The sequence below is a fragment of the Melanerpes formicivorus genome, unplaced genomic scaffold (genome assembly GCF_026170545.1).
Source record: "Melanerpes formicivorus ecotype bairdi unplaced genomic scaffold, bMelFor1.0.p_v2 SCAF_135, whole genome shotgun sequence".
In the NCBI taxonomy this organism is placed as follows: Eukaryota; Metazoa; Chordata; class Aves; order Piciformes; family Picidae; genus Melanerpes; species Melanerpes formicivorus.
In genome coordinates this window covers 709513-836099 of record NW_027142487.1, presented here as the reverse complement: position 1 = coordinate 836099, position 126587 = coordinate 709513, and the positions used below count along the sequence as shown (strand labels likewise).

Here is a 126587-nt window from a genome sequence, read left to right as displayed (position 1 = left end):
GGCTCTGTGGGCAGGGGACTCTGCCCTGGCCCCCCAGGCTTCCTGGCAGCCAAGCTCTCTGCCTGGGGTGCTGGCAGCTCAGTGCTGCTTGGAGGGGTTCAGTCTGGGAGGATGGACTCTGAGTGTCTGCTCCCTGCTGTCTCCCCTGCAGCTGCACCATGAGGCTTGTCTGATCCTTGCAGTGCAAGCAGTCCAGCAGATGCTCTTCTGTGACCTGCCATACCTGACTTCCTTCCTAGAGATAGCTCTGGCCTTTGGGGTGAGTGCTGAGCTGAGGGCAAGTGGTGATCAAACTGCAACAGCAGCCTGGGGCCCACAGCACCACAAGGAGGTGGAGCCCTTAGAGCAGGCCCAGGGGAGGCCATGGAGGTGGTCAGGGGCTGGAGCACATCCCCTGGGGGGCCAGAGCTGGGGCTCTTCAGCCTGGAGAGGAGAAGGCTGCAGGGAGAGCTCAGAGCAGCCTGCCAGGACTTGGAGTGGGCTGCAGCAGAGCTGGGGAGGGACTTGTGGCCAAGGCTTGAGCTGCTGGCTTCAGAGGGGAGAGCTCAGGAAGCTCTTCCCCAGGAGGGTGCTGAGGCACTGGGGCAGGCTGCCAGGCAAGCTCCAGAGCCTCCCAGCCTGAAAGTTGGATGTGGCCTTGAGCAGGCCTGGACCAGGCATGTCCCTGCCCATGGCAGCTGCAGCTGGGAGATCTTGCAGGTCCCTTCCACCCCAGACCCCTCTGTGGGGTCAGGCACACTCAGCTTTGCCCTCTCAGTTCATCCTGGCTGGCAGGGGCTGCAGTCACTCCTCTCAGCAGCCTCACTCTGTCCCTCCCTAGAATAACTTCTGGGCCCTGAGGCTGCTGCTGGACCACCTCTGCTGTGATGAGCACATCCTGCATGGCACTGTCACCCTGATCCTGAGGGACCTGAGCCTCCAGAAGGCTCCAATGCTGAAGCTGTGAGTGAACCCTGCCTGCCTGAGGCACACTTGGCAGAGGTGCAGCCCTTGGCTCTGTGCAGGCAGCCAGCCCAGGGCTCTGCTGAGTCCAGCATGCCAAGAGGCTGCAGGGGAAGCTGCCTCTGAGCAGCTCTGCTCTGCTCTGTTGCTCAGGTGGCAAAGCCTGGGTCCCCAGTACGTGGGGGAATTCCTCTGCCTGTTCCTGACCTGCAGACATAAGAAGATGCAATCCATTGGCCTCTGTGCTCTCAGCATCATCACAGAGAACCTCCAGGGGTAAGTCTGAGTCCAGCACAGCCAGGGGCAAGGCCCTGTGCTGCAGCACTGCTGCTGTCTCCTGGGGAGCACTCTCAGCTCACTGCTGCTTGTGGCTCTTCCCTGGGTTTATATTGCAGTGCCTGAGGCTGCAGGAGGGCTGCAGAGGGACTGCTGCCAGAGGCCTGCAGGGGCAGGGAAGGGGCAGGGGGTTGACATGGGAGCAGAGCAGACTGAGGCTGGGTGTTAGGGACAAGCTCAGCAGCAGGAGGCTGCTGGAGACAGGGCTGGGAGCAGCCTGCTCCAGGGGAGGATGTCCCTGCTGCCTGCAGGGCCTGGGCTGGCTGAGCTCTGGGGCCCCTCCCAGCCCCTTCTGTCTGCTCTGGGAGGCTGGGCAGTGTGCTCCAGCAGTGATCCAAGAGGACCTAATGACCTCCTGCTGCTTGAGCTCTGTCCTGCTGCAGTGAGCTGCTGGAGCCATCTCCCCGTGGGAGCTGAGGGGAGCTGCTGGCTCAGCTGCTTTGGAAGGCTTGGCAGGGGCTGGGGCAGGTCAGGGGCTGGGGGCTGGGGCAGGGGCTGGGGCAGGTCTCTCCCTGCCTAGGCAGAGGAGTGAGCTCTGTGCCTGCTTTCCAGGTGCCCATGGGCAAAGCATCTCTCCAACTTCTTCCACAATGCAGTGAGTATCTGTGGCTCAGCAGCTCACCCCCAGGTGCTCCACTGGCAGCTGGTGCTGAGCCCTTGGCCCCTTGGGATCACAGGGTTGGCCTGGCTGGAAAGGGCCTCCAAGACCTTGGAGTCCAACCTCTCTAACTCCCAGCCCTGGGGTGGAACCAAGTCCCTCAGCAGTACATCCCTCTGGCTCTGGAAGACCTTCAGGCTTGGGGATCCAGACACCTCCCTGGGCCAGGGGGGGATGAAATTGTTCCTCATGGCCAAGCTGAGCCTCCCCTGGGCAGCTTGAGGCTGCTTCCTCTTGTCCTGTCCCTAGCTGCTAGGGAGCAGAGCCAAGCCCCTCCTGGCTCCAGCCTCCCCTCAGGGAGCTGCAGAGAGCCAGGAGGTCTCCTCTCAACTTCCTGCTCTCCAGACCCTTCCCCAGCTCCAGTGCCCTTCTCTGGCCCTGCTCCACCCCCTCAGTGTCCTCCTGGGAGTGAGGAGCCCAGAGCTGGTCCCAGCACTCCAGGTGTGGCCTGAGCAGGGGGCACCACCCCTGCCCTGTCCTGCTGGCCACAGCACTGCTGCCCCAGGGCTGGGGAAGTGGCTCACAGTGCTCAGAGGTTTGGGGTGGAAGGGACCTCCACAGGTCCCCCAGCCCAGCCCCTGCAGGCAGCAGGGACATCCTGAAGGGCCTGAAGTAGGCTAACAAAGATTTCTTCCTCTGCCCAGGGCTTGAGGAACCTGCCCCTTGGCAGCACAGCTCAGCAGGAGATCTCCAACTTCATGAACATCTTTGAGCAGCAGTAGCCCTGGGCCACACCTCAGGAGGAGTTGATCCTTTCAGCATCTTTGGGTTGGGTTTGCTTTCATCTGGAGAAGTCTTCCTTCTGCTTTGGTTGTGCTCTCCAGAGAGACCCCAGCTGGACACAGACTGGAGGCAAGCCCCAGGTGGGCTCCCAGGCCAAGGTCCTGGGCAGGGGCTGTGCCCTCCTGAGCAGGGGCTGCTGGAGGCCCCTGGGTGAAGCTGCTGCCTCCAGGGTCACTTGCCTTTTGCAAAGCCAAGCTCCAGAGGTGCTGATGGAGGAGAGAGACCCAGGGATGGAATGGGCAGCACCAGCAGCCTCTGGCTCTGCTGCCTCTCTCTCCAGCTGTGCTGCCTCTCTCTCCAGCTGTGCTGCCTCTCTCTCCAGCTGTGCTGCCTCTCTCTCCAGCTGTGCTGCCTCTCCCCAGCTGTGCCACAGGCTGAGTGGAGGAGCTGCCTGCACAGCCCCTGCTGGGCAGCAGTGGCAGCAGAGAAGCCACTCCTGAGGCCAGAGACTGGAAGCTTTCTTCCTCCTTCCAAGGGAGCAGACCCAGGAGCCCTGCAGCACACAGCTGCCTTTGTGGCCAGAAGAAATCCTCCTCTGGAGCTTCCCAGGGGCTGGGTTGGTGTCCTGAGCAGGTGACTCAGGCTGAGCCTCTCTAGCCCTGGCTGGAGCAGTGTGGAAGTGAAGCTTGGAGCTGTTGGAGGGAGGAATATTCCCAGCCTGGCTTCTGCTCACCTTTGCCTCACTGTGACACCAAACTGACTCAAGGGGGGAGGAATATTATGGGATTCATTGTATTTTGCACATGGAAGGCTTTCAGTGGCTGTTGCAGCTTCTCTCCTAAGCTCTGTTCCTGTCCCAGGCTCTCTGCAGGGCTCTGCCTGTCTCTAAAGCAACACAACATTAAAGCTCCAGAGGATTCATTTCCCTTCCTGTGAGCTCTGCTTTGGCCTGCTCTGGGCTTTGGCTTCTCCTTACTTCCAGGGGGTGCTGCACCTTCTCTCATGCTCTACCCAAGGGCAGCCAGGACCAGCAGAGGTCAGAGAAGTCTGCTGGTGGGGATCTGCTGCTGGGCAGCAGGGCTTGGCCATGCTGTGCTCTGAAGCTGCTCTCTGGTGGCTCGTTCTGAGGTGCCCCTGCCCACCCCCTCTGCCTGAGCAGCAGAAGATGGACCTGATGGAGCAGGGCCCAAAGGAGAGCCACAGACTTCAGCAGGGGCTTGGAGCAGCTCTGTGAGTGCAGGCTGAGGGAGCTGGGGCTGTGCAGCCTGCAGGAGAGAAGGCTCCAGGCAGAGCTCACAGCAGCCTGCCAGGACCTGAAGGGCTGCAGGAAGGCTGCAGAGGGACTGCTCCCAAAGGGCTGCAGGGCCAGGAGCAGAGGCAATGGTTTGAAATGAGAGCAGAGCAGATTGGGATTGGAGGTGAGGAACAAGTTGTGCCCCAGGAGGCTGCTGGAGCACTGCAGCAGGCTGCCCAGGGAGGTGGTTGAGGCTCCCTGCCTGGAGCTGTTGCAGGTGAGGCTGGAGAGGGCTCTGAGCAACCTGCTCCAGGGGAGGATGTCCCTGCTGCCTGCAGGGCTTGGCCTGGGTGAGCTCTGGGGGTCCCTCCCAGCCCAAACCCTTCTGTGATTTTCCTGTAGGTAATGATGAAATGGTTCATGGGGGTGGGGGGAAGGCCTCCCCTGGAGCTGGGGGTGGGGGGAAGGCCTCCCCTGGAGCTGGGGGTGGGGGGAAGGCCTCCCCTGGAGCTGGGGGTGGGGGGAAGGCCTCCCCTGGAGCTGGGGGTGGGGGGGAAAGGCCTCCCCTGGAGCTGGGGGTGGGGGGAAGGCCTCCCCTGGAGCTCTGTGCTTGGCTGGGGCCAGGCAGGGGCAGGGATCAGTCAGCTGCTGTGGAAAACATCTTCCTGCTGCCCTGAGGCTCTGCCTTGTCTAACCCCAGAGGCTGAGCTCTGCTTTGCTCCAGGGAGGGCTGGGACAAGCAGAGCTCATTACAAAGGGAGGAGCAGAAGCTGGGCACCTGGAGCTGTCTGTGGCGCACACAGCCCTGCTGCTCTAGCAGCTGTCTGCCCAGCTGCTGCTGCCAGGAGGTTAATCCAACTGCTGCAGGTGAGTGCCTGCTCCAGAGGAGCCTTTCCTCTGCCACCAGAGCCAGGGCCTGGGGTCCTGAGAGCCTGGGGGAGGAGGACAGCCCCTGAGCCAGGAGCCTGCTGTGCCTGCCCTGGCTGTGCTCAGCAGGGGCTGAGGCTGGGGGGAGCTGTTCCCCGCTGCTGCTGACACCTTGTGGCTCTCCCAGCCCTGCTCCATGGGGCTCAGGGGTTCACAGCCCCAGGGGAGGAGCTGGGAGAGCAAGGCTGAGCTCTCCCCAGAGCTGGACAGAAGAGAGGGAGAGGACAGTTCAGTGTCCCAGCCCCAGGGTGAGACTGGATCTGTGCCATGAGAGGGGTGGGGAGGGAGCCCCTACCCCTGGGGCCGGGGGTGAAGGACAGGACCCCCCCAGCCCTGCTGCCTCTGCCTGTGTCCTGCTGCCTCTGCCTGTGTCCTGCTTCCCACCCTCAGCTGAGTGACCTGGGACGGTGCTGAACCACTTCTGCCAAGGACAGCAATTAACCTCCTCCCTGAGCTGCTCCCTTTGGAGCCTGCAGCAGAGCACAGAGCCCCCGGAGAGAGCCACAAATAGCAGCGGCGCCGAGGGCAGCCCTCTGCTGCCCGGGGAAGGCTCTGCAGGGGCTGGGGGCTCCTGGGCAGCACAGCAGCAGCTCCTGGGTCACACAGCATCCCTTCCACAGCGTTCCAGCAGGGGGGAGGCACCGCCGGAGATCATCCGCTCCTTGCTCTGCTGCAGGCTCTCAGCCCCAGGGCTCTCAGCCTCTGCTCCTCCCGGAGCTGCTCCAGGCCCCTCTGCAGCTTCCCCCTGCCTCTCCGCAGCAGTTCTCTGTCTCTCCTGACCTGGGGAGCCCAGAGCTGGGCACAGTCCTGCAGCTGCAGCCTCCCCCTGGCAGAGCAGAGGAGCAGAAGCTGCCTCAGCCTGCTGGCCACACTCCACCCCCCCCAGGGCTCCACTGCCCTCCCTGAGCAGGAGGGCACCTTGCTGCCTCCTGGGGAGCTTCTTGCCCCCCAGCACTCCCAGCTCCTTCTCCCCATAGCTGCTCCACTGCTTCAGGAGGTTGTCTCTCCCCAGGGGCAGGACCCTGTCCTTGGGGGTCCCTTCTGCTCCCCTCTCCAGCCTGCCCAGCTGCCCCTGACTGGCAGCACAGCCTGGCAAGCTCCCCCCAGCCGAGTTCATCATCCCTGCCTCACCTTCCCTGCCTGGGGAGCTCCTCTTGCCCTCCTGTTGGACAGCAGTGAGGAGGAGGAGGAGGCAGGGACAGGCAGGAGTGGTGCTCCTCCTGCTGCCCCCCCAGCCCCAAAGAGCCTCTTTTAATAACTGGGCTAAGCAGGGCCCAGCCCCAGCTGGCTCCTGGTGCCAGAGGAACAGATGGCAGCAGCCATTAATATTGCAGACCTGCAGGGGGTCCTCACTCTTTAATCTCCCAAGCTGGGGGGGGGCTGAGGCAGACCCTGACAGCTGCCAGGGCCAGCTCCATCCTCAGCCCCCCAAGGCTTCACACCACCCCAGTATGGAGGGAGAGGGAAGGGACCTCTGGGGATCAGCCAGCCCAAGCCCTGCTCCAGCAGGGCACCCACAGCACAATGCCCAGGGGCACAGTGCCCAGGGGGGGTTGGAAGCTCTCCAGAGGAGACTCCACAGCCTCTCTGGGCAGCCTGCTCCAGGCCTCCAGCAGCCTCACACCAAAGAAGTTTGGTAGCTGTCATCTTGGACCTCCTTGGGCATGGCCAGCACCAAAGACCTCACCAGCAGCAGCTGCTGCCTGCAGGAGCAAGGGGCTGCATGGAGCCCACCTCCCATCCAGGACTGCTGTTGATGGTGGCTCCTGCTGCTGGCCCCACTCAGGCCCCACTCAGGCTCTGCTGCTGGCCCCACTCAGGCCCCACTCAGGCTCTGCTGCTGGCCCCACTCAGGCCCCACTCAGGCTCCTGCTGCTGGCCCCACTCAGGCTCCTGCTGCTGGCCCCACTCAGGCTCTGCTGCTGGCCCCACTCAGGCTCTGCTGCTGGCCCCACTCAGGCCCTGCTGCTGGCAGAAAGTCCTCAGCCCATCCCCAGTGTCACCTCCTGGCCACCCCCAGCCTTGCCTGCAGTGTGGCTGATGTCAGGCAGGATGTGGTCAGCCTTGGGTATCTCTGAGCCCCCTCCCAGGAGCTGGTGGCTTTTGGAGCAGGGGCAGCATGTCCTGAGCTGTGCCCCCCCAGAGCAGCCCCAGGGGTCTTTGCAGCCCAGCAGTGGTGAGACTGTGGCAGTGCCCCCACGGGTGGGGCAGGGCTGGACCAGCCTCAGGCTGTGGCTGCAGGGGGCTCAGGGCTTGGCCACGAAGAGCTCCATTGATCCCTGGCCAAGAGCCAGGTTCCAGCATCCTCCCCTGGAGAAGGAGGGAGGAACAGTGGCTCCAGGAGGCTGCTGGGGAGGCTCTTACGGAAATTGATCACCTGAGGAGGCCAAGGGCTGGCAGAGGAGCCCAGCTCAGCACCATCCTGCTCTCAGCATCTGCTTGGTACAGAGGCTGGTGGAGCTTTGCCTGTGCCCAGGTCGATGCTGTGGGGCCTCAGCCTCCTGCAAGGGAGAGATGGGGCTGGTGCTGTGATGCTCTGGAGGCTTCCTGGGAGAGCCATCCCCTAGCTCCATCAGCTGGAGCTGTGTCCCCTGGATGCCTCCAGCTGCAGCACCCAGAGAGCAGGACCAGAGAGGGGCAGTGGAGCTGGGGAAGGGTCTGGAGAGCAGGGCTGGGGAGGAGCAGCTGAGGGAGATCTCACTGCTCTGTACAGCTCCCTGAGAGGAGGCTGGAGCCAGGTGGGGGTTGTCCTGAATCAGCCTTCACCCCTCCCTCTCAGTCACTCCCCATGGCTGTGCCACTGCTCTCTGCCCCTCCTGCCCTCCACCTGCTGCATCCCAGTCCCCAACTGCTCACCTTTTGCCTTCAGCTTTTCTCTTGTCCCCCTTTTCTTAACTAACTTCCCAGGTGCCCTCTCCCCTCCTCCACTGCCTTCCTTCCCCGGCCAGCAGGGAGGAACCTGAGCAAGTCAGGGGGCGGCAGGGGTGCAGGCAGGGGTGCAGGCAGGGACACCGTCAGGGATGCAGGCAGCAGCAAGGACCTCCCTGGGGGGCTGCTGTGTCCCACTACATGTTCCCGCCCCACCCTACCCCCAGCTTGGGGCCCCGGGGCCGCCGCCGTGCCCCCGTTCCGGCAGCCGCGGGTACCAGGACGCTGCCTCCATCCCGGGCGCTCAGCGGAGCCAAGTCCCGGGGGAGCGGCGGGGGGTGGGGGTGGGCAGGACGCTCCCATTATCCGGCTCCGGCTGTGCTGGAGGCAGCTGGAGCAGCCCTGCATTAATAGATTAGAGAGAGGATTTGGGCTGGGCACCGGCGGGGGCAGAGCTGGCAGCGTGGGCAAGGCCAGGGACGCTCGCTCCGGCGCCGCGCAGGGACGCAGCCAGCGGCTCCGGGCTGACACCGGCCCCGGCAGAGGTAAGCAGAAGGCTCAGCCACGGTGCTGGGGTGCTGCTGGGATGGCCGGGGCGGGCACGGGGGTGCTGCCCCTTCTCTGCCTCCTGAAGAGCCCCCAGCAGGCAGCAGAGCCCGAGTGAGGCCGGGCTGGGGGGCAGGGGGTGCTGGGGGCTGGTCCTTCTCCTGAGGCTGGTTGGGGTTCCAGGGGCTGCTCTGGGGGGGAGCTGGCCTGGGGCAGCCCAAGCTGTGCTCCGTGGGGCTGGTTCTGTGCCTCCCCCAGCCCTTGCCCTGGGGTGCAGGATGGGACCTGTGGACAGCCTTGGGTTCAGCCAGCCCAGGTGCAAGGTGCTGCTGCTGGCTGCTGCCCTCTGCCTGCCGCAGGGCCTGGGGCCAGGGGAAGGTTCCTCTGTGAGGCAGCACAGGGAGCTGGGTGCTCACAAAAGGCCTCATGGCTTGGCTGCTGTGCCTCAGTTTCCCCACTGCTGGGGCAGGCACGGGCAGGGATGTTTGTCTGGCTCCCCAGGCCCATGGGAGCCACTTCCAGAGCTCTGCCCAGCCTAAAATCCCTCCTGGCCCCAACTCGTGGCCAGGCAGAAGGATGGACACCTTCCCATGCCCCACACTGCCTCTGCCTGCTCTGTGCCTCACCCCATCCAAATTGCAGTCAAATGTGGCCAGGTCCTTGGGTTTTGCATGCCCCAGGGGCACAGCACAGCACAACCCCCCCGTGCCCAGCTGGCCCCACAGCCTGCAGGTAAGTGCAGACTGCCTCGGGAGAACAGCCCCAAGAGCTCCAGGAGCTGCCCCACAGCGAGGATGGAAACCTCCCTGGCAGCATGGGGGCCTGCTGGCCCCACCCTGGAGGAGCCTCTCCTTGGGGGTGCAGAGCTGTGCAGGGCCAGGTGGCAGCAACGTCCTCCTCTGCAGCCCCCCCGAGCTCCCAGCTGCTGCCATGGACGAGTGGGACCTGCCCCAGTGGAAGAAGGAGGTGGAGAGCCTGAAGTACCAACTGGCCTACAAGAGGGAGATGTCCTCCAAGACAATCCCTGAGTGAGTGGCTGCCCCCCCTGTGCCCACCCTGCCCCTACCCTGCCCCCCTGCCCCCACCCAGCTCCCACCCTGCCCCCCCCCCCGCCCCCCCATGAGCAGAGCCTGGGGTCTCTCCCCCCAGCCAGAGCCAGCACTCTCCCCCAGGTCACTCCCAAAGCAGGGAGGAATTCCTGACCTCTTTTCTGGCTCTTCAAAGCCTTGTGGCAGAGACTCCCCCAGAGCTGCTGCCCCCAGAGCTGCTGCCCCCAGAGCCACCCCCCCTGCAAAGCCCCCTCCCCACGCCCCTGTGCCAGCTCCTGTCCAGCCACTCCAGCTGCAGTGGTCTCCTGGACAGGCAGCAGCCATGAGACCTCCCCTGCCAGCTGGGTGCCCCCTGAGCCCCCCAGGCTCATCGAGGTGAATGTGCAGGACCCTCCATGCAGAGCTGGAGAGGCCTCAGCCTGCAGAACAAAGCCTGGGGCAGGAGCTTCCCCTCCTTGGCTTGTGCCTCACAGAGTGAGGGGCAGCCAGGAGGGGCTTGGGACCCCCCAGCGGCGACCCCAGCCTCTGCCCCCAGTGCTCTCTTGGCAAAGGGGGCAAAAAAAAGAGCAACTTGAGCAAATCAATGTTAAAAGGTCACCCAGGGGCCACCCAGGGGCCAGCAGAGCAGGGCAGCCACAAACATGGGGGACAAGAGGCTCTGGGTGACCCTGGGCTGTGCTCCAAAGCTCAGCTGGCTGCAGGGCTGCTCAGGCTGCACCCCAACTTCCCTGCCCACCAGCACAGGCTGCACCCCAGCACCCACTTAGGGCTGAGACCACCTCCCCTCTGTCACCTGCCCAGAGCTGGAGGCACCCTCTCCCTCTGTCACCTACCTGGGACCACTTATGGCCACCCTGTCCCTTTGCCACCCACCCATCGCTGCCTTGCAGAGCAGGCTGCACCCCAGAGCAGGCTGCACCCCAGAGCAGGCTGCACCCCAGCACTGCTGCACCCCAGAGCAGGCTGCACCCCAGAGCAGGCTGCTCCCCAGCACTGCTGCACCCCAGAGCAGGCTGCACCCCAGAGCAGGCTGCTCCCCAGCACTGCTGCACCCCAGCACTGCTGCACCCCAGAGCAGGCTGCACCCCAGAGCAGGCTGCACCCCAGCACTGCTGCACCCCAGAGCAGGCTGCACCCCAGAGCAGGCTGCACCCCAGCACTGCTGCACCCCAGAGCAGGCTGCACCCCAGAGCAGGCTGCTCCCCAGCACTGCTGCACCCCAGAGCAGGCTGCTCCCCAGAGCAGGCTGCTCCCCAGCACTGCTGCACCCCAGAGCAGGCTGCTCCCCAGCATTGCTCCCACTGGAGCAGCTCCCCCCAGCCCTCCCCATTCTGCTCCTGCACAGCCCCTGCCCTGTGTCCCTTGCTCCGTGCCCCTCAGAGGGGATGACACAATGGAGGAGGCTGAGGGGAGACCTCACTGTGCTCCCTGAGGGGAGGCTGCAGTGAGGGGAGGTTGGCAGTGAAGCTGGGCAGGGTCTGCAGGGGGCTGGGGAGGAGCAGCTGGGGGAGCTGGGGGGGTGCAGGCTGGGGGAGACCTCCTTGCTCCCTGCAGCTCCCTGAGGGGAGGCTGGAGCCGGGGGGGGTGGGCTCTGCTCCCCACTGTTTGTGAGAGCAGCTGGCCTCAAACTGTGCCAGGGGAGGGCCGGGTTGGGCACTAGGAACAATTCCTTTGGTGCCAGAGGCTGCCCGGGGGGGTGGTGGAGGTGTCCCAGAGCCCTGTGGCCATGGCCCCTGGGGCCAGGGGTTGTGGCCAGGGTGGTGCTGGGGTGGTGCTGGGCTGGGGCTGGGCTGGGTGGTCCTGGAGGTCTTTCCCCACCCAAACAACTCTGAGTCTGCAAAGCGCTTTCGGCACCCCCGCGGCTGGGGCTGTGCCCACCCCTCCCCCCCAGGTTCGTCAAGTGGATCGAGGACGGAATCCCCGAGGATCCCTTCCTGAACCCGGAGCTGATGAAGAACAATCCCTGGGTGGAGAAAGGCAAATGCAGCATCCTGTGAGGGCTCAGCACCGCGCTCAGCACCGCGCTCAGCACCGCCGCCTCTGCCCCCCGAGCTGAACGCTCATTCGTAGTAGTTGGCTTCCCACGGAGCGTCTGAACCCAGCCCCTGCCGCCCCCAGCCCCTGCTGCCCCCCGGCCCCTGCCGCCCCCAGCCCCTGCTGCCCCCCGGCCCCTGCTGCCCCCCCGGCCCCTGCCGCCCCCCCAGCCCCTGCCGCCCCCCGGCCCCTGCTGCCCCCAGCCCCTGCCCTCCCCGGCCCCTGCCGCCCCCCGGCCCCTGCTGCCCCCCGGCCCCTGCCCTCCCCAGCCCCTGCTGCCCCCCGGCCCCTGCCCTCCCCAGCCCCTGCTGCCCCCTGGCCCCTGCTGCCCCCAGCCCCTGCCCTCCCCAGCCCCTGCCGCCCCCCCGGCCCCTGCTGCCCCCCGGCCCCTGCCCTCCCCAGCCCCTGCCCTCCCCAGCCCCTGCCCTCCCCAGCCCCTGCTGCCCCCAGCCCCTGCCTGCAGGAGTGGAAGTGTTGCTGTTTCACCGGGAGGGGCCATGGAGACCCCCGGAGGGGTTGGGGGTTAGGGACAGCAAAGCTTCCCCCGGGGCTGAGCTGCAGTTTCCCGCTGGGAGCCTGCCCCAGGGAGCAAGGCTGAGCCTGCAGCCCGGGAAGGGCAACAGAGGCAAACCCCAACCTCTGCTGATGAAGATTGGCAGCACCCTGAGAGATCCTTTTGTACCCCGGGGGGGAGAGCACTCTGCAGCCCCCCAGCTGCAGCACAGCACCTGCAGGGCTGGAGATGGAATAAAGGAGCAGCACTTGGCCTTGGCTTGGCCTTGGCTTGGGGCTGGGCTGGGGCTGGGTTGGGGCTGGGTTGGGTTGGGTTGGGGCTGGTTTGGGGCTGGGCTGGGGCTGGGTTGGGGCTGGGTTGGGTTGGGGCTGGGCTGGGGCTGGGTTGGGGTTGGTTTGGGGCTGGGTTTGGGGTGGGGTTGGGTTGGGGCTGGGTTGGGGCTGGGTTGGGCTTGGTTTGAGGCTGGTTTGAGAGAGAGAGTTTATTTGTTTGGGCTTTTAACAAACTGTGAGTGGGCACAAAACGCCCACCCCTGCCCCCCAGCCCAGGCTCCTGCTCCCTGCCGGGGGCAGAAAGGCAGCAGTCAGCCTCAGCTGCCCCCCGGCAGCCCCCCGGCAGCCCCCCGGCAGCCCCCCGGGCTCCCCCCGCCCTGCTAGAGCAGGTCCCTGATGCAGATGCTCCTCCGCACGGCGTTGGAGACTCCCTCGTTGAAGCGGAACCAGAGCTGGCTCCTCCCCACCGCCGTCCCCAGCTGCAGCTCCGGCGGCTGCGCCCCGGGGGCCTGGGGAGCTGCGGGAGGGAGCTGTTAGCCCCCACAGGCTGTGCCCAGGCCCGGCCTGGCAGGCTGGGGGCTGGCAGGGGCAGAGCTGGTGCCCCTTGCAAGCCCCTGAGGCACCCCCGGCCCTGCTCCCCGCCTCAGGGGGGCTGCCAGACCCAACCCCCCCTGCCCTGCTGTGCCAGGGCCACTTTGCTCCATCTCCCCTCCCCACCTCCCCCTCCTGCCCCGGGGTGCAGAGCTTAGGGACAGAGCCCCAGGGTGGGGTCTGAGCTCTGCAGGGACCCCTGGTAGCATCTGTGGTCACCCTGTCCCTCTGCCACCCACCCAGGGCCAGGCCCACCCACGGCCACCTCACCCCTCCAGCACCATGGGGCTGAGGCTGCTTTGCCTCTCTGCCACCTACCTGGGGCTGGGACCTCCCTGTCCCTCTGGCACCTGCCTGGTACCACTCACACCCTCCCTGCCCCTCTGGCACCTGCCTGGTACCACTCACACCCTCCCTGTCCCTCTGGCACCTGCCTGGTACCACTCACACCCACCCTGCCCCTCTGGCACCTGCCTGGTACCACTCACACCCTCCCTGCCCCTCTGGCACCTACCTGGTACCACTCACACCCTCCCTGCCCCTCTGGCACCTACCTGGTACCACTCACACCTTCCCTGCCCCTCTGGCACCTACCTGGTACCACTCACACCCTCCCTGCCCCTCTGGCACCTGCCTGGTACCACTCACACCCTCCCTGCCCCTCTGGCACCTGCCTGGTACCACTCACACCCTCCCTGCCCCTCTGGCACCTGCCTGGTACCACTCACACCCTCCCTGCCCCTCTGGCACCTACCTGGTACCACTCACACCCTCCCTGCCCCTCTGGCACCTGCCTGGTACCACTCACACCCTCCCTGCCCCTCTGGCACCTGCCTGGTACCACTCACACCCTCCCTGCCCCTCTGGCACCTGCCTGGTACCACTCACACCCTCCCTGCCCCTCTGGCACCTGCCTGGTACCACTCACACCCTCCCTGCCCCTCTGGCACCTACCCGGAGTGGTGGACACCTGCTGCTGGAGAGGCCTCCCAAAGAAGTCTGTCTCAGGCTGTGCAAAGCAGAAGGTGACTGTGGTCATGTTTGGAGCCAGCCAGGAGCAAAGCCAGCTCCAAGCTGGCAGCTCAGGGCAGGGCCAGGCCCCAGGGAGAGCACCCAGAGCCCTGGGGGATGCTGCTGCTGCTGTCAGCTGCCCCCTCCCCTTGGAGCACCTGGGGCAGGAGGAAGCCACTGAGCAGGACCTGGATGCAAATCCTGCAGAAGGGGCCAAGGGCCTCAGGCAAATGCAAACTGCATCCAAAAGCAGGGGGGGAGCTCAGCCCTGCAGCTCCCTGTGCTGGGTGGTGGCAGGGGACACCTCCTGCTCCCTCTGGGATGGCACCACCCAGCTCACCTGCACCAGCAGAGTTGGATTGTGCCCCTGCAGCCCCCCAGGCACACAGCCCCCCTGCCCTGCAGCTCCCACAGGGCCAGCAGTCAGCCACTCCAGCCCCACATCCACAGCTCTCCTCCTCACCCCCTGGGAGCTGTAGCTGCCAGCCAGCCCTGAGTGCCCCTGTGACCCACAGCTGCACCCAAAGTGAACTGAAACCACACAGAACAGCACAGGGGCAGCCTGGGGGGCACTGCAGGCAGGAACAGGGGGCTGCAGGCAGGAGCAGGGCACTGCAGGCAGGAGCAGGGGGCTGGAGCCAGGAGCAGGGGGTGCAGCCAGGAGCAGGGGGTGCAGGCAGGAGCAGGGGGTGCAGCCAGGAGCAGGGGGCTGGAGCCAGGAGCAGGGGGTGCAGCCAGGAGCAGGGGGTGCAGGCAGGAGCAGGGGGTGCAGGCAGGAGCAGGGGGTGCAGCCAGGAGCAGGGGGTGCAGGCAGGAGCAGGGGGTGCAGCCAGGAGCAGGGGGTGCAGGCAGGAGCAGGGGGCTGCAGGCAGGAGCAGGGGGCTGGAGCCAGGAGCAGGGGGTGCAGGCAGGAGCAGGGGGCAGGGGGCTGGAGCCAGGAACAGGGGGTGCAGGCAGGAGCAGGGGGCTGCAGGCAGGAGCAGGGGGCTGCAGGCAGGAGCAGGGGGCTGCAGCCAGGAGCAGGGGGCTGCAGGCAGGAGCAGGGGGCTGGAGCCAGGAGCAGGGGCTGCAGTCAGGAGCAGGGGCTGGAGGCAGGAGCAGGGGGCTGGAGGCAGGAGCAGGGGGCTGGAGCCAGGAGCAGGGGGTGCAGCCAGGAGCAGGGGGCTGCAGCCAGGAGCAGGGGGCTGCAGCCAGGAGCAGGGGGTGCAGGCAGGAGCAGGGGGTGCAGGCAGGAGCAGGGGGCTGGAGCCAGGAGCAGGGGCTGCAGCCAGGAGCAGGGGGTGCAGGCAGGAGCAGGGGGTGCAGCACCTCTGCCATGGGGGCAGGCTGGGAGGGTTGGGGCTGTCCAGCCTGGAGAAGGCTCCAGGAGACCTTAAAGCAGCCTTCCAGGACCTGAAGGGCTCCAGGAGAGCTGGGGAGGGACTTTGGACAAGGGCTGGGAGTGCCAGGACGAGGGACAATGGCTTGGAGCTGGGAGAGAGAGGAGAGGAGAGGAGAGGAGGAGGAAACTTTGCAGTGGGGCTGGGGAGAGCCTGGCACAGGCTGCCCGGGGAGGCTGTGGCTGCCTCCTGCCTGGGGGTGCTCCAGGCCAGGCTGGTGAGGCCCTGAGCAGCCTGTGCTGGTGGGAGGGGTCCCTGCCATGGCAGGGGCTGGCACTGGCTGCTCCCCAGGGTCCCTCCCAGGCCAGCCCTGCAGGGTCCCTGGGGTGCAGCTCCTCACCTGCTCCTCCGCCGCCGCTCTCCGGATGTGCTCCAGGCGCTGCTGGGGGCTGGGGGGCTCAGCTGCCCTCACCTCCCCTGGCTCCCTGAGGCCACTCCCAGGCTCCTGTGGGGAGCAGAGAGCGGAGTGAGGCTCCCCTCAGGAGCTCAAGGTGTGGGCATCCCCCCCAGGGGAGGTCAGCTGTGCCCTCAGCCCTGCTCTGTGTGCTGCTGCTTTGCTACAGAGCCCAAACGACCTGGCAGGGATCCTGTCTCCCCCCCTGCCCCCCAGCAGCACCTCAGCCCTGAGTCTGCTGCCCCTTGCCCTGGCACTGCATGGCTGGCACCAGGCAAACAAGGAGCCCTCAGAGATGTTTTTGCACCCCCCCAGAGAGCTCTTTGCTGCAAGGAGAGACTCCAGCAGCAGGGCAGGCAGCAGCAGGGCAGGCAGCAGCAGGGCAGGCAGCAGCTCCCCCCGGGCTGCCTCTCAGCCTTTGCCACCTCCTCCTGCAGGCAGGGCCAGCCCCTGCCAACCTCCTGCTGCCTACAGAGGTTGGAGCAGATGCTCCTCGGGGTCCCTTCCAACCTGGCACTCTGTGGCTGTGGTGGGGGCAGAGTACCTCTGCTGCTCCCAGGGCCTTTGGGGCCTCAGGGAGGGTTGGGGTGCAGCAGGAGGGCAGTGTGCAGGCAGGGAGAGCAGGACCAGCTCCCTGCTGGGCACAGCCTGCCGACTGCAATCCCACCTGCCCCCTGCAGCTGGAGGCTCTGAAGCCCTCACCCGGGGGCAGCCCTCCCCAGGCCCCCTGGAGGGAGCTGAGCCCCCTGGGCACGTCCCAGCTGTGCTGCCCCCAGGCAGCTGTGCAGGCAGATGGCTGGGGGGGCCGGGGGGGGGAGGTTAATCCTGGATATCCATTTGCATTAATGGTGCTTTGGAGAGGCCACATCCCCCCCCCCAGCCCCCCCACCCCCAGGGCTTCCTCCCTGAGCCCAGAGCACACTGCCAGCAGCTCCCCACCTGGGGCAGGCTCCGTGCCTGCAGCACAGCCTCCGTCCTCCTCATCCTCTCCAGCTCGATCTCCCTGGCAATCAGCTGCCTGGCCTGGTAGCTCAGCTGCCTGCGGGCTGGGAGCTCAGGGAAGCGACAGATGTCCTCCAGATTGCTGCAGCACCCAGGGGCAGGCAGAGAGCAGCCCCTCAGCAGCCACAGCCACAGCAGCAGGCAGCAACCTGCAGCCCCAGGCAGGCAGAGGGGCTCCCAGCCCCAGCCCAACCCCCCTGCTCTCCTCCTGCCCAGGGCCCTGCACTGCTGCCCAGGGCTCTGCACAGCTGCCCAGGGCTCTGCACTGCTGCCCAGGGCCCTGCACTGCTGCCCAGGGCCCTGCACTGCTGCCCAGGGCTCTGCACTGCTGCCCAGGGCCCTGCACTGCTGCCCAGGGCTCTGCACTGCTGCCCAGGGCCCTGCACTGCTGCCCAGGGGGCTGCACAGCTGCCCAGGGCTCTGCACTGCTGCCCAGGGCCCTGCACTGCTGCCCAGGGCTCTGCACTGCTGCCCAGGGCCCTGCACTGCTGCCCAGGGCTCTGCACAGCTGCCCAGGGCTCTGCACTGCTGCCCAGGGCCCTGCACTGCTGCCCAGGGCTCTGCACTGCTGCCCAGGGCCCTGCACTGCTGCCCAGGGCTCTGCACAGCTGCCCAGGGCTCTGCACAGCTGCCCAGGGCCCTGCACTGCTGCCCAGGGGGCTGCACAGCTGCCCAGGGCTCTGCACTGCTGCCCAGAGCTCTGCACTGCTGCCCAGGGCCCTGCACTGCTGCCCAGGGCTCTGCACTGCTGCCCAGAGCTCTGCACTGCTGCCTAGGGCTCTGCACTGCTGCCCAGGGCCCTGCACTGCTGCCCAGGGGGCTGCACAGCTGCCCAGGGCTCTGCACTGCTGCCCAGGGGGCTGCACTGCTGCCCAGGGCTCTGCACTGCTGCCCAGGGCTCTGCACTGCTGCCCAGGGGGCTGCACAGCTGCCCAGGGCTCTGCACTGCTGCCCAGGGCCCTGCACTGCTGCCCAGGGCTCTGCACTGCTGCCCAGGGCCCTGCACTGCTGCCCAGGGCTCTGCACAGCTGCCCAGGGCTCTGCACAGCTGCCCAGGGCCCTGCACTGCTGCCCAGGGGGCTGCACAGCTGCCCAGGGCTCTGCACTGCTGCCCAGAGCTCTGCACTGCTGCCCAGGGCCCTGCACTGCTGCCCAGGGCTCTGCACTGCTGCCCAGAGCTCTGCACTGCTGCCCAGGGCTCTGCACAGCTGCCCAGAGCTCTGCACTGCTGCCCAGGGCTCTGCACTGCTGCCCAGAGCTCTGCACTGCTGCCCAGGGCTCTGCACAGCTGCCCAGGGCTCTGCACTGCTGCCCAGAGCTCTGCACTGCTGCCCAGGGCTCTGCACTGCTGCCCAGGGCTCTGCACAGCTGCCCAGAGCTCTGCACTGCTGCCCAGGGCTCTGCACAGCTGCCCAGAGCTCTGCACTGCTGCCCAGGGCTCTGCACTGCTGCCCAGGGCTCTGCACTGCTGCCCAGGGCTCTGCACAGCTGCCCAGGGCTCTGCACTGCTGCCCAGAGCTCTGCACTGCTGCCCAGGGCTCTGCACAGCTGCCCAGGGCTCTGCACTGCTGCCCAGGGCCCTGCACTGCTGCCCAGAGCTCTGCACAGCTGCCCAGAGCCCTGCACTGCTGCCCAGGGCTCTGCACTGCTGCCCAGAGCTCTGCACTGCTGCCCAGGGCTCTGCACAGCTGCCCAGGGCTCTGCACTGCTGCCCAGGGCTCTGCACTGCTGCCCAGAGCTCTGCACTGCTGCCCAGGGCTCTGCACAGCTGCCCAGGGCTCTGCACTGCTGCCCAGGGCCCTGCACTGCTGCCCAGGGCCCTGCACTGCTGCCCAGGGCTCTGCACTGCTGCCCAGGGCTCTGCACAGCTGCCCAGGGCTCTGCACAGCTGCCCAGAGCTCTGCACTGCTGCCCAGGGCCCTGCACTGCTGCCCAGGGCTCTGCACTGCTGCCCAGGGCTCTGCACTGCTGCCCAGGGCCCTGCACTGCTGCCCAGGGCTCTGCACAGCTGCCCAGAGCTCTGCACTGCTGCCCAGAGCTCTGCACAGGCTGCCCAGGGCTCTGCACAGCTGCCCAGGGGGCTGTGGGAGCCTCAGCCCTGCAGGCTGGACGAGGCTTGGAGCAGCCTGGGGGGTGGCAAGAGTTGATCTTCAAGGCCCTTTCCCACCCCAACCCTTCTGTGATCCTGTGGTGCTGCCTCAGCTCCCCAGCACTGCCCCCTGCCAGCACCCAGGGCTGGGCAGGGGGAGCCCAGCAGGGCCCCCAGCTGGGTGGGCACTGAGGGGGGCACAGGCTCTGCACTCTTGGCTTTCATGCAGCAACTGCAGGCCCTCAGCAGCCCACAGGCAGATCCCAGCTCGGGCAGGAGTGGCTCCAGCAGCCTGCCCCTCAGGCTGAGGTGCCCAGGGGCAGCTGTGGCATTGAGGCACAGCCAGGAGCTGAGCTTTGGGTTAACCACAGCAGCTCTGCTCTGAACAGGGCTGGGGCAGCAGCTCTGCAGCTGGCTTTGGCCCTGGCACAGCCCCAGGAGCCAGGGGGCAGCTGGGCCAGGCCCCTGCCCAGGGCTCACTCCTCACTCCCTCTAAACATCCTCCTCCCAAGAGCAGGGCAGCAAGGGCAGAGGGCACTGCCCCCCCAGGGGCCACCCCCAGGGCTCTGGTTTTAGCAGCTTTAGGTCCTGCAGCCAGCAACAGCTTGGCTTGCCCAAGAGGTGCTGGGCTGTGGCCCAGGGGTGCCCCTGGGCTGCTGCACACCTGTGGTGCCCACCCTGGCTGGGCATGGCCAGGACACAGGCCCAGAGCCCCAGCGTGGGGGGGCTGGAAGGGACCTCTGGGGATCCCCCAGCCCAAGCCCTGCTCCAGCAGGGCACCCCCAGCAGCTTGCCCAGGGGCACAGTGCCCAGGGGGGGTTGGAAGCTCTCCAGAGGAGACTCCACAGCCTCTCTGGGCAGCCTGCTCCAGGCCTCCAGCAGCCTCACACCAAAGAAGTTTCTCCTCCTGCTCAGATGGAGCCTCCTGGGCTGCAGTTTGTGCCCCCTGCCCCTGGTGCTGTCCCTGGGCACCACTGAGCAGAGCCTGGCCCCAGCCTCTTGCCCCCCAGCCTTTAGCTCTTGCTGAGCATTGCTCAGCTCCCCTCTGGGGCTGCTCTCTGCAGGCTCTCAGCCCCAGGGCTCTCAGCCTCTGCTCCCAGAGCTGCCCCAGGCCCCCCAGCAGCTCTGTGCTCTCCCTTGGCCTCTCTCCAGTTCTCTGGAGGGGGAGCCCAGAGCTGGGCACCACACTGCAGCTGCAGCCTCCCAGGGGCAGAGCAGAGAGGGAAGAACCTCCCTGGCCCTGCTGCATGCACACAGAGTCCCTGCTGTGCCATCTGCCCCCTAGGTGCCCTGCTCTCCCCATGGCCACACTGTGGTGGCACAGCCTGGGGAGGGCAGGGGCTGTGGCTCCCCAGAGCTGCTCCCAAGGGCCAGGCCCAAAGCTCTTGTGGGTAATTGGAGGCAACTGCTTGAGTTAACAGAGGCTAATTCCTCTAATCAACTTTGCACAGGAAGACATTAGCCCTGCCCTGGGGTCTGCACTGCCTCCTGAGCCTGAGCAGCACTCCCAGCTCCCTCTGCTCACAGCACAGCCAGAGCCCAGCTCAGCAGCAGGAGCTGCTCAAGCAAGGCTGGGCAGTGGTGACAGCGACCTCCTGTGTGCCACAGGCCTGGGTGGGCCTGGCCTGGCCTGGCCTGCCCTGCTCTGCCCAGCCCTGTCCTGCCCTGTCCTGTCCTGCCCTGTCCTGCCCTGCCCTGCCCAGCCCTGTCCTGTCCTGCCCTGCCCTGCCCTGCTCTGCCCAGCCCTGCCCTGCTCTGCCCAGCCCAGCCCTGCCCTGCCCCTGCCCTGCCCTGCCCTGCCCTGCCCTGCCCAGCCCTGTCCTGTCCTGCCCTGCCCTGTCCTGCCCTGCCCTGCCCTGCCCTGCCCTGCCCAGACCCTGCCCTGCCCTGCCCAGCCCTGCTGTGCCCTGCCCTGCCCAGACCCTGCCCTGCCCAGCCCTGCCCTGTTCTGCCAGCCCTGCCCTGCTGCTCCCTGCCCTGCTTCTCCCTGCCCTGCTTCTCCCTGCCCTGCTGCTCCCTGCCCTGCTGCTCCCTGCTCTGCTGCTCCCTGCCCTGCTCCTCCCTGCCCTGCTGCTCCCTGCTCTGCCAGCTCTGCAGAGAGCCCAAGGCAGCTGCTTCCTCCTCTTTAATTCCATTAGAGCAAACCCAGGCCCTGCAGCTGCTGGGCTCCTCCTCTGCAAGGATCAGACAGACAGACTGACTGACAGACAACCCCTGCAGAGCTGCCCCCAGCGCAGCCAGGGCCCTGCAGCCAGCCCAGCTTGGGCAGCCCCTGCCAGCCCCTGCCAGCCCCTGCCAGCCCCTGCCAGCCCAGCCCCTGCCAGCCCAGCCCCTGCCAGCCCATCCCCTGCCAGCCCCTTGCAGCCCATCCCCTTGCAGCCCATCCCCTTGCAGCCCATCCCCTGGCAGCCCAGCCCCTGGCAGCCCAGCCCCTGGCAGCCCCTGGCAGCCCAGCCCCTGCCAGCCCCTGCCAGCCCAGCCCCTGCCAGCCCAGCCCCTGCCAGCCCAGCCCCTGGCAGCCCCTGGCAGCCCTGCCCCTGCCCCCAGGCTGGCAGCTGAGCCCCTGCAGGGCTGTGACTCACGGCTCCAGCCTGTAGCTGTACTGGCCCTCGGGCAGCCGCTCCTGCTGGTAGCTGAGGTTGTAGGCCAGCATGGTGCTCACCAGCTCTGCCAGCTGCTGCTTCTCCTTCAGGCTGTAGAGCTGGGGGTTCACCTGGGGAGCCACCAAGGGGACAGCCTCACCAACCCATAATGACCTCCAAGCAGGAGCTGTGTCTCTGTACAGAGCCCCAGGCTGGCTGGGGTGGGAAGGGGCCTTGGGAGCTCCCCCAGTGCAGCCCCCTGCAGGGCCAGCCCCAGCCCCAGCCCCAGCAGGCTGCTCACAGCCCCACACAGCCTGGCCTGGGCTGGTGCCAGGCATGGGGCAGCTCTCTGGGCAGCCTGGGCTGGTGCCAGGCATGGGGCAGCTCTCTGGGCAGCCTGGGCCAGGCTCTCAGCACCTTCACTGTAGGAAAGTTCTTCCTTGCATCTAGTCCAGCATGAGAAGAGTTAACATCTGTGAGGCTCAGACCACATTTAGCCTCCTGCTAGGGGCCCACATCCCTCAGGGGGCAGGGACAGTCCCTCTGGGCAGCCCAAAGCACAAATGCCCCCAGTGCAGCCACCTGGAGCAGCTGCTGGAGGGAGACTGCTCAGCCAAGTCCCCCCAGAGCAGGGCTCCAGGAGGTGCAGGACACCCCCACCCCACCCTGCAGCTGGGCACTGGTGGATTCAGGCTGCAGATCAGGAAGAAATTCTCTACAGGGAGGGGAAAGTGAGAGCCTGGCACAGGCTGCCCAGGGGGGCTGGGGCTGCCCCCTCCCTGCAGGGGCTCAAGGCCAGGCTGGATGAGGCCCTGAGCAGCCTGGGCTGGGGGGAGGGGTCCCTGCCCATGGCAGGGGGCTGGAGCTGGCTGAGCTTTCAGCTCCCTCCAACCCAGACCCACTCCACAGCTCTGCCCCCAGCTGCCTCAGCCGCCAAGGCAAACCGACCCTGGGCCTGGGCCAGGCTGTGGGGCAGCTCAGCCTGGGTGAGGCAGCCCCAGGGACGAGCCCCAGCCCCCCCGGGGCTGCCTGCAGAGGGGAGAGCCCTGCCTGCGGGGCAGGGGGCTGGGGGCACTCACGGGCCGCAGCCTGGGGGCGATGATGTCCAGCAGCAGGCAGAGCACCTCCAGCAGCAGCGGCTGCCGGCCGGCTCGGCTGCGCGCCCCGGCACCGGCCCCCGCCAGCAGCGCCAGCAGCAGGCTCTGCCTGCGGCTCAGCTTGGCCTGTGCCTGCAGCAGGGAGAGAGGGGAGGGAGAGGACAGGGGGAGAGGGGTTGCTCAGCCCGGGCTGCAGGCACAGCTCCCCCTGCCCTGGCAGCTGGGGCCGCTCGGCACTTGCCTCCTGGTGGCTGCTGGGGTAAGCCAGCCGCGGGACGCTGGTGGCGGCGAAGAGCAGGTGGAAAGCCACGGGCAGGAAGGGAAGGTACCTGAGCAGCTGGAAGCTCTGCCCGTGCAGCACAGCCCTGCTCAGCAGGTCACAGAAGCCCAACCACTCCAGGGCCAGGCACACCGAGCTGAAGCTGGGGTCCCTCAGCCTCACGCTCAGGAAGTTCTCGTGCAGGCCCTGGGAGAGGGCTCGGGGTCAGAGGCAGCGCCGGGGGCAGCCCCGGCAGCGCTGCCGGCACTGGGGGCGCCTGGCTGGGCTCCAGCAGCACACTGCAGAGGGAGCAGCCTGGCTCCCCCCTGGCTGCTCTACCTGGGCCAGCTTCTCCTGCTCCCCCGAGGAGACGGCGAGCTGCAGGATGTGGTGGAAGCGCTGGGAGGAGGCGCTGGAGCCGGCTGCCCCCCCGAGGGCTGGCAGGTCCCCGTCGTCCAGCAGCAGCTGGGCTGGCAAGCTGGGGTCCACCCCCGGCCTGGGCCTGAGGAGAGCCCAAGGGAAGAGCTCAGGGGGTCCTGACCATCAATGGACCAGCAAGGACCCCTGAGACTCTTGGGACCTGGCCTGAAGGCAACGCTGATGCCAAGCTCTGGGGCACTGAAGAGAGTGGCCAAAGAACATCTGGATGCACAGATGTGCTGGAGGCCAGGTGTGCTGCATGGCCCTGCTCCCCAGCACCCTGCAGGCTGCTCCATGGCAGGCCCTGCCAGCAGGTCGTGGAACAGCAAGGAGCAGGGTGCCCAAGCACACAGCAGCCTACTGGATCCCTCTTTTCACCTTGGCACCCTGGGGAGCTGGAAGATCTCCTGCCAGATGGAGAAGAGGCCTTTGTGCTGGTCCTTCAAGCCAACCCTCATTGTCTGCACCATCTGAACACTCAGCTCCTTCTGGCCCCGTCTGTGCAGGAACTGCAACACAAGAGAGGGGCTGTGGGGCACAGGCAGGGTGGGGAGAGATGTCCACAGCACCTAACTGGGTTGGAGGGAAGCTGGAGGGGGCAGCAGCACCTCACCCTTCCTCCAGCTGTAGGGGAAGGGAAGTTAAGAGGGGACAGGGTGGACAACCTGCTCCAGCTGCAGCTGTCCCTGTGCACTGCATGAGCTCAAAGTCCCTCCCAGCCCAAACCAGCCTGTGGTGCTGAGACAGGATCAGAGGCTCACAGCTGCCAGGGGCTGGAGGGGACCTCAGGAGATCATCAAGTCCAACCCCCTGCCAGAGCAGGACCACAGAACCCAGCACAGGGCACACAGAACACATCCAGACAGGGCTGGAAAGGCTCCAGAGGAGACTCCACAACCTCCCTGGGCAGCCTGCTCCAGGGCTCTGGGAGCCTCCCAGGGCAGAAGTTCCTCCTCCTGCTGAGCTGGAGCCTCCTGTGCTGCAGTTTCCATTCATTGCCCCTTGTCCTACCCCAGGGCACAGTGAGCAGAGCCTGTCCCTGCCCCCTCCCTCCTGCCCCCCAGCATTTATTAAAGCCCCTCTCAGCCTTCCCCTCCCCACACCGCACACCCCCAGGGCTCTCGGCCTCTCCTCCCAGGGCAGCGCTGCATCCTCACAGCCCCCCCGGGACTCTCCCCAGCCGATCCCTGTCCCTCCCAGACTGACATTCTGGGGATCTGCCTGGGACAGTTTCCCCTGCATGCCCCCCTCGAGCCCAGCCGCAGCCCAGGGGGCAGAGCCAGCCGGTGCCCCGGGGGTACCTGCAGGGTGTTGATGCAGGCGCGGATGTCGCTGTCTGCCTTCTCGCACAGCGCCAGCAGCGCGCCCGCGTCCGCTCGCATGCCCTGCTGCAGGGCGATCTGCAGGGCAAGGGGGGGTCAGCAGGCAGGCCCTGGCGGCCAGGGGGCACAGAGGAGCCCTCGGGCACTGCTGACCTCGCAGAGGCGCTGTGCCAGCCGGGCCGGGGCGGTGCGGGGGAAGCTGAGCAGGAAGGCTTGCTGCCGGAGCGGGCGCAGCGCGGGCACGTACCTGGCGAGGCAAGCAGGGGCTGAGCTCCCGGGGGTGCTGAGCTCCCAGGGGCTGAGCTCCCAGGGGCTGAGCTCCCAGGGGTGCTGAGCTCCCAGGGGTGCTGAGCTCCCAGGGGCTGAGCTCCCAGGGGCTGAGCTCCCAGGCTCCTAAGCTCATTCAGCCCAATCCCACCTGCAGCCAGCAGGGACACCCCTCCAACCACAGCAGCTTGCTCAGAGCCCCAGCAACCTGCCCTGCAGTGCTTCCAGGCATGGGGCTCCTACCACCTCTGTGCAGCCTGGGCCAGGCTCTCGCCACCCTCAGCATAACCAATCTCTTCCTTCCCTCCCTCTTTCAGCTCAAGCCACCCCCCTTGTCCTGGTACAGCAGGCCCTGCTCAAAAGTCTGGCCCCAGCTTTCTCCTCAGCCCCTTTCAGCACTGCAAGGCCCCCAGAAGGTCTCCTGGAACCTTCTCTTCTCCAGACTGAACAACCCCAACTCCCAGCCTGGCCTCCCAGCAGAGGGCTTCCAGCCCCCCAGCACTGCTGTGGCCTCACTCAGAGAGCTGAGCCTGATGCAGCAGCTGTCTGTGCACCACTGCACACTTGGCCAGGCACAAACTCAGCTGGGCACTCACAGCCAGCTGCCAGCCCCCCCAGCAGGCACAGCACCTGGGGGGGTCAGGACAGCTCAGCTTTCCCTAAGGTACTTCCAAGCTGCAGGTCTAAGGGCAGACAACTGGCACAGGAAGGCTCTGGCTAGAGGCCAACAGCAGCCTGCCTGTGGGCAGGGGTCTGAGCTGTCCCTCCAAGCCCACCCCCAGCCCCTCACTGGTCGTTGCAGATGCAGATGATAGGCCTGAGCAGCAGCGCCCCCTCGCGTCGCCGCCTGCGGCCCGCAGCCCCGGCCTCGCCCTCCGCCTCCCTCCGCTGCACGAGGCTCAGCAGGACGCTGATGGATGCCTGGGGAAAGGAGCAGAGCAAGAGGAGGGTTGGCCCCAGCCCCTCAGAGGCGAGGAGGGTTGGCCCCCAGCCCCTCAGAGGTGAGGAGGGTTGGCCCCCAGCCCCTCAGAGGTGAGGAGGGTTGGCCCCAGCCCCTCAGAGGCGAGGAGGGTTGGGCTCCTGCCCCTCAGAGGTGAGGAGGGTTGGGCTCCTGCCCCTCAGAGGTGAGGAGGGTTGGGCTCCTGCCCCTCAGAGGTGAGGAGGGTTGGCCCCAGCCCCTCAGAGGCGAGGAGGGTTGGCCCCAGCCCCTCAGAGGTGAGGAGGGTTGGGCTCCTGCCCCTCAGAGGTGAGGAGGGTTGGGCTCCTGCCCCTCAGAGGTGAGGAGGGCTGGCCCCCAGCCCCTCAGAGGTGAGGAGGGTTGGGCTCCTGCCCCTCAGAGGTGAGGAGGGTTGGGCTCCTGCCCCTCAGAGGTGAGGAGGGCTGGCCCCCAGCCCCTCAGAGGTGAGGAGGGTTGGGCTCCTGCCCCTCAGAGGTGAGGAGGGTTGGGCTCCTGCCCCTCAGAGGTGAGGAGGGTTGGCCCCAGCCCCTCAGAGGTGAGGAGGGTTGGGCTCCTGCCCCTCAGAGGTGAGGAGGGTTGGCCCCCAGCCCCTCAGAGGTGAGGAGGGTTGGCCCCAGCCCCTCAGAGGTGAGGAGGGTTGGGCCCCAGCCCCTCAGAGGCTGCCGGGGCAGCGCCGTACCGCGGGCGCGCCGTCGATCTCGTCAATGATCAGGCAGTTGGGCTGCTCCTGGGCACCCAGCACCGACCTCATCTGGGTGGCAGCTTCGATGCGGGTCCGGAACACCTCGGGGCTGCGGTCGTCACTGCAGGACAAGTGCCAGGCTGCTGTGGGAGGGCAGTGTCCCCACCACAGCACCCCCGGCATGGCAGCACCCCCGGCATGGCAGCACCCCCAGCATGGCACCCCCAGGCTGGCAGTACCCCCCCCAGCATGGCAGCCCCAGCCTGGCAGCCCCTCCACCACATCCCCACCCCCAGCAGAGCCAGCTGAGGCCGGGCAGCTGGCACAGGCTCACCTGGCATTCATCTCCACGGGGTTGTACCCCGCGTGCCTGGCGATGACGTGTGCCAGGGTGGTCTTTCCCAAGCCGGGGGGGCCGCAGAGCAGGGCCACCTGCAGCAGAGAAGCGACATCAGGCAGGGCTGCTCCAGCCCCCACCCAGGCAGCCAGGGGGGGCCATGGGGCTGGGCAGCCCGGCCTGCCCGGGGGGATGCTGCGCTGCTCGGCAGACAGAGGGAGAGAAGAGGCAGCGCAGGAAGGCAGCGCAGGAAGGCAGCAGAGCCTCTCAGAGGTGACAGAGCCGAGCTGGCAGCAGCTCTCCTGCCTGTCCTGAACTCTGCAGGCAGATGGGAAAGACTGAAGGAAATCCCTTCCAGATCCCCACTCCTGAGCAGCAACCCTGTCAGTTCTGCTTCCCCTTTTCACTCTCCTCCCAGTGGACAGCTTGAGGTCCGAGAGGTGGCCTTGGAGCTCTCCCTGCCGCCTTCAGCACCTGAGCATCGCTGCTCCCCTCCAGATGCCGAAACCCCAGCTCAAAGCTCTGCCCACAGTCACACCCAACCTCTGCAGGTCCTTCCTCAGCTGGACCACTCGACTAAGAACATCTCTCTTCCTCTCCCTTGTTACCACATTACTCAAAGCAAGGCAGAAGAAATGAGAACCTCCCCACCCCTATGTGCTATGAAGAAGTCCCAGCTGCCCCTGGGTCTGCACTGAGGGGAAGAGAAAGGAAAGAGCCTGCTGCTCACCTTGGTGGCAGGATGAGGGGGAGTGGAGAGGGCACCCACCACAGCAGCCTCCTGTCCCACTCACCTTGTATTTGGGTCTCTTGTATTGGTCCAGTTCAGCCTCCAGGATCTCCTCTGTGAGCTGCACTTTTGTCTTCCACTTAGTTTGGTGCTCCTTGAACGAAGGATGAGCTCCAGTGCTGGGCTTGGCCTTCCTCACTGCCTTCTCCTTCCCAAACACCACCGTGTCCCACAGCTTCAGCCACTTCAGAAGGCAGCGGTTGGTGTACTGCGTGGTGCACAAGAAAGGAGCAAAGGCTTCTCACACCTCAGCATGGCCCAGCCAGGGACACACAGGAGCTCCTCTCCTTCATGGCCTAACACCAGCATGGCCTTCAGAGGAAGGAGAGGAGCCCCAGGAGGCAGCACAGAGCCTGTGTGCCCAGCCAGAGCTCACTGCTCTCTACAGCTCCCTGGGAGGAGGCTGCAGCCGGGTGGGGATTGAGCTCAAGAGACAGGATGAGAGGAAACAGCCTCAGGTTGCTCCAGGGGAGGTTTATGTTGGACATGAGGAACAATTTCTTCCCCAAAAGGGTTGTCAAGGCCTGAACCAGGCTGCTCAGGGCAGTGGTGCAGTCCCCATCCCTGGAGGGGTTCCAAAGCCCTGGAGCTGTGGTGCTGAGGGCCATGGGCAGTGCTGAGCTAACATTTGGACTTGATGACCTTAAAGGTTCCTTCCAACCCAAACCATTCTGTGATTCCCACCCAGCACTTCTCAGCCTTTCCTACCATTCCTACAAAAGAAACCTGCTATTTTAAATCCAAGCAGCCACAAATGCTTGGCTGCAGTCCACCCAACCTCTTTGGTCTTACTTCGGTCACCTCTCACCTCTGTTTGAAGCCTGCACACCAAAAGCCCCTGCCAAGAGCTCTCACCCCAGGCAGGGCTGGCACGGCCAGAGCCCCCCAGCCCTCCAGAGCCCCCCAGCCCTGTCGAAGGCAGCACCAGAACACCTTCCTTCGATGCATGAAGGAAGAGCTGCAGACAGGGCAGCACCACCCAGCCCCAGCTTCTCCCAGCACCTCACATCATCACTCAGCAGCTCTATGTAGCGCCGGGGAGAGAATTTGTCCACCCAGAGGCAATGCTGCGCAGCCTCCTCCTCCGCTGGCTCCACTTCCTCCCTGGGCTCTGGGGTCTCAGCGCTGCTCTCACTCTCAAGGCAGCTACAAGGAAGAAAGAAGCTGTCCCAAAGCACCCAAGCAGCCAGGGCAAGGCTGGGAATTGCACACAGACTTCTGAAACCTGGGATGAGGACAAAGAGCTTCCTCTGCTCGCAGGTCCCAAGACCTGGAGCCCCTCAGAGCCCCTCAGCAGCATGGCAGGGGCAGAGCTGGGGCTGCATCCCAGTGTCTCACCTGTTTATGACCTCTGTCAGCTGCTGTGACGCCTCCAGAACCTGCCTGCGGCGCTTGGGCACAAAGAGGGCAAGAGGAGGTCAGAGACCCCCCAGCAACCTGCAGCTGGGGGGTCAGAGACTTGGGACCCAACGCTGGGGCTACCCAAGGGTGACAAGAAAGACAGGAAGGTCAGCAGAACCTCTGATACCTCTTCATCCACCTGCTCCTTCAGGTAGGAGAAGGGCACCCCCAGCAAGTGCAGCGGCCGGCGCGCGTTCCAGCCCGGGGCATCGGGGAGCTGCAGGAGCAGGGCACACACCGCCAGGCTCACACAGCCCCCAGCCCCACACATCCCCTCCTCAGCTGCTGTGGGTCACAGAGCAGCAGTCCCAGCTTCCACGTCTCTCCCTACCTCCACCCCTGTCCTGGAGGGGTCATCCCTGAGGACCAGGAAGACCCTGGTGCCCTCAGGGGAGGTCACATTGATGTAGTCCTCCAGAACAGGCGGCCGCTTGAGGACCCTCTTCTTCCCGGGGGGGGGGGTGGTCTGCAGCGGGGCCATGCCACTTATCTCCAGGTTCCTTTAGCAGGGGTGAAGGAAAGAGCCCTTGGACCCCTTCACCCCTGCTAAAAGTGAGGTCGAAGGTGGCCAGCTTGGAAGCCTGAGGAGCGGAGGGTGGGGATCAAGGGCCCTCTCCCTCTACACCTGCCAGAAGCGAGGTTGAAGGTGCCCAACCTGGAAGCCTGAGAAGCAGAAGGTGACGCTGGGACACCATCCCAGAGGACATCAGGAGCCAACTCATCCTCCACACCAAAGCTGAGCTTCTTAACAGCTTCCAGGCGCTGCCGCTTGGGCTTCGGGGCTGAGAGACAGCAGGGCAGGAGGAAGAGATTGCTGAAGGGTGATCCTCAGCTGGGGTGGGGGGGTCAGCAGCACCCGGGGGGCTTGGGCCAAACCTACTGCGGGCTGCGGGGGATGGGGAGGAGCAGGGCGGCTCAGGACCCCGCTCCCTCTTCCTGGGGTTGGCGTCCCCCGGGTCGCTGTCTACGATGAGGTCCTCGGGGGGCTCGGGCTCCTCCGGTGGCTGATTCCTGCCTCGGAACTGGGAGATTTTGGGGCCGGCGGGCGGGGATGGATCATCTGCAAGAGGCGAGACACCGCGGGGCCGGTCACGCAAGCGGCGACCGCGGCGGGGTGGGCACACGTGGCTGCGCGCAAAGCCCTGCCCGCTGCCTTCCGCCACCGCCTCCGGTCCCGGACAGAGCACGGCAGCAGCTCCCACCTCCCAGCTCGGCCAGCACCTCCAGCTCTGCCGCAAACCGCTCGTAGAAGTTATCCTCGGGACCCTCCTCGGGACCCTCCTCGGGGTCCGCCATGGCCCCGCAGCCCGCCCGCCGCGCGCTTCCGGCCGCCAGCGGAGCCCGCGCTGATTGGCCTCGGCGCGCCGGCCGGAAGCGGCGGCGGAGCTGATTGGACGTGACGCGCGGCGCTGCTGGCGTTGATTGGACGCGACGCGCGGCCAGGCGCCGCCGCTGGATACAATGTAGGCGCTCGCGGCCCCCCGGCCCGGCCACGGCGCTCCAGGTCGGTCCCGGGGTGGGCGCCGCGGGTCGTGGGAGGGGTGGCCGCCGTGCGTGTCCCCCACGCCGTGCCCCGTGCCCCGTGTCCCCTCCGCCGTGCCCCGTGTCCCCTCCGCCGTGCCCCGTGTCCCCTCCGCCGTGCGTGTCCCCTCCGCCGTGCCCCGTGCCCCGTGTCCCCTCCGCCGTGCCCCGTGTCCCCTCCGCCGTGCCCCGTGTCCCCTCCGCCGTGCCTGTCCCCCACGCCGTGCCCCGTGTTCTCTCTGCCTGCCTGTCCCCTCGGCCATGCATGCCCCCTCCCCGCCGCGACCTGCGCCCCCTCCGCCCCGCGTGTCCCCACCGGGACGTCACCGAGATGGTGGCGGTCGGGGGCAGCAGGAGCCTGGGGCGAGCTGAGCCCCACCGTCGGGCAGTGTGATGGGACGAGCACCGAGCGGCTGTGGGGCCTCCACGCGCGACAGCGGGACAGTGGCAGAGCTGTGCGGGGTTACAGCAGGAGAGTGGCTGCGGGACCGGTACGGGGTGGCACCTGCAGGGGGTGACACTGGTAGGGCTGGGGGGCCCCTTAGGTGTCACTCTTGGGCACGTGTGGTGTGACATCGGTGTCAGTCTGGGATACACGTGATGTCACACTGGTGTCACTCTGGGTGTGACGTCAGTGTCACTGTAGCACCAGCACACTGCTTATGAGGGTACCCCCCTCTGGCTTCTGCTGCCTCCCATGCTGGCTGGGGCCCTTTGCTCTCCTAGGGTGCTGTCCCCGTTCCCCAGGGTGCCCAGGATGTGGCTGGAGGCCCCCCTGCCTCACCCCGGTGCCCCTCACACTCCCCACAGGGCGCTGGCCATGGAGCCAGGCACCATCGACAACCTCTGCATCCTGTACCAGAGCTCAGACTTCATCGTGGTCAACAAGCACTGGGACCTGCGCATCGACAGCAAGCTGTGGTACGAGACCCTGACCCTGCAGAGCCAGCTCAAGCGCCGCTTCCCCGAGCTGGCCGACCCCCACACCTACTATGGCTTCAGGTGAGCAGCTGGCACCCAGCGCGGGCTCCGCCCTGCCCCTGAGCCAGCCTGGCATGGGGACACTGCCCAGCGATGCCCCTGAGCCAGCCTGGCATGGGGACACTGCCCAGCGATGCCCCTGAGCCAGCCTGGTATGGGGACACTGCCCAGCGATGCCCCTGAGCCAGCCTGGCATGGGGACACTGCCCAGCGATGCCCCTGAGCCAGCCTGGCATGGGGACACTGCCCGAGTGCCCAGCGATGCCCCTGAGCCAGCCTGGTATGGGGATGCTGCCAGAGTGCCCAGCAATGCCCCTGAGCCAGCCTGGCATGGGGACACTGCCCAAGTGCCCAGCGATGCCCTCTGCCTCCCATCTCCTCTGCAGGTTCTGCCACCAGCTTGACTTCTCCACCAGTGGGGCCCTGTGCGTGGCACTCAACAAGGCAGCAGCAGGAAGTGCCTACAGGTGCTTCAGGGACAGGCTGGTGACCAAAGCCTACCTTGCCCTGGTGAGTCCTCCCTGCCAGGGCCTGCCTCTGCACTGGGTGAGCCTCAGGAGGGCACAAAGGCCACGTGCCAGGTCCTGCACAGGAGCTGGGGCAGCCCCTGGCATCAGTCCAGGCTGGGGAGCAGCCCTGTGGAGAAGGACCTGGGGGTGCTGGTGGGTGAGAAGCTGGACAGGAGCTGGCACCTTGTGCTGCCAGCCCAGAGCCAGCCCTGCCCTGGGCTGTCCCCAGCAGCAGGGGCAGGGAGGGGCAGGGAGGGGATGCCCTGCGGTGCTGGGGCAGCTCTGGGGTCCTCAGCACAGCACAGACAGGGAGCTGGGGGAGCAGGGCCAGAGGAGGCCACAGCAGTGCTGGGAGGCTGGAAGCTGAGAGCTGAGGTTGTTCATCCCTGGCACCCTCCCAGGCCAGGCTGGGGCTGTGAGCAGCCTGCTGAGGCTGGGGCTGTCCCTGCTGGCTGCAGGGGCTTGGACTGGAGGAGCTTTCAGGGACTCTTCCCACCCAAACCAGTCTGGGAGTCTGATTCTCTGACTCACCCTCTGGGCTTGCTGAATCCCAGCTCGTCCTCTGCTCCTGCTGCTCCTGGTGCCGGCGAGGAGCAGCCCTGGCCCTGGCGCTGGCCCTGGCGAGGAGCAGCCCTGGGGCTGGCCCTGGGGCTGGCCCTGGGGCTGGCCCTGGCAGGGTCTCCACGCTGCCCTCTCCCCAGGTCAGAGGCCACGTCAGCCAGCGGCGGATGACCATCAGCTATGCCATCGGGAAGAACACCACGGAGGGCATGACCCACATGATGTGCATCGATGGGACTGAGGGTGAGCGCCTGCCCTGCCCTGCCCAGCGCCCCTCAGCCCTGCTGGGGGAGCTGACCCCGCTCTGGGTCTCCTTGCAGGCTGTGACAATCCCAAGCCTTGCCAGTCGGAGCTGATCGTGCTGGAGCGCGGCTCCTACAGCGGAGACCCTGTGACCAAAGTGCTGCTGCAGCCGCTGACAGGTGGGGGCTGGGGGCCACCGGAGCAGGCTGGGCTGCGGCCCCAGGAGCTTTGAGGCGGCCGTGGGGCTGGGCATAGCACAGAGCCTGTCCCCAGGAGTGTGAGATGCTGAGGGCTGGGCAGCTGAGGGAGGCAGAGGTGCTGCAGTGGGACCTGTGCTTGTAACCCTGCACCTTGGCTGCAGCAGGGTAGCACAGGACGGAAGCTGAGCAGAGCTGAGCAGAGCTGAGCACCACACTGAGCTCCTGCAGGACTCAGGGTCTCAGCCTGAGGGGATAAAAGCCACTTGGTGCATTGTCACCTGGCTCCCCTGAGCCCTCACGGAGGGATTCTGAGAGAAACTGTGTCCTGGGTCACCCCATCCCAGCCTGGTGGGACTGGAAGGGACCTCTGGAGGTCATCCAGTCCAACTCCCCCTGCTGAAGCAGGGGCACACAGAGGAGGTGGCCCAGGATCACCATGGCCAGGTGAGTTTGGAATCTCTCTAGAGAAGACTCCACAACCCCTGTGCCTGCTCCAGGCCTCCAGCACCTTCACACCAAACCTGGGCTCCAGTTTGTGCCCCCTGCCCCTTGTCCTGTCCCTGGGCACCAGTGAGCAGAGTCTGCCCCCAGCCTCTTGCCCCCCACAGGGCCTTTATGTCTTGCTGAGCATTGCTCAGCTGCCCTCTGGTGCTGCTCTTCTCCAGGCTCTCAGCCTTTGCTCCTCAGAGAGCCCCTCAGCACCTTTGGATCTCTCCAGCAGCTCCCTGTCCCTCTCGAGCTGGGGAGCCCAGCACTGGCCCCGGTGCTGCAGCTGAGGCCTCCCTAGGGCAGAGCGGTGTGGGAGGAGAAGCTCCCCGGCCCTGCTGGCCACACTCTGCCCCTCCTCTGCTGGCAGGTCGGACTCATCAGCTGCGGGTGCACTGCAGTGCCATCGGCCACCCCATCGTGGGGGACTTCACCTACAGCCACCGGCAGGACAGCAGCCCCTACAGGATGATGCTGCACGCCTACTACCTGCGCATCCCCACCAGCACCGAGCTCATCGAGGTCTGCGCCCCCGACCCCTTCCTCACCTCCATGGACAGCAACTGGGTGCCCCAGCAGGTCCTGCACCAGCTGGATGAGACCATCCAGGAGCTGAAGGAGAAGATGATGCAGAAGCAGGAGGAGCAGAGCCAGGAGGCTGTGCTGGGTGGTGGGGAAGAGGAGGCGCAGGAGGCGGCCGGGAGCCCGGAGACGGAGGAGCAGAGAGCGTGCTGCGAGCAGTGGTTGGCAGAGTGGGCTCTGGAGTGAGCACAAACCACAGCCCTGCAGTCCCAGCCCAGTGCTCCATTGTTGTCCCAGTGGAGCCCTGACTCCACACCTGCACTTGCTCTGTGCCATGGCTTCCCTCACCTCTGGGGCTGGGATCAGGCTGGGTTGGTTTTGTACCCTGCTCATCATCCCTCCGGCCACAGGATGCTCCTTCCCTCCTGCCAAGCCTTAGCAGCAGTGTGTCACCTCCCAGCTTAGAGTGCCCCCAGAGCTTCACATCCCCATCCTGGGGCTTGGGCACAGCCAGGGTAGCATCAGCACTGCCTTTGCCACGAGCACCATGGGCATGCCCACACCCCCTCAGTGCTGGGGTGCTCGAATGGGAGGGGAGAACGTTCCAGGTGCAGCTGCAGTGCTCAGGTCCCCACTCCCCGTGGCCCCAGCTGGCTGTGCTCTGCGGCACACACCTGGCGTGGGAGGTGGGAGAGCAGGAGGCTGAAGGGCAGCCTGGGGGCACCAGCAGCCCCCTAGTCCTGGGATGGCTCCAGGTGGTGTGCCTGTGGAGCTGGGCAGTGTGATGGGCACAGGAGAGGTCCCTCCCCGGCGCTGCCCCCTGGCTGGGTACCTGCTGGGGGAGTTGATTCCAGTGGATTTTAACCTTTCTGTTGCCAGTTGCTCTCAGAAGAATTTGGTCTTGTGGTGGTTCTGGAGTGCAGGTGGTCTCAGAGATGAGCTCCTGGGGGTAGTGCTGTGGTCAGCCAGCAGCCCAAAGCTTTCCTACCAGGTGTTGCTGTTCCTTGTCCAGATGTTGCCTTTTCCTAGCACCCTCTTCTGCCCTGGGGGCGGAGGTCCCCCTCTGCTTTACCCCAGCACTGGGGTTTAAGTGTCAGGTTTTGGTCCCATGGCAGGGCTCCAGGGGTCCTTTGGGTGGGCAGTTGGGGAGGACTCTGGAGCAACAGGAGCAGCTGAGGAAGTGGTTGAACCTGGGTTCCTTCCAGTGTCAGGCTGAGGATTGATGTGGGAGCAGGAGGGACCTTGGCTCATGCTGGTGCCAAGCTTTGCAAGATGCCAAGCAGAGATCCTTTGTAGTGCCAGTTCACTGTCACCTTCCCATCCTGTTTGTCTTCCGAGGTCACACCTTGAATCCCGGGTTCAGTTTGGGGCCCTCAGTGCAAGAAGGACTTTGAGGAGCTGGAGCAGGTCCAGAGAAGGGCAACAGAGCTGGGGAAGGGTCTGGAGAGCAGGGCTGGGGAGGAGCAGCTGAGAGAGCTGGGGGTGTTCAGCCTGGAGAAGAGGCTGAGGGAGACCTCACTGCTCTCTGCAGCTCCCTGGGAGGAGGCTGGAGCCAGGTGGAGGTTGCTCTCTTCTGCCCAGGAACAAGGGACAGGACAAGAGGCAATGGCCACAAGTTCTAGCTGGGAAGGTTTGGAGGAACAATTTATTCCTTGCAGGAGAGGTCAGGGGCTGGCAGAGGCTGCCCAGGGAGGTGGTGGAGTCCCCATGCCTGGAGGGGTTCCAGGAGCCTGTGGCCATGGCACTTGGGGCCATGGCTTGGTGGCCAGGGTGGTGCTGGGGTGAGGGTTGGACTCCATGACCTCAGAGGCCCTTTCCAACCAAAACAATTCCATGATTCTGTGGTTTAGCAGCCGAGGAGAGGCCAGAGGCATGGGCCAGGGCTGGCTGGAGCTTGTGGCACGCAGAGCACACATCCCTGAGGCATGTGGCACTGAACCACCACACCAGCACATGGCCAGAGCCCTTGTCAGCCCACAGGCCCTGTCCCACTTGAGGTGCAGCTGCCAGAGACTCCACACAGCTAACATTTCCACCCCGGGGGGGATTAAAGTGGCTCAGCCCTCTCCCTGGGAGTGAACTCAGCCTGCAGGTCAGCAGAGCCCTGAGGGCTGTTGCATCACCTGGCCCTTGTGTCTCCTGCTGGTGCATTCACCCTGCGCGGCTGGGGAGGAGGTGACCTTCACCTTGCCTCTGCAGCTATCTGGCTGGGTGCAAGGTGCTGCTGTCCTGTGCAGGGTGAGGGCAGGGAGGTGGTGCACGGCTCCTGGACAGCCAGTGGGGACCCAGGGCTCGGCAGCTGGTGGCAGAAGGCTCAGCAGGGCTTGGGGGAGCAGGGGACCTGTCTCCTTCCTCCCAGGCCACATCCCTGCCCATCCCTTCTGCCAGGAGTGGCTGGGGAGGGGAGAGGCAGCCAGAGGTGGGTCCTGGAGCAGTAAATCATGCCCCTAAACCTGTTTGCCAAAGGATGGACGTGGGTGACGTGCAGGGCCTGTGGCAGGTGACAGCTGCAGCACCAGAGGTGAGGTGCAGCCTGCCCTGCCCCTGAGAGGGGCCACGGCTGGGACGAGGCTGCCCTTGGCCACGGGGCCAGAGGTCAGTGGGAGAAGCCAGTGGGGACACAGCAGTGCCCAGGCAGGAGGAGAGGGAGGCTGATGGACCAGGGGTGGTGGGCAGGGCTGGCACCCAGTGCTCACCACACCCTGCAGCCCCCAGCCCTCACCCTGGGTGTGCTGCAGCTGAGCCCAGCAGTGCAGGAGCAGGGATGGGGCAATGCTTTCCTCAGCCTGCAGAGAGCTTCCCAGCTGTCCCTCCCAGCTTCTCTCCCGTGCTGCAGCCAGCCCTGCTCCCCCCTCTCTGCCTCCCCTGTGAGCCCAGCCTGCTTTGGGCAGGGGGTTATGGGGGGGTGTCCCTGGTGGTGTTCTGTCTCCTGCTGACCCTTCCTCCTCGTTGCACAAGGCCCTAGTAAAGCATTGCCTGTGTCCTGCAGCTGCCCCTCTGCTCTGTGGGTGCCGTGGGTCGGGGAGCTGCAGCATGGCCACTCTGGTGCTGGGGGGGTCCAGGAATGAGCCCAGCCCAGCCCAGCCCCAGGGCTCTGACCTGGCCAACCTGTTCTGTGAGCACCACGCTCATCCTTGCCTCTTCTCCTGGCTGAAGCCACCAGGATTAGCTTCCTGCCTGGCCTCCCGGGTTCAGCAGCTGCCACGCAGGCGGCCAGGGATGCCCGAGGTGCCTGGGGCAGGTGCCAGTGCCTGGGGCAGGTGCCAGTGCCCTGGCCCTCCTCCAGCCTGCCCTGCCCACAGCCCAGCCTGCTCAACACCAGCAGCAAAGCTCCTGGTTACAAAACACTGCAAGGTGGAGAAGCAGCCCTGGGGCCGCTGGTGGCGAGGGGGTGCCCCGGGAAGGTCACTCTGCCCCCTGCTATCAGGTGCTAGGAGGAGGGGAAATGGCCTCAAGTTGTGCCAGGGGAGGAACAATTTCCTCCCTGCAGGAGGGGTCAGGGGCTGGCAGAGGCTGCCCAGGGGGGTGGTGGAGTCCCCATGCCAGGAGCTGTTCCAGAGCCCTGTGGCCATGGCACTCTGGGACATGGTTTGTTGGCCATGGTGGGGCTGGGTTGAAGGTTGGACTGGGTGACCTCAGAGGCCTTTTCCAGCCCAGTTTCTGCCTGGCTCTTGCCCATGAATGGCATTCCTTGGGCTGGAGCAGCTGGAGCAGTGAGTGAAGACCCAAGGAGGTTAGTTGCAGTCTTTACAAAGCTGGCAGTGGCAGAGAAGTAGCTGATTAGGAGGGGAGATGGTTTCCAGCCCACCCAGCATGGGGAGAACGTGGTTGGAGCCCAGCAGCAGCCCCCCAGGCCCCCCAGGGAAAGGGGCCTGAGCAAATGCTTCTCAGGCCATTTGGGTTTGGGGTGGCTGCTCCTGTGGCTGCTCCTCCTGAGGTTGTTTCAGGGTCAGTTTCAAGCCCCATGGTGGACCTGGGGCTGGGCAAAGGGGCCCTGCTCCAGCCACCTCTGGCCAGCAGGCCTGGGGCAGGGGCTGTGTCCCACCTGCACCTCATAGCAAACAAGTTTCTCTAATTCCCCTGCTCCAAGCAGAGCAATTTCTGCAGCAGATCCTTCCCAAGGAGGAGCTCCCCCGGGGCTGGCCCAGCCCTGAGCTGCAGGACTGGCTGCTGGCCGGGGGGGCAGGATGGGGACACAGGTTGGGAGCACTGAGGGATGCCCAACCTCCATCAACGCTGCACCAGCAGGTCCAGAGACCCTTGGCACAGGGTGGTGCCCCCCAAAACCTAGCTGAGGAAGGGGTGCAGCCAAGCAACCAGCTGCCACCCTCCCCTCTGCCCAGGATCGACTCTCAGGTGCCACTGATCTCCAAGGGTCCCATCCAGCCCCTACCATTCCATGGCTCCAGGGTTTGCTGCCACACTCAGGTTCCTCCAGGTTTGCATCACAGCCTCAGGAAGGTTTTGAGTCCCTGCTCTTTGGCCTCCTCCTCCATGGCACAGGCTGGAAGGTGCTGCAGAGCAGGGTCAGAGGTGGCAGAAGGGAATTGGCCTCTGCATGGCCAAAGCCAAAAGGAAGAAGGGCAGCAGCCCCCAGCAGCGTGCTGAGCCCACCACCAAGAGCCCTCTAAAGTACACCCCTGGCCAGCCTGAAGGCTTCCCACTCGCTGTGGGAGGACCTTTGTCTGCAGCAGGAGCTCAGAAATTCAGCTTATTTACCCCAAAGTTCAAAGTGAGTCTTTCAAAGGGGAAAAAAAAAAACAACCCCAACCCCACCACCACCAAAAAGCCTCAGCCCACAAATCACAGCAAGGCAAAGCCAGGGGAGAGCAGCTTGACACAGCCCTGTTGAGACACTGCCACGTCACACCCCCTCTGCAGAGCACCATCCCCACCCCTCAGCAGATAAGTGCCAAGCCCAAGCCCATCTCCAGCCACCACTCAGCACCTGCCCCAGCAGAGCAGCACCAAACCTGCAGCCCCTCAGCCCCCTGGACGGAGAGCAGCACAGCTTGGTGAGGTCACCAGGGGGGTCTGGGGCGAGGGATGAGGCTTGGAGGGTGAAGGTCTCTAGTTCTAGCTGCTTGGGTACCTGCCCTGAGAATGGGAGGAGAAATGGCTCTGGCTGGAAGGGCAAGGAGCTACCTGAGCTACCTGCTCCTGAGAGGCAGTGGAGAAATGGCTCCAGGTGGAAGGGCAAGGAGCTGCTTGCTGGGGGCAGCGCTGGGCAGCCCCTGGAGGACGTTTCTGGAGCAGGGATTTATGACCTCTGAGGGATGTGGCCCTGGGGACAAGGGCAGAGCTACACCTGGTGCCCCTCCAGTGGTCTTTGTGAGCCCAGTGCTCCTGTGTGGAGCTGGAGGAGCTCCTCTCCCTGCAGGGCTCCTGTGTGGAGCTGGAGGAGCTCCTCTCCCTGCAGGGCTCAGGCTGGGTGCCCCAGAGGACAGCTTCTCATGGAGCCTCTTTCAGGATGGGTGGGAATGCAATTCTCTGCTCCACAGGACTTAAGTTTCTCCCTCAGCTGCCTGGGGTTTGATCAGGGCACAGGTGGGGGACACTGAGCTGCTGCACCCCACAGCTCCAGCCCCAGTGTCAGAGGAGGGGCTTGGCTGCTCCTTGCCCCCCAGCAGGCATCCAGCACCATCCCAGAGCGTGGGACACAGCTCCTGGCTGCCCAGCCTGCACCAAGGACGAAGCCCTGGCACAAGCAGCATGGTGCAGGCAGCCCTGGCGCCGGCAGCCATCACTCTCTGTCTCTGTGAGTGACTTCTTGTTCCCTTCAAGGTGACCCTGCCCCAGGACCCCCTGCCACCCCTGGCCCCACCCCCAGCCTGTGCTCTGGCATCCCCTCTGCCTTTCCTCGCTCCCATCACTGCCCACGGGCAGAGGGAGGGTTTCCCAGTGAGAGATCTGCACGGACAGATTGCAGGAGTGGACCCCTCCCAGTCTACCTCCCAAGCCCCCACGGAGGCAGCCCCTGGCCTGCAGGTGGAAGCTGCAGGTGTCGAGTGGGCTGCTCCCTGCCCGGTGCTCTCCAGCATCCACTGAACATCATCAAACTGACAGTGAAAAGCCCTCGCAGGCCCCGGCCGCGGGGGTGCTGCAGAGCCCCCCCCGAGCACGGCCACGGGTGGTTTATGACTCACTTTGTTGCAGGTCTCTCCCCGGGGCTGGTGGAAGCAGCAGTGGTGAGTGTCCCCCAGCTGCGGATCTCTCCAGGCTCTGCCAAAACCTCACGGCTGGTGCCAGGGGCAGCGGAGCTGCCACGGTCCCCCCAGTCCTTGTCTGCAGGCAACCGAATCCTCTTCCTCCCCCCCGGCCCTTTGTGCAGCCCTGGCCCTGTCCCGTCCCCTCCCCTCCATCACGCAGCAGCTTCCCCACGCTGCTCCCAGACCAAAGTCTGGATCCCCGAGCTGATGGGCGCCCAGCGCTGCCCGGCCCCGGGGCAGCAGGGGCAGAGCTGCCGCCGGAGGGTCTCCGCTCGGGTGGCTTCTGGTCCCCACCCGTAACCCAGCACAGCTCCAGGGCTGCTCCGGTTCCCAGCGCTTGTGGGCTGCGGGCTGGGGGCACTGGCCAGGTCAGCCCCCGTGCCCTGCTTGATCCTTGCTTTGAAAGCCCTTTTCCATCATCCTCAGTGGGGCTGAACATCCCTCACCCATCCTCCTCCTCCCCAGGCTGCCCTGACGGTCGGAGCCGTTCCGCCCGCCGCGGAGCCAAGCGCCCGGTAAGCACCGGCCCGGGCTGGGATCCCGAGCCGGGGGGGGTCTGGGTGGGGGCAGGCAGTGGTGCTGGTGTGGGAGCAGGTCTGTTTCTCCCCTCCCTGCCCCAGCTGTGACTGCGGGGTTAGGCTGCAGAGGATTTGCAGCCTTGTGCAGCCGGTTCTGGGGCTGGCTGAGGCTTCGGCTTTGGTTGCAGCACAAACACCGCAGGGACCTCCTCCTCTTGCCGGGGCTCACACACGGGGAGCCTCCCCTGAGCTCACCTCCAGGCTCCGCTGGTGTCTCCCTCACCCACAGCCCGGGGCACGGTGGGCACCTCTACCACCACCCCAGCCAGGGTGGCAGCAGTGTGCCCCTGTAGCTGAGACATTGCCTGTGGGCAGCAGGTCCGGGGAGGTTCTGCTCCCTCTCTCCCCTGCCCTAAAGAGGCCTCAGCTGCAGTCCTGGGTCCAGGTCTGGGCTCCCCAGCTGAAGAGGGACAAGAAACTGCTGGCACTTACCCCACACAGCCGTGCCCAGGGTGAAGATCTCCCGGGGGAAGGAGGGGGCTCATCACCCATGGGGGCTAAAGAGGGAGGTGAAATGGAACTGTGCCTCCCACCTGCAGGCTGCCAGCTGTGCCATGCATCCCAGCCAGCGACCTGCCCGCTGCTGACATCCTGGCCTTTGCCCGGGGGCTGCAGAACAACTCAGTGGAGCTGAGCAGTGCCCAGGTGGGCAGGGGCAGCCGGGGGGGGACTGCAAACCCCATGGAGCCCAACAGGGCACAGGGAGGTGGGGGGGGCCGGGGGGAAGGGGGTCTCACCACCTTGGCATGGCCAAGACAAGCTTCTCCCTGCCCAGCTGTCCTGCCTGGCCAGGCTGCTCGCTGCCAGGAACCTGACGAAGGAGTTCCAGGGGTTGCCACCCGACCTGCTGCTCTTCTTTGAGTGAGTACCCAGGGCAGGCCATGGCTTTGGTGCCAGCCAGGGCTCACCAGCCTGGGGCATGTGGGGCCTGCTGGGACAGGCTTTGAACTAAGAGAGGGAGATGCAGGCTGGAGAGAAGGGAGAAAGGTTTGACCCTGAGGGTGGTGAGAGCCTGGCCCAGAGGTGGGAGATGTCCCCCCCTGGCACCACCCCAGGTCAGGCTCTTTGGGCTGTGAGCAGCTGCTCTGGTTGGGGCTGTCCCTGCTGGCTGCAGGGGGGTGGAATAGATGGGCTTGGGGGCTTGGAGGCTTCCTTCCCCCCTCCCAGCCTGGGAGTCTCTGCCTCTGTGCAAGTCCCCTCCCTTCGTGCCACCTTCAGCCCCAGGCAGGGCATTTCCCTGGTCCCCTGCTCACCTCACTCCTCCCTGAGCCTGGCTCCACACTGGCCATGGCATGGTGTGCACGGTGCTGGGCAGTGCCAGTCCTGTGCCCAGGGTAAGAGGAGGCCTCTAGCCCCGTGCACCTCAGCAGCTCCCTCACCTAGCAGGAGCAGTTCAAAACTGCCCACACGAAGCAGCATTTGAGCTCCTGCCTGGCCCCTGCTCCTCCCTGCCACGCTGGCTCTCTCCCCACAGCTCAGCTGAGGTCCGTGGTGAGACCTGCAAGGAGTTCTACAGCAGGGCATCCCGCGGGCACCTGGACCTGCTGCCCCGGGGCTCGGCCCGGCGGTCGGGGCTGCTGCGGAGGGCTCTGACCTGCCTGGTGAGCGGGGCCCGGGCTGGGGGTGGCTGCGGACCCCGCCCCCCTCCCGGGTGATGCTCAAGGGGGAGCGTTGTCTCTGCCAGGGGGTGAGGAGCAGGCGCCTGAACGGCGAGCAGCTCAGCAGCCTCGGGGCGCTGGTGTGTGACATGGAGCCCGAGACCATCGCAGCCTCGGATCCCAGCGTCCTGGAGAACCTGAAGCTCTGCTCAGCGCTGACAGAGCCCCAGAGGGCTGCCCTCAACGCTGTGCTGCTTGCTGGGGACACAGAGTATGGGTGAGGAGCCTGCATCTGCCCTGCAGGAGGAGGGATGCTGTACCCCCGGGGGGACTCTGCTGGTCCTTCTGGAGTGTTGTGCTCAGTTTGGGCTCCTCAGCTCCAGAGGGTCAGGGAAGTGCTGCAGAGAGCCCAGAAGAGGCTAGGAAGATGCTGAGGGGCCTGGAGCAGCTCTGTGAGGAGCAGAGGCTGAGAGCCCTGGGGCTGAGAGCCTGCAGCAGAGCAGCCCCAGAGGGGAGCTGAGCAATGCTCAGCAGAGCTAGAGGCTGAGGGGCAAGAGGCTGGGGCCAGGCTCTGCTCAGTGGTGCCCAGGGACAGGACAAGGGGCAATGACTCCATACTAGGACCCAGGACTCACCTGAACAGAAGGAGAAACCTCTGCTGGAGCCTGGAGCAGGCTGCCCAGAGAGGCTGTGGAGTCTCCTGCTCTGGAGACTTCCAGATCCCTCCTGGGCAGGTTCCTGTGCAGCCTGCTCGGGGCATTCCTGCTAGAGCAGGGGGCCTGGACTGCACTGGATGCTCTCCAGAGCAGCCTTCTGACCCCCCCTGCTCTGTGACTCTCCCCCTGGCCACAGGGATCCCTCCAGCTGGGACCTCCAGGCTCTGCAGCGCCTGGGGCCGCTCCTGCCGGCTTTGGACCAGGGCACGCTGAGCTTGGTGGCCGAGGTGAGTCCTCCCCTGGGCTCCTCGGGGGGAGTTGTCCATCAGCCAGGCAAGCCCTGGGGCTGCTCACCCAGCACCCTCCTCCCTTCCTGGCAGGAGGCACGGGAGGCTCTGGGCAGGAGCATCGTGGCCACGTACCGCAGCCAGGGACGTTCCCAGCGGCAGAGCTCCCTGCTGCTGCTCAGAGCCTTGGCGGCAGCAGCAGCTCCGTCCCGACCCAGGCGCAAGAGGAACGCAGGCAGTGAGAGCTCCCCCTCAGCACCGCTGCTCCGGACCCCTCCAGACCGGGGGCGGGGGGGGGAATGCACTTGGGCTCTTTGGATGGCATCTGGGTGCCCCCAGGGAGGGCTCAGGGCTGGGCAGAAAGGCTGTGAGAGCCCTGGGGCTGAGCCTGGGGAAGAGCAGCCCCAGAGGGGAGCTGAGCAATGCTCAGCAAGAGCTAAAGGCTGGGGGGCAAGAGGCTGGGGCCAGGCTCTGCTCAGTGGTGCCCAGGGACAGCACAAGGGGCAGGGGGCACAAAGTGGAGCCCAGGAGGTTCCTTTTAAAGATGCAAATAAATCTCTGTGGTGTGAGGCTGCTGGAGCCTGGAGCAGGCTGCCAGAGAGGCTGTGGAGTCTGGAGAGCTTCCAACCCCCCTGGGCACTGTGCCCCTGGGCAAGCTGCTGGGGGTGCCCTGCTGGAGCAGGGCTTGGGCTGGGTGATGCCCAGGGGTCCCTCCCAGCCCCTCTCCAGTCTGTGATCTGCTGCCTTGCCCTCCCTGCCCACAGGCTGCCCATCAGTGCCCGTCACGTCCGACGCTCTCTCCAACCCTTACTTTCTCTTTGACTACGAGAACGCTGAGGAGTTTGAGCTCTGCCTGACCAACCAGGTGCTGGCAGCAGACCTGGCACAGCTGCTGCAGCACCCTCTGCCCATCGAATTCCTCCTGGCTGTGAAGAAAAGGCTGCAGCAGGTGATGGGTGGCACAGGGCAGGAACTCCCCTCCAGCCCCCCCTTAGCTCTGGGCTGGGCCAGACCCACTGTGGGAATGGACACAAAGGTGCCCAGGTGGGGCCCTTGTGCCAGTCGCTGCCTCTGTGCCCATCTCTGAGCCCCTTCTGTGCCCCCCTGGCCTGGCCCTACAGATGTACCCAGAGAGCATCCCGGAGGAGCAGCTGAGGGTGATGGGGGAGCTCTCTCGCCTGTACTCCCCAGAGGAGATCAGCCAGTGGCAGCTGGCATCCAGTGGCACTCTCCTGGCCCTGCTCAACCCCTCAGATGGCCCTTGGAAAGCTCCCCAGGTAAGCCCATGGGGCACAGGTGAGCCCCAAGTGGTGCCCAGCTCGGGGCACAGGGGTGGGATGGTACCCACAGGCTTGTACCAGGAGCACCTTCCTGCCCTGCCTGCCTGCAACCCTCTGACCTGTTTCTCCCAGCTGCAGCAGCTGCTCAGCAGGTACCTGGCGCTGGGGGGCAGCTGGAGCGGTGCCCTGCTCCGGGCCGTGGGTGGGGAGAGCCTGTGCCAGCTGCCCGAGGAGCTGCTCCAGACAATACCTCCAGAAGCACTCAGGTGAGGCACCCGCGGGGGTGCCCCTGGGCAGGGAGCCGAGGGGATGGCAGCTCTCCCCCTCCCCCTTTGGCTCTGCTCACTTGCAGGGAGCTGGGGGGGGGGATGGCCACATCCTGCTCCCAGCTCATCCTGCTCCCAGCTCATCCTGCTCCCAGCTCCTGCCTGCGCCACCAGCGCTGAGCAGGGGCAGACCACACCACGGGAAGGGCTGCAGCTGCTGGGGTGCTGGCCACGGCTCTGAGCTGCGACCCTCTCCCTGCCCAGGACTGCTGGACAGCTGAACATCAGCTCTTGCCCTCGAGCCCTGAAGGAGCAGCTCTACAGCAAGGCTCAGGAGGCCTTTGCTGGCCACGCCAACAGCACCAGAGCCTACTACTGCCTGATCCGGCCTTACCTGGGTAGGTGTTGAGCCTCCGGCCTCTGCAGGGCGTTGGACAGCACAGGGCGGTAGGAGACCTCTCCCTGTGCCAGGGGGGTTGGCCAGACTGGAGACACAGCTGAGAGCCATGCCCTGCCCAGCTGCCCAGCTGCCCGGGTGCTCAGGCGCCCAGCTGCCCATGTGCCCAGCTGCCCAGGTGCCCAGATGCCCGGGTTCCCAGCTGCTCGGGTGCCTGGGTGCCCGGGTGCCCAGCTGCCTGGGTGCCCAGCTGCCCGGGTGCCCAGCTGCCCGCGTTCCCAGCTGCCTGGGTGCCAGGTGCCAGGTGCCAGGTGCCCCCTGTGCTTTCTCGAAGGCGGAGCTCCAGCAGAGGATCTGAGAGCGTTGGCTGAGGCTGGCACTGCCATAGACATGGACATGGACACCTTCCTCACCCTCAACCCTGCTGAGCTGCAGGTACCTCCCCTGCACCCTGCTGCAGCTGAGCAGGGAGGGCTGGGGCTCTCCAGAGCACCCAGTGCTGCCCTTGCTGCTGCCCTTGCTGCTGCCCCTGGGAGCTGTGGCTCCTGCAGCTGCAGCACTGCGCTGCTGCCCCTGGGCACTGTGGCACTGCTGCCCCTGGGCACGGTGGCACTGCTGCCCCTGGGCACTGTGGCTCCTGCAGCTGCAGCACTGCACTGCTGCCCCTGGGCACTGTGGTGCTGCTGCCCCTGAGCACTGTGGCACTGCTGCCCCTGGGCACTGTGGTGCTGCTGCCCCTGAGCACTGTGGGACTGCTGCCCCTGGGCACTGTGGCGCTGCTGCCCCTGGGCACTGTGGTGCTGCTGCCCCTGGGCACTGTGGTGCTGCTGCCCCTGAGCACTGTGGCACTGCTGCCCCTGGGAGCTGTGGCTCCTGCAGCTGCAGCACTGCACTGCTGCCCCTGGGAGCTGTGGCACTGCTGCCCCTGGGCACTGTGGCACTGCTGCCCCTGGGCACTGTGGTGCTGCTGCCCCTGGGCACTGTGGCACTGCCGCCCCTGGGCACTGTGGCACTGCTGCCCCTGGGAGCTGTGGTGCTGCTGCCCCTGGGAGCTGTGGTGCTGCTGCCCCTGGGCACTGTGGTGCTGCTGCCCCTGGGCACTGTGGCGCTGCTGCCCCTGGGAGCTGTGGTGCTGCTGCCCCTGGGCACTGTGGTGCTGCTGCCCCTGGGCACTGTGGCGCTGCTGCCCCTGGGAGCTGTGGTGCTGCTGCCCCTGGGCACTGTGGTGCTGCTGCCCCTGAGCACTGTGGCACTGCTGCCCCTGGGCACTGTGGCTCCTGCAGCCGCAGCAGCACTGCCCTGCCGCCTGGGAGGCTCAGCTGAGGCCTCCCTGCCCTGCTCTGGCAGAGACTCAGCGTCATGGACGTGAAGAATTTGCTTGGGAGCAACCTCCCAGCCCTGAAGGAGGCTGAAAACGAAACCCTGGTGAAGACCTGGGTGAAGGAGCAGCTCCAGAGGGAGCTGGATGACATCCTGGGGATCGGCCTGCAGGGAGGGATCCTGCAGCCCACCCCCACGGGCACCACCCCCCCCCCTCACCCCAACCCCACAGCCAGTATCACCCCCGAGCCCACTGCCCCCAGCAGCCAGCCTCCAACTGGGCCAAGCACTGCCCCCACCCAGGCCCCCACAACCCCTGAGAGCACTGCCCCCCACCCCTCCACCGCTGTCCCCAGTGCTTCTCTGAGTCCCACTGCCACCTCCACCCCTGCTCCAGCCAACATCTCCACCCCTGCTCCAACCTCCACCTCCACCCCTGCTCCAACCTCCACCCCTGCTCCAACCTCCACCTCCACCCCTGCTCCAGCCAACATCTCCACCCCTGCTCCAACCTCCACCCCTGCTCCATCCACCACCTCCACCTCCACCCCTGCTCCAACCTCCACCTCCACCCCTGCTCCAACCTCCATCTCCACCCCTGCTCCAACCTCCACCCCTGCTCCAACCTCCACCCCTGCTCCATCCACCACCTCCATCTCCACCACCCCCCCCTGCTCCAGCTCCCCACCTCACCCCTCCACCACCTCACCTGAGGTCACCTCTCCCCCTGGCCCCCTCCCCAACACCACTGCCAACCCAAACACCTCCCCCAGCGCTGTGCCCCCCCCTGCTCTCACACAGGAGCCCTCCAGCAGCTCTCCTCCTGCCCCAGCCGTTGCCACCCACCCCCCCAGCACCCCACCGGTGTCCACGAGCCCCCTGGCACCGGGAGGCACCACCCCCCCCGCTCCTGCCCCCCAGAACACCACCCCCCCGAGCACCCACAGCGTTCCTGGCACCCTTGCCCCTAACTCCACCACTGCAGCTGCTGCCAGCACGGCCACAGAGCCAAACCCTACCCCCCATAAGCCCAGCCCAGCCCCCAGCTCCCCCCAGAACAGCTCTGCCTCCTCCACGGCTGAGACCACAACAGAGGATTGCCAGACTGCTGCCCCTCCAACGCCCCTGGGCCCCTCCTCTGCCACCACCAGAGAGCCCCCCCCGGGCCTGCCAGAGCCGCCCAGACCAACACCCCCTGGCTACATCAACCTGAAACCTCTGCCTGGTAGGATGCCAAGGGGCAGAGCTGGGAGGAGCTCAGGGACTGATGCTGGGGCAGAACTCATCCCCAAAGAGCAGCTGGGCACTGGGGAGGCCACACCTTGGGTCCTGGGCCCACGATGGGGGCTGGAGGGGGCCCAGGGAAGGGCAACAGAGCTGGGGAAGGGTCTGGGGAGCAGGGCTGGGGAGGAGCAGCTGAGGGGGCTGGGGGTGTGCAGCCTGGAGGAGGCTGGGGGAGACCTCACTGCTCCCTGCAGCTCCTGAGAGCCCCCCCTGCAGCCAGGGGCTTTGGGGGCACTAGAAACCAAGTGACAGGAGAGGAGGAAACAGCTTCAGGCTGCCTCAGAGGAGGTTTGGGTGGACACGAGGAATAATTTCTTCTCTAGAAGGGTTCTCAAGCCCTGGGACAGGCTCCCGGGGCAGGGGTGCATCCCTGGAGGGGGTCCAAAGCCCTGGAGCTGTGGTGCTGAGGGCCATGGGCTGGTGGGGCCCTGGCAGTGCCCTGGCAGTGCCCTGGCAGGATTGCACTTGATGGTCTCCAAGGTCTCTCCCAAGCAAAGCCATTCCCTGCTGTTGCAGTGGGGCAGCCTCAGTCCTGCCCACTCTTCCCAGCCAGGTGCCACCCCTGGTGCAGGGCAGTGCCTGAGGCACACCACAAGAGCTTTGTCCTGGCACTGTGCCCCTCTGTGGTACCTGGACCCCAACAGCTCCCACCTGCTCTCTGCCAGGCTGATCCAACTCTCTCTCCTCTGCCAGGCTCGGGCTCCATGCTCTCCTCCTGCCTGCTGGCTGTGCTGACCACAGCCCTGGGCAGCTCCCTGCTGCCACAGCTCCTCTGACAGTGCCACCTGCAGCCCTCCCTCACCAGCTCCCTCCTTGGATTGGCATCACCCCACAGCCCCACGCTGCTGCACTCTGCCTGTGGGGAAGCAGAAGCCTGGGAGGGGAGCAGGCTCTGTCTGTCTGTCTGTCTGTCCCCAGCATGGAGTCCACTGCCTGTGCCCGAGGCTGGCCATGGAAGGGCAGCAGACTCTGTCTGTCTGTCTGTCTGTCCCCAGCATGGAGTCCACTGCCTGTGCCCGAGGCTGGCCATGGAAGGGCAGCAGAGCTGCTCCAGCCCTAGGAAGCCACTTCCTGGCCAGCAGCTCTCTGCAGTGCAGCACAGCAAGGACCACTCTGACAGTGCAGGGATCACCAAGGCTGGGAAGTGCCCCTCGGGTCCTGCCCCAGCCCCCAGCCCCCTGCACCATGCCCCAGGGGCCACATGGGGTTTGAACTCCCCCAGAGACAAGGAGCAACACCTCCCTGGGCAGGACTGCTGAGAGCAGAGGGAGCTCTGCCCACACCAAGAGACATTTAACCCCTGTCTGGCCCCACTGGGATCTAGGGGAGCAGCAGGACAACTCAGGGGCCCAAGGCACAGCCCACTGCAAGAGAAGCAGGATGTGACCCAGCCAAGCAGCCTGAGAGCTGAGATCACTGAACTGCATCTGCCTGTCTCATGAGCCTGGGATCAGAGTGTGCAGCCTGGTGAGGGGTGGTGGAGTGCAGGGGGTTTGCCTTGGTGACAGAATAAACATCAATCAGCTTCTTCCTTCCACAGCAACTGAGCTCCTGCTGGGTTTGCTGCTTTGTGGTGTAGCTTCTCCAGGTGAAACCTAAGCAGGTGCCAGGTCTTTTGCTCTTCCTTCCTTGTCCTCCCCCTCTGCCCTGCCCTGCTGAGGCCACAGCTGCAGAACTGGCTCCAGCTCTGGGCTCCCCAGCTCAAGGACAGGGAACTACTGGAGAGAGTCAAAGAGCAGGGCAGAAGGAAGGCTGAGGGCCTGGAGCATCCCTGTGAGGCTGAGAGCCTGCAGCAGAGCAGCCCCAGAGGGCAGCTGAGCAATGCTCAGCAAGAGCTAAAGGCTGGGGGGCAAGAGGCTGGGGCCAGGCTCTGCTGAGTGGTGCCCAGGGACAGCACAAGGGGCAGGGGGCACAAACTGGACCCCAGGAGAAATTTCTTTGGTGTGAGGCTGCTGGAGCCTGGAGCAGGCTGCCAGAGGCTGTGGAGTCTCCTCTGGAGAGCTTCCAACCCCCCCTGGGCACTGTGCCCCTGGGCAAGCTGCTGGGGGTTGGAGTGGGTGATCCCCAGGGGCCCCTTCCAGCCCCCACAGCTGCTGGCATCCTCTGCTTATCTCCCCCTCCACAGCTCCACCTCCACTCTGCCTCTCCCTCCAAGCTGCAGATCTTCACTGCTGCCAGCAGCCTGCACAGGCTGAGGGCTCAGCTCACCGGTGCTGAGCTGCCAGCACCAAAGGCAAGGCCCTCGGGTCCTGGCTGCTGGTCAGCCCACGGCCCAGGGAAGCAGCAGGCACCCCTGGGGCTCCTGCCCATCTCCTCTGGACTGCTGCCTGCAGGCATGAGGCAGCCTGGACAAGAAGAAGACAACAGCAGCTCAGCAGTTTGCCTCTGGCACTTCTCACTTGGTTCCATTGTTCTTCACACCCAGGGGAACACCTCACTGCCCCAGAGGTGCTGGCAGTGGCAGGAGGGAGTTAGTGATGCTGTGATGCTGGCTCCTGGGGAGCTGCAGCTGTTAGGATCCAGGAGAGCCAACCTGCTCACCCTGAAACCCACCAGGCTGTGAAGCAAAGGATTGCCAGCAGTTGCTGGTGTGCCTGGGCCCCACCTGGGCCTGGTCTGTGCAAGAGGCAAAGGTCCTGCCCCCAGCAGCCTCAGGCTCTCCTTGCAGACAGAACACTGGGGGTGGGGGGCGGGGGGGGAGTGATCTGAAGGACAAAGCTACCTAAAAGTGAAGCCTGGGCTGTGCAGTAGGGACCTGGGGGCACTGAGCACCCAACCCCTCCCCCTCAAGGGGTGACTGTCCCCAGGGCCTCCTGCAGGTCACAGGCTGCTCCCTTCCAGCTGGCTCCCTTCATGCCAGGATGGACAGCAGCAGGCAGCTGGTCAGCAGAGCAGGCAGCAGGCGGAGTGTGGCGGCCACGGCACCCAGGGAGGCTGAGGATCGAACTGGAGGAGCAAGAGGGGAGAGGAGTGCCAGGAAAGCAGTGACTGAGCTGCTCCCCACGGGGCAGAGCTTCTCCTTGTGCCATCCTTGCCTTCTGACTGGCAAGCAGCCAGCCCTGACAGCAGCACCAGGCCCTGGCCCAAATGCAACACATGGCAGAGCAGCAAGGGAGCAGAGGCTCAGCCAGTGCTGATGCTCTGAGCCCTCACAAGATTGCCTCTGGCACTGGAGCCAAGGCTCCAGGCTCCCCAGCAGAGGGGAGCTTGCTGCCCCTCAGCACCAGGAGGTGAAGGGAGGAGGTGGGCACTGCCCAGTGTGCTTTGGTGGCCGGGGGATGCCCAAGCTGTGCAGGGAGCAGGAGCAGAGCTGCTTGGCAGCACTGCCCAAGGCCACCTCTGCCTCTCTCTGGAAGCTCTCTGCTTCCATGGGGTGGCTTTTGCCCCCCTGGCTGTAGCCCCCAGGGGAGTGCTTCGAGCAGGGCAGCCAGAGAGCCACCAGGACACATACCCTGAGCTCTGGGGAGGGCAAGGTTGATGTAACCTTTCTGTGTGCCCCCAGTGAGGCCAAGCTGCAGCTTCTCCAGCTCTGCCTGCCTCTGCCTCTGGATCCACTGCCAGATGGGAGCTCTGTGCTGCCACTTCTTCAGGTCAGGAAGGTTAATCCCCAGCAAGCCCTGGACCTCAGAAGGTGTCAGGCTCTGGGACACATCAAAAAGGAGGCATTAAGGATGGAGATAACACCTCTGAGCCGTGGAGGTTTCTCTTAGCAGGAGCAGGAGTGAGGAAGACAAACGTCTGGGGGGCTGAGGCTGAGCCTTGGGGAATCCTGAAGGGGATCAGGTGGGAAGGGACTGCCTGAGCTCACCCAGCCCAGCCCCTGCAGTAGGCAGGGACACCTCCCTGAAGCTTCCTGCAGGTCAGGGGAATGAAGGCAGTGGCTCCTCAGAGTCCTCTGCTGAGCTCTCCTGTGCCCAGGGGGGGTCCTGCTCCCTGCTCTCTGCACTGAGCTCTCTCCCGAGGTGATGATGCCACTGCCAGCAGCCAGTGAGAGCTGCAGGAGCTGTGGGCTGGACTCTGCTGATTGCCTGTCCCCTGCTCCTGCCACAGCTGCTGTGGGAGCCTGCTCTGGGGAGGTCCCCCCCGGGCTGCCCTGGCTCCAAATCTCACTTACAGACTTTCCAGGCTGGGCCTCCCCTTGGTGCTGGCCTAGCACTGACCTGAGCTTGGTGCCAAGGGTGACCTGAGCCAGCTGCTCAGCATGAATGTGAAGAGCCACAGGCTCCAGCTCACCATCAGGGAGTCTCTTCTGAGGTTCACCAGAGTGCTGATGCCCATGTTCAGGTTCCTCCTGCTCAGGGCTCGCAGATCCGCTGCAGGAGCCCCCCCTGGGATCAAGCACAGAGAGCCCTGCAGGGGGGGGTGGAAGGGACCCCTGGGGACCACCCACTCCAACCCCTGCTGAAGCAGAGCACCCACAGCAGCTTGCCCAGGAGCACACTGGCCAGGGGGCCAGGGGAACAGCCTGCTCCAGGGCCTGCAGCTCACACCAGCTGAGCTTCCCCTGAGGCAGCAGTTTGCCTTTCCCTCTGCCAGCCAGGCACAGAGCCTCCCAGGCTGCTGGGGGTAGGAAGGGATCTTTAAAGCCCACCCAGTGCAGCCCCCTGCAGGGCCAGCCCCAGCCCCAGCAGGCTGCTCACAGCCCCACACAGCCTGGCCTGGGCTGGTGCCAGGCATGGGGCAGCTCTCTGGGCAGCCTGGGCTGGTGCCAGGCATGGGGCAGCTCTCTGGGCAGCCTGGGCTGGTGCCAGGCATGGGGCAGCTCTCTGGGCAGCCTGGGCTGGTGCCAGGCATGGGGCAGCTCTCTGGGCAGCCTGGGCTGGTGCCAGGCATGGGGCAGCTCTCTGGGCAGCCTGGGCTGGTGCCAGGCATGGGGCAGCTCTCTGGGCAGCCTGGGCCAGGCTCTCACCACCACCAGGCTCAGAAGTTTCCTCTTTCTCTCCAGCCTGAATCTTCCTCTTTCAGTTCAAGCCACCCCCCCTGTCCTGCCACCACAGGCCCTGCCCAAGATTCTGTCCCCAGCTCTCTGCTCAGCCTCTGGAAGCCCAGCAGGAGGTTCCCCCCCCCCCCCCCGGAGCCTCTCCTTCTGCTACCAGTTGGGAAAGATGAACCAAGCTGGCTTTGACAATGCCCAAGTCTGGGCTGGTGTTTGATACCCATCCAGGCTCTGGCTCTAAGGCCTCTCCTTCCCCACACCATAAAGGTTCTTTGCATACCAAGGTAGGGCTCAATGAGCTCATAGTAAGCAGGGAAAGGCTGCCCAGAGAAAGCCCTTTTGGCTTTAGCATATAAGATGTCCTTTGTAGTCTCAGAGCAGGCTGCAGGGTCCAGAGATGCCACTCTGCAGGGGAAAAAGGATGGAGACCAGTTGGAAAAGCCCCCCAGGACCACCCAGCCCACCCAGCAGCCCAGCACCACCATGGCCACTAAACCATGGCCCCAGGTTTCTTGAGCACCCCCAGGGCTGGGGACTCCACCACCTCCCTGGGCAGCCTCTGCCAGTCCCTGACCACCATGGCAGGAAAGAGACTGTTCCTGTCCTCCCTCCAACCTCAGCCCCCCCTGGTGCAAGCTGAGGCCATTTCTGCTCATCCTGTCCCCTGGTAGCAGAGGGAAGAGCCCAAGCCCCTCCTGGCAGGACAGAGCCAGCTTTCAAACAGGGCACCAGAGCAGGAGCTGAGCTGCTTCCCCCTCAGGGCTCCTGCAGGAGCACCCCAGCAGCTGACTCACTTCAGGCTGCTGGGCTCTATCATGCTGAGCTCAGCCCCATCCAGCAGGCAGAGGTAGGTGCTGCCAATGGCCTCCAGGGCGGTGGCATCCAGGGGGTTGCCCAGGGCCAGGTAGCGTCGGATGGCTGCGGAGGCCTGGGCAGGGCAGGAAGGTTGCCAAAGGTTAACCCGGCCCAGAGCTCCTCCTCCCACCAGCCAAGGGCAGCCACATGCAGTGGAATCGTTTCCCAGGGCTCTGCCTGGCCCTCAGGGACGGCTCAGCCAGCTCTGAAGCCATTAGACTGGTTTGAAAGCAGCAGCTGCCCCAGCAGGGAGCAAGGGAGGGCAGGGAAGCCACCCCCAGGCCCTACCTGCTGCTGAGGGGGCTGGCTCCTGAGGATGCCAGCCAGGGCATCAGCTGAAGTGATGTTCCACCTGGAGACCTCCTCAGGAGTGACAAAAGAGAGGAGCAGGCCCAGCTTGGGGAGCAGGCTTGCAGGGTAGCCCTCAGGGTATGTCTGTGGAAAGAGCTCAGGTCACCCTCCCCGGGCTGGGGCTCTCCTGCTCTGTGCACAGCCAGCCTGGGGGAGCCCCAGCAGCCAGGGCTGCCACTGGCTGTCAGGGCATGCAGGACTGCACAGGATGTGGCCAAACACTGGAAGAGAAGCCCAGAGAGGTGCTGGGGCCTCAGCCCCGGGGCACAGCTCAGCAGCCAGGCTGGTGCTACCTCGTCCAGGTGCTGCTTCAGGGCAGCCAGCTGGGGGTCACTGAAGGGGTAGACCAGGATCTGGCTGAGGTAGCTCTCCAGAGAGACGTTCCTCAGGCAGGCACGCAGCTCTGCTGGGCTGTAGTAGATGTTCATGGTGTCATCCGCGAGCACCTCCTCAGTTATCTCCTTCCCGGGGGGGCAACCTGCTGAAGCAGTTATCAGACCTGGGCAGTGCCAAGCTCTGGGTGCTGCCCCGCTGGGCATGGGCAGCGACAGTTCCACCCTCCTCCTCCTGCTGGCTGCCCCAGCCCCCAGTGTCTCCCAGCTCCGCTCCAGGAGACCCTGAGGGACCAGGGTCAGCCGATGCCAGCGGGCAGGCTGCCCGCCCGGGCCGGGGCAGGCTCCCTCACCGTCGGCTCGCTTCTGCCTGCTGGGCAGCAGCTCCGCGGCGATGCTGGCCAGCTCCTCCCGTGAGAGAGGGGAATCCCGGGCGGCGCTTTTCAGCCAGAGGGTTAAAGCATCCTGCAAGGGAAATGGTTCATCGGGAGGGCACCGCGGCCCCGGGGCCCCTACCAGCAGCACCACAAGCTCCAACCCAGCTGCTCTGCCACAGCCCCACGGGCAGCAGGCTGCTGCTGTAGCAGCCCCTGGACCTTTCCCTGGGGACCCAAAGGCAAAGCTCTGAATGCTTCAGTCCTGTCCTGCCCCCTGCCCCATCCATGCTGCCCCCTGCCCCATCCATGCTGCCCCCTGCCCCCGAGGCACTGGCACAGCAGTGCAGAGATGCTGCAGGCTGGGCCGGCAGGGCTGACACTGCCCAGCGGAACACGACCTGGGGGTGAGCAGCAGCAGAGGCAAGATGAGGCCAGCAGCAGGGCCAGGGGAGGTGTTTGCCCCTTGTACCCAGCACTGGTGAGGCCACACCTCCAATACTGAGCCCAGTGTGGGGCTGCTCACTCCAAGAAGGACACTGAGGGGCTGGAGCCTGTCCAGAGAGGAGAAAGCTGCAGCACAGGGCTGGGGAGGAGCAGCTGAGGGATCTGGGGGGTTCAGCCTGGAGAAGAGAAGCCTGGGGGGAGACCTGATTGCTCTCTGACCCCCTGAAGGCAGGCTGGGGTGAGGTGGGGGTTGGGCTCTGCTCCCTAGCACCCAGTGACAGCAGAGCAAATGGCCCCAGGCTGCAGCAGGGGAGGGGCAGGGTATGGGGGAAATGTCTTTGCTGCAGGAGGGGTCAGGGGCTGGCAGAGGCTGCCCGGGGAGGTGGTGGAGTCCCCACGGCTGGAGGTGCTCAGGGAGCTGTGGCCATGGCACTGGGGGCCCTGGGGGTGGTTGGCTGCTGGCTGGACTGGAGGATCTTAGAGGTCTGCTCCAACCTTAGTGCTTCTGTACAGCTCCTGCCCCCTCCCACCTCTGGTGCTCTGCCAGCAGGCAGGGGAGGATGGCAGTGACCTGGGTCTGCAGCTGCAGGCTGGCAGCCTGCTGAAGCCTCCCTCCTCACAGACCATCCCCCCTGGCACTGGCTGAGCAGCCCCCAGCAGTGCCTCCCAGCTCTGTGAACAACTCACCCTGGGGACCTGCTGCAAGATGCTGTGATCCAAGACAGAGATCAAGCCACTGAGCTCCTTCAAGGTGAGAGCTGACCACTCTGCAGGGGGCCTGCACAGAAACAGAGGAGCAGGGACCAGCTGCCAGGGATGGACAAAACCCACCTCAGGAGCTGCCAGGATATGTCCCTTCTCCCATCTGGATTGAAATCCCAGCCCTCCTCAGCTGCCTCCTGTCACACAGAGCCTCATTCCCCCAGAGCAGGGGCAGGGGCAGGGGCAGCCAGAGGAGGAAAGGGCATCTAACAGAGCCATGCCTTTCATGAAGCCCCAGGAGGTGCTGCTGCTTACTACCACCCAGCTCAGAGTAAGGAAAGCTTTTGCCTCCCTGGGCAGCAGCTCTGTGAGGTCCAGCCAGGGCTCCACCAAGCAGGGTCAGCTAGGAGGAGAATGTTTCCTGGCAGCCAACAACCAGCAGCCCAAGGCCAGCCATGCTCCCCAGCACAGTGCCTGGCAAGGCTGGGGGCTGGGGGCAGCCCAAAGGGAAGGATTCTGTCAGTGGAGCAGGTGAGAGCCAGAAGGGACACTGTGGGTGGGACCCAGCCAAAGCTTCCAGCTGGAAGCATTCAAAGAGAGTGAGGAAGCCCAGAGGGGAACCCAGAGGCAATGGACTGAGTGTGGGGCTGGCCAAGGCTTTGGTCAAGGGAACTGCTCTGCTGGTGCCCAGGAGGAATATCCATACCCAAAGGAGGTGTTGCCACTGCTGAGGACACTCCTAATGGCCTCCTCTTGCTCAGGCAGGAAGGAGCCACAGCGGCTGAGGTGCTTCAGCAGGTGCCCCCCAGAACTCCTGATGTGCTGCCCCCCCAGCTCACAGAGCAGATGGCCCAGGAGCTCTGCACTCTCCTCATCCACCTGGGGGCCAGGGACTCCCTGCAGGGCCACAGGAGAGAGGTGCTGAGCAGAGCTGGATGCACTGCAGAGGAAGAGAAGCTGGGGAGGCTCCACTCTGGGAGGGGTTCAAAGCCACTTTGGCTGTGGCCCTGAGCAGCCTGCTCTGGCAGGGGCCCAGGGCAGGGGGTTGGAGCTGGATGATCCTCAAGGTCCCTTCCAACCCAAGCCAGTCTGTGACTCTTGAGCCCCAAGTCCTCCCCAGCCTTGTGCAGAGCTCCCTCCCCACCACCCACCAGGCATGCCAAAGCCTCCAGGAGCAGCTCCTTCCTCTGGGGTGATTCTCTTGGCAGAACATCCAGGTTGGCTTCCCCAACGTTAGCAAAGAACTGCACACAGCTTCCTGTGGCTGCATAGTCTGAAGGGCTGGAAAGACAAAGAGCTGAGCCCTGCTGAATGGCAGCCAGCAGCTGCTCAGGGCTGAGGCTCTTTGCTGTGCACTGCATTGGGCAACTCAGCTCCACGTGGGTCAAGCCTTGGCTACAGCACACAGAGGGGAGCTCCTGGAACAAGGAAATCCACTCTGCTGCCTGCAGGGAAGCTGGGCAGGGCCTGGCAGGGGTAAGCCCAGGGACAATGGCTCTGAGCTGGCAGAGGGCAGATTGAGACTGGAGATCAGGAAGAAACTCTCCCCAGTGAGGCTGGGGAGAGCCTGGCACAGGCTGCCCAGGGAGGCTGTGGCTGTCCTCTCCCTGGAGGTGCTCAGGGCCAGGCTGGATGCAGCCTGAGCAGCCTGGGCTGGGGGGAGGGGTCCCTGCCCCTGGCAGGGGGTTGGGGCTGGAGGAGCTCCAAGGTCCCTTCCAACCCAACCCCTTCTGTGAGTCTGTAAGAGCAAAGCACAACCACAGAGGCCAGGGAGCACTAAGCCCACACACTGGTTCCAGCCCCTAAAAGCCAGACTGAACTGCAGCCTGGGAGTGCTGAGCTCAGCCTGGTGGTGGTTGGCTCTGAAAAACCAAAGCCCCTCAAGCTTGTTGGAAGCCTTCTGGGATGTCAGAGCTTTTGTCCCCTGGCAGGAGGCCTGGATCAGCCCTGAGCAGCTCTGGAGCCAGCCCTGAGCAGCTAACACCTCCTCCTGCCCCCACTGCAGGTGGTAGCTGCTTACCTTAAGAACAGCAGCAGCTCCTTGGGGTAGCTGTCCAGGTCCTTGGGAATCCCCTGCAGGGTCACCAGCTTCACCAAGCAGCTCAGCTGAGAGGCACCAAAGGAAGGAAGCAGCATGGAGAAACGACACAAAGAGCTCTTGCTCTGCCCCAGGGTGAGGGAAAGGGAAGCCCCAGCAGCAAAGCCAGAGAGCAGAGGGCTTGGCTCCAGAGAAACCTGCCAGCTGGGGCTTGGCTTCCCCTGGCTCCGAGGCAATGCAGCCTGGGGAAGCAGAGCCAAGGGCAGCCCCCCTGGCCCCAGTGCCCTCAGCTGGCCGTGGGCTTGTCCTTGCTGACCTGCCCTCACTGCCAGCTGCATGGCAACCTCACACACAGCAGAGCCAGAGCGTGGGCACTGACCTGCTCCTCTCCTAGCCTGACCTCCTTCTCCTTCATCACTCTGGCCAGCTCCTGGAACCTTGCTGCTGCTGTCTCCTGGGCAGCTGCACAGGTGAAGCCCTGGAGGACTGACTGGGAAAGCCTGAACGTTCCCAGGGGGGAAGAGAAGGGCAAAGAGGTCAGGAGCAGGTTCAGCCCTGCTCTCCCAGGGGTCAGTGACCAGCACAGCCAGCAGGAGCCTGCCCCAGGGCCAGGGCTGAATGCTCCCCAGGCTCCAGCCCTGCAGACCTGCTACCCTTGCCCTGTGCTGGGGAAGAGAAGCATCCCAGGATGGCTGCAGCTGGCAGAGACCTTGAGGGTCCAGTGCAGCCATCACCTCCCTCTGCCGAGGCTGGTGCTGAGCCATGTCCCTCAGCACCACATCTCTGCAGGGATGGGGATCCAGCCACCCCCTGGGCAGCCTGGGCCAGGCTTTGAGAACCCTTGCAGGGAGGAATGTTCGATCTGAACACTCCCTGGGGCAACTTCCTCCCATCCTATCACTTGCTCCTGGGGAGAAGAGACCAAGCCCCAGCTGGCCCCAGCCTCCTGCCCCCCTGAACATCCTGCACAGCCTGGGGAGCCCAGGGAGAAGTCCTTCCACTGGAAACAGAGCTCCATGGAAAAGCCTCTGATGTGAGGTCAGGAGGCTGATGTTGGCTCCAAGGGAGAAGCAGAGATCCCAACCAAAGCCAACACAGACCAGGGACGAGGGCAGAAGGCAGAGAAATGCTACCTGCTGAAGTCAGGCTCTGCCTTCATCACATCACTGAAGAACATGGCAGCCTGGGGAGCAAAGGCAGAGCAGCAGTGCTTCATCAGCTGCACCTCCTCCTCCAGAGCCCTTCCCACCCCACCTGGGCACTGCCACCCTGGGTGCCCTGCTCTGGGTGCCCTGCTCCAGCACAGGGGCTGGGTGAGATGATCTCCAGGGGTGCCCCCCAGCCCCCCAGCACTGGCACTGAGGGGATTCAGGCAGGCTTGCAGAGCAGCCTCCTAGCTCTGCACAGCCCAGGGCTGGCAGCAAGCATCAGCACATTACCTGGCCTGGGGTCCAGGGCTTGCTGTTGAGGTCCTGGATGTTGGGCTCCTCTTCCCCAAAGACAAGCAAGGACTTAGGAATGTACCTGGCCAGAGCACCAGGGACACAGGGAACCAGCTCAGCAGGGTGGCTGACACGGGAGGAGATCTTCAGCAAACAAGAAAATCCCACCCCAGCTGTTAGTCAAACAGAGAGGCTAAAGCAAACAGCCAGGCAGTGCCCCTGGGGGCCAGGAGCCAGGCAATGCCCCTGGGGGCCAGGAGCCAGGCAAGGCCCCTGGGGGCCAGGAGCCAGGCAATGCCCCTGGGGGACAGGAGCCAGGCAATGCCCCTGGGGGACAGGAGCCAGGCAAGGCCCCTGGGGGACAGGAGCCAGGCAATGCCCCTGAGGGACAGGGGCCAGGCAATGCCCCTGGGGGCCAGGAGCCAGGCAATGCCCCTGAGGGACAGGGGCCAGGCAATGCCCCTGGGGGACAGGGGCCAGGCAATGCCCCTGGGGGCCAGGGGCCAGGCAATGCCCCTGGGGGACAGGGGCCAGGCAATGCCCCTGGGGGACAGGGGCCAGGCAATGCCCCTGGGGGACAGGAGCCAGGCAATGCCTCTGAGGGACAGGAGCCAGGCAATGCCCCTGAGGGACAGGAGCCAGGCAATGCCCCTGGGGGACAGGGGCCAGGCAATGCCCCTGAGGGACAGGAGCCAGGCAATGCCCCTGGGGGACAGGGGCCAGGCAATGCCCCTGGGGGACAGGAGCCAGGCAATGCCCCTGAGGGACAGGAGCCAGGCAATGCCCCTGGGGGACAGGGGCCAGGCAATGCCCCTGAGGGACAGGAGCCAGGCAATGCCCCTGAGGGACAGGAGCCAGGCAATGCCCCTGAGGGACAGGAGCCAGGCAATGCCTCTGAGGGACAGGGGCCAGGCAATGCCCCTGGGGGACAGGGGCCAGGCAGTGCCCCTGGGGGCCAGGGGCCAGGCAATGCCTCTGAGGGACAGGAGCCAGGCAATGCCCCTGAGGGACAGGGGCCAGGCAATGCCCCTGGGGGACAGGAGCCAGGCAATGCCCCTGAGGGACAGGAGCCAGGCAATGCCCCTGGGGGCCAGGGGCCAGGCAATGCCCCTGGGGGCCAGGAGCCAGCCCTGGGAGGATTCACACCACCAAACATTTCCTGTTTGGCAGCCATGGGATGGAGAGAGCTCCTGGGAGCCACTGCCTGGGGTCCTGGTGAGCAGGAACAATCCTCTCCCTCCTCAGCTCCTGGCTCTGTGCCCTCAGAATGTGTAACCAGCTAAGGAGGGACATGTCCTTCCTCCCTGGCAACTCCAACCATGGCTCAGCTTGCCAAGGGCACACTGCAGAGCAGCCCTCTCATCAGGTGGCATTGCCCTGCTCCCTCACACAGGGACATGCTGCAGGAGGGACCTCTGGTGCCCAAGGCAGCTCAGAGCCTCCTACCAGAGGGAAGCTGAGTGCCAGGGCTTGAGAGCTACCCAGGCAACGTGAGAGGAGAGGCAAAGGGCTGCCCAGATCCTAGACAGCTGCATGGGGGATGAAATGAGGCTGCTGAGGACCAGCTGCCCCACAAGGGACTCCCTGAGGCACCTTCTCTCCTCACATGGCCCTGAAGGGTCAGCTGCCCCACGAGGGACTCCCCAAGCCTCCTGCCCCTCTCCTGTGCTCTTACACCGAGCCATGGCAGTGGCCTCTCTCCTGGAGCCCCTTGTCAAGTCACTGGGCAGGACCAGCCAGGACCACCCTGTCAAGCCTCTGCTGCCTCTGCCCTTGCCCCCAGGAGGCTGTCAGGACACACTGGCCAGGGACACCCAGAGGGAGAGGGGCTTGAGACGTTGGTCCTGCCGCACGCTCTGGCAAGGCCACACAGCCCAGGGGCCAGGGGCTGCCAATGCCTGGCCCCAGGTAGCCAGCCCTCGGCTCTGGCTCAAGGGAGCTTTGCTGGGCTGTGAAGCCTGCAGGGAAAGGCCTCACCTTCTCCACAAGCATCCTCTTCAGAGCAGGGGGCAGAGCCCCCAGGTGCTGCGCGAAGCTGGGCAGCCGCACGGCTTCCAAGACGGCTTCCGGAGGCAGCCTGCGGAGCGCGGCGCTGCCCAGCCCGGGCACCAAGCTGCCCAGCCCTGCCAGGCTCTGCCCATCTGACACCTGCAGGGCACCAAAGGCAGCCCTCAGCACCCCCAGGGCCGGGAGCAGCCTGTGTGCAGCGAGCCCAGCAGGCGTGGGGCGCCCCTGGGGGCCTCAGCCGTACCTGGTAGCCGGAGCTCAGCAGCTTGCGGGCGATGGTGCTGGCCTGCTCAGCACTCCAGCCACGAACGGCAGCCAGGGCAGGGAGAGCTGCTGCCAGGTCCTGAGCACTGATCCTGCTCTCCAGGTCAGAGATGGAGAGGCCAACTGCAGCCTGGCCCAGGGCACGCAGCACCGCGGGGGGGAAGTGCTCAAACTTCCTCACCAGAGAGGATGCAACCTGCAGGAGGCCCCAGGCAGGGCAGCAGCTCAGCAGCAGGGAGCTGAGCAGTTCCCTGCAGCCTTTGGGTGTGTGGAGCAGCCTCAAGGTCCCCCTGGGGAGGCTTAGGCTGGACATGAGGAACAACTTCTTCCCCTAAAGAGTTGTCTTGCCCTGGCCCAGGCTGCCCAGGGCAGGGGTGCAGAGCCCAGGGCAGGGGTGCAGAGCCCAGGGCAGGGGTGCAGAGCTCAGGGCAGTGGTGCAGTGCCCAGGGCAGTGGTGCAGAGCTCAGGGCAGTGGTGCAGAGCCCAGGGCAGTGGTGCAGAGCCCAGGGCAGTGGTGCAGAGCTCAGGGCAGTGGTGCAGAGCCCAGGGCAGTGGTGCAGTGCCCAGGGCAGGGGTGCAGTGCCCAGGGCAGGGGTGCAGAGCTCAGGGCAGGGGTGCAGAGCCCAGGGCAGGGGTGCAGAGCCCAGGGCAGGGGTGCAGTGCCCAGGGCAGGGGTGCAGTGCCCAGGGCAGGGGTGCAGAGCTCAGGGCAGGGGTGCAGAGCCCAGGGCAGGGGTGCAGAGCCCAGGGCAGGGGTGCAGTGCCCAGGGCAGGGGTGCAGTGCCCAGGGCAGTGGTGCAGAGCTCAGGGCAGTGGTGCAGTGCCCAGGGCAGTGGTGCAGAGCTCAGGGCAGGGGTGCAGAGCCCAGGGCAGGGGTGCAGAGCCCAGGGCAGGGGTGCAGAGCTCAGGGCAGGGGTGCAGAGCCCAGGGCAGGGGTGCAGAGCCCAGGGCAGGGGTGCAGAGCTCAGGGCAGGGGTGCAGAGCCCAGGGCAGGGGTGCAGAGCTCAGGGCAGGGGTGCAGAGCCCAGGGCAGGGGTGCAGAGCCCAGGGCAGGGGTGCAGTGCCCAGGGCAGTGGTGCAGAGCCCAGGGCAGGGGTGCAGAGCCCAGGGCAGTGGTGCAGAGCTCAGGGCAGGGGTGCAGAGCCCAGGGCAGGGGTGCAGAGCCCAGGGCAGGGGTGCAGAGCTCAGGGCAGGGGTGCAGAGCCCAGGGCAGGGGTGCAGAGCCCAGGGCAGGGGTAAAGAGCTCAGGGCAGGGGTGCAGAGCTCAGGGCAGGGGTGCAGAGCTCAGGGCAGGGGTGCAGAGCCCAGGGCAGGGGTGCAGAGCCCAGGGCAGGGGTGCAGAGCTCAGGGCAGTGGTGCAGAGCCCAGGGCAGTGGTGCAGAGCCCAGGGCAGGGGTGCAGAGCTCAGGGCAGGGGTGCAGAGCTCAGGGCAGGGGTGCAGAGCCCAGGGCAGGGGTGCAGAGCTCAGGGCAGGGGTGCAGAGCCCAGGGCAGGGGTGCAGAGCCCAGGGCAGGGGTGCAGAGCTCAGGGCAGTGGTGCAGAGCCCAGGGCAGTGGTGCAGAGCCCAGGGCAGGGGTGCAGAGCTCAGGGCAGGGGTGCAGAGCTCAGGGCAGGGGTGCAGAGCCCAGGGCAGGGGTGCAGAGCCCAGGGCAGTGGTGCAGAGCTCAGGGCAGGGGTGCAGAGCCCAGGGCAGGGGTGCAGAGCCCAGGGCAGGGGTGCAGAGCTCAGGGCAGGGGTGCAGAGCCCAGGGCAGGGGTAAAGAGCTCAGGGCAGGGGTGCAGAGCTCAGGGCAGGGGTGCAGAGCTCAGGGCAGGGGTGCAGAGCCCAGGGCAGGGGTGCAGAGCCCAGGGCAGGGGTGCAGAGCTCAGGGCAGTGGTGCAGAGCCCAGGGCAGTGGTGCAGAGCCCAGGGCAGGGGTGCAGAGCTCAGGGCAGGGGTGCAGAGCTCAGGGCAGGGGTGCAGAGCCCAGGGCAGGGGTGCAGAGCTCAGGGCAGGGGTGCAGAGCTCAGGGCAGGGGTGCAGAGCCCAGGGCAGGGGTGCAGAGCCCAGGGCAGGGGTGCAGAGCTCAGGGCAGGGGTGCAGAGCCCAGGGCAGGGGTGCAGAGCCCAGGGCAGTGGTGCAGAGCTCAGGGCAGGGGTGCAGAGCCCATGCCTGGAGGGGTTCCAGAGCCCTGGAGCTGTGGTGCTGAGGGTTGGTGCTGAGCTGGCAGTGCTGGGGTCAGGCTTGGACTCCATGACCTCAGAGGGCTCTTCCAACCACAAGGACTCTGTCACTCTGTGCTCACCTGCAGCTCCTCTCTGCTCAGGGAGGAGGGAGCTCCCTCTCTGCTCATTCCTCTCTCTGTCAGGTTCCAAGGGCAGTTCTCAGTGATCCTCTGGGCCAAGCTCAAAGCCTCATCCCTGCTCAGGTTGCTCACTGCTGAGGGGCTCAGGCAGCAAACAAATCTGTCTGGAAGGCTGCAGGTGGGAGACAAGGAGGAGAGGTTGTCAGGGACTGTGGCAGATCCTTCCTCTTCTCCTGAGGATGCCCTTTCCAGGCCATGTTTGCCCTGACTGATTTGAGCTCTGGTGCTGCTGACACCCTGCCTCCAGAGACCACCTCCAGTCCTGGCTTCAGCTCTGGGCCCCTCACTCCAACAGCAACCAAGCTGGGGAAGGGTCTGGAGAGCAGGGGAGCAGCAGCTGAGGGAGCTGGGGGTGTGCAGCCTGGAGGAGAGACTAAAGCTCTTCTCCAGACCAATGGAGAGCTCACTGTCCTGAAAGGAGGTTGGAGCCAGGTGGGAGTTGGTCTCTTCCCCCCAGACTCAGGTGACAGAACAAGAGGAGGCAGCCTGAAACTGTGCCAGGGAGGGACAGGTTGGAGATCAGGAGCTGCATGTTCCCTGCCAGAGTGGCCAGGGCCTGGCACAGGCTGCCCAGGGGGTGGTGGATCCCCATCCCTGGGGGTGCTCAGCAAGCTGTGGCCATGGCTGCTGGGGACAGGGTGAGGGGGCCCTGGGGGTGTGGGGCCCTGGGGGTGTGGGGCTGCTGGTTGGTCTGGCTGATCCCAGAGGCCCTCTCCAGCCTGGTTCTGTGTCTCTGTGATGCAGGCAGGAGTCTGGGGCAGGTCTCATACCTGGCCAGGGGGAAGTCAGGTGCAGAGGTCAGCAGTGAGGTGTAGAACACAGCTGTCTGCCAGGGCAGGCTGAGGTTGCTGACCATCTGTAGGCTCAGAGGGTCCCTGGCAAAGGTTTGAAGCTGAAGGGTTGAGAGGGGAAAACAAACACACAAGCCAGGTTTAGCTGCCTTAAGGCAGGCCTGGGCAAGCCTCAGCCCAGCATCTGGGTTGATGTGCTGTCTGTGGGTCACATCCTGAGGCCCTGCTCACCCTGGTGCTCTGAGGGCACTGAACTGTGTGAGGCAGCCAGGCAGGAGAGCTGCTACAGGACTTGGTCCTGCCCCTGCAGCCCTGCTCAGCCCTGCAGGCAGCTCACTAAGCCAGGCCCCAGGCTTGAGATGAAGCTTGGGGCTGCTCCCCCACCCCCTTGCTGCCCCCAGCTTGCTTCCTGCACAGCTCCAGCATGAAAGCAGCCTCTGGGCTGCTCTGCCTCTGGCTGTGCTGAGGACAGGAGCTGCAGAGAGAAGCTATCAGCTCCCCCATGGCTCCTGGGCAGGGCAGGGATGACCTCTGCAGGCAGAGTGCTCTGGGTTTGGCTGCACTTACTGTTGGCTCATCCCCCAGGAGCTGCAGCTCTGCAGCAGTAGCATGCTCCAGGAAGGGCCCAAGGTAGCTTCTAAACCAAGCAGTGGAATTCAGGCCTGGGAGGGCTGCACTGAAGCATTTCTGCTGAGCTCCTGCAAAACAGAGCAGTGACCTGAGGGAAGCAGTGGGGCCTGGAGGCCTTCACAAGCAGACTTCTGCCTACCACAGACCTCAGCCAGCTGAGAGCTCCCTCAGTGCCTCTGGCCACCCATCAGGCTGAGAGCCAAGAGCCTGCTGGATTCCAGAGGCACATGGCACAGGCCAGAGGCCTCATCCTGCCACAGCCCTCCCAGCATCTCCTCCCCAGTCCCTCTCTTCCTGCATGCCAAACCTGCCAGAAGCCTTGCACAGGACAGGACACTTCCTGCATGCCAGCTGCTGCCTGGGGACAGGGCTGGGCCCCAGCTGGGTCTCCTGCCTGAACTGAGGTCTCTCAGAAGCAAAGCCTGCAGCATGCTTCCCCAGCAGCATGCTTCCCCAGCAGCATGCTTCCCCAGCAGCATGCCTCCCCAGCAGCATGCTTCCCCAGCAGCATGCTTCCCCAGCAGCATGCTTCCCCAGCAGCATGCTTCCCCAGCAGCATGCCTCCCCTGCAGCATGCCTCCCCAGCAGCATGCCTCCCCAGCAGCATGCCTCCCCTGCAGCATGCCTCCCCTGCAGCATGCCTCCCCAGCAGCATGCTTCCCCTGCAGCATGCCTCCCCAGCAGCATGCCTCCCCTGCAGCATGCCTCCCCAGCAGCATGCTTCCCCAGCAGCATGCTTCCCCAGCAGCATGCTTCCCCAGCAGCATGCTTCCCCAGCAGCATGCCTCCCCAGCAGCATGCTTCCCCAGCAGCATGCTTCCCCAGCAGCATGCCTCCCCTGCAGCATGCTTCCCCTGCAGCATGCCTCCCCAGCAGCATGCCTCCCCAGCAGCATGCCTCCCCAGCAGCATGCCTCCCCTGCAGCATGCTTCCCCTGCAGCATGCCTCCCCAGCAGCATGCCTCCCCTGCAGCATGCTTCCCCAGCAGCATGCCTCCCCTGCAGCATGCCTCCCCAGCAGCATGCCTCCCCAGCAGCATGCCTCCCCAGCAGCATGCCTCCCCAGCAGCATGCTTCCCCTGCAGCATGCCTCCCCTGCAGCATACCTCCCCAGCAGCAGTCCCTGCCTTGGAAGCCAGCAGAGGGCTGGCTGGCTGCTAATCAGGCAAGCAAATGACCCCTGCCAGCCCCCAGCCCTGGCACAGCCCCAGTCCCAGCTTGTCTCCCCTGGGGAGGCAGCAGGAGTGACAGCCCTGGCACAGATCACAGCTGACCCTGCAGCAGGGGCTGAGAGCTTCCTGCTGCTCCTGAAGGAGACCCCAACCATTTACCAGCCTGGAGGAGGTAGTGCTTGATGGCAGCATAAAGGTTCCTCTGCTCCTCCACTGGCAGCTCAGGGTAGATGCCACTGAGGGAAGCCACTCTGGAGGTGAAGCAGAAGGGAAGACTTCTCAAGCACAGATCCCCCTCTGCCCTTCTGGGACCCCCCACCCCCAGTCCTGCATCCAGGCCTGGGGCCCCCAGCACAAGGAGGACATTGAGCTGCTGGAGTGGGTCCAGAGCAGGCCATGAAGGGGAGCAGAGGGCTGGAGAGCCTCCCCTCTGGGGACAGGCTGAGGGAGCTGGGGTTGCTCTGCCTGGAGAGGAGAAGGCTCCAGGGGACCTCAGAGCAGCCTCCCAGTACCTGAAGGGCTCCAGGAGAGCTGGGGAGGGACTTGTGAGAAGGGCTGGGAGTGCCAGGAGGAGAGGGGATGGCTCTGAGCTGGGAGAGGGCAGATTGAGTCTGGAGAGGAGATGGGGAGAGCCTGGCACAGGCTGCCCGGGGAGGCTGGGGCTGTCCCCTGCCTGGAGGTGCTCAGGGCCAGGCTGGATGAGGCCCTGAGCAGCCTGGGCTGGTGGGAGGGGTCCCTGCCCCTGGCAGGGGGTTTGTCCCTTCCAACCCAACCCATTCTAGGACTCTGTGTCTCCTGGCAGTGAAGATGAAGCCAGGGCTGGATTCTCCCTTGCAGACTGATGTGGTCAGCCAGGTCCCTCTGCAAAGCTACTGCTGTGACTTCCCTCCCCAGCAGCCCCCCATGCCTGCTGGGGGGCAGTGGCTGATGCTGGGGGGCAGTGGCTGACACTGGGGGGCAGTGGCTGACACTGGGGGGCAGCCACTGACCCTGGGGGGCAGCCACAGCTGTGCTGCAGAGCCTTGGAGGAGGCTCTTCAGAAGCCTTGGCTGGGCCCCCAGGGGTGCACAGCCCTCTGAGGCTTCCTCCCCTCGCCTCGGGGGGCTGAGCAAGGGCTCCCTCCCTGCTGAGCTGTCTGTGGCCAGCACTTACATCCCCTGGAAGGTCTCACACTGGATGTTTTTGGCATGGAGACAAGCAGCAAGCTGGGGCTTGGCCAGGAAGGGCTGGAGCCCACCATGGAGCCACTGGGACAGGAGAGCTGGGCTGCCAATGCCTGGCACCTGCAGCAGCCTCTCCCACAGCCCGTTGAAGAAGATCAGGCTCCACTCCAGGGGGAGAGGCACATGAGAAAACTGCAGGCAAGAGATGAGGAGAAGCAGAGAAGTGAAGTGACTGTGGCCTTCCACAGCCCCCCAGGAACCTGGGGAGCAGGAACAGCCCCAGCCCCAGCCCCCCTGGCTGCTGAGCCTTCCACCCCTGCAGCAGCTCCAGCCCAGGCAGCCTGTGGCTCGCTCTGGAAGCCCAGAGCCGTGCTGGCCCTGCAGGCAGCAAAGGCTGCAGCAGCCGAGGGCCTGGGCTGGTGCTGCTGGGGCTCTGTGCTCTGGGAGGGTGCCTTGGGCTGGCCCCTCGGGGGCAGCCCTGCAGGGCAGGCTGGGCTGAGCCCTGCCGAGCTGCAGGCAGCCTGCTGGCGGCTGGGGGAGCGCTGCCTGCCCACCCGGACCGCCGCGGGGCGCTGTGAGGGGAGCAAGCAGCTGGCTGTGGTCACCTACCCTCTGGCTGAACCTGGCCAGGGCAGCTGCCAGCTTCTGGGAGTCGTACTTGGAGAAGAAGAGAATGGAGAACTGTGGGTCCAGGGCACTGGGGGGCCTGGGGGAGAGGCAGGAGTACAAGGACGGGAGGAAGTCATCCTGCAGGTCCTGGAGCCAAGCTCTCTGGAACAGAGGAGGGAGACCCAGAGATGAGGGAAGCTGTGCAACAGTGGGGGTGCTGCAGCACTTCAGCTCCCCCAGGGCTGCTTCCTCCCCTGGAGACCTTCTGCTGGCCCTGCAGTACCAAAGGGGCTGAGCAGAAAGCTGGGGACAGACTTCTGAGCAGGGCCTGAGGTGACAGAGCAAGGGGGGAGGGCTGGGACCGACAGAGGGAGATCCAGACTGGAGAGAAGGAAGCAACTTCTGCCCCTGGTGGTGCTGAGAGCCTGGCCCAGGCTGCCCAGAGAGCTGCCCCAGGCTGCCCAGAGAGCTGCCCCACGCCTGGCACCAGCCCAGGCTGCCCAGAGAGCTGCCCCGGGCTGCCCAGAGAGCTGCCCCGGGCTGCCCAGAGAGCTGCCCCACGCCTGGCACCAGCCCAGGCTGCCCAGAGAGCTGCCCCACGCCTGGCACCAGCGCAGGCTGCCCAGAGAGCTGCCCCAGGCTGCCCAGAGAGCTGCCCCACGCCTGGCACCAGCCCAGGCTGCCCAGAGAGCTGCCCCACGCCTGGCACCAGCCCAGGCCAGGCTGTGTGGGGCTGTGAGCAGCCTGCTGGGGCTGGGGCTGGGGCTGGCCCTGCTGGGGGCTGCACTGGGGGAGCCCCAAGGTCCCTTCCCCCCAGGGCAGCCTGTGCCCTGAAGCAGAGCCTGCCATTACCTGAGCACAGGCAAGCTGCCCAAAGGTGAGGCTGCAGGGGGGGGCTTGGCCATGAGCTACCTCATGAAGCATCTCTGGGCTGGCACTGGGGGCAAAGCAAAGACATCACCTCCAGCCCTGGAGCAGCTGGGGGCAGAGGTGCTGGCAGCGAGCACCCTGCCAACACCTCTGCAGGACAGGCAGAGGCAGGGGGCACAGCTGCCCCAGCCCCCAGCCCCAGCAGGCAGGGAAGGCTGCCTGGGCCCCCTGGCCACGGCCTTGGTGGGGGTCCAGCACAGCCAGTGAGGAGCAGGAGTGGTGCCAGGCAGGCACAGCCCACAGGGCAAGCAGAACACACTGCAGGTGGCAGCAGCCTGCTGGCAGCCCGGGGAGAGGGCAGGTGGAAACTGAGGACCCTTGGGCACAAACCAAGTCCGGTGCAGGGCTGAAGAGGAGCTGCTCCTCGCCCCACTGCTTGCCAGGCTCAGCTCAGCAGCAGTGCCAAGGCTGCTGGCACCGCAGGGGCCTGCCCTGCCTTCCTTTGTCCTGCACAGACAATGCCCCAGGAGGGAGCTTGCCCTCCCCCCTCTCAGTGAGTGCAACCGGAGCCCTCCCTGCCCACAGGCAGCCCTGGGCCCTGGCAGGGAGGCAGCTCACAGGGCACTGCCATGGCGCTGGGGGCACGGCTCAGTGCTGTGGTGGTGCTGCCCTGACCTCAGAAGCCTTTCCCGGCCTGGAGTGGAAGCCTGGGCTGGAAAAGGCCTTTGGGATCACTCTGCTCTGTGCCTCTCTGCTCCTGGCTTCAGAGGCCTCCTGCCCCCCAGTGACATCTGCAAACCACTGGCACTGCCAGGAGGGCACTGCAGGGAGGGCACTGCCGGGAGGGCACTGCCAGGAGGGCACTGCAGGGAGGGCACTGCAGGGGAGGGCACTGCAGGGGAGGGCACTGCCAGGGAAGGGCACTGCCAGGGAGGGCACTGCCGGGAGGGCACTGCCGGGGAGGGCACTGCAGGGAGGGCACTGCAGGGGAGGGCACTGCAGGGGAGGGCACTGCCAGGGAAGGGCACTGCCAGGGAGGGCACTGCCGGGAGGGCACTGCCGGGGGAGGGCACTGCCAGGGAAGGGCACTGCCAGGGAAGGGCACTGCCAGGGAGGGCACTGCCGGGAGGGCACTGCCGGGGGAGGGCACTGCCGGGGGAGGGCACTGCCGGGGAGGGCACTGCAGGGAGGGCACTGCCGGGGGAGGGCACTGCCGGGGAGGGCACTGCCGGGGAAGGGCACTGCAGGGAGGGCACTGCAGGGGAGGGCACTGCAGGGAGGGCACTGCAGGGAGGGCACTGCAGGGGAGGGCACTGCAGGGAGGGCACTGCCGGGGAGGGCACTGCAGGGAGGGCACTGCAGGGGAGGGCACTGCAGGGAGGGCACTGCCGGGGAGGGCACTGCAGGGAGGGCACTGCCAGGCTCCTTGGCTGGTGGCTCCCATACCTCCTCACCGAGGCACACAGGGCAGATTCTGCTTCCCAAAAGAGAGAGAGAGAGAGAGGTCAGGGAGCTGTGCCAGGCCTGAGCACCCAGAGCCAGCTCTGGAGGTGCCTGGTGGGGACTGCCCGGGGAGGGACTCACCGCTGCCGGCAGGGCTGGGGCACTGCGCCGGGGGAGGGAGAGGGAAAGACCTCAGCATGCAGCCCGGAGAGGAGCACTGCCCCCAGCCCCCAGCCCCCTGCCCCCAGCCCGGCCCCCTGCCCCCAGCCCCCTGCCCCCTGCCCCCAGCTCCCTGCCCCCTGCCCCCAGCCCAGCCCCCTGCCCCCTGCCCCCTGCCCCCTGCCCCCTGCCCAGCCCCCTGCCCCCTGTCCCCTGACCCCAGCCCGGCCCCCTGCCCCCTGCCCCCAGCCCCCTGCCCCCAGCCCGGCCCCCAGCTCCCTGCCCCCTGCCCCCAGCCCGGCCCCCAGCCCCCTGCCCCCTGCCCCCTGCCCCCAGCCCCCTGCCCCCAGCCCGGCCCCCAGCTCCCTGCCCCCTGCCCCCAGCCCGGCCCCCAGCCCCCTGCCCCCTGACCCCAGCCCCCTGACCCCAGCCCGGCCCCCAGCTCCCAGCCCCCTGCCCCCTGCCCCCTGCCCCCAGCCCGGCCCCCTGCCCCCAGCTGTGCCTGGAGCTGGCCTGGGGCCCATGCCCAGAGCTCCCAACCTCGCCCTGCCAGGCAGCTGCCACTGGCCAAGTCCCTCCCAGCGCCAGCTCTGTGCCCCAGAGCCCCAGCAGGATCCCAGCCCCAGGCCTGGGCTCAGGGCCTCTGCTCCTGGGGATGCGAGGGGCAGTGCCCCCCCCCCCCCCCCGACCTGCCTGCAGCTGAGCTGGCACCGAAGCCCTGCACAGCCCTGGAGAAGCCAGCCCCGCCCCTGCCCCACCCCTGCCCCGCCCCACCCCACCCCTGCCCCGCCCCTGCCCCACCCCACCCCTGCCCCACCCCTGCCCCACCCCACCCCTGCCCCACCCCTGCCCCACCCCTGCCCCATTCCCACCCCACCCCCACCCCACCTGCCTCCCCCCCCAGCAGCTGCCCTTACCAGGTGAGTCCCAGCAGAGGCTGCAGCAGGCTCCTGCCACCCTGCAAGGCAAGGAGCCAAGAGTGCAGCAGCAGCCCCAGGCAGAGCCCCAGCGCCCTGCCTGCCTCGGCACACCCTGCACACACTCCTGTGCCTCCTCCTGGGCACAGGACTGCACTGAGTCCTCCCTGCCAGACCTCCCTGCTCCCTCCCTGGCTCTGAGGCAGCAGAGGCACTGCTCTGCCCACCCCAGGTCAGCCTGGCAGAGCAGGCACAGGCTGCCACAGCTGGCATGAGGGTGCCACAGCTGGCACGAGGGACTGCTGCACCCCTGCCTCCAGAGAGGAAAAGGCAAGGCAAGGCAAGGCAAGGCAAGGCAAGGCAAGGCAAGGCAAGGCAAGGGGCAGACGACCCTCCAGGGCCAGTCCCCCCCCAGGGCTTCCCTCCCCAGCACCCCCTGTGCACCATGAGCAGGCTGGGGGGGCCCAGGCTCACCAAGCTCCTGCTCCCATCCTGCTTTCAGCCTTGAAGCTTCTCTTCCAGACAGTCCCCACTGGCAGAGGCTGCCCTGGGGGGTGGTGGAGTCCCCAGCCCTGGGGGTGTTCAGGAACCCTGTGCCCATGGCAGCTGGGAGCAGGGTTTGGTGGCCACGGGGGGGCTGGGCTGGGGGTTGGACTGGGTGCTCTCAGAGAGCTTTTCCAGCCCAAAGAGTGCTGTGATTGTACCTCCACGGCAGCCAGGCCTGTGCTGCACTCACATTTTCCCTGCCAAGCCCTCAGCTGGGTGGGATCCACCTCAGCCCTGCAGAGCACACAGGTCACAGAGGGTGGCAGTCCTCATGCCAGTCCTGCCCAAGAGCTGGGGGAAGCCAACCTGTCCCTGCTGGCTCTTGGCAGGTCTGCACAAGCCCTCCACCTGCCCCCTGGCTCCCAGCTCTGCCAGGGCTGCTGCTGGCAGCTGGCAGCTCCCCTGCCAATAGCACACAGCTGGAAAGGAGGCAAAGTGCAGGCCTGGGAGAGCAGCAGGGGCAGACAAAGTCTGCCTGGCATTAGCAGCTTTCACCTCAGCTGAGGGAGCCTGCTTGGAGAGAGCAGAGCCTGGCCCCAGCCTCCTGCCCCCCAGCCTTTAGCTCCCAAGGGCTCCCCTCTGGGGCTGCTCTGCTGCAGGCTCTCAGCCCCAGGGCTCTCAGCCTCTGCTGCTCCCAGAGCTGCTCCAGGCCCCTCAGCAGCTCTGCAGCCTCCCCTGGGCTCTCTGCAGCACTTCCCTGGCTCTTGAACTGGGGAGCCCAGGGCTGGACCCAGGGCTGCAGCTGTGGCCTCACCAGGGCAGAGCAGAGGGAGAGCAGAGCCTCCCTTGGCCTGCTGGCCACTCTCTCCCATAACCTCCCATGGCTGCATGCTGAGCCAGGGGCCAAAGGACAGCACCAAAACCATGGCTGGAAAGCAACTGCATGAAGAGCCCTTCCCTCTCCCAGGCAAGCTGTGTCCCTGTGCTGGACAGAGAGATGGCAAGGGAAGGCCTCCCAGCAGAGCCATCACCCCCATAGCAGAGTCATCACCCCCCCCAGCAGAACCATCACCCCCCTAGGAGAGCCATCACCCCCCAGCAGTACTCACCCAGGAGAGCCATCACCCCCAACAGAGCCATCACCCCCAACAGAGCCATCACCCCCCAGCAGAGCCATCACCCCCCCCAGCAGAACCATCACCCCCCTAGGAGAGCCATCACCCCCCCAGCAGTACTCACCCAGGAGAGCCATCACCCCCAACAGAGCCATCACCCCCCAGCAGAGCCATCACCCCCCAGCAGAGCCATCACCCCCATAGCAGAGCCATCACCCCCCCAGCAGAGCCATCCCCCCCCAGCAGAGCCATCACCCCCCAGCAGAGCCATCACCCCCCAGCAGAGCCATCACCCCCATAGCAGAGCCATCACCCCCCCAGCAGAGCCATCCCCCCCCAGCAGAGCCATCACCCCCCCAGCAGAGCCATCACCCCCCAGCAGAGCCATCACCCCCCAGCAGAGCCATCCCCCCCCCAGCAGAGCCATCACCCCCCACAGGGCCATCACCCCCCCAGCAGCACTCACCCAGCAGCAGGAGGAAGCTCAGTGCTGGGACCAGGGCTGCCATTGCTGCAGAGGTCTTCAGTGCCCCCAGGTGCAAGGAGTCAGCTCAGTGCAGCCAGGAAGAAGCAAACAGGAACAACCTCAGACCCACACAGGCTGCCAGCGGGGGGGGGGGGCTGGAAGGGACCTCTGGGGACCACCCACTCCAAGCCCCTGCCAAAGCAGGGCACCCCCAGCAGCTTGCCCAGGGGCACAGTGCCCCAGAGGAGACTCCACAGCCTCTCTGGGCAGCCTGCTCCAGGCTCCAGCAGCCTCACACCGCAGAAGTTTCTCCTCCTGCTCAGCTGGAAGCTCCTGGGGTCCAGGGTTGGTCATGCTCAGGGAAGGAGATAACTGCAGACCCAGGTTTGGAGGAGGGAAGTGACTGACCCTAAGCAAGCTTATGCCAAGAGCACTGCTCAAAGCCTGTCTCAAACCAGACCCAAAGCACACAAGGAGCTCCTGAGGGTCTCTCTGCCTGGGGCAGCACAGAGCTGCAGCTGAGGTAGCTCAGGTGGATGCCTGCAGCTGGGGCTCTGCAGCCCAGCTCCCCTTGGCAGAGCAGCAGAGGCTGCACCATCCCCCTGGCACTTACCTCCAGCCACTGGCACTTGGTGTGCAGGGCCAGGAGCAGGGGGAGCTGCTTTTGAGAGCAGGGAGTGTCCCTGGCCTCTCCAACCTGCAGCTGAAATTACAGGATGCATTGGGAGCCCTGGCCACACCTCTGAGCCCTGCAGCATGCAAACTGCAGCAGCACAAGGGCATGCCTGGCATTTGCCTCTCCTCTGCCAGCCCCTCTCACGCCTCAGAGCCAGCAGGGAAACTCTGAGCCCCAGCTGGGGCTGCTGAGGTGAATTCCTTCCCTGCCCTGCCCAGGGTCACAGAAGGGTCCCCTGGAGACCATCCAGCCCAGGCCCCATGCCACTGCAGGGTCCCCCACAGCAGGGTCCCCCACAGCAGGGTCCCCAGCATGGGGTCCAGGCAGGTTTTGATTGACTCCAGAGATGGAGACTCCACAACCTCCCTGGGCAGCTCAGAAGGAGGAAGCTGCAGCTCATGTTTAGATGGAACTTCCCAAGCTGAGGTTTGTGCCCCTGCCCCTTGTCCTGCCCTGGCCCCCTCCTGACAGCCAGCCCTGAAGTGTTCCCTTGTCCAGGCTAAGAAGCCCCAGCCCCCCCAGCATGCCCCCAGCCCCCCAGCATCCCCCCAGCCCCCTGATGAAGCCAGGAGGTCCCTGGCAGCTGGGGGAAGCTCTAGAGCTGAAGCTGTGCCCCCAGGCCAGAGCCCCCCCCGCAGCACCTCCTGCTCCAGGCACATTTCCCATCAGGAGATTTCACTTCAGTGCAGCTTGAAATATTTGGCCCTCTGGAGCCTTCTCCTCCTGGGAGAGCCCAGAGGGAGCCATGGGGCAGCTGCCCTGCTGCCCACTGCCAGAGCACAGGAGTCAGAGCCACCCTGCCTGGAAAACCCCTTCAGCACCATCCAGGTCCAAGCCTTAGCTAAGCCTCCCCAGGCTGGGGCTAAACCACCTCAGCACCACAGCTCTGTCTCTGGGAACCACCTCTGGGGATGGGCATCCAGCCAGCTCCCTGGGCAGCCTGGGCCAGGCCTGGAGAACCCCTTCAGGGAAGAAGTTTCTTCTAATGTCCAACCTAAACCTCCCCTGGGGTAACCTGAGGCCATTTCCTCTTGTCCCATCCCTTGGTACTGGGCTCCAGAGGCCTTTCCCAGCCCAGGGAACTCTGGAGTCTGTGCTTCTGTGTTGTTGCCTTGGCAAACCTGCTGAGGTGCTGAAGGCTGCTCAAGGCACAGCAGCCTCGGGCCAGGGTGGGCAGCATCTGCACCCAGGTGCCACGGGGGCTCCTTAGCAGCTGGCAGTCAGAACCCTGAGCAGGAGGGATGCTGCCCAGTGGCTCCAGAACTGGGACCCCAGGCATCCTAGCACCAGGAGTGCTCTCTCCTTCCACAGCCCTTCCCTTGCTGCAGGCATCCTGGGACATGGCTTCCTGGGCTCTCCCATCCCTGCAGGCTGCTCTGCTCCAAGAGCTGAGCCCTCTCTCTGCTGCCAGCAGAGTGTCTCTGCACCCTGAGCCTCCACCAAGCTTTGCTTGCTCACTTTGATGCCTTTCCCCACAAGCCAGCTCTGCCCCAGGCTCAGGCTTGCCCCCTCCTGCCCACCCATGACTCCTGTGTGTGACAGCACCAAGGGAGGCCAGGGCTGGCTCACAGCAGCACTCAGGCCCTGGCTCTCCCCACGCTGCTAGCAGCCAGGTCAGGACTGGGGTGGCTGATCCAGGAGTCAGCCATGCCTGACTCAGGCCCCTGTGTGAAGGGGACTCTCACCAGCACCTGCCCTCAGCTACCCAGATCTCTACCAGCTTGGAGTGCCTCAGTTGGTAAGCAGCAGGACTCCCAGCTCCAGCTCACAGCTGCAGCTCCCCCCCGGGTAGCAGCTCCTCTGCTTCTGCAGCCCCAGGGCCCTCAGCAGCAGGCACAGGGGACACAGTGCAACAGAGCTGCTGGTGAAAGCTGCTCTCAAGAGCACACAGCTGGAGACCTCTTAGCCAAGAGCTGGGAGGAGGCACTGGGGCTGCCCAGCCACCCCTTGTGCCATGCTGCACTGACCCAGGCTGAGGGGGAGCAGCCAGCCTGCCTCTGAGGGGCTGCTCAGACCTCACTGAATGGTTTGAGGGTTTGGCAACCTCCAAGGCTCAGCCAGTCCAACCTCCTGCACTCAGCAGGGACACCCTCCACGGGGTCAGGCTGCTCAGAGCTTTACCCAGCCTGGGTGGGCAGCAGTGGCACATGCCTGAGACAGAGTCTGCACCATGGGAAGATCACAGAATCACAGAACAGTTTTGCTTGGAAGAGACCTTTAAGAACAATGAGCCCAAGCCTTACCCCAGCACTGCCAGGGCACCACCACCCCATGGCCCTCAGCACCACAGCTCCAGGGCTCTGAAACCCCTCCAGGGATGGGGACTGCACCACTGCCCTGGGCAGCCTGGGCCAGGCCTGGACAACCCTTTGGGGGAAGAAATTGTTCCTCATGTCCAACCTAATCCTCCCCTGGAGCAGCTTGAGGCCATTTCCAACCTCCTTTCAGGGAGCTGTAAGGAGCCAGGTCTCCCTTCAGCCTTTCTCCCCAGGCTGAACAACCTCAGCTGCTCCTCACATGAGTCAGTAGCTTCCCAGCCCACCTGGCTGTGCAGCACCAAGTGTGGCTCAAGTGCTCTTGAGCAGCACTCGGGTGTACAGTGGCCTCCCCAGGCGTTCCTGCTCAGCCAGGTGTGACAAGAGACAAGAAATCCTCTCCAGTGCCTTCCCCACCAGCACACCCCACAGCCCTGCTCAGCCCAAAGCCTCTGCACCTCCCCGAGACAAAAGGAGCTTTGTTCAGCCAGGGCTCCCTCCCAGGTGGGGGCTCCCAGCACAGCCCAGCTGCTCTGTGCCCCGCAGGGGCCAGCAGAGCTGGCTGGGTGCAGGCAGCCCCAGCAGAGCACTGCTCCTCATCACCCCTCAGCCCCTCCAGCACCCCACAGCTTTGCCCCCAGCTGCAGCGGGCACCAGAAGCAGCTGAGAGGAAGTTCTGCCCTGAGAGCTCTGCTCCATGCGAGTAAAGCTTCCCAGTGGCAGGGCTGGGTCTTATCTCAGGGCAGATCTCCCCAGGAATGTGTCAGTGCAGAGCGGAGCTCCAGCCCGGGGAGCTCGGCGCCGTCACGGTGCTGGGTGGCTGAGCGTCACGGAGAGGGCTTGGCACAAAGAGGGCAGCAGGTGGGTCAACAAGAGCCTGGCTCACCCCTGTTTGCTTAGGCATTCAGTTACCTCTGGGGAGGTGTGAAAGAGCTCAAGGTGTTACCTGCAAAGGCCAGGGGGGTCACCAGGGCCCTGCAGGTTTGTGTCTTGCAGACCCATCTGCCCTCAGCTCAAAGGCTTTTGCTTGAGGCTACTTCCAAGCTGCCAAGGAGGAAGGCCAAGGGGCCAGGGACCTGCCTGCCTTCAAGCACCACCTCAGGGCTCAAACCCAGTCCTGACTCACTTCCTGCTGCAGCAGGTCCAGGACAAACCCTGCTCTGGCAAGAGGAGGCTCAGGGTTAAAGGAAGTGGCACAGACACCAGCACAAAGGCAGTGGAGGTGATCAGGACAGGATGAAAAGGTCAGAAGGCATCAGAGGTCACTTTGGTCCTTCCAGAGCTTCACACAAGAGATTCTCCTTCACTTCTGCCTCCCTCTGTCCCCTGCAATGTCTGTGTTGCACCAAGTCCAGACGGACCACATCTCCCCCTCAGACCCTGCCCTGAGAGACAAACCCAGCTAAGGGTCCCCAGCAAACCCCCAGAGGCCCCCACCTGCAGAGCAAAGTACCCCAAGGGTGACTCCTTGTCTGCCTGGGGGCAGAGCCTCCCCCCTGCACAGAGAAGTTCATCACAGGAGGGAGAGGCTGTGCCCAGCTCTGCAGGGAGTGCTGTGAGCTCAGCACCAGCCCCCACACAGGGCCAGCAGGGAGCCCCTCTGGGTCACCCCTGGTTTGCTGGGGGGGAGCAGCAGGACTGTTGCACCCCACATGTCCCCAGCACCTTGCACAGCCCAGCTGTGACCTCCCCCCACAGCTGTGACCTCCCCCCACAGCTGTAACCTCCCCCACAGCTCTGACCTCCCCCACAGCTGCGACCTCCCCCACAGCCGTGACCTCCCCCACAGCTCTGACCTCCCCCACCGCTGCCCCCCGGCTGTGCCTCTTCCCCTGGGAATCTCCTCCCCTCGCAGCACATTTCCGAGCAGCTAATGGGAAGCTGTCCGGAACAGGTGCTGCAGATGCTCGGCAGATCTCTGCCTCAGGGGATGAGCTCTGTGGACTCGGAGCTGATGAGGTGCCTTAATGTTTACTTCAGCACCTCCTGCAGCCAGAGCAGCACCAGCACGGATGAGACCCCACAGGTCCTGGGGGTCTTGCTGTGTTCTCCCCCCCGGCTACTAACACTGGTTTGAAGAGGAGATCTGGTCCCTGAAGCGTGAGGTTTGCCAGCAGGGAGACTGATGCACAGCACTCCAGCCCCCAAGGGGCTCTTCAGAGCTCCTTTGCTTCTCCACAGGGACTTAGAGGTGTGGGTGCAGGACGTTGAAGTCACAGAGAAATCTGCCCGGGGGGGGCTGGATTTTTGCCCACAGCTTCACCTTCACATCTGAACCAGAGCTTTGGAAGGTGCAAGGGCAACCCCCCAAGGTTTTCAGGGTCAGGACCAGGACACAACCACTTTCTCCTTTCTTCCTGCCTGGCACTGCTGCAGCACACTGCCCTCAGCAGTTTCCACCCGGGCAGCTCAGGGCACTTGGACAGCAGCGCTAGGAGAGATTGTTGTTAGGTAAAGCTGCTGCCGATAGACATCCGGCGGCACCCCGCAAGGCTTCTGGTGAAACACCAGGGGCACAGGAGGCTCTGCAACCGAGCAGCTGCGACCTGCAGGGGACTGCAGCCTCACAGCAGCAGCCTCACACGACTGCTGTGCCACCTTCCCCACCGCCTGACGTGCAAACAAAACTGCCTCGAAGAGCCCTCCCGTTTCTGACACCGAGCTCGGACCCTCCAGCACACAAAGCATCACCCAGTAACAGAATCTGGGGTGGAAAGGACCTCTACAGCCGTCCAGACCAGCGCCCCGCAGCCAGCAGGGGCAGCCCCAACCAGAGCAGGCTGCTCAGAGCCACAACAACCTGAGCCGGGACGGCCCCAGGCAGGGGCAGCTCCCTCCTCGCTGGGCTACCCAGGACAGGCTCTGCGCAGCCTTCCTTCCTTCCTTCCCTCTCCCAGGTTTGAGTCGCTCTCTTTCAGCTCAAACCATCACCGCTGCCGCAGGGACCCTGCCGCAGGGCTGTCCGCAGCCTTCCTCTCCCCGCAGGAGGCTGCCCGGGGAGCCCCGCAGACATTGGCGGTGGGGCTCGAAGCGGCCCTGGGCAGCCTGCCGCGGTGCGAGGAGTCCCTGCTGGGCCGCAGGAGCTGCAGCAGGAGACCTCTGCGGCTCCCTCCCGCGCCGATGCGAACCGCGGCGCTCCGCAGCCTCCCGCCACGGGACGAGCGCGCCCCGCCCCTCCGCCGCGAACCGCCCCTCCGCCGCGCCCCGCCCCGCCGCCGCGCCCCGCCCCGCCGCCGCGCCCCGCCCCGCCGCCGCGCCCCGCCCCTCCGCCGCGCCCCGCCCCTCCGCCGCGCCCCGCCCCTCCGCCGCGCCCCGCCCCGCCGCCGCGCCCCGCCCCGCCGCCGCGCCCCGCCCCGCCGCCGCGCCCCGCCCCGCCGCCGCGCTTTCCGGCAGCGTGGCTCTGCCCTTTCACGACAGGCCGTGCCCGGCGGCGGTGCCCGGTGGCGGTGCCCGGTTGCGGTGCCCGGCGGCGGCGCGGCCGCCATGGCGTCTCCCTTCAGCGGGGCGCTGCAGCTGACAGACCTGGATGATTACATCGGGCCCTCGCAGGTGGGTGCGGGCCGGGGGCCGGCAGCGCCGCCTGGGGGCGGGCGAGAGGGTGGCGCCGAGGGGAGGGGGTGACAGCCCCGGGGCCCGCAGCGGGGGGGGCGCAGGGCCCTGGCGGGGAGGGAGGGGAAGGAAGGAGCCCGGGGGAGCCCCTGCCGGCCGCAGCAGCAGGCGGGGAGCAGCAGCAGCTCCGGGGAGCCGCTCGGGGCAGCCCGAGGCACTGCCGGGGGGAGGCTGAAGCTGGGAGGGAGCTCGGAGCTCACCCAGGCCAGCGCCCTGCCCGCGGAGCTCCACCAGCACCTGCCCGGGCAGCCTGCCCCGGGCCTGACCCCTCCCGCAGGAGGGAACCTGACCCTGCCCTGGCACAGCCTGCGGCTGCTGCCTCTGCTGCTGCGGCCGAGAGAGGAGACCGCCCCCCCCAGCCCCCCCCAGCCCCCCCGGCTCTGCCCCAGCCCCCCCCAGCCCCCCCCAGCCCCCCCGGCTCTGCCCCAGCCCCCCCCGGCTCTGCCCCAGCCCCCCCAGCCCCCCCCAGCCCCCCCGGCTCTGCCCCAGCCCCCCCCAGCCCCCCCCAGCCCCCCCGGCTCTGCCCCAGCCTGGCCTCCGCAGCCCATTGCCCAGCAGCCGGTTGCTTATCCCCACCCCAGCCTGGTGAAGTGCTGACCTGCTCCCCCTCAGGAGGCAGCCCTGGGGAGGTTTTCTTGCCCCCTGTCAGTGCAGACAGAGGCTCCTGGGGCAGTGGGCTCTGATCTCCTGAGGCCCCTTCCAACCTCTGCCCCTCTGGGAGGCTCTGTCCCTGCTGGCTGCAAGGGGCTTGGCCTGGGCGAGCTTGGGTGGTTCCTTCCCACCCAAACCAGGCTGGGATCCGGTGCCAGTGGTGGGAATGAGCAGCAAGGAGAGGCCAAGCAGCAGCAAGAGCACAGTCTGGGTCCTGGAGGTGTTTGGTACAAGTGCAGCAGCAAAACAGCCTCCTGCAGTGAGGGCAGAGGCACAGGGCAGAGCACCCCCCAGGGACTCTCCTCGCAGTGCTGCTGCAGTCTGTCACCCCAGTGGTGCAGCCAGCACTGAACCAAGCGCTGGGTTAGCCAGGGGAGAGCTCCTGGTGGTGAGCTTCACAGTGCAGTGCAGCTGGAGGTCCCTGCTCGCTGCAGGGCACCTGGCCAGGGTCACCTGGGAGGCTCCACTTCCATCCTGATGCCTTCTGTGGTTGCAGCTCAGGAGGGGAGGGCTGGAGGTGCTGGCAGAGCAGGGCAGAGGGAATCATGGCTGCAGCAGTGGGCTGGGGAGCTGCAAGGGAGCCTGGGCAAGCCAAGTCACACAGAGTGCACCCCGGAGACTCCATCACTGCAGAGCAGAGGAAGCTGGGAGCTGTCCAGGGGAGCTCACCAGAGCCCTTCCCTGCAGCTCCACTGTCCGGGGGAGCTCACCAGAGCCCTTCCCTGCAGCTCCACTGTCCAGGGGAGCTCACCAGAGCCCTTCCCTGCAGCCCCACTGTCCAGGGGAGCTCACCAGAGCCCTTCCCTGCAGCCCCACTGTCCAGGGGAGCTCACCAGAGCCCTTCCCTGCAGCTCCACTGTCCAGGGGAGCTCACCAGAGCCCTTCCCTGCAGCTCCACTGTCCGGGGGAGCTCACCAGAGCCCTTCCCTGCAGCAGCCACACCTCGGCCCTGCTGTCCCCGCCCCTGCCTCGGCCTTTGCCAGGGGGAGTGCAGGCTCTTGGTGGGGATCGAGGGGAGGGCTGTGCAGGCAGGCTGTGCTCTGAGCCTCTCAAGGCTGTGTCAGACACAGCTGTGATCTTCAGCAGGGCTGGCAGAACTGGCCTCTGCTTGCCCTGATGCTGGGCAAGTGCTCCTTCTGCAGGAAGGGGGTAAGGAGGCTTTGCTTCTGTCTCTGCCCGCGGTAGGCAGAGATGCTGTGAGCAGATCCAGTCTCTCAAGGGGCAGGAAGCAGCACTCACTCCCAAACTGCTGTTTGAGCATTTAGTTCCCATTGCATCTCCCTCCTCCCTGCCCATCTCCTCCCCTCTGGGCTGTCACTTCTCTTCCAGGAGTGCATCAAACCTGTAAAGGTGGAGAAGAAGCCTGGAAAAGCAGCAGCCAAGATCAAAATCGAAGCAGATGGAAGCTACTTCCAGATTGATCAGGTATGTGGGGCTTCAACTCAGCCCTCTGTGCAGCAGCCACAGGGCCTGAGTCTGGGCCTGAGTGTCTGAACCATCTGCAGCTACTGATGGCCTCAGAGAGGACCAGGAGGCCACACCAGAGGAGTGCTGCTGCTGCTGCCTCCTGCCCCAACTGAATCCTGGGGCTTGTCCTCTGGGGTGCCCTGGCTTCACTTCTGTGCCAGTGCTCCATGCCCTGGGCTGGCAGCAGAGAATGCTCTGAGCACCTCTGGGCTGACTGCAGGGGGCTGGGACTGGCTGGGCTTTGCAGGTCCCTTCCCACCTAAGCCATTCCATGGTTGCTTTAGGCTGTTTGTGGCTCTGCTGAGAGGTGATGCTTGAGGGGGGAGGCCCAGGGGACCACTGACTTGCCCAGGTCAGACAGGCAGGACAAATACTTCCTGCAGGTGGGGAAGCCAGATGCTGCCTCTGCCATGCTGCTGTCCTGCCTAACTTAAACCCTGGGGCCTGTCCTTGCTCTTGCTAGGATGCTCCTGAAGCCCCTCAGCACTTGTGCAGCTGTGGGGTAAGGAACCTCACTGAAAGCAGCAACCTTCAAAGGTTTTCCTCCTCACCTTGTGAACAGGAGAGAGAACTTTCTGTTTGGGTGTCCTGGGTTTCATCTTCCCCTGAGTGACAAAGCAAGAGCACAGAAGGTCAACATCTCTGTTAGTGAAGGTGGGGAGAGTGCTGCCCAGCCCTGTGCTGTGGGCAGGACTGAGCCTGAGCTCTTTCTTTCTAGAGTGGAGGAGCCCAGAAGCTGGAAAAGGCCAAGATCAGCCTGAATGACTGCTTAGCCTGCAGTGGCTGCATCACCTCAGCAGAGAGTGTCCTGATCAGCCAGCAGAGCCATGAGGAGCTCTGCAGGGTGCTGGCTGCCAACAAGGTGGGTGGCAGCTCTGGCTCAGCTGGCCTTCAGGCCTTGAGGTCTGTCAAGGCTGGGGGGAGGCATCTGCAGACACAAGCATGGGGAGAGCAAACTGAGCTCTGCCTGCAGTGCTGGGGAGGTTCTGAGGGTGTCCTTGGAGCTCTGCTGTGGTTTGGTGATGGCTTGGAAAGGGTCTTCAGTGCTGACCTCAGAGGTGAGATGGGAGATGCTTCCTGCTGCTGAGGTTCTGCCTGTGCTGTGTGGATGTTGGCTGACCCAGGGGGCTCTTTGGTTTGTCCTCACAGAGTGCTGCTCCCAGGGAACAGAAAGTGGTGGTGGTTTCTGTCTCACCACAGTCCAGAGCTTCACTGGCTGCAGGATGTCAGATGGGGCTTCTGGAGACAGCACAGAAGCTGACAGCATTCCTGAAGAGCTTAGGCAAGTGTGGGGCTGCTGGTCTGGTGCTGCTGGTGGGGGTCTGGTGCTGGTGCTGGTGGTGGTCTGGTGCTGCTGGTCTGGTGCTGCTGGTCTGGTGCTGCTGGTCTGGTGCTGCTGGTGGTCTGGTGCTGGTGCTGGTCTGGTGCTGGTGCTGGTGGTGCTGGTGGTGGTCTGGTGCTGGTGCTGGTGGTGGTCTGTCCATCTGGGGGCTGTGTTGAGCCTGGTCAGAGAGCAGCAGACCCATGTGACTTACCTCCTGGTGGAGCCATGGTTGGCACTGGTTAAGAGCCAGCATGACCACAGCCTGCTGTGCCGAGTGCCCCAGGGCTGGGCACAGCCCTGCAGAGCAGAGCAGCAGAATTGCCTCTCTGGATCTGCTGGCCACACTGCTGTTGATGCAGCCTAGGATGGACTCAGCATTGACTAAAAGGCAGCATGTCCACAGCCTCAGCCACACCAGGAGCTTGGGGTGCTGGAAGGAAGAAGCTTTAAGCCTCAGATTTGCAGCCCCTGGCCCTGGAGCTCCTCTCCCTGCGCTGCCCTGCGAGGGAGGAGGTTCAGCCTCGGCTGCAGAGGTCACCACCTGGACAGGATCTTCTGAGCTCTCTCAGGAGGCTGTTGGTTGCCTTTGCCACATGCCTGCTGGGAGCTCTGACCCAGGCTCTGTGCCTCCCAGGTGTGCACCATGTCTTTGACACAACCTTCCCCAGGAACTTCAGCCTGCTGGAGAGCCAGCGAGAGTTCGTGCGGCGCTTCCGGCGGCGAGCGGAGGACAGGGAGGCTCTGCCAATGCTTGCTTCTGCCTGCCCAGGTATGGCCCAGCTGAGCCAGGCCCCTGGGAGCAGGGCCCTGCAGAGACAAACCCACACAGGCCCTGGTAGGGGATTGCTCTCCCCACACTCCCAAGAGCTCTGGGTGCTAGCAGCAGCAGCAGCGATCCCCACGCTGACCTGGGGAGCTCCCAAGTGAAGCTTCCTTTGCTCTTGGTGCTGCAGGGGGGCTGAATATGGTGATGAAAGGGCACTGAGCCTGGGGGCAAGGCAGGGGGGGCAAGGCAGGGGCTGCTGCTTGGCTTTTGCACTGGACTTGCTGACTCCTCTCCCCCCAGGCTGGATCTGCTACGCAGAGAAGACCCACGGCAGCTTCATCCTCCCTTACATCAGCACCACCAAGTCCCCCCAGCAGGTCATGGGCTCCCTGGTCAAAGGCCATTTTGCAGCACAGCAGGTGAGGCTCCCAGGGAGCACTGCAGGCTGATAGCTGTACCTGTGCTGCAGCAGGGTGCCAAGGTGAGCCCTGCCTTGCAGCAGCCAGCTCCTCCCCCCCTGCTGCTGGGCCTAGCCAGGAGGCAGCAGCCAGGGCAGCAGCACTCAGCACAGGCTGCAAGCACTGCTTGAAGCCTCTTGAGACAGGGGCAGAAGCACTCTGGGGTGGTGTTTGTGCTGCCCTCTTGCCTGGGGGGGATTTGCTTGTCCTTCCAGGCTGGTGAGGGATTGCAGGCACCCTCCCCCCAGGGCTGCAGGCAGTGCTGACCTGCAGATCCTGCCTGCTCTCCAACCCACCTGCTCCTTCCCAGCCTCACCTTCTGCTGCAGCTTGGCTCAGCTCTCTTCTCAGTCCTTTAACCCCTGGGCTCCTGCCAGACTACAATCTGACAGCCCCAGAGTGGAGCTCTGCTGGAAGCCTGGCAAGAAGCTGTAGCAGCCCTGCTCTGGGGCTGAGCCTTGTGCCTTAAGGAGCAGCAGTGGAGCACTGGCCCAGAGGGAGGGAGGGAGGGAGGGAGGGCTGACATCTGCCCCCCTGGGGCAGCCCCTGGCAGCTCCTCAGAGCCTTTGGCACAAGGCAGCTGCCACAGTGGCCTTGAGTGAGTGATTTGTCCTCTCAGCCTGTGCTTACCTCTGGGATGGTCATGAGGCCTGGACTGTTGGGGTCTGTGTCTGGCTGCAGCTCTTGTCCTGGCTGCTGGGGCTGGGGGGTAGCAGCACAGAGGAAGCTGCTGCTCTAGCTGCAGCACTGGAGCCTCACCTCCCTGGCTGGTTTTGTTTGGATCATCTGAGCAAGCAAGCAGAGGGGAGAGGGGTGGGAAGCTGTGAGAGACACTGCTGACACTGGCTGCAGCCTACATCATCTCTGTCTCAGAGCCCAGCCTCACTGTGTGCATGCAGAGGAAGAGGTTCTGCAGCCCTGCCAGAGGCATGGTGGCACTGGGGAGCCTGGGGAGCCTCCTCCTCTGGGTGCTTAGTGTGGAGCAGAGCAGCCCCAGAGGGGAGCTGAGCAATGCTCAGCAAGAGCTAAAGGCTGGGGGGCAAGAGGCTGGGGCCAGGCTCTGCTCAGTGGTGCCCAGGGACAGCACAAGGGGCAGGGGGCACAAACTGGAGCCCAGGAGGTTCCACCTGAACAGGAGGAGAAACTTCTTTGGTGTGAGGCTGCTGGAGGCCTGGAGCAGGCTGCCCAGAGAGGTTGTGGAGTCTCCTCTGGAGAGCTTCCAACCCCCCCTGGGCACTGTGCCCCTGGGCAAGCTGCTGTGGCCAGGCTGATCCCCACAGGTCCCTTCCAACCCCCTCCCCCATGCTGGGATTATCCTTTGTACCTGGAAAGCCTCTCCCCCAGGATGGGTTCAGTAGTGGCCAGGCCAGCTCCAGAGCTCTGTCTTGCCTCCAGCACATCCAGCCCAGCCAGATCTACCACGTGGCAGTGATGCCCTGCTATGACAAGAAGCTGGAGGCTTCCAGGCCAGACTTCTTCAGCCAGGAGCACCAGAGCCGGGATGTGGACTGTGTGCTCACCACAGGTGAGTGCAGCCAGCCCTGCCCAGCTGTGCCTGGAGGCCTCAGGGCAAGGTCTGGCCAGCTGCAGCAGCTCCTCCTCTCTGGTGGGGGCTGAGTGCCCAGCTGCACCTCCCTGCTGCCAGTCCTGTCCTGCTGAGGGCTGCAGGTGCAGTTGGTGTCCTGGGCTGGGTGGCTCTTTGCCCTCACCCCACAGCAATGGCTTTTGGTTTGTCTGTGTCTTAGGAGAAGTGCTGAAGCTGCTGGAGCAGGAAGGAGTCTCTCTAAGAGATGTAGATCCTGCCCCACTGGACACCATGTAAGAACAAACTTCCTTTACATAGAGGCACAGAAGGCTTTGGGCTGGGAGGGAGCTCCAGAGCTCACCCAGCCAAGCCCTGCAGGCAGCAGGGACATCCTCCCCTGGAGCAGGTTGCTCAGAGCCCTCTCCAGCCTCACCTGCAACAGCTCCAGGCAGGGAGCCTCAACCACCTCCCTGGGCAGCCTGCTGCAGTGCTCCAGCAGCCTCCTGGGGCACAACTTGTTCCTCACCTCCAATCCCAATCTGCTCTGCTCTCATTCCAAACCATTGCCTCTGCTCCTGGCCCTGCAGCCCTTTGGGAGCAGTCCCTCTGCAGCCTTCCTGCAGCCCTTCAGGTCCTGGCAGGCTGCTGTGAGCTCTGCCTGGAGCCTTCTCTCCTGCAGGCTGCACAGCCCCAGCTCCCTCAGCCTGGCCTTGCAGCAGAGCTGCTCCAACCCCTGAGCATTTTCCTGGCCTCCTCTGCCCCTGCTCCATCAGCTCCAGGCCCTTCCTGTGCTGAGTGCCCCAGAGCTGGACCCAGCCCTGCAGGAGAGGTCTGAGCAGGGCAGGGGGGCAGGATCCCTCTCTCCATCCCTGGCCTCACTGCTTTGGATGCAGCCCAGGCTGCCCTTGGCCTCTGAGCTGCAAGAGCTCCCCTGGCTCACTCCCAGCTCCCCTCCCACCAGCACCCCAAGGTCCTTCACTCTGTTCTTTTTCACCCAATAGTCAGAGAGTTCTTGAGCACAGTTTGCTTTGCCTCTCTTTTGTTTCCCTGCATCACCTGGCTCAGTCCAGCTGTGCCTTCAGGCCCTGACCTCAGCACATGCTGCACTCCCACTTTTGGAGAAGCTGCAGCTCCTTGTCCCAGGTTTCAGCAGCCAAGGCTCAGCAGCTCTGTGTCAGTCACAGACTGCTGGACTGAGCTCAGTGAGGGCAGAGCAATTGTGCAGAGCAGAGTGGACTGCTCTGATTTCACTTCTGCTGCTCACCCTGCAGCTGCTGCAGCCCCCCAGAGCAGTTACCTGCAGACTTTGCTACCCACAGCCTGTCCCTGCACTGAGCTCAGCTGCCCCTCTCTGCCCTGCCAGGGCTCCTGCAGAGCTCCACAGTCCAGGCATGCATTGGAAGCGTTTAGGTCACTCAGCTCATCTTCAGGAGTCCTCAGTGGTGGAAGAAATGAGCCCTCCAACTGTGCAGTCCAGAGGGGCCTTGAGTGGCTGGAAGGGAAGGAGAGCATCTGGGTGAGGGACAGCTGCACAGGGTGGCTGCAGCAGCACTGATCCCATTCTGCTCAGCTGAGCTGCTGTGCACTGCTGCTCCCACAGCAGAGGTGAAGCAGAGCTCTCCCCTCTGCAGCCTGCAGATGGCTTTGTGGCACTCTGCCCAGCAGTGGAGGGAGAGGCAGCAGCCTTGCAGAGTGACCAGGGCTGGTCAGTGCAGGAGTCCAACAGGCACTGCTCAGGCTCCTGCAGCTGGGAGGAGAGGCTCTCACCAGCAGGCCCTGCTGAGAAGGTCTCAGAGGCCTCTGCTCAGCTGCACCCCTTGCAGCCCAAGGTCTCCCTCAGCCTCCTCCAGGCTGAGCACCCCCAGCTGCTCCTCCCCAGCCCTGCTGCCCTTCTCTGGCTGCTCAGCACCTTCACAGGATGGCATCAGAGAACTGTTTCAGCAGGGAAGAAAGCCTCCAAGATCACTGAGTCCAAGCACCAGCCTGGCCACTCAGCTGTCCTGAGCAGGGGGGCAGCTTTCACACAGCACACTCACTACCCTGGCTCATTGGGGCTCATGCTCAGGAAAGAGAACTGTTCCCAGGTGGAAGAAATGGCTGCAAGGCTGAGTCCCAAAGAGCAGCTTCAGGTTAGGTGTCAGCCATAGAGCAGCTACCAGAGCAGGGGCTGGGAAGAGGCTGGGGGGCCCTGGAGCAGGCTGCCCAGGGGGCTGTGGCTGCCCCCTGCCTGGAGGTGTTCAAGGCCAGGTGGGGTAGGACCTTACCTTGAGCAGCCTGGGCTGGTGGGAAGGGTCCCTGCCCATGGCAGGGGTGGGCCCTGGATGAGCTCTTCAGGTCCCTTCCAAGCCAGCCCTTTCCCTGCCTCTCCTCTCTTGTCCCAGCAGGGGCAGGGGGAGAGAGACTCCAAAGCCTTTGGGGTCCCTCAGGAAATGACTGTGTGGAAGTGTCAGTTAGGAGATGGAGCTCAGTGCCTGATGAAGTGACAGAGATCTGTGGCCAGGCTGGGAGGAGGAGCTGCTGAGCAGCAGGCCCCATGGCTGTGCTGAGCAGGAGCCTCCTGCCCCGGGCTGAGCTGAGCAGAGCCTGCCCCGGGCCGCACGAACCCGCAGCCCCCAGGGGACCCCGGGGCCCTGGCTCTGCTTCAGCCTCCAGCACCTGCAGGAGCCCAGCAAGAGGCTCTTGCACTTGGCAGCAAGAAGGAGCTGAGGTGCCAGGAGCCTCCAGCCCCTTGCTGCTCCAGGGTTTGCTGCAGGCCCTGCTGGCAGCCATGCCTGGAGAGGGGAGCGGGACGTGAGGCCAGGCACAGCGAGGGCTCAGCTGATGAGGCTCAGTTCCTGTAAACAAGAGCAAACTAAAATAGCTTTGGAGGGCTGAGTGCAAGCTGAGGAGCTGCCTTCTGCAGCCCTTCCAGAGCTGGGAGCTTTATCTGCAGCATCTTCCATCTTGGCCTGAGCTCAAGTGTTGTCCCCTCTGCAGCTGTCAGGAGCACAGGAGTGTCCCTGCCTGAGGAGTGTCCCTGCCTGAGGAGTGTCCCTGCCTGAGGAGTGTCCCTGCCTGAGGAGTGCCTGGGAGCAGCTCCCTCCTCCTCTTGTGCTCTGACCAGAGCCATTGTTGTGGCTCCCAGCTGCAGGGCTGCTCTGCAGAAACGTGGGCTTGACCTCTGAAGGGTTTGGCATGGCCCTGGGCTGCAGTGAGGAGCTGCAGGTGCAGAGCTTGTGGTGGCCTGGGGTGTTCACCACCCAACCCAGGGTGCCACTGAGGCCAGCCCTGCAGGAGCCAGTGTGCTGCCACCAGCAGCTTTGGCCACCACCACCCCCGAGCACACAGCCCCCAGACCTCACCCCTCTGTGCCTGTGGTCACAGCACTGCTGCCTCCCACAGCTCTTCCCTCAGGCCCCAGCAGCCACACCTACAGAGTCTGTCTCCAAGAGCTGCTGCAGCTCAAGCTGGGGCTTCCAGGAATGGGCTCTGGTGCTGGGGCAGGAAAGCTTTAGCCCTGCTGAGATGGAGAGAGGAGCTCTGCCAGCTGCTGCTCTCCAGGAGAAGCAGGGAGGTGCAGCACCATAGCTTCCTGCTGGGGAAGAGCAGCCCCAGAGGGGAGCTGAGCAGTGCTCAGCAAGAGGCTGGGGCCAGGCTCTGCCCAGTGGTGCCCAGGGACAGCACAAGGGGCAGGGGGCACAAACTGGAGCCCAGGAGGTTCCATCTGAGCAGGAGGAGAAACTTCTTTGTTGTGAGGCTGCTGGAGGCCTGGAGCAGGCTGCCCAGAGAGGTTGTGGAGTCTCCTCTGGAGAGCTTCCAACCCCCCCTGGGCACTGTGCCCCTGGGCAAGCTGCTGTGGGTGCCCTGCTGGAGCAGGGCTTGGACTGGGGGATCCCCAGAGGTCCCTTCCAAGCTGGGCCAGGCCTTGGGGTGACAAGGGACAGCACTTGCCCTGAGCTGGACCTGAAGGACTCTGGGCAGCACTGGGGTAAAGCTGCTGGGCTCTGGAGCTCTAAGTAATTGGCTCCCAGGAGAGAGGGAAAAGCCAGAAGCTGCAGGGGGTGTGGGGCCTGCTGTGCTGCCCTGGGTGCCCCAGCCCTGTGCTCATGCTGCCCTGCCCCCAGAGATGCCCCCACACACATCTGCCTCTCTCTCCTCTCTCCAGGTTCAGTGGTGCTGAAGAGGAGCTCACAACCCACTCGGGAGGGGGCTCTGGGGGCTACTTGGAGCACATCTACAGGCATGCAGCCAAGGAGCTCTTTGGCATTCAAGTGGACACAGTTCAGTACAAAGCCCTAAAGTAAGGAGGGGAAAGCCCTGCAGGGTCCCTGGGTGCCAGCACTGCTCTCAGGCTGTACCTTGCTGAGGGCTCCAACTTGCTTTCAAGGCCTGGGAACAGGCTCCTGACTCCCACAGCTGCCCAGGGATACCTCAGCCCACGCTGCCCACAGCCCTGCCCTGGGAGCCTTCTGCCCCCTCCACCACCACCCCCCCTTGGCTCTGGCCTGGGGAGCTTCTCCCAGAGCCAACTTGCAGACACTGTTCAGAGCAGCTGAGAATCACAGAAGGGTTTGGGCTGGAAGCAGCTCCAGAGCTCACCCAGTGCTGCAGGCAGCAGGGACATCCTCCCCTGGAGCAGGTTGCTCAGAGCCCTCTCCAGCCTCACCTGCAACAGCTCCAGGCAGGGAGCCTCAACCACCTCCCTGGGCAACCTGCTGCAGTGCTCCAGCAGCCTCCTGGGGCACAACTTGTTCCTCACCTCCAGTCTCAATCTGCTCTGCTCTCATTTCAAACCATTGCCTCTGCTCCTGGCCCTGCAGCCCTTTGGGAGCAGTCCCTCTGCAGCCTTCCTGCAGCCCTTCAGGTCCTGGCAGGCTGCTGTGAGCTCTGCCTGGAGCCTTCTCTCCTGCAGGCTGCACAGCCCCAGCTCCCTCAGCCTGCACTCACAGCAGAGCTGCTCCAAGCCCCTAAAGAGGATGCTGGATATAGAATCCTGGAGTGGTTTGGGTTGGAAGGGACCTTACAGATCATCAAGTTCCAGCCCCCTGCCATGGGCAGGGACATCTTCCACCACAGCCAGGGTGCTGCAGGCCCCTCCAGCCTGTGCAGTTGTGTCTCTCTGTTAGCATTCAGGATCCTCTGGTGTAAGGAGCACAAGGAGCAGTTCCCTCCCAGAGTCCCAGCATGGAAGCCTGGTCACAGCTCACTGCCTGACTCTCCTCAGGAGCAGCTCTGCAGTGGTGGTTTGCTCCTTGGTTTTACTCCTCAGTGGCCTCACTGGGGGGGAAGGTGGCTGAGGCAGGCCTGTCACAGTGGAAGCTGTGTTGAGGCTCCCTTGGCTTGGCTCTTGAGGGTTGCTTCAGGCCAGGTGCTCCTCAGCACCCTCAGCCTGAGCAGCAGATGCCCAGAGGCTGGGGGCTGCCCTGCAAGGCCTTCCTCATCTCCTTGGGCTGGGACAGCCTCCTGCACTCAGCCCTGACACAGCTTCGAGCACAGGGCTCCTGAAGATGAGGTCAGAAGGGAGTGTGGCTGAGCCATCCTCTCTGCTCTGCTTCCCAGGAACAAGGACTTCCAGGAGGTGACTCTGGAGAGGGATGGAGCAGTGCTGCTGCACTTCGCCCTGGCCTACGGCTTCCGCAACATCCAGACCCTGCTGCAGAGGCTGAAGCGGGGCAGGGCTGCCTACCACTACGTGGAGGTGATGGCCTGCCCAGCAGGTGAGAGCTGCCAGGGGAGCCCCAGCACGTGCTCCAAGGAGGGAGAAAGCCCATCCTGGACCCAGCTGCCTGGGGCTGCTTCCCTACCTCGAAGCTGCTGCTGCTTCTCCAGGCCTTAGGTTCCTGCACTTAGAGTCCAAACCGCCCCCAGCTGGAGCGTTCAGAGAGGGCCTCCTGCTCCTGGGGCCCTTTGTGCACAGGGAGATGCTTCCTCTGGCAGGGCACAGCAGTGCTCTCCTGCTGCTGAGGAACATCCCTGCCTGCCTGCTCCACTTCCTCTGTCTCCTTCCTGCTTCTCTCTGAACCTGCTACCTGAGAGCTGGGGCAGCCTGAGCCCAGCCTGCAGTGACACTGAGCTGCCCCTCTGGGCTCTCAAGAACACAACCCCCAGTCCAGGAGGCTGCTCCACACTGAGCCTCCTCCTTGGGCAAGCTCCTGCTGTGCACCTCCCCCCCAGCACACCCAGCCCCAGCCCAGGGATGTTTATCTTACCTTCACTGGAGACTCCAAGGCTGCTCTCCCCCTGCTTGGCTTCTGGAGGCAGGAGATAAGAGCCAGAGCTGCCTCCTGCTGCTGCTCCTCCCTGCTGCTGCTGCTCCTCCCTGCTGCTGCTGCTGCTCCCCCCTGCTGCTGCCCCCAGCCTGCCTTGGCAGCTGCCTGCAGGCCAGGAGCCCTGGGGCTCACCACCCCAGAGCTGGAGCCCAGCTGGGGCTGGGAGCTAGGTGGGGAGTGAAGCACCCTGGCAGTGGTGTGCCCATGGCTGTGAGTGCCTGCAGCTGCAGGGTCAATGAGCTGCAGCTGGGGTGGGGCCTGCTCCCCCCTGCTAAAGCTGAGCTGGTTTGTAAGCCCTCTGACCTCCCCTCCCTTGCTGCTTGCAGGCTGCTTGAACGGAGGTGGGCAGCTGAAGGCCAGCAAGGAGCAGCTGCAGCAAGTGGAGAGGCTGTATGAGTCTGTCCAGGCTGCAGCCCCCGAGGAGAACCAGGCTGTGAGCGAGCTGTATGAGCAGTGGCTGGGTGGTGTGGACTCAGAGAAGGCTCTGCAGGCTCTGCACACCCAGTACCACGCCCTGGAGAGAGCCAGCTCCGGCCTGAGCATCAAGTGGTGAAGGCTGACACTGTGGAGCTCACACTCAGTGCCTTTGAACTCTTGACAGACTCGGAGCACAGCTCCCCCTCCAGCCTCTCCCTGGGAGTCTGTGGGCTGCAGGCAGGATTCCTACCTGCAGCTGGAGGAATTTGGAGGTGGTGTAAATAAAGGTCAAACCCTGACTGGAAACATGTCCCAAGGAGCAGTCCTGCACCAAGCAGGCTCTGAGGGCTAAGCCTGGGGTCCTGGGGCAGCTCTGGAGTCCCCAGCACAGCAGGCAGGGACCTGCTGGAGTGGGGCCAGAGGAGGCCACAGCAATGCTGGGAGAGCTCTGCTGGGAGAGCAGGCTGAGGGAGTTGGGGCTGTGCAGCCTGGGAGACCTCCAGGAGCCTTTCAGTACCTAAAGCAAGCTGGGGACAGACTGCTGAGCAGGACCTGTCGTGACAGGACAAGGGCTGAGGGTTTAAAGTGAGAGACTGAAACTGGGGAGAGGGAAGAAGTTTGCCCCTGAGGGTGGGGAGAGCCTGGCCCAGGCTGCCAGAGCTGGGAGCTGCCTGCTCCCTCAGCTCCAGCATTTGGCTCCAGCTGCAGGCAGCCAGAGCTTTGTGTCCCTGAGCAGAGGGCAGGGGGGGTGGCAGAGCTGCCCCAGCCAGCTCCTGCTGGGCCACAGCAAACTCAGAGGCCAGGATTCCTTGCAGTGCTCCAAGGAAGCCTTCCTGGCCAGCTTGCTCCCCAGAAAGGACACAGCCTGTGGGGTCCCTGGAAGCTGCTCACTTCACACAGGGGGGAAGGAGGCTGCAAGGAGCAGCTCCCAGAGGTCACATCTGGTTCAGAGGCAGGGAGGAGGAGCAGGCTGGGGCTGCAGTGGAGGTCAGCAGGACAAGGGCAGAGTCCTGCATCTGGGGAGGAGCAGCCCCAGGCACCAGCAGGGACTAGGCCTGCTCCTGCTGGAGGGCAGCTCCAGGGAGAAAGACCTTGGAGCCCTGCTGCCCCCCAGCCCAGGGCTGTTGGGACTCAAAACTGGCAGCCCCTGCCCCTGGTACCATCCCTCCTGGCAGCCTCTGCCCCTGGTACCATCCCTCCTGGCAGCCCTGCCCCTGTCACAGCCCTCCTGGCAGCCCTGCCCCTGGTACCATCCCTCCTGGCAGCCCTGCCCTGGTACCATCCCTCCTGGCAGCCCTGCCCCTGGTACCATCCCTCCTGGCAGCCCCTGCCTGTGTCCAGCTCCAGTCCCCCTCCTCCCCTCACCCACAGAAGCCAGCAGGGAGCAAGGCATTTGGGGATGGTTTTACTGAGAAGCTTTGCATGTCCAGGCTCTGGATGGGAAGTTGAACTCAGTGTGGGGAAGGCAAGAGTCTGCCCCTGCCCCTCCTGCCTTGGGGGAGCCAGCTGGAGGTTCATGGCCCCCTGCTTCCATGCACAGCTCTTACAGCAGAGTGCTCTGCTTGAACCTACAGCACGAGACCCCAGTGCCAGGAGAGCCAGCCCAGTGCCAGGGGGAGCCAGCCCAGTGCCAAGAGAGCCAGCCCAGTGCCAGGGAGTGCCAGCCCAGTGCCATGGGAAAGCCAGCCCAGTGCCAGGGAGTGCCAGCCCAGTGCCAGGGAGAGCCAGCCCAGTGCCAGGGGGAGCCAGCCCAGTGCCAAGAGAGCCAGCCCAGTGCCAGGGGGAGCCAGCCCAGTGCCAAGAGAGCCAGCCCAGTGCCAAGAGAGCCAGCCCAGTGCCAGGGAGAGCCAGCCCAGTGCCGGGGGAGCCAGCCCAGTGCCAGGGAGTGCCAGCCCAGTGCCAGGGAGAGCCAGCCCAGTGCCATGGGAAAGCCAGCCCAGTGCCAGGGAGAGCCAGCCCAGTGCCATGGGAAAGCCAGCCCAGTGCCAGGGAGTGCCAGCCCAGTGCTGAGGCCATAACTACCTCAGCGCAAAGGAAGCAGAGAGGTTCTGCTGAGAGCTTGCAGAGCAAGCCAGGATGCAGAGAGCCCCCAGGATGCACAGAGCCCCCCAGGATGCACAGAGCCCCCCAGGATGCACAGAGCCCCCCAGGATGCAGAGCCCCCAGGCTACCCCAGCTGTAGATCAGCACCTGGGGCTCTACCTTTTGGCTCCTGTTTGGGTTGGAAGGGAGCTCAAAGCTCCTCCAGCCCCAGCCCCCTGCCCTGGGCAGGGACCCCTCCCACCAGCAGGCTGCCCAAGGCCTCATCCAGCCTGGCCTTCAGCACCTCCAGGGGCAGCCACAAGATTCACAGACTGCACCAGGTTGGAAGGGAGCCTCCAAGGTCATCCTGTGCCCCCCATGCAGGCAGCAGGGACATCTCCAGCTGGAGCAGGCTGCCCAGGGCCTGATCCTGATGGTCTGCACAGACAGGGCCTCAACCTGCCTGGCGTGGTCCAGGGGCTTGGCTGACTCCTGGGAGCCAGCAGGGTTGCCACAGCTCCCTGCAGAGCAAAGCCACCCAGCCCCCACTGCTGAGCACCAGTGCCCTCCCCACTGCCCCTTGGCCTGCAGAGGGCTGAGGGGCAGCAGGAGAGCTGCAGGCAGCACCAGGAGGGTCTCCCAGCACAGCCAAGGGGTACAGCACCATGGTCACCAAGTGTCCCCTCCGGTTCCACGCCCTCCGCTGGCTCGCAGGGGCTGCACCTCCAGCCTGAGCAGCACCAGCGGGTGGTCCTCTCTCCGCAGCCCCCCAGCAGCCGCAGCGCAGCGACACAGGGCCCTGGCTGCTGGCTGAGAGCGCTCCCAAGCTCCGCTCCCCGGGGCCGGGGGGCTCGGCGCAGCTCCGGCGGCCCCGGGCGGCCGGCAGCGGGGAGCCAAGCGGAGCAGCCTCGGCAGCGGCAGCTCAGGGACACAAACCACGTTCCAGGAGGGCAGCAGAGCTGGGTGCAGCCAGCCAGCAGGAAGCCCCCACCACGGTGGGCGCTGGGAGCCCCTGCCCCAGGGCTGAGCTTCACTTCTGCTCCAGGAAGGGGCTGAAAAGTCCCCAGTCGAAGGCGAGCACGGCCTGGGGGTGCGGCTGCTCCTTCGGCTTCTTGAAGTTATCCTTCTCGGTGCGGAGGATCCTCAGCACCTCCACGGGGTCTGTCCTGCCTGTGAACTGCTGCAAGGCCTCCTCCCTGCCAGGAGAGCGACTCTGCTGCTGCACAAGGAGGGGGATGGGGACCCCTCCCCGCTGGGAAGAGAGGAGGTGCTGGGGGGAGGGAGGAGATGCTGGGGGGAGAGAGAAGGTTCTGGGGGGAGGGAGGAGATCCTGGGGGGATGGAGGAGATGCTGGGGGGAGGGAGGAGATCCTGGGGGGATGGAGGAGGTGCTGGGGGGAGGGAGGAGATCCTGGGGGGATGGAGGAGGTGCTGGGGGGAGGGAGGAGATGCTGGGGGGAGGGAGGAGGTGCTGGGGGGAGGGAGGAGATCCTAGGGGGAGGGAGGAGGTGCTGGGGGGAGGAAGGAGATGCTGAGGGGAGGGAGGAGATCCTGGGGGGACGGAGGAGGTGCTGGGGGGAGGAAGGAGATGCTGGGGGGAGGGAGGAGATCCTGGGGGGACAGAGAAGGTGCTGGGGGGACGGAGGAGGTGCTGGGGGGACAGAGAAGGTGCTGGGGGGACAGAGAAGGTGCTTACGTGACGCGCAGGAAGGGGTTGTAGAGGAACTCCTCCTGCAGCGTGGAGGGCACCGTGGGCAGGTCCTCCTCGTCCCGCTGCTGCCAAGGAACCAGAGCCATCCAAACCCCTGCTGATGCCCAGCACCCCCTCTGCCCCCACCCCAGCAGGGCCACAGCCACCGACCTTGGCCCAGGCCAGCTTCTTCTTCACCATCTCGTTCTCAGGTTCCACTTTCAAGGCGAACTTGAGGTTCCGGACGGTGCATTCGTGGCCGCAGAACACTTTCTGCAACAGCAGCAGGAAGGGACTCAGCACCACGCACGTGCTGGGCCTCACCTGTCCAGGATAGGTGCTGTTCCCCCCCCCGAGTGGTGCCAGCCTGGGCACCTCTGCTGAGGCTGGGGTCCCTTCCCTGGGGGGCAGGCGACTCACCGTCTCCTTTGGCAGCGTCCCCAGGGTCTGGGTGAGGTTGGTGTACATCTGCTCAGCTGTCCCCTCAAAGAACTTCCCACAGCCTCCCACGAACAGGGTGTCACCTGTGGGGGAAGGCACTGGGCACCCCTAGGCCCCCTCTCGGGGGCAGGAGGCTCCCGGGGCCGGATGTGCTCTGCCAGGCGCGGCAGGGAGAGGCAGCACCGTGCCCGGTGCCCGCGGTACCGCCGGCAGCTGGTACCTGAGAAGAGCGCTGGGGGGTCTGGGCAGCCATCCTCCCACACGAAGTAGCACATGTGGCCCGAGGTGTGGCAGGGGGTGAAGAGGCACCGCACCCGGATGGCCCCAAACTGCGGGCAGAGAGGATCAGACCCTGGCTGGGGACCCAGCCCGCCCCAAGGGGGGGTCCCAGCACGCCCCAAGGGGAGGTCCCAGCACGCCCCGAGGGGGAGGTCCCAGCCTGCAAGCATCTGCTCCAGCGGTGCTCAGCAGCAGGGTCCCGGGAGAGGGTTGGGTCCCCAGCACAGTCCCGAATTGGCTGGGCATGGGATGAGGATTCTGCTCCACCCCAGTGCTCATCCCAGCCCTGCACCCACAGCGCCGCAGGGTCACAGAACACACCGCGGGGGGAGAGACCTTTGAAACCCTTCTGGGCTGCAGCCAACAGCTACAAGCAGAGCCCCATCTGCACCCACCCCACGGCTCAGGGTGCCCAAGCACAGCCCCACCTGCACCCACCCCACGGCTCAGGGTGCCCAAGCACAGCCCCATCTGCACCCACCCCACGGCTCAGGGTGCCCAAGCACAGCCCCATCTGCACCCACCCCACGGCTCAGGGTGCCCAAGCACAGCCCCATCTGCACCCACCCCGCGGCTCAGGGTGCCCAAGCACAGCCCCATCTGCACCCACCCCGTGGCTCAGGGTGCCCAAGCACAGTCCCATCTGCACCCACCGCGCTGGCTCTGCTCCATCACCCAGCTCTGCTCTGCACCAGCCCAGCGCCCTGCTGGCCACAGCTGCCCCGTGTGGGACCAAGTCCCTGCGTGCTGCCCTGGCGCTGCCCTGGCGCTGCCCTGGCACTGCCCTGGCGCTGCCTGGCCCTCCAGCCACGCACCGTCAGCTCCTGGCCGTGTGCCACCCTGTGCGTGAGGGCCCCGATCCGCTCGTCGGCGCCGTACACCTGCAGCCCGGGGCAGAGCCTCGCCAGCTCCTCGTTGCCCCTCGCGTGGTCCCTGCAGCGGCAGAGGAGGCGATGGATGCCCAGCTCCACGCTGGGCATGGCCAGCCTGGGCGCCCGGCTCACCCTGGTGGCCCTTACCAGTGGTGGTGGGTGGTGAGGATGGCTCTGAGCACCACGTCCTCCTTCCTGATGATTTCCAGCAGCTGGAAAGGACCCAGAGCAGAAGGAAGTGAACAGAGGGGAGGTGGCACACGTGCCACGGCCCCCACAGCGCAGCTGGCAGCAGCCAGTGCCCACCGTGCCCCTCCCGGGGCAGGATGTGCCCTGTGGGCAGCGCTCTGCAGGCAGGGCTCCGGCAGAGCAGAAGCACAGAGTCTCAGATGGCATCGGGTGGGAAGGGACCCCCCAGGGTCATCCTGTCCAGCCCCCCGCAGGCAGCAGGGACAGCTCCCGCCGGAGCAGGCTGCGCAGGGACACAGCCAGGCTGAGCCTGGAGCGGTTCCAGGCAGGGAGCCTCAGCCACCTCCCTGGGCAGCCTGTGCCAGGGTCTCGCAGCCTCACAGCGCAGAACTTCCTCCTCGGGTCCCTCCTCAGTCTGCCCTGCTCCAGTTCCAAACCACTGCCGCTCGTCCTGCCCCCACAGCCCCCTCTGAGCAGTCCCTCCCCAGGCCTCTGAGAGATGGGAGGATGAGGGTGGGATGAAGGCTCGGCCCGTGCCCAGCCTCCTCCCCAGGGACGGTGGCTTTACGGCCACGGCTTTAGCACAGGGACAGGGCACGGGCTGGGCACGGGGGCACGGGCTGGGCACGGGGGCACCGGCGCAGCAGGGGGACAGCGGCTGTGCCACTCGCCCTGGCTACAGCCAGGGGCCCGGGGGGGCTGCCAACCCCGGGGCTGCGCTGCCAGGAGGCTTTTAATGCCAACTGCCGACCCGTGGCAGCACCGACCGCTGCCGGTGACGCTCCCCGGAACCGTCCCAGCCGGGGACAAACCAAGCCGCGAGGGTGGCACAGGAGGGTCGCCAGGCAGGGGGTCCGCAGGCGTCAGAGGGGTGAGGGCTGACGCCAGGGGCTGCCTCCAGCGGCACAGGCATAGGCTGGGGCACCCCGCGGGAGGCACAGCCCCGGGCTGGGGTCTGCACAGCTCCCAGCTGCGGCTGGGGAGGGCTGGGAGGTGACAAAGCAGGTGACAAAGAAACCCCCCCACGACCCAGGGGTGGGCAAGAGTGAGGGTCCTGCACGGCGGTCACCCCCTGGGGGGTGCTCCACGCCCCCGCGGATGCACCCCCTGCACGCCAAGCCCCCACAGGCTAGCCCAGCGTGGGGCCACCACCGCGGGCACTGCCCTGAGTGGGCGCCTGCAGCCCACTGGGGACGTGGTGGGGCTGGGACCACTGGGGGAGGGGACGAAACGTCTCTCACCCTTTTGGGGACAGCGGCGTCCACCGCGATGGCATCCCGGGTGCTCTCCTCGATGACCAGGTACATGTAGTTGTCCTCCAGGACAGAAATCACCTTCACCTTCATGGTCCTCCACCGGCGCTGCACACGAACACGAGTGGGGGTGGGAGGAGGTGCAGCCCCGCGTCAGCAAAGCGCTGTGAGGAGGGGCGGGCGGGACACAGGCGGCTGTGCGGTGTCCCCCCGGGTGTCGCCCCCGGCAGCGGGACCCTCGGCGGAGCCCACGCGCGACGCGGCGCTCGCTACCTGCGGGCGGCCCCGGCGCGGCCCCTCCCCGCAGCGGGCGGTCGCGTCCCGCCCCCGTCGGTGCAGCGCGGGCGGGTCACGCTGCGTGGGGCGGGCAGAGCGCCCGCAGGGCCCCGCGGCGGGGCTGGGGGGTACCCCACGCACGGCTGCCGCCCGGCCCCGCGGCTGCAGGCAGAGGGAGCAGCGGCTGCGGCACTGCGGGGGCCGCAGGCAGGGGACAGCTCCCAGCGCTGCGAGCTTCACAGAGCCCCAGGCTGGCTCAGGTGGGAAGGGGCCTTGGAAGCTCCTCCAGCGCAGCCCCCTGCAGGGACAGCCCCAGCCCCAGCCCCAGCAGGCTGCTCACAGCCCCACACAGCCTGGCCTGGGACGGTGCCAGGCATGGGGCAGCTCCCACCCGCCTCTGGGCACCAGGGGTCAGGCTCTCACCACCCTCAATGCCAAACAGTTTCAACCTCCCTCTTTTACCTCAAACCATCCCCCCTTGCTCTGCCACCACAGGCCCTGCTCAAAACTCTGTCCCCAGCTCTCTTCCTGCCCCCTGAAGCACTGCAAGGCCACCAGAGGTGTCCTGGAGCCTTCTCTTCTCCAGGCTGCACAACCCCAACTCTCAGCCTGGCCTCACAGCAGAGGGCTCCCAGCCCTGCCAGCTCTGCTGTAGCCTCCTCTGGCCCTGCTCCAGCAGGTCCCTGTCTGTGCTGAGGACTCCAGAGCTGCCCCAGCAATCCGGGGGGGCTCACTCCTGAAGTGACACTCGGTGTGGTGACACAAGATGGCACAGACAAGTCCTGGCCCTGAGAGGGAGATGCTGGGAGGGGCAGAACTCCAGGGACAGCTCCCAAGCCATGCAAGCCCCCAGAGCACCAAAGGTGTGGGGCATAAGCAGGGCCACGCCACAGCTCCCTTCCCAGCTTCATTTCAGGGCTGCCCACGGTGCCCTAAGTGCCACTTGTGAGCAGCTGCCAGGAGGAGCCAAGTGCTGCACAGTCTCTGACCCTCTTCAAAAGGGAAAGAGAACTTGAGCAGAGCCCCAGAGGGACCCCAGTGCCACCCACTCCTTCCCAGGATCAGGCAGCCCCTTCCAGCTGGTTGCCTTCAGCCCCTGGCAGTGAATAACCACAGGAAGCACAGGAGGAGATAAAGACATCTTTAAGGAGACAAAGAATCTTGTGAGACACAGCCCCCTCCTCTCCCCCCACCCCCCTGGCTCTGCAGGTCTCACTTCTGGCTCCCTTGCCAGAGAGCCAAGCGCCTTGAAGCAGCACAGCACTGAAGCAGAGGGGGCAGGGGGGCTCCAGGTACCACTTTTCTTCCCAAGCTACAGAAAATTGGCTTTCTCCAACCAGCCAAGGCCTGGAGCCAAGCCACAGCCTGCTCCCCACTGCCATCACACAGGGGTGGCACAGCAAAGCCCCAGCAGGGCACTCAGGAGCTGCCAGGCTGCATCCTGCTGCTACTTACCCAGAACCAGAAACTCCTGCACCTGGGACAGACCTCCAAGCATCAACCCCACACACCATGGCCATCACACCATGGCCCAAAGTGCCACGTGCACACATTCCAACACCTCCAGGGACGGGGACTCCTCCACCCCCAGGCAGCCTGCTCCAGTGCCTGCCCACTCCTGCAGCAGAGACTGCTCCTGATCTCCAGTGCAATGATCTGAGCCCTGCCCTGTCAGTCTGTGGCCACCCTCACCACAGGATGAGTTTGGTCAGCAGAGACCTTTAGGATCACCAAGTCCAACCCTGTGTACTCTGTACTGTAGGTCATGTCACCTCTGTGGCCTCTCTGGAGCAGGCTGCAGGGGGGGTGGTGAACCCCAGCAGCTGCTGTAGGTCAGGCCCATGAGCTGAGGCTCCCAGAGCCAGCCCAGCTCCTGCCAGTGCTCACCAGGGCAGCTAAGAAATGCTCCTTTGCCACATGACAGCAAGGTACCAAGCAGCTATGGGCAGTGAGGCATCTGCTGGGGGGTCTCATGCAGTGAGGCAACAGGGAAGCTCTTCCTGGGGGTCTGAAGCAGCAGAGAAAGGTCTTCTCCATCTGGGTGGCACTGATCCCAGTAGCACAGAGGTGACCCTGAGGAGCAAGGAGCAGGTCCATGCAGGCAGGCTGCAGTGAAGAGCAGGAGGGGTGAGCAGCAGGGTGGCCTCCAAGCCAGCAGTGCTGCCTGGAGGAGTCTCTGCAGCCCAGGAGCTGGAGAGCAGAGCAAAGCTGAGCAGCTCCCATGTGCTGCTCCCAGAGCCAGACCACTCTGCATATTGCACAAAGCCAGCCCTGGGCTGGTGGTGGCAGCGTGGCTCTGCCACTGAGAGCTGCTGGGAGTGGAGCCAGGAGGGACAGACCCAGGCAGCAGCCTGGAGAAGCCAAAGCCTCAGCTGGAGATGCAGCTGCAGGAACACATCAGCCCAGCCCCACCACCTGCCTTCACATCTGGCTCCCACTGCAGCAAGAGGAGCTTCTCCCTAGCCCCTTCCCCACCCCAGCCCCTGAGCCCAACCCCTGTGAGCAGCTGCACTGCCAGCTGGGGAGCCGGCAGCAGGGGGATGAACACTTCATCAGAACACAAATGTGCTGGGGGGGAGCTCCAGGAGGGCAAAGTGCTTTGGGATTTATCCTGCATGAACACCAAAACCTAAAGGGGACTGAACTGCCTCGGCCAGGACAGGAGGTTGGACTGCCAAGACATCTGAGGAGGCTGAGGGGAGCTGGGGGGCAGGAGAGGGAGCCAGGCTCAGTCCTTGGGCACTCGGAAGTTGTCCTTCTCCTTGCGGATGGCTCCCATGGTCCGCACGGGGTCGCTCTCCCCCGCGTGCTCCTGCACTGTCTTCTCCCTGCCGCAAGGGAACACAGCTCAGGGCTGCTGCCACCTCCAGCCTGCACCGAGGGGCAATGTGGCACTTCAGGACCAAAGGCCCTGGCACTGCCTTATCAGCAACCTTGGCTGGAATGCTTCTGGCACAGCAGCTTCTGCTGAGCCCATCTGCCACATCCTGCTCGGTGAAGGACCTTAAACAGCACAGCAGAGCTCCTCCTGAGCCAGGGGAGCTCAGGGCAGCAAGCTCCTGCCGGGATGGAGAGGGTGTCTGAAGGAGGCTCCTGAGAGCATCAAACCAGGGCAGTGCAAGGCACTGTGGAGACCTCCCACATCCCCCCCAGCAGGAGCACCACAGCAGCCAGGCCTGCCCCGTACCTCACTCTCATGAAGGGGTTGTAGGTAAACTCCTCTGCGATGGTGGAGGGGATGGTCGGCTCCCCGCTGTCATACTTGGCCTGGGACAGAGAGGGCTCTGCTCAGCGAGGCATCTTCTGGTGAACACAGAGCAGCCTGGACACCAACCATGCAGGGCTGGCTGCTGCTGCATCCAGCTGCCTGAGAACCACAGCATCCCAGACTGGGCTGGGTGGCAAAGGGCCTTTAAAGTCCTCCAGTCCAGCCCCTGCAGCCAGCAGGGACAGCCCCAACCACAGCAGGCTGCTCACAGCCCCAGACAGCCTGACCTGGGCTGAGGCATCTCTGAGCAAGCTGGGTCAGAGTCTCACCACCCTCAGTGTAAAATGTCTCTTCCTTCTCTCCACTTTGGGTCTCCCTCTATCAGTTTAAACCATCCCCACTGGTCCTGTCACAAGAGGCCCTGCTGCTCCTCAGGCCAGGGCCAGGCAGAGCTGGACAGACAAGCACTGAGGAACACACAGAGACACCTGGGATGGAGCTGACCCTCCCTGACAGGCTTGGACACCAGCCTGCTAGTACACCAGGAAGTTCTGAAGCAGGGCTGCACCTCCACCCGACAGCAACGCAGCTGCCCTGGGCCCCAACCAACCTGCTCCCCAGCACAATGCTCCTCTGCAAGCACAGCTTACAGAAGGGGCTCTCAGCCTCTGTCTCCCCAGCATTGTCTTCTCTCCTCTGCCTCTGGAGGGAGGCTGTGCCTGCATGAGAGCAGCAGGTCTGGGGAGGGGGTTCCAGCTTACCTTGGCCCAAGCAAGCTTCTCCTGGACAGCAGCGTTCTGGGGCTCCACGTGCCGAGCGAACTTGAGGTTGTTGATGGTGTACTCATGGCCACAGTAAACCCTCTGGGGAGAGAGGGGAGGAGTGACACCAGGGAGCTGGTGGGACAGAGGTGGAGAGCAAGGCAGCACCAGCAGTCTTATGGTAGAGCAGGCACAGCAGAGCACCCTCCAGAACACACAACAGCCTCCACTGGAGACAGGCCCAGGAGTGGTGCCAGGAGTGGTGCCAGGAGCTGCCAGCTGAGTGGCAAGGCTGGGGACGAGCTCAGGCACCCCCTCTCCCCTCTCCAGCTGCTGTTTCAACAGCAGCAGCTGCTGGCTGCCCACAAAGCACCAACATCCTGGGGACGCCCCCAGCTAGTCAGCAAAGGTCACTCCTGAGGCAGGGAGCCACTGCTTCAGCAGCTGGGAGAGGCTCTCTGGAGGAGCAGGGCAGGGCAGGGCAGGCTCTGCCTGCTGGTGCCCACAGCAAGGGCAGGTCCATACCGTCCGGGGGTCCAGGCTGCCCAGGACCTCAATCAGAGCTCTGTACATCTCCTCTGGGGTCCCCTCGAAGAACTTCCCACAGCCAGCCACAAACAGGGTGTCCCCTGCAGGGAGACATGGACATGGTGTCAGGAGCAGGCAAGGGGGCTCACCCCAAAGCAGGAGCACAGGGTCCTGAGGCCTCAGTCCTGCCACTGCTGTCCCCTCTTGTCCTCTCTGGAGTGGTCAAGGAGCTTCCTCCTTGCTATGAGGATGCACCAAGATGAGTTCCCTCTGCTCTGCTCCCCCTTGCTCAAGCTGTTCCTTCCTCCATGCAGCAGTGGCTGCAAGCTCTGGAGAATGCCCAGCAGAGGGAAGAGAGCCTGGGGAGACTGCCTGCAGTCCTCTCCAAAAGAGGATCCAGGAGCTGCCCACCAGAGGAGCAGCAGCAGCCCCCCCTCACTCCCCTCTTTCCTCAGCGTCCTCTCAGCTTTGTTACAGAGCATGGAACACCAACAGGGTTTGGAGGCAGCCAACCAAGAGCTGGGTGGTGCTGGGCTGCTGCTGGGCTGGGTGAGCTCAGAGGCTTTTCCAGCTGCCACAGCTCTCTGCATGCCCCAGGCAGAGGCAGAGGCCAAGGGGAGCTCAGCTCCTCGCCACGCGGCCGGTCGGCGGCGCAGCCTCCGAGCCCTCACCTGTGAACACTGCAGGAGGCTCAGAGCTATTTGGCTTAGTCACATAGTAGCAGATGTGCCCAGATGTGTGACACGGCGTGCTGAGGCATTTCACATGGAGGGAGCCCACCTGGGAAGAAGGCAGAAGGCTGGAGCTGAAGCTGCTCTTTGCTTGCAGTGACAGAAAAGAATCAGGGCCGAGTCTGCAGGTCCCCCAGGCAAAGCCTCACACAGCTGGCAGGAAACATCAGCTCTGCTCCTGGGAGACTCCAGCAGGAGAGGCCTTATGGCAGGGACTTGGAAGGGAGCTGCTTCCTCCCAGCAGGTGTTGTGACAGAACTGCCAGAGTCTTCCATCTACAGGAGCAGTGACCCAGGGCCTGGCTGGCAGCAGAGCGAACAGACCCAGAGCAGCACAGAAACTCCAAACACACTTAGTCAAGGGGGAAAAGCTCCAAACAACAGCATCCAAATGAAGCTGAAGGGAAGCAGAGGATGAGGCTCACCAAAAGGGAAGGATGAAACACATTCAGGAGGCCCAGGGGAGGTTCTCCCACCCAGGCCTGACCTGCACACCTTCCCCTGCCCCCACAGCAGCCCCACCAAAGGTGCACTGCAAGGCCAGCAAGTGACTCCCAGGGCAGGCTGCAGCTTTGAGAGCTCATCTGCACACAAGCAGCTGGGATGCAGCAAGGCTTGCTGCTAGAGCTCTGGGACAGCACTGCAGGCAGCTAGGGCTGCCCCAGCTCCTCCTCACCCTGCAGCCAGCCTTGGCTCAGAGCGCCGCTTGCAGCTGTCCAGCGCTAGCCAAGCTCCAGGCAGAGCACAGGCCCTGTCCTGCACACATGGGTGCTGAGCACCCCAGTCACAGCAGCTGTCAGAGAGCACAAGGACACCCAGCAGGCCCCACACCTGAGCCCTGCCAGTGTTCCCACCAGCAAAGCACCAGCAGCCAAGACAAGCAGAGGGCTGTGGGCCACGGGGCTGGGAAGGGAGGAAGCTCTGCTTCAGCTGGCAGCCGCGTCCCAGAGGGGTTGGGTGAGAGCTGAGAGCACAGCGTTAACTCAGGGCAGCTCTGGAGCTGTGCCACCAGTGAGGCCAGCCCTGCAGCTCCCTGCCTTTACCTGGAGTGAGGTGAGGTGGGACACCTTCTGTGTCAGTGCCCCCACCCTGCTGTCCCCTCCGTACACCCGCAGCCCTGCCTCCAGCTTCGCCAGCTTCTCGTTCCCTCCTGCGTGGTCCCTGCGGGGCACAGAGATGGCTCAGGGATGGAGGCAAGCCTCCTTCTGCAGTGGTGACCTCCTGGTGACCACTTCTGCTCAGCTCTCCTCTCCTCATGCCAAAGGGAGGTGCGTGGATCCCCACCCCTGGAGGTGTTTAGAAGATGCAGAGCCGTGGTGCTGAGGGATGTGGCTCAGCACCAGGTAGGCAGTGGCTGGATTTGACAGCCTGAAAGGTCTTCCCCACCTGAAATAAGGCCACGACTCTCACTGCTCCAGGGCAGTGGGAGGGGAGAACAACCTCCCAAAAAGCTCTCACCTGGCTGGGAAGCAGCAGCCTCAGGGGCTCACAGCCAGTACCTGGGGCAGGAAGAGCATGGGGTAACTGGAGAGAGACTTCAGCATGGAGCAGGCACACTCCCAACAGCTCAGCATCCACTCATGGTGCTGGTCCTGCCAGCTCACAGCTGGCTCTGCAGCCACAGAGGTGGCTCCACTCTGGCCTGAGGTTACTCAGGTTCAGCAAAACATTCAGCCTCACCCCCCTGGCAGAGCTGATCTGGCACAGAGGTGCAGCCCTCACGTGAGCAGCACACCTCCCAGGCGTGCCCTGACGCCTCAGAGCGAGGGGCTCCCTCCCATGCCTCACAGCTACCTTCTCACCCAGCTGTTCCACTGCCCCCTGGAAGATCTCAGAGCTTTAAAGGCTCCAGGTGCTGGCAGACAGAGCTGGTGGCCTAAACACCCATCTGGTCACACCAGCTCAAGGGCTGGCTTGGCAAGAGCTCCCTGAGCTCTGACACTTAAGCTCCTGCTCAGAGAAGACCAACTTGCTCCAGAGGAGCACCAGCCCTCCCCTGCTGGTGTCTGTGCAGAGGGCCCCGCTCCAGCAGGCAGTTACCAGTGGTGATGGGTGGTGAGGACAGTGGTCAGCTTCACGCCGTGCTTCTTGACTGCATCCAAAACCTGCAGGCACAGGGCACAGCAACAGCAGCACAGCTCAGAGCACATCCAGGCCTGCTGGAGCCTGGACACAACTGCCCCAGGGTTTGGAAGCCACCCCAGCAGCTCTGCAGACAGCTCAGCCCCTTCTGAGCTCCATGACAGCTCAGACTGCAAGGTCTCAGCCCCATCTCCTTTCCTGCCCCACAGCAAACTAAGGGCAGAACCAAAAGCACTGATGGGCAGGGAGCAGCTCCCTGAGCCCAGCAGCAGACTGCCTGTGAAGGCCTGGCCCTACCTGTGCTTGGCCACAGGCATGGAGCCTGCGTGTCCTGGCTCCCCCACACCCCACTCAGCTGTCAGTAGCTCTCCTGTGGCTGTGGCACCCCAGCAGCAGACAGCTTTACCTTCTGGGGCTGCACAGGGTCCACGATGGCAGCCTCCCTGCTCTCCTCATCGATCAGCAGGTACATGTAGTTGTCGGTGAGGGCTGGCAGCAGCTCCACCTTCATGTCGGCTTGCAGCACCGTGTGCGCCCTCCGCTGCTCGTGCTCCGTGTGCAGGAAGAGCGCTGGGAGCTGTCCAGGACCTGGGGGCAGCCCGAGGGGGACCGAGTGGGACAGAGCACAGCAGCTCCCTCGGCCCGCGGCCCCGGACAAGCAAGGGTCTGGACAGCCCGGACTCCTGCCCGCAGAGGAGGAAGCCAGAGGCCACGGCAGGACAAAGCCTCGGGGGCTGTGGCACCTGCCCCACGGTGTGGGAGGCTCCTGGGCACTGCTCACTGAGGGGTGCTGGTGCAGGGCAAGCACTGCACCCCGGCTGGAGAGAGGATCTCCAGGGCAGGAAAGCAGAGCAGAAAGGGAACAGCTGGACAAAGGTCAGCCTGGGACTTTGCAACAACAGGCACCAAAGGCCACTTCACAGCACCAGAGGGGAAAAAGGGGATAAAAAGAACAACAACAGCAAAGAGAACTACAGCACTGCCACAGCACTGCCACAGCACTGCCACAGCACTGCCACAGCACTGCCACACTGCCACAGCACTGCCACAGCACTGCCCCAGCACTGCCACAGCACTGCCACAGCACTGCCACAGCACTGCCACAGCACTGCTGCCTGCTTGGGGACTTGGGGACATGCTGCCTGGGCAGAAGAGAGGCTCAGCTCCCCGGCTGGCCAGGCACCAGGCACACGAGCAGCAGGTTTCTTGCTCAGAGGCCACCTTGGTGCTCCAGCAGTGCCTCCCTGTTTGCTTTGGGTTCAATGTTTAATCAGATCCAAGGAGCAAATCTGACTCCAGCTGTAAACAAGCTGGGCTCCACCCCAGGGCCCTTGCACACCACTGCTGCTGACTGCCTGGCCCTAAGCTGTGCCAGCTCAGCCACTCTCACTTTGCACCACTGACTGTCCCTAAGGCTCCAGCCCTTGGTGCTGAGTCACCTCCAGCACTGCCAAAGGGAGAGGTCACCACGCTCCTAATCAGCCTGCCCCAATCTCCCAAGACATTTGCCTGCCCCTGATAAGAGCCTGCTCCAGAAAGCAGAGGCCTCACAGCCTGCCTGCAGCCTCCCTGGCAGCCTGCCTGCAGCTCCACACACCAACAGGCAGTGCCCAGCCCAGATCCCAGCTGGGACTGGGGCATGGAGCTGCAAAGCCTCTCTGCTACGACTGGCCCATCCAGAACTGCTTCCCCTTCCACCTCCAGCACCTCACTTGCTTATGAAGGAGCTGAGAAGGGGAGATGGCAGCAGAGTGGAGCACTGTGCTGCAGGGAAAGCCCCGGGGCACAGCAGGGTAGGCATGCAGTGGGTGTTTGATGATGGCACACGGCACAGAGGAAAGCATCCAGCCGTGGTGAGGGCTCCTCCGGAGCAGAAGAGGCCCTCCAGGAACAGAGTAAAGCACAACAATCTCCTCACTACTGCTTGGCAAGGGGAAATGCATCACCAAGTGCCTGCTAACTGCTCACTAACACAAAGCACTCCTGGCTGCTGTGCCCTCTGTGCCTTTGCATGCTGGATGGTAACTGGGGGGGAAACCAAGCCCACAGGCAGAATAAAACACAACCTTACCTCCAAGGCAAAGGAACTACTGACAAGCTGCAAGTGCTTGCCCCTTATGAACCACTTCTGACCCTGGCCAGGCTCCCTGCAGCCCTCTGCACATGTAACTCACAGCTCTGGTCGCACACCCCCAAGCTGCACCACAGGAAATGTTCTCTAAGTGTGGCTCCAGGACAGGACCAAGGAAACAGCCAGGACCAAGCAGCTCCTCCTCAACTCCCACATCCTGCCAGCTGCCTGCTCAGCCAGCAAGCCACACACACTCTGGCCAGAGGGATGTTCTCAACCCCACTCCTGCTGCAGGAAGCTGCCCAGGCCACAGGCAACCTCTGCCCCGAGCCCACCAGCAGCAGAGCCTTCCAGGGCTGCTCTAACAGGCAGAGCTCCGCTCCAGGATCCCTGCCCAGCGCCCCCATGGCCACTCAGCTGTGGAACAAGTCCCTGCTGGGGCAGGGAGCGCTGGGGAGAGCAGAGCACCATGGCCTCAGCTCTCTGGGACAGGAGGCTGGCGCAGGAGGAGCTGCCCAGAGGGAAGGGTTTGTGTCACCACATCAGCACAGAGGGGTGGGGAGGGGAGCAGGCTCCTGTGTGACCCCAGGCAGCAGCAGTGCTCACAAGCAGAGCCCCTCAGCAAAGGGCTGCTTCAGACAGGCTCCCCACAGTGTTCTGGTCTGCTCTAGCTCATACAGGGTGGAAAATGCCCCTTTCAGATGTGGCTGTGCCTCCAAGGCAGCAGCCAGACCATCCCTGCCATGCCTGGGGGCAGAACACAACACATGCAGAGTTTTCTGGAGACCCAGCAAGTCTGTGCCTTCACACAGCACCCAGGAGTTGGCCTCCCGAGCTAGAGCAAGTCCCTTGAGCAAGAGACTTGATCTTAGAGCTCCTTCCCAACTGAAACAGTCCTGAGTCAAGCTGCCAGACTGGCACAGGCTGGCAGAGGCTTACAGCCAGCATGGGCAGGGCATGCACCCACCCAGCAACCTGGGGATGCAGGTTGGAAGGGATCCTCAAAGCTCATCCTGTCCAACATCCTGCAGTCAGCAGGGACACCTCCAACCAAACCAGGCTGACCAGAGCCACGCCAAGGCTGACCCTGAAGGTCTGCAGGGACCTCAGGAGCTGCTGCCTGCTGGGTCTGATGTGCTCCCCAGACAGCAGCAGCTGCCAGGTCTGGCAGCGAACTTCAAAGGCCCCAGCACTGCCCAGCCCTGCCCCAGCCCTGCCCCAGCACTGCCCCAGCCCTGCCCAGCACTGCCCCAGCCCTGCCCAGCCCTGCCCCAGCGCCACAGGAGCCTCTCGGAGGGGCGATGGACACACAGTGCCACAGACAGACAGACAGACAGACTGCAGCGGCAGGCCCTGACCTACTTGGGGCTGTGAGTCAGCTCCAAACCTGGGCACACCCTGAGCCAGGGAACCAGGAGAGAATGAAACCAGCGTCAGCCCCAGGGGCTGCAACCCCCAGCCCCCCACGGGGCCCAGCTGTACAGGGCAAGGGGCACAGCATGCCCAGTGCCAGCTGCTCAGGGGGCATCGCAGGCCCGGTCCCCAGTGCCAGCTGCTCAGGGGGCATCGCAGGCCCGGTCCCCAGTGCCAGCTGCTCAGGGGGCATCGCAGGCCCGGGCCCCGGTGCCAGCTGCTCGGCGGGCGCAGCACTCCGCCCCCGGTGCCAGCTGCTCATGGGGCATCCCAGGCCCGGTCCCCGGTGCCAGCTGCTCAGGGGGCATCCCAGGCCCGGTCCCCGGTGCCAGCTGCTCGGCGGGCACAGCACTCCGCCCCCGGTGCCAGCTGCAGGAGCGCACTGCGGGCCCGGTGCGGGTGCGCAGAGGGCACAGCGCCGCCGGTCGCGGCCGGGCACCGCAAGCCCTGTGCCCGGCGCTGGCTGCCGTGGGTCCCCGCGCAGCTCCCGGCCCCGCCGCCCCCCGCCCGCCGCGGCGGAGGCGCTGCCCGGCCCGAGGGCCCTGCCCGGGGCACGTCCCGGCGCCCGCCGCCCGCCGCCCGGCCCCGTACCGGCTCGGAAGCAGGCCCCGGCTCCCGCGGCCAGCAGGGCGGTGCCGAGGCGCCGCCAGCCCCCGCCGCGCATGGCGCCGCGCCCCGCCGGAGCCCCGCGCCCGGCCCCGCTCACCTTTGCTCCCTGCCCCGGGAGGCGGCCCCGGCCCCGGCGCGCGGCAGGGGCGGTGCCCAGCCCGGCGCCCCCCCGCTGCCTGCCCCGCCCCCGCCAGCCGCCGCCCCGCGATTGGCTGCCGCGGCCGAGGCGGAGCGGCGGCGCCGGGCACGGCAAGGACGGCCCAAGGGCGGCCGCGGTCTGTGCCGGGAGCGCCGGAGCGCGGCCGCGGCTATGGCGACCTCCAAGCCGCTGTCTCGCTTCTGGGAGTGGGGCAGGAACATCGTCTGCGTGGGGCGCAACTACGCGGAGCACGCCCAGGAGATGGGCAGCGCGCTGCCCCGCGAGCCGCTCTTCTTCCTCAAGCCTTCCTCGGCCTACGTGAGGGAGGGCTCGCCCATCCTCCGGCCCTACTACAGCTCCAACCTGCACCACGAAGTGGAGCTGGGAGTGGTGATCGGCAAGAGGGCGCAGGCGGTGCCCCGGGAGGCTGCCATGGAGCACGTGGCAGGCTATGCCCTCTGCTTGGACATGACGGCCAGGGACACCCAGGAGGAGTGCAAGAGGAAGGGTCTGCCCTGGACCCTGGCCAAGGGCTTCGGCTCGTCGTGCCCGGTCAGCGACTTTGTGCCCAAGGAGAAGATCCCAGACCCTCACAAGCTGAAGATCTGGCTCAAGGTGAATGGAAAGCTGAGGCAGGAAGGGGAGACCTCCTCCATGATCTTCTCCATCCCTTATCTGATCAGCTACATCAGTGAGATAGTCCCCCTGGAAGAAGGAGACTTGATTCTGACAGGGTCCCCCAAAGGAGTGGGGGCTGTGGAGGCCAACGATGAGATAGAGGCTGGGATCAGCAACATCATCTCCATGCGGTTCAAGGTGGCTCAGCAGCAGCGTGGATCCTAACCAGGACTCCGTCTGCAGGGGAAGAGGCTCTCCTGGAAGCATCTGGTGAACAAAGACACACAGGCTTGTGCTGTCCCTGCAGCACCTGTGTGCCCCAAGGGTTGTGCATCAGGCACAATCCAGGAACTCCAGACAGCTCCATCCTCGTGGAGGCTTCATCCTCCTCCTTGTCTGTGAGCCTGGAGTCCAGCCCAGCGTGGGGCAGATGATTAACAGCCAAACCATTCCTTGGGACTGCTGCTGAGAACAGTACCCTGGGGAGGGAGGGGGGCTGGCTGGCACCACTCTCCTGCTGCTCGGAGCTTTGCCACTGTATTGCCTTGTAATAAAAAGTGTAACCAATTACAATGGTGCTGTAAGAGCAGGAGCTCAGCCCTGCTGTAAGAAGTCCAAGGTGTCTCTCGAACAGTAAAGCAAGAGCTGAAGAGCTGCACCTTCAGAAAGAGTTCCTCACCTTGGGGTATCCACAATCAAAAGATGAAGGGATCTGGCCAGGCTGGATCAATGTGCCAAGGAGAGTGGTGTGAGGTTCAACAAGGCTTGGAGCACAGCAACCCCCTGAGCACTCCAGGCCTGGGGCAGGGTGGCTGGAAGCTGCCCAGCAGCTGGGGCCCTGGGGCTGTTGGTTGACAGCAGCTGAAGATGAGCCAGCAGTGTGCTCACATTACCCAGAAGGCCAACAGCAGCCTGGTCTGGACCAGCAGTAGGAAAGAGATTCTGCCCCTGTGCTGGGCACTGATGAGGCCACACCTTGAGCCCTGGGGTCAGTTTTGGGCCCCTCATGCTAAGCAGGACAGTGAGGGGTCCAGAGGAGGGCACTGAAGCTGGGGAAGGGACTAGAGAACAGGGCTGGGGAGGAGCAGCTGAGGGAGCTGGGGGTGTTTGAAGGAGACTGAAGAGAGACCTCATTGCTCTCCTCAGCTCCCTGAGAGGAGGGCAGAGGCAGATAGGGGTTGGTCTCTTCTCCCTACTATCAGGTGATGGAATGAGAGGAAAGGGCCTGGAATTGTGCTAGGGGAGGTTTAGGTTGGACATGAGGAACAATTTCTTTGCTGCAGGAGTGGTCAGGGATTGGTCAGGCTGCCCAGGGAGGTGGTGGGGTCCCCATCCCTGGAGGCATGCAAGAAGCCTGTGGCCATGGCACCTGGGGCCAGGGTGGTGTTGGGCTGATGTTGTACTCAATGATCTTAAAGGTCTCTTCCCACCCAAACAGTTCTGTGGTGTCCTAAGATTGCTTCTCAGATCAGTTTCCTGGTTCCTCTGTGGCACTCCTCAGGTGCACAGGTCAGAGGGTTCCTTGCCCCTGCCTGTCCTGCTCTGGGGGCACAGTGCAGCAGGCAAGGTGGCAGATGCTGGCAGGTATTTGTTTAGTCTTTTCCTCATCTGAGCTTTAGACACTCTTCTAAAAGTAAAATAATACAACAGATGAAGAGGAAAGCAGCTCCCTGATGAAGGTCACCAGTAAGCTTGTCCTTGCTTCCACTGCTTTAACTCTACAGCTAAGAACAATCTGCCTGCAGCGGTGTGCAGGGCAGCAGGCAGAGTCCCCAGCCCTTCCCAGCTGCTCACAGCCGCGCTGAGCCACTGCCCCTTGCCAGACCCCGGCTGATCAAACCCTCTCTGCCACTTTGCACGGCAGAAAGTTCTCTTTCAGTCTGAAGGAGTGACAGAGCAAGCTGTGAAATGTAATTAAAGCCATTAGAAGCCAGCATCAAAACTTCCCCTCCCCAAAGGCTGCACGGAGCTGGCGAGCTGGAGCCAGAGCAGATGGAGTCTGTTCGTCTCCACACCTGCGAGCACCGGAGTTGAGCGTTCCCATGTCTGGGAGGAGCTCTTCATAGCCACCAGGAACAGTCTGGGCCTGAGTTCTGTGATTCTCAAGTTGCTGGAGCCCAGAGAAGCAGCTCTGGGAAAGAGCAGCATAGTGCAGGGCACTGTGAATCACACAAGGAAAATGAAAGTGAACGTAGACTCCTACGGTGGGTTGGGCTAGAGGGGAGCTGGAAGATCATCCAATTAGCTCCCTGAGAACCCCCCTGCCCTCCCCAAGGGAAGAGAAAGGAAACAAGGGAGAGAGACTGATGGGATGGGGAAGAAAATGAAACCAGACCAGGGCAGTCAGCTGCAGGAGAACAGAAAGGGCAGCAAATAGATCAGACCCCAGGGCAAACACGTGCAGAAAGGCAGGACCTGCATCCCGGGGCGCTTTCTGCTCTGCTGAGAGCAGCTCTCCGGGGGGAGGAAGAGTCCTTTCTCCTCTGCCACCTCTAGGCTCAGATTGGGTGTCAGAGGTCCCTGGTGACTGATCTCTGCTCTGATCAGACTCACTCTGCCCTACAGAGGAGCAGCTCTGCAAACACCACAGCCACTTCCACACCTCTGCAGCTGCCACAAGGGCCACATCTGGGCTCACAACCTGCACCACAACCCCAGGCACTGCTTCAAACTGGGTCTTTAATTGTTTGTTTTAATTAACACAAAAGTAGCAGGAAAAAACCAGTGGCTAAACCCTACAGACACTGAACACTGCTTGTGGTTTCTGATGGTGTCATGCATTCTAAGCTGAGTGAAGAGAGCTTCCACCTCCCTTGCAAAGGGCTGAATTCAGTGGAATTCTTCTGAAGCTGAGGCACCAGAATGCTTTTTCAAGCCCAATCACCTGAGAGGTGAGCAGAGAAGCTCCCTCCAGGGGGTCAGCAAAGCACATCCCTTCCTTACCATCAGAACATACTTAGCACAACAGAGCAGCAGCAGCATCCCACTGCTGAGAGTGCAGTGAGGGGAGTTCTCCCCTGGCTGCTGTTAATGGTGCAGTCTCTTGCTCCCAGTCCCTTTTCCCAGCAGGCTCTGAGTTGCCTCTCTAGGGTCTGCCAGTTGGCACGACAGAAGGTTCACTTTCAGCCCAGTTCTCCAGCTGGGTGCCAAAGTGCCCTGTAAAAAGAGTGGAGGGGGTTTGGTGTTTACTGCTGCATGGCACTTGGAAATGTCTTCTCTTCCAGCCTCACACAGGCTGTCACTGGAAGCTCTGGGCATACAAATTTTACCTCATTTCATGGAATCCCAGGCTGGTTTGGGTGGGAAGGGAACCCTCAAGCCCATCTATTCCAACCCCCCTGCAGTCAGCAGGGACAGCCCCAACCAGAGCAGCCTGCCCTGGAACAGTTCTAGGAATGGGGCACCTCCCACCTCTCTGGGCAACCCAGAACAGAGTCTCACCACCCTCAGGGGCAAAGATCTCATCTTTCTCCCCAGTCTAAATCTCTGTCTTATAGTTAAACCAGCACCCCTTGTCCTGTCACAGCAGGCACTGCTCCAGCTTTCTTCTTGGCCCCTCGAAGTCCTGAGAGGCCACCAGAAGGTCTCCCCAGAGCCTTCTCTTCTCCAGGCTGAACAGCCCCAACTCTCTCAGCCTGGCCTCCCAGCAGAAGGGTTTCAAAGCCTGGGGGTGTGGTGCTGAGGGCCATGGTCTAGCAGTAGATTTAGGAGCATTGGTTTCATGGTTGGACTCAGTGTCTTTTCCCCCCACACCAATTCTGTGATTCAGAGTAGGTACAAAAGCTAATCCTCAGTTTTCAGGGTTCAGCAGAATCAGCAAGGAGTTTGTCAGTACTAAACACACTGCTGAATGGGAACCAGCCAGGGGCTTAATGAACATCAGACCCTAACCTTAAAATAGACCTTGCTGCGCTCCAGAAGCAGCTGCCACTTCAGAGCAGTCTTCTTGTCTTCTGCTAGAGCCAGGAACTCATGGACCTGTTAATAGCACCACAGAGCAGTCCTTCAGCCTGCAGTTAGAGCACCTCCACAGCAAAATGCTGATGAAGAGAGCCTCTTGCATCTTTTGAGACGTTTCAGAGCTGTGGTTTTGTGCTGTAAGGTAGTGTTTGGTGTGATCTGTGTGCTGGGCAAGTCAGACTGTCAGAACCAGTGACAGAGTGTTTGGAAAGCAAAGACAGGCAATTCCCAACGTGTCCTCAGAGGTGGTGGGCTGAAGAGGGGCTTTACTTCTGCACTCAACAGGATTCTTCTTCTTAGCAGCTACTGATTTCTACCTTTTGACTGGTGACCCTCTGTGTGTGTGTGTACCCCTTGGTACACAGCATTCTCTGAACCAGGGTACACACACACAAAACCATTCCATAGATTCACTCCTGGAATGGTTTGGGTTGGAAGAGACCTTAAAGCTCCTCCAGTTCCAACCCCCTGCCATGGGCAGGGACATCTCCCACCAGCCCAGCTTGCTCAAGGGCCCATCCAGCCTGGCCTTCAGCACCTCCAGGGAGAGGACATCCCCACCCTCCCTGGGCAACCACTTCCAGTGTCTCCCCATACACATATCGACACTTACTGCTCCCCTTCCTCAGTCAAATAAACTCCAATTCATTTCTACTTACTGTGCAGCCTAGAGTTTCCTCAGCCACACAGTCAGAGAGGTAACAGGAGGGAAGAGTGCCTGTGTGATCTGTCACATCCACCAGGATGTCAAAGCTCGCAAAGGTTGGTCTGGAATCTGAAGAGACTTCGCTGCAGAAGGTGCAGGTGTTGGACCCTTCGCTCACTACGAAGCGGCAAACTGAGCTGAAACAGCAGAAGAGAGTTAGTGCTGCCCTGCAGTTCCCCCTGCTTGGAAGCTCTTTGCTAGGCTGAGCTTCCCAAGAGGCTTTTTGCCTTCCCATCTTCTAAATTCTTAAGTCTGCCTGGGATGAGATGGCCTCTGTCTTCTGCTCTCCTCTGGACTCAGAGAGAGCAAGGCCTCCAGAAAGCAAACTCCTTTCCTTGCAGCTTCTGCAATCCAAGTGCTCAACCCTGCAAGTGTTCAAAGCTGGGAGGGATGTGGCCTTGAGCAACCTGGGCCAGCAGGAGGTGTCCCTGCCTATGGCAGGGCCATCAGACTAGACGATCTTTAAGGTCCCTTACAACCCATAATCACCCAAGGGAAGCAGTGGATTTCCCTACACTGGGCAGATTTAAGGCTCAGCTGGGCAGAGTGCTGGGCCAGATCGTTTCAGCTGTGCTGTCACCTAGAGACTTGGACCAGGGGATGCTTGGGGTCCCTTCCAGCCTGGCATTCTGTGGTCCTGTGATCACCCAAGCCATCCTCTGATTCTAAGCCTACACAAGAGGAAACCACATGGCATTCTCCAGGGGAGTTTTTTTCCTTGTCTGGAACTGGACTAAGGTAGTGTCCTGTCTGATCTGGGTCAGGAGAAGAGGGAGAAGCACTGCATGGTACAAACGTGAGGCAGGCAGCTGCTTACCATCTGTTACGAATAACTTTGGATGTGTTCTCATCAATGTCCAGGGTGGAAAGGTAGCCATAGATAATGCCATAGACTGGCTCCAGTTTGCCATCACTCTGGGAAGCTTTCTCCTTCAGCTGCTCCACAGTGTAAACATCAACTATAGTCTCCACTGAAAAGTTGAAAGGACATGTTAAGTGTGTCTGAGAAAGCAGCAGTGCAGAAGAGCAACAACAAAAAGGGGATTCAGGGCATCAACAGGAGAGGATCTGAGCTAAAACAACCAGAAGAGGCCCCCCAAGACTTTCCTTTTGAAGCAGGTTCATCATTTAGGGGCAAGAAATAAAGCCAAAGGGGAGTCAGGGGAGAAAAATAGCTAATGTTTAATCTTTGTGTGCCCCAGAAAGGTGTTGGGCAAGAACTTTCCCTCTCCAGTTTTAGTACTTCTTCAAATTGTGCCAGGCAGGCTGCAACTGGCAGAGTCACCAGCCTTGGAGAGAAATAAGTGGTCAGGGGTGGTCCCACTAACAGCAGTCCAAACTCTAAGCATTCAGCCAGGCAAGACTTGAGGTTTGGTCTGGTGAGCGTACAGAGCAAGAGCTTGCTGCTGCAGCTGCACTGGGAAGGACACTCAGTAGGTAAAGCCGAGGGGTTGGATCCATGCTTACAGTTGATGGAATCTTTTGCCTGCTCGTCCATCCTGTCATGCAGAGCTCCTGAGCATGCACTGTCTTTTATGAAGCTGAAGAGAGCATTTGCTTCTGCTGTTTCTGAGGAGTGCATGTGGAAAAGTTCTTACTGCATGCAGCATGTTAATCAGCAGCAGCATTGCACAGAATCATGGAGTTGGTTTGGTTAGAAAACACCTCCAAGGCCATCAACTGTCACCCCAACGCCATCAAACCTTGTCCCCAGGTGCCACAGCCACAGGTTTCTTCAACAGCTCCAGGGATGGGGACTCCACCACCTCCCTCTGCCAGTCCCTGACCACCCTTGCAGCAAAGAAATTTTTCTTGATTTCCAAGCTAAGCCTCCTGTGGTGCAGCCTGAGGACATTTCCTCTTGTCCTGTCATTACTGGGCAGCAGAGGTGAACACTGGTCTCACTCCAGCCTGCTTTCAGGGAGTCTCCCCTCAGCCTCCTTTTCTCCAGACTAAATAACCCAAGGTCCCTCAGCTGCTCCTCACCAGACCTATTCTCTAGGCCCTGAACCAACTTCATTGTCCTCCTCTGAACTGGCTTCAGCAGCTCAGTGCCCTTCTTGGAGCGAGGGGCACCACACTGCCCTCAGTACTTGAGGTGTGTCCTTATTCTCCTAGTACCAACATCTCACCTCTTGGAATTAGCCAAGAGCTGCTTTTGGCTCTTGGACTGCAACTGTTAGTCCTGGATGAGATGTGGGGAGGCTGCTTCCATGAAATAAAGTAATTGGACAATGAAAAAGGTGGAAGCCAAAAGCCAGTGGTGACAGAGAAGAAAGAGGGAGCTTCCTGAAGCAAGCAGGCAAACGTCATCAGGCCTCCATTCTAGCCCATAATAGTTGTTAATACTGGAGTCAGACTCCAGCAGCTCCTACCTGGGTTTGTTGTGATGATGGTTTTGGATATCACAGTGGCAGTCATGCAGTTCCTGAATTTGTCAAAGCTGATCCTCACATCTGAGGCAAAAATGACTGCAGAGACAGGAGGAGAGCAGCCCTGTTACTGCAGGGCTCACACCAGCAGCCACATCACAGCAGGAGCCCCAGGCTACGGTACCTGTTTCTCGTGGGATCCAACTCTGTGCCAGCTGGATGGATTCATTATCCCAGCTACATTAAAGAGAGAGAATGGATCACAACACCACTCCAAGTGTTTATTACTGAACTAGTAAGTGATGTAGCTGAGGTGGTCAAAGGGGACACAACTCCTTTGTCAGTGCACGTGCAAATGGAACGCTGCCTGCCCCCACAGGGATCTGCTCTGCAGCCAGGCAGGATGCTTTATGGATGGCCTCTTTCATCCCATGCCAAACAGGATAGAATACAGAGCTATTAGATTGGTCAAAATGATTCAATGCAGAATATAATGGGGCAGATACTGTCTGTATTTCAGGGCCCTGGCCAAAGGAATCTGTGAGTGCAGCTAAAAGAGCTGCTTATCAGCTGGGCCTGGGCTGAGGGAACCACTCGATGGCTCTCGTCACTGGCCAGATGTTCAGCCAGCTTTCCAACACTGGAACCCTTGTGAGTGGGGATGGTGAGACTGGAGTGAGGTCAGTGGCATCCCTCAGAAATGATAATGTGATGGTCTGGTCCCTGGATAAAATCTCTTTCAGCTCCTCCTAAGTTTGGATGGCAAGAACCCTGCCAAGGCACAGTTTGCTCTGGTGGCTCTCTCCCTTAATCCCTGGGAAAAGATTTAAGGCATTTCCTTTCCATCTGGCATGGCTCAGCCACCTCTTCACTGATGGCCTCAGAAGTATCTTCACCACAGTCCTGTTGCTCAAGGACTTCCTGAATCTTTGCCTCCAGCTGTGGCTTCATGAAAGCACAAAAGAAGCAGAGTTTGGAGTGCACACAGCAACTCCACCTCCCCTCTGCTTCTGAGCAGCCCTGAAGGATACAGCTCTGGATTGCTACTTGCCAGCCCTGGAGTAAGACTCCCAGTGAAGCTGCTTCTGTAACTGACACTGGGGGCAGCTGAAGGGCTGGACAGCCTCACCCTGTTGATGCCTGGTCGTGTTTGTGTGTCCATTCACTGTGGTAAGCATTACAGGGAGGGACAGTGCAGTTTCTCACTCAGTGCAGTGCTGGCTTGCTGCATCTATCTAGGGAGCAAAGGGCATTCTGGCCAAGGGACAGCCACCCCCAGGCAAATGGTGCCCCCAGAGCTTGCAGATAGATAAGCCCTGAGTTTATTGCACAACTCCCTGTGGGAGCAAGTCACTGTTCACACCCATGAGGGGATGGGTGCAGTCAGCAAAGGGATACAGGCTGCAAACATGGCCAACCAATCTCAACCTATTTCCATTCCACCTGTGCACACTGCTTGGCTTTAACAAAGCAAGCCTGCTCCTCCTGTACTCTCAGCCTAGCCTGGGGAAGAAGGGCACTGCCTTTGCGACTGGTTTGAAAGGCCATTTCCTGAATTAGCTCAGATGTCCACATTAAAAAACAATGTAGCTGTTTGGCCCTGAGCTTCCTTGTGCCATCCATGAGCTCACAGGCTGTCAGCAGAGTCATAAGGCAGACAGTACAAATGAGGCCACTTTAATGAGTCTCCTTTTTTTAGCCCCTGTTTAGTGTGCACTGGGGGTCACACACAACTGTCAATCCATCTCAATTAAAAGGCAGTGTTTTATCAGTGTCAGAGTTAGTGCCTTTGCCTACTTTTGCACTGATTTGTGTGGGTTAGTGGATAAGAAAGCCCCAAACAAACAAAAAGAGCTTACCATACTATTGGAAAAGACATCTCAGTTTCATCATAGAGCTTCACTTCACACCTCTGACCTTTCCTCTTGTCTGAGGTCATAAAATACTTTGGCTCCCCAACCTTTAAGAAGAAAGAGAAGCAGTCACTTTGTTTCCTGGGTTATCACTTTTATCCTCCTAAAACTCTTAGTGGCAAAGAGTTGAAGAGAGGAAACCCCCAGAAACAGCATTAAATAGAACCCCCACCTGTACACCACTCAAAGTCTGACAGCAGCAACTCTACTTCAGGATAAGGAGGCACATTTCAAAGTCTTAATTTGTCTTACATTTTCCTACAATAGTCTCATATCTAATTTAGAAGAGTTCATGGCTTGCATGTCTGCAAGTTCTCTACTCCTCAGAGGAAGCTGACACGAGACATTCAAAGACAGCTGCAGGCTGCCCAGGGAAGTGGTTGAATCCCCCTCCCTGGAGGTGTTTCACAGCTGCAGGGATGTGGTGCTGAGGGATTTGGTAGAGCTGGAGAATGGTTGGACTGGATGATGATCTTTAAGGTCCCTTCCAACCAAAGTGATTCTGTGCTATGATTTCTGTGGCTGTGACTTCCCCCCTCGTGTTGCTGATGAACCTCACGTGGTGGCTGTGGTGACTCTGCTGAAGTGGCTGCCAGCTTCAGCAAACCAACCCAGCAATGGCTGTCCAGCCTGAGAGCCAGCATGCAGAGCCACACCTGCACCAGTGGAGCTACCCCTGGGACAGCAGAAACACAGCCTGCTGCAGCTCCTCTACTCACTGACATCACAGCTGCAAGCACATTCAGGATCCTTCCATCCAGGCTTTGTCCATTTGCCATGATGTCACCCAGTGAGTAGTAATCCTGGGGGTCCTTGACAGGCAGGTGCAGCAGGGGAAGCAGCCTCGTGTCCATGTCATAGCCGGAGGAAGCTTTGACCACGGAGTGAGTTTCACTCAGCAGCAATTTGTAGCCACTAAAGGGTGTGCACAAAACACAACACATCCATCAGCATTTCACACTGCAAAGTCTGGACTCAATTCACAGGAGGAAATAACTGCTGGTTGCTGCCTTTCTTCTTTGCTCTGAAGATGGGGGAAAGTTGGGATTAATTTGGTCTAAAGTCAGTTTGTAAGAGTTACATACTCTTGTGTTACTGCAGGCTTATTGGGCACTTTGTACTTATGGGTGATCTGGTGGAGGATGTCCCTGCTGACAGCAGGGGGGTTGAACTGGATGACCTCTGGGGTCCCTTCCAACCCAAACTGCTCTCTGGTTCTGTGAATTAGGAAAGTAGCTGTAACTAAAGACGAGGTGTGTGAGCTTAGCTTGGCCTAGTATCTGCATCTTAGAATCATAGAATCAGCAAGGTTGGAAGAGAGCTCAAAGATCATCAAGTCCAACCTGTCACCCAGCACCTCATGACTAGACCATGGCACCGAGTGCCACATCCAATCCCCTCTTGAACACCTCCAGGGATGGGGACTCCACCACCTCCCTGGGCAGCACATCCCAACGGCCAACAGCTCTCTCTGGGAAGAACTTTCTCCTCACCTCCAGCCTAAACTTAGCTACCTCAGGTAGGTTAAGACATATCTAAGTTAAGATCTGCAGTTTCATAGAGAGATTCAAGTGTCTGATAAAAGACTTGGGCAAAAACCAACTCCATGTCAAATCACTTTAGCTGAGCAAACTCAACAGGAGTGACCCTGGTCAGTTACCAAGAGCATCATTTAGCACATGATTACTTCATGGCCAGGTACTGACAAATATCTTCCCTTCTGAGACTTCTTGCCCACACCTGGATGAGCACAGGAAGAAGGTAAAACTCTGTAAGGTGACCAGTTCTAAACTCTCGCACCAGCTGCCTGCTGCCAGCTAATGCAGGCACTGATTTTGATCCTCCTGGAGAGAACCACCAGGCTGTGCTTTACATTTACCTGGGAGTCACAGGGTTGAATTTTTCTTCCCTCTCTGCTTCCTTGGACTGAACTAAGGGATTTTCAATTGTAACTAAAACAAAACATGGAGAAATAAAGTTAGCAAACTGAGCATAGCCATATAGGAAGAAAGAGAGCTCTTAAAAGTGGTTGTTGTCCAGGTTAAGTACAGCAGAAGTGTGCAGTAACTCCTGACAGATATTTCCATACCCTTCAGGCAGCTCGTGGAGTCACAGAATTATTTCAGTTGGAAAAGGCCTCCAAGATCATCATCTCCAAGCATCAACCTAAACCCACCATGGTCCTTAAACCATGCCCCAGAGTGCTGCATCCACACCTTAGGCAGGATCCTCAGGAGTTTAAGGAGAGTCCTCAAGACATTCAGTGGAAACAACACAGAGCTCTCCAGCAGCTTTCATCTGCTCTGAGCTCTCAGCCAAGGCAGCAAAGTCTTTGTATTAACAGAACAGGAGAAGAGCACAGACAACAAAGAGTTTTGCTGGGCTTTTCTGAGCAATTGTCATCGTAACTATGCCTAAATGAAGACAAACACCAAAGTCCCTCACAGAGCTTCTTTGTCATCATTTATAAGGACTGAACATAGTGTAAGAATTTGGATTGATTGACTATAGGTGAGTTCTGGGTGGCTGCATTCAGGGGGTTGTATCTGGTCCTTTTGTTGACATATTTACTGGTTTTGAGTTTAAATCCTTGAGGTCTCATTGCCTCTCCTCTTTATACTCCACATATCTGAACAGTTTGTTTCCAATTAGAATGTTTTCTGGGTCCTCAGAGGAAAATAGAGCAAAGCCACAAGTACATAACACTGATTTACTGGGGGAAAAAATCCCACCCCAGATCCAAGCAGACACATGCTGAGAAGGAACTCCAACTCACCACAGTCACCAACTCTGAAGCTTTCTGAAAGTGATCTGACATAGTCCTCCTTGCCCCAGGCACTGACGTTAATGAAGTACGCAGGTGAGTCACGAATGGTGAAGCTGAAGGTGTATCTCTCGGCCCCGATGTCTGCAACCCCGAACAGCACTGTCACACTTCATCGCCACAGCTGGCTGCACTCGAGAGTTTATCTACCAAAGCTGGGATTTGGATCCAGGCTTTCCCAGACTCCGCCGAGGGTTCCCTGCCCGCGCTGCGGGGCAGGGCCGCTAGAGGGCAGCAGACCGCGCAGCACCGCCGCCGCTGTCCCGAGCGGGGCCGGCTCCCGAGCGGGGCTGGCTCCTGCCCGTGCCCAGCGGGACCCGCACCAGCCGTGTGCGGAGACATCTCTTCACTTTAGGGAACGCCTCATGAACTTACAGATCTAACGCAAGAGGGACAGGCTGCAGGAAGACCTCACTACGGCCTCTCTGTACTTGAAAGCCTGTCAGAAAGCTGGGGACAAACTCATGAGCAGTGCCTGTTGGGACAGGACCGGGGGTGGTGGTTTGAACTAAAAGAGGGAGATTCAGACTAGAGACGTGGGGAAAAAAAGTTATGATGAGGATGGTGAGACCCTGGCACAGGTTGCCCAGAGAGGTGGGAGATGCCCCATCCCTGGAACCATTCCAGGTCAGGTTGTCTGGGGCTCTGAGCAGCCTGCTCGAGGTGGGGATGTCCCTGCTGGCTAAGGGAGGTTGGCCTGGATGAGCTTTAAAAGTCCCTTCCAACCTAAAGCATTTTCTTCTGAATCAAAGGATCACAGGTCTTTCCCAACCAAAATAATTCTATGGTAATTCTGTGCTAGGATGAGGCTGGTGCCTCAGCACTCAATTACTTATTCCCCTCCTTAAGGCATCTGCTTGACATTTCTGTTGCAAGAGAGAATGAACATAAGAGACCAAACCAACCGCCCAGTCCCTGGAGGGGCTCAAAAACCCTGTGGACACGGCCCCTTGGGACACAGTTTAGTGGCCATGGTGGCCTCAAGCTGTTGGCTGGACTCAGTGACCTTCTTCAGACCCTTAATTCCGTGCCAGAGTTTCCCCAAGCAAACTCTGATGGCTAAGGTTTAGCCACACTCCTGCTGCCCTCCCCTCCTCCTCCAGCACACACCTGGTCTTACTCTGGCACCCTTCCATGCTGGTTTACACCAAGCACTCTGTTTACCATCTACCCACTGAGTGCAGTCCCAGGCACCGAATTCCCCGTGGAAGGAAAAAGAGGTAAAAGGAGTTAAGAGGGACTGTACTTTTTCTGTCTGGAAAGCCTCTGACATCTGTTTTCCCAATAACCACACCGATTACACTCTAGAAAATAAAGAGATGATAGAAAACAAGCATTAGACACAGATGGATGGCATGAATTGGATTTCATGGGCTTGCACTCTGCTGATGATAATAAACATATTTCTGACTGGAAATCAGTTTAATCTACTTATCCCACAGCACCACATGAGCTAAGGACTAGAACATAAACATCCCATTTTCCTGTAAGAAAGAGAGTGACTAATAACAATATTCCAAGGAACCCATCTGGTTCTGTTTGGAAAGACAAGGGGAGGACAAAAGTTCACCCAAAGCATGCCCGGTGCTGGCTGCTCTGCATGCATCTCTCCTCAGCTGGGCAGCAGTAGTCTTGTTTCACACTCCCTGCTCGGGACTCAGGGCCCCTGGCACACCCCAGGCAAAGCCTGGGCAGAATTTAGTTCACAGCTTTCCCTTGCTGTCAGCACGGACACACACCTGTACAGGGGACACACAGATCCTGTCCCCAGCCCACAGCACAACTGTGGGCAGCTGCCTCTCCTCTGCCAGCCTCAAAGGGAGCTCAGACAATGAGCTTTGTCCTCTAGGACAAAGTGTGCCACATCCTTCTACTGCGCTCCACACGTGCCCTGACTTCCAGAGCCTCCACACTTCCCTCTTCCAGCACGGGAGCCCCAGCTAACAAGCTGGCCCCAGCTGGCAAGGGGCAATGTGACAAGTTAATAATCCACAGGGGCTGCCTTCTGCACCTCTGCACACAGCCTGCCTGACCTCAGGGTAACTGTGAGCCGTCCACACGTGCTCAGAGCCTGGCTCGGAGGGTCCCAGTGGCCTTTGAATCACTAGGTGGAGCAAGGTAGCTGCCTTACCCCACACGGATGGAAACCATCAGGAGGACAGAGGGGGACGAGCGTCAGCTCCCAGCTCTTCCAATCTGACAGAGCATCTTCTAGCTGCCAGCTGGCCCCCAGCGTGCAGGGGGATAGATCTATCTAAGTTCCTTTTGTTTCTTTAAAGACCACATTTCAACTCAACCAGAGTGCAGCACACCCTGCATCTCAACACCCAAAGACTGACCTTCAGGGTGTCTCTTGCCTCTCTTCTTCCCTGGGGACAGGGAATGAAGCTGCACCTCCCAAACCTGCTGATTTTACTCAACTCTAAAACTCCCAAGAGAAAGATGCTGAGTTTTACAACACACTCCCCCTGCTCAGCTCCTGCTCCAGTGACGATGGTCCTCAGTCAGGACAACAGCAACAACAGACTCACTCTCAAACAGCTGCCTGAGTCTGCCAACAACAAAACTTTGCTGATTTAGGTTCAGCTTTTGGTTCATCCTACTCTCCTGTCCTCCCCACAGGGAGAATTCTTAGCTCCTTATAAGCCAACAACCACCCAACCCACTTTGTGCTCCAAGTAGAAATGATGCTCCCTGACATGCAGCTGTCAGATTTTCACCCAGGTGAAACACAGAAGTTTTGTT

General features: G+C 63.6%; 11 protein-coding genes and 1 long non-coding RNA gene across 20 annotated transcripts in view; 6 read left to right on the top strand and 6 right to left on the bottom strand.

The window, feature by feature from the left end:
- The window catches only part of LOC137456736 (uncharacterized), an 18636-nt gene extending 15056 nt beyond the window's left edge, over positions 1-3580 (top strand). The window contains exons 16-20 of one of the 2 annotated variants that reach the window (XM_068168324.1): positions 152-259; positions 821-942; positions 1096-1218; positions 1831-1873; positions 2581-3580. In XM_068168324.1, coding sequence (XP_068024425.1) covers positions 152-259; positions 821-942; positions 1096-1218; positions 1831-1873; positions 2581-2658 — 474 coding nt within the window. In that variant the 3' untranslated portion in view covers positions 2659-3580. Of the gene's footprint in view, positions 1-151; positions 260-820; positions 943-1095; positions 1219-1830; positions 1874-2580 lie in introns of those variants that run through there. The other variant, XM_068168325.1, reaches the window with a different exon arrangement.
- Positions 3581-8092: 4512 nt separating this feature from the next.
- Positions 8093-12082, top strand: LOC137456730 (guanine nucleotide-binding protein G(I)/G(S)/G(O) subunit gamma-13). The gene is made up of 3 exons (XM_068168319.1): positions 8093-8233; positions 9140-9262; positions 11175-12082. The coding sequence occupies exons 2-3, from the start codon at positions 9165-9167 to the stop codon at positions 11278-11280; spliced, it is 204 nt and encodes a 67-aa protein (XP_068024420.1). The 5' UTR covers positions 8093-8233; positions 9140-9164; the 3' UTR covers positions 11281-12082.
- A 234-nt stretch (positions 12083-12316) lies between these two features.
- Positions 12317-29993, bottom strand: LOC137456723 (chromosome transmission fidelity protein 18 homolog). Its single transcript, XM_068168309.1, has 22 exons — positions 29887-29993; positions 29565-29744; positions 29340-29466; positions 29016-29184; positions 28812-28901; positions 28622-28674; positions 28291-28429; positions 27288-27491; positions 26491-26588; positions 26154-26277; positions 25307-25437; positions 24403-24496; positions 24229-24327; positions 23306-23436; positions 22847-23009; positions 22490-22714; positions 22231-22380; positions 21152-21282; positions 16418-16562; positions 15425-15529; positions 13649-13703; positions 12317-12620 (listed from the first exon to the last, which is right to left on the bottom strand). Exons 1-22 carry the CDS (start codon positions 29978-29980, stop codon positions 12484-12486), a joined length of 2844 nt encoding a protein of 947 aa, XP_068024410.1. The 5' UTR covers positions 29981-29993; the 3' UTR covers positions 12317-12483.
- A 114-nt stretch (positions 29994-30107) lies between these two features.
- On the top strand, positions 30108-36695 carry LOC137456703 (RNA pseudouridylate synthase domain-containing protein 1-like). Of its 2 annotated transcripts, none has more exons than XM_068168284.1 (6): positions 30108-30188; positions 31016-31126; positions 31573-31696; positions 32397-32499; positions 32577-32678; positions 33556-36695. In XM_068168284.1, the coding sequence occupies exons 2-6, from the start codon at positions 31026-31028 to the stop codon at positions 33951-33953; spliced, it is 828 nt and encodes a 275-aa protein (XP_068024385.1). In that variant the 5' UTR covers positions 30108-30188; positions 31016-31025; the 3' UTR covers positions 33954-36695. The 2 variants fall into 2 exon arrangements, with proteins under 2 accessions (XP_068024385.1, XP_068024384.1); XM_068168283.1 differs by having other exon boundaries at positions 31016-31207.
- Positions 36696-38582: 1887 nt separating this feature from the next.
- LOC137456725 (mesothelin-like protein) lies at positions 38583-49123 on the top strand. 3 transcript variants are annotated; one of them, XM_068168315.1, is made up of 18 exons: positions 38583-38722; positions 39286-39465; positions 39864-39895; positions 40382-40431; positions 41034-41139; positions 41270-41355; positions 41969-42095; positions 42179-42369; positions 42945-43035; positions 43129-43273; positions 43800-43984; positions 44157-44312; positions 44448-44581; positions 44846-44979; positions 45313-45413; positions 46326-46882; positions 46925-47523; positions 48276-49123. In XM_068168315.1, the coding sequence occupies exons 2-18, from the start codon at positions 39420-39422 to the stop codon at positions 48356-48358; spliced, it is 2823 nt and encodes a 940-aa protein (XP_068024416.1). In that variant the 5' UTR covers positions 38583-38722; positions 39286-39419; the 3' UTR covers positions 48359-49123. The 3 variants fall into 3 exon arrangements, with proteins under 3 accessions (XP_068024416.1, XP_068024415.1, XP_068024414.1); XM_068168314.1 differs by having other exon boundaries at positions 38596-38722; positions 39338-39465; positions 46326-47523; XM_068168313.1 differs by having other exon boundaries at positions 38596-38722; positions 46326-47523.
- Positions 49124-49969: 846 nt separating this feature from the next.
- Positions 49970-73603, bottom strand: LOC137456701 (mesothelin-like). 2 transcript variants are annotated; one of them, XM_068168279.1, is made up of 28 exons: positions 73493-73603; positions 71426-71466; positions 70491-70512; positions 70353-70380; positions 68889-68973; positions 68037-68198; positions 67417-67619; positions 66424-66515; positions 65031-65161; positions 64443-64564; positions 63613-63784; positions 61311-61526; positions 61037-61207; positions 59057-59203; positions 58751-58800; positions 57997-58117; positions 57600-57685; positions 56731-56860; positions 56286-56476; positions 55565-55655; positions 54410-54521; positions 54018-54205; positions 53662-53808; positions 53313-53446; positions 52799-52923; positions 51816-51910; positions 51034-51223; positions 49970-50528 (listed from the first exon to the last, which is right to left on the bottom strand). In XM_068168279.1, exons 1-28 carry the CDS (start codon positions 73533-73535, stop codon positions 50434-50436), a joined length of 3390 nt encoding a protein of 1129 aa, XP_068024380.1. In that variant the 5' UTR covers positions 73536-73603; the 3' UTR covers positions 49970-50433. The 2 variants fall into 2 exon arrangements, with proteins under 2 accessions (XP_068024380.1, XP_068024381.1); XM_068168280.1 differs by having other exon boundaries at positions 54018-54202.
- Positions 73604-79815: 6212 nt separating this feature from the next.
- Positions 79816-93193, top strand: LOC137456709 (cytosolic iron-sulfur assembly component 3-like). The gene is made up of 11 exons (XM_068168297.1): positions 79816-79972; positions 82013-82108; positions 82869-83012; positions 83300-83432; positions 84109-84243; positions 84541-84659; positions 86093-86222; positions 86443-86515; positions 90367-90501; positions 91761-91918; positions 92797-93193. Exons 1-11 carry the CDS (start codon positions 79907-79909, stop codon positions 93021-93023), a joined length of 1416 nt encoding a protein of 471 aa, XP_068024398.1. The 5' UTR covers positions 79816-79906; the 3' UTR covers positions 93024-93193.
- LOC137456710 (uncharacterized) lies at positions 83427-87710 on the bottom strand. Of its 2 annotated transcripts, none has more exons than XR_010991084.1 (3): positions 87520-87710; positions 85328-85483; positions 83427-83652 (listed from the first exon to the last, which is right to left on the bottom strand). It is a non-coding gene; the product is annotated as an uncharacterized lncRNA (long non-coding RNA). The 2 variants fall into 2 exon arrangements; XR_010991083.1 differs by lacking the exon at positions 87520-87710 and adding an exon at positions 86022-86105.
- Positions 93194-94279: 1086 nt separating the features above from the next.
- LOC137456724 (hydroxyacylglutathione hydrolase-like protein) lies at positions 94280-99922 on the bottom strand. Of its 2 annotated transcripts, none has more exons than XM_068168310.1 (8): positions 99621-99922; positions 98338-98402; positions 98134-98251; positions 97260-97368; positions 97019-97122; positions 96770-96871; positions 96605-96684; positions 94280-96105 (listed from the first exon to the last, which is right to left on the bottom strand). In XM_068168310.1, the coding sequence occupies exons 1-8, from the start codon at positions 99723-99725 to the stop codon at positions 95940-95942; spliced, it is 849 nt and encodes a 282-aa protein (XP_068024411.1). In that variant the 5' UTR covers positions 99726-99922; the 3' UTR covers positions 94280-95939. The 2 variants fall into 2 exon arrangements, with proteins under 2 accessions (XP_068024411.1, XP_068024412.1); XM_068168311.1 differs by having other exon boundaries at positions 96605-96681.
- Positions 99923-101035: 1113 nt separating this feature from the next.
- LOC137456750 (hydroxyacylglutathione hydrolase, mitochondrial-like) lies at positions 101036-111486 on the bottom strand. Of its 2 annotated transcripts, none has more exons than XM_068168347.1 (9): positions 111408-111486; positions 107624-107805; positions 107176-107240; positions 106179-106296; positions 105077-105185; positions 104403-104506; positions 103878-103979; positions 103096-103175; positions 101036-102736 (listed from the first exon to the last, which is right to left on the bottom strand). In XM_068168347.1, exons 2-9 carry the CDS (start codon positions 107726-107728, stop codon positions 102637-102639), a joined length of 783 nt encoding a protein of 260 aa, XP_068024448.1. In that variant the 5' UTR covers positions 107729-107805; positions 111408-111486; the 3' UTR covers positions 101036-102636. The 2 variants fall into 2 exon arrangements, with proteins under 2 accessions (XP_068024448.1, XP_068024447.1); XM_068168346.1 differs by lacking the exon at positions 111408-111486 and adding an exon at positions 111293-111378.
- Positions 111487-111565: 79 nt separating this feature from the next.
- Positions 111566-112640, top strand: LOC137456699 (oxaloacetate tautomerase FAHD1, mitochondrial-like). The gene has a single exon (XM_068168275.1). It carries the CDS (start codon positions 111621-111623, stop codon positions 112290-112292), a length of 672 nt encoding a protein of 223 aa, XP_068024376.1. The 5' UTR covers positions 111566-111620; the 3' UTR covers positions 112293-112640.
- A 2118-nt stretch (positions 112641-114758) lies between these two features.
- The window catches only part of LOC137456735 (meiosis-specific with OB domain-containing protein-like), a 12356-nt gene continuing 527 nt past the window's right edge, over positions 114759-126587 (bottom strand). Inside the window, exons 2-13 of the mRNA XM_068168323.1 lie at positions 125089-125146; positions 123795-123926; positions 122898-122970; positions 121738-121933; positions 120965-121065; positions 119290-119342; positions 119109-119204; positions 118201-118302; positions 117551-117704; positions 116687-116870; positions 115959-116045; positions 114759-115223 (exon numbers count right to left, since the gene is read on the bottom strand). Coding sequence (XP_068024424.1) covers positions 115095-115223; positions 115959-116045; positions 116687-116870; positions 117551-117704; positions 118201-118302; positions 119109-119204; positions 119290-119342; positions 120965-121065; positions 121738-121933; positions 122898-122970; positions 123795-123926; positions 125089-125146 — 1365 coding nt within the window. The 3' untranslated portion in view covers positions 114759-115094. The remainder of the gene's footprint in view (positions 115224-115958; positions 116046-116686; positions 116871-117550; positions 117705-118200; positions 118303-119108; positions 119205-119289; positions 119343-120964; positions 121066-121737; positions 121934-122897; positions 122971-123794; positions 123927-125088; positions 125147-126587) is intronic.

Excerpts from the sequence above, each read along its gene's own strand:
- LOC137456724 (XM_068168310.1), bottom strand. The coding sequence starts at position 99,725 with ATGAAGGTGAAGGTGATTTCTGTCCTGGAGGACAACTACATGTACCTG. Across the intron at positions 98,252-98,337 it reads CTCACCACCCACCACCACTG|GGACCACGCGAGGGGCAACG; the intron begins GTAAGGGCCACC and ends CTGCCGCTGCAG. Across the intron at positions 96,106-96,604 it reads AACCCCTTCCTGCGCGTCAC|GGAGGAGGCCTTGCAGCAGT; the intron begins GTAAGCACCTTC and ends CTCTCCTGGCAG.
- LOC137456701 (XM_068168279.1), bottom strand. The coding sequence starts at position 73,535 with ATGGCAGCCCTGGTCCCAGCACTGAGCTTCCTCCTGCTGCTGG. Across the intron at positions 68,974-70,352 it reads CTGTGTGCCTCGGTGAGGAG|TGCCAGCCCAGAGATGCTTC; the intron begins GTATGGGAGCCA and ends CTTTGCCCCCAG. Across the intron at positions 66,516-67,416 it reads TGTGAGACCTTCCAGGGGAT|AGTGGCTTCCCTCAGTGGCA; the intron begins GTAAGTGCTGGC and ends CTTCACCTCCAG.
- LOC137456725 (XM_068168314.1), top strand. The coding sequence starts at position 39,420 with ATGGTGCAGGCAGCCCTGGCGCCGGCAGCCATCACTCTCTGTCTCT. Across the intron at positions 42,096-42,178 it reads GGAGGGCTCTGACCTGCCTG|GGGGTGAGGAGCAGGCGCCT; the intron begins GTGAGCGGGGCC and ends TGTCTCTGCCAG. Across the intron at positions 42,370-42,944 it reads GCTGGGGACACAGAGTATGG|GGATCCCTCCAGCTGGGACC; the intron begins GTGAGGAGCCTG and ends CCCTGGCCACAG.
- LOC137456730 (XM_068168319.1), top strand. The coding sequence starts at position 9,165 with ATGGACGAGTGGGACCTGCCCCAGTGGAAGAAGGAGGTGGAGAGCCTG. Across the intron at positions 9,263-11,174 it reads TCCTCCAAGACAATCCCTGA|GTTCGTCAAGTGGATCGAGG; the intron begins GTGAGTGGCTGC and ends CCTCCCCCCCAG.
- LOC137456723 (XM_068168309.1), bottom strand. The coding sequence starts at position 29,980 with ATGGCGGACCCCGAGGAGGGTCCCGAGGAGGGTCCCGAGGATAACTTC. Across the intron at positions 26,278-26,490 it reads CCCGTGGAGATGAATGCCAG|TGACGACCGCAGCCCCGAGG; the intron begins GTGAGCCTGTGC and ends CTTGTCCTGCAG. Across the intron at positions 23,010-23,305 it reads CAGCTCCCCAGGGTGCCAAG|GCCCAGGCCGGGGGTGGACC; the intron begins GTGAAAAGAGGG and ends GGCTCTCCTCAG.
- LOC137456709 (XM_068168297.1), top strand. The coding sequence starts at position 79,907 with ATGGCGTCTCCCTTCAGCGGGGCGCTGCAGCTGACAGACCTGGATGAT. Across the intron at positions 83,433-84,108 it reads AGCATTCCTGAAGAGCTTAG|GTGTGCACCATGTCTTTGAC; the intron begins GCAAGTGTGGGG and ends TGTGCCTCCCAG. Across the intron at positions 86,516-90,366 it reads CCTGCCCCACTGGACACCAT|GTTCAGTGGTGCTGAAGAGG; the intron begins GTAAGAACAAAC and ends TCCTCTCTCCAG.
- LOC137456703 (XM_068168283.1), top strand. The coding sequence starts at position 31,026 with ATGGAGCCAGGCACCATCGACAACCTCTGCATCCTGTACCAGAGCTCA. Across the intron at positions 32,500-32,576 it reads GTGCATCGATGGGACTGAGG|GCTGTGACAATCCCAAGCCT; the intron begins GTGAGCGCCTGC and ends GTCTCCTTGCAG. Across the intron at positions 32,679-33,555 it reads GCTGCTGCAGCCGCTGACAG|GTCGGACTCATCAGCTGCGG; the intron begins GTGGGGGCTGGG and ends CTCTGCTGGCAG.
- LOC137456750 (XM_068168346.1), bottom strand. The coding sequence starts at position 111,365 with ATGCGCGGCGGGGGCTGGCGGCGCCTCGGCACCGCCCTGCTGGCCGCG. Across the intron at positions 103,980-104,402 it reads GCAGCCTGGACCCCCGGACG|AGGGTTTACTGTGGCCATGA; the intron begins GTATGGACCTGC and ends CTCTCTCCCCAG. Across the intron at positions 102,737-103,095 it reads AACCCCTTCATGAGAGTGAG|GGAGAAGACAGTGCAGGAGC; the intron begins GTACGGGGCAGG and ends CCCTTGCGGCAG.
- LOC137456699 (XM_068168275.1), top strand. The coding sequence starts at position 111,621 with ATGGCGACCTCCAAGCCGCTGTCTCGCTTCTGGGAGTGGGGCAGGAAC.